At 42.7% G+C, this 144,179-nt stretch overlaps 5 protein-coding genes and 3 long non-coding RNA genes across 10 annotated transcripts; all 8 read right to left on the reverse strand.

Moving 5' to 3' along the window:
* Positions 1-11,302: 11,302 nt before the first annotated feature.
* On the reverse strand, positions 11,303-12,257 carry LOC111838974 (uncharacterized). The gene is made up of 3 exons (XR_011993417.1): positions 12,151-12,257; positions 11,579-11,929; positions 11,303-11,437 (listed from the first exon to the last, which is right to left on the reverse strand). It is a non-coding gene; the product is annotated as an uncharacterized lncRNA (long non-coding RNA).
* A 10,514-nt stretch (positions 12,258-22,771) lies between these two features.
* Positions 22,772-64,266, reverse strand: LOC111838979 (uncharacterized). Of its 2 annotated transcripts, none has more exons than XM_072717238.1 (6): positions 64,166-64,266; positions 63,597-63,947; positions 63,099-63,455; positions 23,726-23,839; positions 23,266-23,318; positions 22,772-23,171 (listed from the first exon to the last, which is right to left on the reverse strand). In XM_072717238.1, exons 1-6 carry the CDS (start codon positions 64,206-64,208, stop codon positions 23,046-23,048), a joined length of 1,044 nt encoding a protein of 347 aa, XP_072573339.1. In that variant the 5' UTR covers positions 64,209-64,266; the 3' UTR covers positions 22,772-23,045. The 2 variants fall into 2 exon arrangements, with proteins under 2 accessions (XP_072573339.1, XP_072573340.1); XM_072717239.1 differs by lacking the exons at positions 63,099-63,455; positions 63,597-63,947; positions 64,166-64,266 and adding exons at positions 24,633-24,989; positions 25,166-25,462; positions 25,810-25,991.
* On the reverse strand, positions 48,982-53,977 carry LOC140593194 (uncharacterized). Its single transcript, XM_072717101.1, has 5 exons — positions 52,684-53,977; positions 52,012-52,099; positions 51,265-51,910; positions 50,942-51,101; positions 48,982-49,153 (listed from the first exon to the last, which is right to left on the reverse strand). The coding sequence occupies exons 1-5, from the start codon at positions 52,898-52,900 to the stop codon at positions 49,020-49,022; spliced, it is 1,245 nt and encodes a 414-aa protein (XP_072573202.1). The 5' UTR covers positions 52,901-53,977; the 3' UTR covers positions 48,982-49,019.
* Positions 64,267-89,772: 25,506 nt separating the features above from the next.
* On the reverse strand, positions 89,773-90,590 carry LOC140593153 (uncharacterized). Its single transcript, XR_011993418.1, has 3 exons — positions 90,505-90,590; positions 90,037-90,089; positions 89,773-89,942 (listed from the first exon to the last, which is right to left on the reverse strand). It is a non-coding gene; the product is annotated as an uncharacterized lncRNA (long non-coding RNA).
* A 542-nt stretch (positions 90,591-91,132) lies between these two features.
* Positions 91,133-92,930, reverse strand: LOC111836989 (uncharacterized). The gene is made up of 4 exons (XM_023798713.2): positions 92,564-92,930; positions 91,957-92,298; positions 91,424-91,780; positions 91,133-91,161 (listed from the first exon to the last, which is right to left on the reverse strand). Exons 1-4 carry the CDS (start codon positions 92,604-92,606, stop codon positions 91,133-91,135), a joined length of 771 nt encoding a protein of 256 aa, XP_023654481.2. The 5' UTR covers positions 92,607-92,930.
* A 6,520-nt stretch (positions 92,931-99,450) lies between these two features.
* LOC140593263 (uncharacterized) lies at positions 99,451-107,328 on the reverse strand. 2 transcript variants are annotated; one of them, XR_011993517.1, is made up of 4 exons: positions 107,246-107,328; positions 106,684-107,025; positions 106,161-106,517; positions 99,451-100,207 (listed from the first exon to the last, which is right to left on the reverse strand). It is a non-coding gene; the product is annotated as an uncharacterized lncRNA (long non-coding RNA). The 2 variants fall into 2 exon arrangements; XR_011993518.1 differs by lacking the exon at positions 99,451-100,207 and adding an exon at positions 103,815-105,465.
* Positions 107,329-116,464: 9,136 nt separating this feature from the next.
* On the reverse strand, positions 116,465-120,540 carry LOC140593154 (uncharacterized). Its single transcript, XM_072717070.1, has 4 exons — positions 120,483-120,540; positions 120,178-120,270; positions 119,406-119,762; positions 116,465-117,088 (listed from the first exon to the last, which is right to left on the reverse strand). The coding sequence occupies exons 1-4, from the start codon at positions 120,523-120,525 to the stop codon at positions 116,958-116,960; spliced, it is 624 nt and encodes a 207-aa protein (XP_072573171.1). The 5' UTR covers positions 120,526-120,540; the 3' UTR covers positions 116,465-116,957.
* A 19,044-nt stretch (positions 120,541-139,584) lies between these two features.
* Positions 139,585-143,538, reverse strand: LOC140593155 (uncharacterized). Its single transcript, XM_072717071.1, has 6 exons — positions 143,472-143,538; positions 143,226-143,325; positions 142,399-142,749; positions 141,680-141,799; positions 140,327-140,385; positions 139,585-140,230 (listed from the first exon to the last, which is right to left on the reverse strand). The coding sequence occupies exons 2-6, from the start codon at positions 143,290-143,292 to the stop codon at positions 140,105-140,107; spliced, it is 723 nt and encodes a 240-aa protein (XP_072573172.1). The 5' UTR covers positions 143,293-143,325; positions 143,472-143,538; the 3' UTR covers positions 139,585-140,104.
* Positions 143,539-144,179: the final 641 nt, after the last annotated feature.

Raw genomic sequence — 144,179 nt, forward strand, 5'->3', positions numbered from 1 at the left:
TGGAAAAAAAATCTTTTAGTTTTATTACAAAGGTGTATTTCTTTCACATTTCTAGAGCTGGACAGTATTGATCACAGTATGATTTGAGCTTGATCACCTGGCAGCGTAGGATATAAATTTAAGTGGAGTCAGTGGAACTTCCTGATTTCATTTGTCATTCAGTCCACTCTCCACTGCACAAGGTGGCTCTGTTTAGCTGCTTATGTGACAGAAAGTATTGTGTAATTCACAGAGCAATGGGAGTAGGGAAGTTCAATACAGAATGTATTGAACCACACCACTACATAAGGTCAAGGCAGAGATGAAAGTGTTACGTGCCATAAAGTCTTGGGGTTTGTGCTGCAAGGGTTTGCGTTTATTACAATTGTGCAAATAGTGTCTGTTACATTCTGGTGTTTCATTTTCTCCAATCAACGCGGAGATCCACCTCTGGGTCTCTCAACGGACGTCGTCACTTCCAGGTTATATGTAGATGGAGGCCAACAACGTTGAAATCCCCAGCTCCTCAGTTTTACTCATGTTTGTGCTTTATTCTGTTTTGATTGCTTTTGTATGCCTCTGGTCCAGTTTATCGCCTTTTGCTTTGCCCCCTGATTTTTGGTCAATTTTTCTCTATATTTGCCTTTCCTGTGTACAGACCATTTTGCCTGTGTTCCTGACTATGAGAAAGCCTAGCCCCTGGTGTTAATATTCTGAGTTTGAATCGTGTCTGGTGTAAAGAGTGGCTGCTGTTTTCTTTGTTTGATTTATTTGTATATTTGGATGGGGAGACAGTGATTGTTTTTTGTTTCATTTTTCTTTTGTAGGTGAGTTAGTTTGGGACTTGCTTTGCTTGTTGTGTTGGCCTGGGTCACTCTTAAAGTCTGTACCTACACTGTGGTGAGCAAATTTGTAAATACACACACTGTTTATACTACCTGTTTTGTGCACCGTGTTTGGTCTACCCCACACATCCACCCACACATCTATTCCATTACTCCCCATCCCCCTAGACTGGGGTTCGTAGCAGAATTTGTGGGCTGGATAATCTGACCCTGCAAGGATATTTCAGTGTGTATGTCTAACGTATGTGGTTGGGGTTTGTACAATGGTTCGGTTAGATTTGGGGTAATTCAGTTTTGACTCGACTCAGGAACAATTTGATTGCTGACGGAAGGATGATTTCCTAGCATTTGGCAGGGTGATTTAATGTGACGGTCCCTAGTGGTGCCACCAAACAAGTGCTCTGCATGGGGATTCTGCCTGAGCCTGGGGATTCCTCGGCTGCATCTGGATCGCTCTTGATGGCCACAGCAGCGGAGAACGGTGAGGGATTGTCCAACTTTGGAATTTCGTGGGGATCTCACTGATGTCAGCTCGCCCAGGGAGGACCTCCTGCTCACTATCCGTCTCCAGGTACTGGAGTTGGAAATAAAGAAGCAGGAGCACCAAGCCCAGCTGCTGCACTTAACAGCAGTGGAGGTCAAAGCTGACAAGAAAATCACCTTAAAGCAGCTGAGCCTAGAGCAGCAGAAACTTGAGCCTCTCCCACAAAAGGTGAAGTCTCCCATTGTGGCCCCTCGATATTCGGACCGGCAAGATCGTGATGCCATCGGGTGCCCATGAGTACCCCTCACCAAAGGATTCTGGCTAGTTCCTCTGAACCATAGGGTGTTCAGAGGAGCCAGCCAGACCCAAGCTGGAATTTGCTTGGGAAAAAATAAGTGGTGTGCCACCAGTAGAGTCACTGAATTTGATCAACTCAAGGATCTAATTCTGCTGGAGGAGTTTAAGAACTGCCTGCTGGATTGCGTGGTCATTTATTCAAATAAGCAGAAAGTAGTCTCTCTCGCAGAAGCTGACCCCTAGGTCCGTGTTTGCACCAACTCTGCTTCCTAGGAAGTTCTCCGCCAAACTGGCGCAACCTTCTGGGGGTGTTTGACCTTCCATTGGGGTCCCTGAAACTAGGGAACTTTGTTATCGCCACCATCATATCCGAGTGCCCCACACTGAAGCGTAAAGAGGGTTGTGAGGCATCGAAATATGTCCATGTAGATGACCACTCTGAACCCTACGATGCTATGCCAGCACTCTCAGTGGAACTTACTTTCTTGCCTTTTACATTCGCAGGGTTTGTGCCAGTAGAGAAAAGGGGACAGAAACTCCCCGTGACTATCCTGCATGATACAGGGGCCACTTAGTCATTTCTTGTGAAAGATGTGTTGCCAATTTCTGATACAACTTATTGTGGCAGTGACGTGCTAGTACAAGGCATCGGGCTATGAATGGCCACAGACACATTGCACCATGTATACCTACAGAGGATTTCTCTGGTTCGTACGAGTCATGGTCAAGCTGCAATTCCCTATGCGTGGTGTTAGTTTGTGCTTTTACCTGAGGTTGTCCCCAAACCTGAGCTGTGCCCCAGTGATGTTGCTAAAGATCACCCTACTGTATTCCCAGCCTGTGTTTCGACTTGTGCTTAGCGTCACAAGCTATCTATCAGATCTATCAGGGCCTACCTGGAGAAACACCTGATGGGGTATTTCTTTAATGACCGGGTCTTGATGAGGAAGTGGATCCCCCCGACTCATCTTCTGATGGGGCTATGGTGTATTCTAAAACATTTCTTTTGGCCTGGAGTAAGTTCTGATGTTAAGCAGTACTGTAAGTCGTGTGACACGTGTCAACCACTAGGGAAGCCAGGGAAACTCGCTCAGGGAATTGTAATCTGTTTATGCTCATGTGTGCCACTACCCGCTTCCCCGAGGCTATTCCTATGTGTAGCTTGAGGACAAAAGACATATTAAAAGCCTTATCAATTTTTTTACTACTTTCAGACTACCCATGTATATGCAGTCAGACTAGGGTACGAACTTCACATCAAAACTGTTTACCCAGGTCATTTGTGAGCTGAACATCTAACATGCGATATTGAGCATTTATCACCTGGAGAGCCTAGGAACCCTGGAGTCTTTTAAGAATATGATATGCACCTACTGCTTCAAACCAGGAAAGAGTGGGATGATGGAGTCCCCCTCCTTATCATTGCGGTTACAGATATGGTGCATGAGTTGATAGGTTCCAATCCAGTGGAACTGGTTTTCGGACACATTGTATGAGGATCCTTAAACAAATTGCAAGAGCAATGGTTGTCTCTGACTATGCCTCCTCAGAAATTAAACTATGTGGGCTCACTCAGAGAGAGGCTGACTGCAGCTCGGGGACTCACTAAACGTTCATCAAGTGCCTTCCAATCTGTGATGAAGAAACACATCGATAAGAAGACAAAAGAATAGGCTTTACAGACTGGCGATCGGGTACTCATTCTTCTCCCTTTGTCTGGTTCCTCCCTTAATGCAGGTTCTCTGGACCATATGTTGTGCAAGAGAAACTGAGCCGCTCAAATTATGTATTACAAACCCAGAATCGCGTGTGACATATAAATATGTTGAAGCCGTATGTGGATCGGTCAGTCACCAATACTTCAACAGTTTCTCCCGCCTCGGCTCCCCTTTCTGCTGCTTTAGTAGCCCGAACCAGCAATTATTCTCTGGAGAGTGATGTGTTATATCTCACAAGGAATCGCATGCCATGTGCCAGGTTACTGAATTCCGAAGCCCTAAGGTCGCTTTCGGATAAACTAGCCCACCTGCTTCTGGCTGCTCAGTGGAACATTATGTCCCTAATCACTCGGTTTCTGTTCCCTTCACGAACCCACATCATCAAGCATGACATCGATGTTGATAATCACCTCCTCATTACAACATCACTGTCGAGTTAGTCCACACAAATGTGCATCATTTGAAAAGGAAACCATGTATTTACTTGAGCAAGGGCTGGCTGTTCTGACATAGCCCATGGAGTTCACCATGTTTGCTTTTGCCAAATTCAGTCTAAGGCTATTCAATCTTTTCCTATGCCCAAGACAAAAAGGAAGTTCAAAAGTTTTTTGGGAATGGGTACTATCGATGCTTCTGCAAGAACTTTTTTGACATTATTCTACCAAGGGTGTGTGGTGCTAAACTCGCTGTGCATTTTATTAAGAGCACCAGTACACCTGTTTATTCATTAAATTATCTAATCAGCGGATCATCTGGCAACAGTACAATTCATCAAATCATGCCAATACTGACAAGGATTTTCAGTCAAGCACCAGAATTGCAAAAACACTAGAATGGGGAAAACATATGATCATAGTTGCATGATGATTGGTGCCAGATGGGCTGGTTTGAGTATTTTTGTAATTGCTGATTCTGTTGTGTGTGGAATCCAGGGATTTTCACACACAATAGACTTTAGACTTTGCTCAAAATGAAAATATATCCAGTGAACAGCAGTTCTGCAGATGCAAACACCTTGTGGATGTAAGAGGTCAGCGGAGAATGGTGAGAGCTAATAGAAGGTTATAGTGACTCAGGAAACCATTGTGTATAACTATAATGAGCAGAAAAGCATGTTAGAAGGCACAACATGCTGAACCTTGATGTGGATTAGCTACAACAGCAGCAAGACCAGGTCAGGTTCCACTTCTGTTGAGGCACACAGATGGTAGGGTCAGAAATGGCAAAATCATTAATTCATGGACCCCCTTGCGTCAACGGTCCAGACTGATAATGGTGTAATGGTGTAAAGAATGTTTTCTTAGCACACCTTGGGCTGTTAATACCAATCGATGACAAATATAATAAATCTGTAGATATTCCGTAATGCAATCTTGTCCGCATGGAGTAGAACATCAAAGTACTGTTTTCAATCCATGCCATGATGAAGGCTGTTCTGAGAGCAAAGGGAGATGCTACCCATGAGTATTAGTTTAGTGTTCCTAATAAAGTGCTCAATAGGTATAAATGAGGTGGGTATAGCCTGGGGGGCTGCAGTGTACATCCTGGTAGCTGTCAATGATCCACCACAGATCCTGATGCTGGTCCTTTTCCGTGTGGACTTATTCTGAAAGCACTGTGCAGAGAGCTAGTAAGTGGGATTGTTCCAGCTGATTGAAATGGTAAACTGGCTCTGAGAAATGGAGGCCAGGTTTCCAGACTCTGTAGTTCAGGGGATACATGTTTTTCAGTACAATACCATGGCAATGACTCCAGTTGTAGAAGAGACCAGATCATGCCAAAACTCAACTTCAAACTTCAAGCCATTGTACTCTTCTGATGTTCTGATCACTTATAGGCTCCCTGACCCTCCCCCGACAAAAAAGGGGCTAATACTTGAGCTCAGCCCGGCCACAGCTACCATTCCCTTTTTGGCAGTTCCCTCAGATGTTGGGAGGTACATCTTGGCGTCATCCTCAGCAGTGAGCTTTGTAAGGAGCAGGTGGGTGGTGGGTCAGGATTTCTGATCTCCCCCCTGTGCTATAATGGTATCTTGGTCCTATTGATGGGATAGCTGGACAAGCTGCTGTCAGCATATCAAATAACCAGACCCCATTTTGGTCCCATTCATGGGTAAGATTTTGCATTTCAGCAGCACCTACACCAAGGTTATTCAACTCACGGTCCTCGAGGTCTGAGCACTGCTGGTTTTCCAGCCTTCCTTTACCTGTCAGTCAGGTGTGAAGCCTCTGACCAATCAGAATCAGTAATTATTAAACAACTACCTGGGAGAACTGAAAACACGGCCTGGATTTGGAGTCAAGGTCCAGAGTTGAAGAACCCTGACCTACACCCTCTACCAGTGTGGTGGGCAAGGAGATGTTCAGGAGACATGAATGTGCACCTGGCTCTGGATGGGCCTACATTTATTTAAGGATAGGGGGAATAATAAAATAGAGAAAGGCACTAATAAGGGGCTACAGCTACTGGTTCAGGCAATGGCCTTCCCATGAGTGGTTTCCAGGTTGTCTATGGTTTCCAGCTTTATAAAATAATATAAATATAAAAAGTGGATGTCCAGGGCCTCCTGACAAAGTCTGTTCCAGAGAGGACCTCAGAACCCTCCACACCAGGATCTGCGGGAGATTGTTGATGGCTACTGAAATGTGTTTCTTGGCCATCCAGGCTGGACATCCTCATCCAACACCACATCACAACTCTGCTCAAGGTCATACCAAATCCTAGAGGGACAGTGCTGGGCGTTGGGGGACGAGGTGGAAAAGCGGCAGATAGTCGTGATTGAGGAGTCTCAAAGCCCTTGCTTCAGCTCCATTGTGATGGTCCTTAAGCCAGACAGCACCCTGTAATTCTGCAATGACTTCAGCTGGCTGAACAAGGTAACACAACTCAATTTCTGCCCCATATCTTCCCCATGGATGAGCTGGTAAAACATCTTGGTGCTTCATATCTACTTTAGACAAAAGGTTATTTGCAGATGCCCCTCAGTCCAGTCGCCAGGGAGAAGATGGCCTTCAGCACAACCAGAGGTCATTGGCAGTACTGGGTTCTCCCTTTTTATGAATGATCGGGTGCCAACATGCCTCAAACAACTCATGGACATCATACTGTACTTTGCCTCCAGCAAGAGTATGCAGCAGCCTACCTAGACAACATTCATGCTGATTGCTGGGAGGAGCACCTTGTTTGGGTACTAGACTCAACAAGGCTCAAGGAGGCCTGCTGCCTGGGGTTCCTTTTTAGTCGAGGTTTGCTACAGAAGAAACTTGAGGATGTCTGAAACGTCCCATGTCCCAGTTTTTTTTGCACTAAAACCTGGTACATAGGACTGCCCAGTTATCTACCCCTTTCTCATATTCACTCCTTTGCAATATCTGAGTTATATGTACATTGCACTACACAGTACATGCCTATGTATTTATTGTAATAGTTGTAATTGTATTTATTGTTTGACTGTAAGCACCATAATTTGTATTTGTGATCTGTGTTTTGTGTTTAATTTGTGTTTACTGGTGGTCTAATAAAACATGCCCCAGTGGGGATTTTTCTAAACCTCCATCTCCTGAGCCTTTTTGCCCACAACAGATTTAATTCATTTTGACCCGGAAGAAACATAGAACATAGACTTAAATCTATGTGCATAATAAGTTGAAATGTGACATTCTGACAAACAATTACTATATTACAACATATTAACTATATTACTATATTATATTACTTCTTTGCCCATGGGTAAGCCTCTCTGAATCACTGTATTGTAGAAACCCTTACTACATACAGTATGTCAAGACTGTGGGCAAAGTAATACCATTTGTCTGGTTTATTTGTTGTGATTAACGAACCACAGATTAATGCACTTGATCAGCCACAACTAGATCTTGGCTTTAGGCTGCACACATACTGGCATAGTTTCACATACATAGAAAAACCCATACTTGTGCAAAAAACAAATTCACTTATATGACTATATTACCATGAATAGTGACTGTGCGTAACACAGAACTTCCAGGTTTATATTTTAAGTCAATTAGTAAATTTTATTTTTGTGAACTTTCTGAAGCAAAAAATTTCCATTTATAATTTCAGTCCAGTGATGGACTGATTTCTGGAAATGCTTTATAATGAAGCATATTGAGTTAATATTGGTATGAAACAAAAGACTTGATGTTCATTTATGAAATGTTTCTCTGGATGGGTGATCCTCTCCAGCAACTTTACATGACAACAGATAGCAGAAAGCAAACATTTATGTCAGTTGTAGAGGCCTACATCACGTTTAGTTATTGTTGAAAAAAGAACTAACCACTAGACATGGGATAATGGAAGAGTCTGTCAGAGAATAGAGAAACTCCATCATTGTGGTGCCTAGATCTGATGAATCTATTCAGTTCTTTATTGACAATGGAGAAGTAATCAAAGAGTTGGTTGCTTATTCAAAGCCAGAATTACCATATAGGCATGGGTATGGCTCACATGTATTTGATACTGAATTAATTGAGAGCCAAAAGAGGGCAAAATTGAGGCAAGTGAAGACAAATAATTTTTATATAGATTTCTGCAATAAGGGGATTCATTGGCCACTTTGTTTTACAGATCAAAGGATCGATTCTTTGTCCTCATGTTGCTTAAACTATGTTAAACCTGTGTAGGCCATATCGAAAAAAGCAAGATAAGCCATGGACTATTCAGCATCATGATATGTGCTGTCCGGTGCTTCACCCTCCACTCTGACCATAACTCACAGCAGTGCTAACATTGCATATTGAGTACCACTGGTGGAATTGACCACAGGTTTCTCAAATTGCAGTACTTGATTAGTTCTGTGAGGTCTATGGTGTGTTGGTTTGCTGGTAGAGGAATGTAATGAAGTGTTTATGTACAAACAGGTTAATTTTTAAGTTCATCCTCCATCCTTCTGCTTTTATTAAACCCATCTCCATACTCACCTACACATAACGTCCATCCCCATATCAACATGACTCTTTTCCCTATCCAGCCCAGTGTAGCTAGTATTACTACAACTCAGAAAATACGAGTATAAAACTAGCTTTATCTAGAATACATGCAGTGGTTTGTATATTTAGTGTACAGTTCAGTATGGTTCTTCTGGAAACCAATTTATTATGAATTATTTCTCTCTGCCCAACAATTACTTATTTAGTATAAATTGTACAATTTCACATTTTCTATCCTTTATCCATGTTTTACCGTCATTAAGATGGGCTTATAAAACAGTACTACTTATGAATGAGATATGTTCCGAACAGCTGTTCGTAACTTGAAATGTTCGTAAGTCGTTATTCAACATCATTTTAAGGGTATACGCAAGTACAAAGAACTAGGATGCTGGGAGTACGCACACTACGCTGCTGGTGCAATGGGAGTAGCGGCCAGAAGTCGTACTAGGCGGAATTGGCGCACAGAAAAAAAAGAATTGATGTTGCGGACAGGAAACAAAAACCCAAGGAACACAATTTGGACTTACAGTCCTCTTCGTTCGTATGTCTGAAAGTTCGTAAGTTGAAAGTTTGTAAATAGAGGGGTGTCTGTATTTGAAGTTATTGAAAGATTGATCAGTAGGCACACTAAACAACTTTATTAATCATAAACCAGCTGTCTAAGAGAATGTCCACAGAGAATGATATTGTAAAATATACTGAATTAAACACAAGCATAACCTGCCTCCTTTTAAACCCCAAAAAGGTTAACCTGCAATATTGAGCCATACCTTAGACAAAAAGCATCAAACATATGCATCAGGCTAATGTTAGTCTCATTCTCATTCTGTTAACCGCACATCAGAGTACAGACTCTGCTCTCTCTTCATTCTTTGAGTTTTTGACTTCTCCTCATTAAAGTGCAAGGCAGTGTAATTCAGCATCTCTGCGTCATGTTCCTGGGGGGGGATGGGAAATGAAGAAATCAGATCCAATGAAATGTTTAATACATGAATGTTAATGTCTAACACATTTTAAAATTATACTTTTACCTGCTTGTTTCTTTCTTTTGTCTTGGGGGAATTAAGATTATCTTCCTCAGAGACACGTGCTTTTAAAATACACAGAAGAAAAAAATAGAAAAGCAGTTTTAAATGATCTTTCATGGTTTTTCTATAATATTATTTCTTTATTTTCTATATTTGATCATACACTATACCATAAATACCCTGCAGCCCTAAGTAGGATAAGTGAAAAATGGATGGATAAACTAAATATGTAATATGATCAACAAGATGATTAGACATACTCATTTAATACATCCATTTTCTGTAGTTGCAGGGGAGTCTGGAGCCATGAAGAATAAGTTAAGGGTGCAAGACAGGGAACAACCCAGGATGGGGCACCAACCCATTGCAGTGCGCAAGACAGGGAACAACCCAGGATGGGGCACCAAGCCATTGCAGTGCGCAAGACAGGGAACAACCCAGGATGGGGCACCAAGCCATTGCAGTGCGCAAGACAGGGAACAACCCAGGATGGGGCACCAAGCCATTGCAGTGCGCAAGACAGGGAACAACCCAGGATGGGGCACCAACCCATTGCAGTGCACTCTCACAGCTATGGGCAGTTTGGCAACTCCAATTAATCTCAGCATGTTTTTGGACTGTGGTGAGGGAAACTGAAGTTCCCAGAGGGAACCCTATAATGAGACAGGGAGAACATGCAAACTCCACACACACGGACCCATGGTGGGGGCTTGAACCCTGGTCCCCAAGGTGTGGGGCAGCAGTACTAACCTCTGCACCATTCTAACCCCTTGATTTTCACACTAGTATTTCTCATTTGCTCCTTAAAACGATCGCTTATACATCATCATCATCATCATCATATCAAAATAGCAACACAGCCTACCTGCACAATGCTTACAGCATGTCGTCTTATTTCTGGTACTCACAAGTATAACCATTATTGTCACGCACAAAAGTAGTGCAGTTCCCAGGCCAATGATTACTGGACTCGCAGATAAAGATCCTGTATGAAATTAAATAGTTTAATTGATATTTATTCATATAAAATGCTCTCACAGATTACCAGGTGTAGACATTACACAATATCTCCCACAATTGTTTTGGTTAGATGGCAAAGAGACCTCCATTACTCTTCTGATTGACACAAGGGCATTTTAAATCTTTTTGAGGTACACTAATGTGTCATTTTTTTTTTTACAATTTTGTTCTTTGTTTCCTGTTCAGTGTTAGTTCAATGTTCAACTAGCTTCATTGTTAGCTAGTAGAAAAGAATAAGTAGCTGGCGAAAGCTGAATTATTTTTCTTATATCATAAATACCCTGTAGGTCAAAGTAGGATAAGTGAAAAAGGGATGTATAAATATCTCAACTGAAACAAAATCCGAAACATAGACTCATGTATGAACTAACGCTGTAATAATTCTAATCTTCATTAATATCTTTTCCTTCACTATTACTGCTGCTGATTAAGCTTAAAGAGATCAATATCTGTGCTTATGTGCAACTGCAATATGAGGAAATGTTGCAAGTAACAGAATCTCCAACAAACAAAATGAAAAACTATATGAGGAATAAAAATGCAAAAGTGCAACTGATTTTACAACATTGTTTGTAATATCAGTGTTTACAATATGAAAAAACAGAAAAAAATACCAAGAACTGTTAGATGTAAAAATGGTAAAGCTTAAATATTGTTAAATACACATTGATATACATATATACACACACATCACATATATCAGTTGTTCCATAATAATAATGGAGCAAAAAAAAAAAAAGTTTTAAAAACTTACCTTCTATGTGAACCTTTGTCCCATTGCCAAACAGCATCTCCCCACACATGGCCACAGCGCAGTAGTAAGTCCCAGCATCAGAGAGGCTGAGGTTCCTCTTGGGGAGGCTGTAGACACAGCTCCGTGTAGGAGATCCAGCCTCAGGGCTCTTCTCACACTCATCACTCCTGTTTCCATGGCTGTAAATGACTCCTGGAAGGGATTCTCCTGATCCATGTCTGAACCAGTAAACACTGTGTTCTCCTGCACAGTTCTCACTCTCTGTTGTACACTGCAGGGTCACAGAGTCTCCCGGCTGGACTGGGTCAGACACAGGATACTGCTCTACTTTACTGTATCTGTGTTGTTTTCTGGAACCTAATGAACAAATGTGTTCAATAAAGCATTGGAATAATATCAACTGATGTAACTTGATGTTCAGTGTAGAATTTGTGTACTGATTTTCCACCAAAGATGCTTAAACAGCATCTACAAATTTGATTATGATGTAAGATTTACCCTTTATTGTAAGAAAAGTTCCAGCTCCAAACAGAATTAAGTAATCTCTTCTCGTTCCACAGTAATACATCCCTGAATCCGATGGTTCTGTCTTTAAGATTATAAAATGATTGATTTCCTCATATATTTTCACTTTGTAGCGTGTTGGCTTAAAGTTGTTGTGAAATGTTGCCTCTGACGCAAATTTGAAAGTTGATGCTATTAGAAGAGGTCTCTGGCTGATAATTAACTTAAACCAAAACACAGAATGAGCCTCGTCTTTGGGAAATGAACATTCCAAAGTCACATTGTCTCCGGCTTCAACTGTCAAGAGTGGACTAGGCTGAACAACCGTATTGCTTAATGCCAAATCTGAAAAAAAAGAAAAATATTAGTAATTGCCTACATATTTAACCCACACAGAAGCTTTTAAAATACAGTCATAATACTGTTAAAGGAACATATGTTCTTTGTCACATTCAAGCACATTCATTTAAAAGATTGTTTAGCCAATACAATGATTATTACAAAAAGTTATATTATTATGACAAATGTAAAAATGGCTTACAACAAGCATTCTCTGTTGCACTTACATAATTTGCTGAAATGAGCCAAAATTACACAGAGTCTGATCATCCTGAATGATGTTCTCCTGTGGTTTGTAGCAAGGCTTTTCTGCACACTGAATGCACCACAGATCGTAGGGTCATATGAGAGTAGGGGTGGCTAAACTGGTGTTTTTGATTTGTGGAATCAACAGTATATCATTTATTATTTTTAAATAAATTTTTACCAGAATTTTTGAATCTCTTCTATTTAGTGCGGTTAATAAGTGTTAAAAAAAATCACACAGTTGTGATGTAGGAAGCCAAAAGACTTGCAGTGCTGTGAATTAAGGTTTATGTGACATTTTGTGTGTTAATAAACATGTGCATTTTGGAGCCACCAGCTAGTACTGTTTTTTAACTGTATATCTGCTTCTGCCACAGCATAAATCCAAATAAGTTCAGGATGAATCATAACATGTACAATTAAAATGTAACCATTTCCACATTTGTCCACAACCTAAGACCCCCTCCCCCCAAGTCACTTCCAATGTAAGGAACAGACCCTCGCCTCTGTCTGGCTATATGAAAAAGCACGGATTGCTTGGGGTGGAAAACATGTGGAAATCACCCCCTGCATAGTCATTATTTAGGAGAAGCTTTGACTTCTCAGAGGAAGTGTTGAGTAGTAGCTTATCTTTTGGACCAGGACCAAGCAGAGGTGTGTACTCAGGCATCAGGAACAACTGCTCCTCCAACTGTGCTACTCTGATATTAATTCAAGGCACTGAAATAGGCAATTTCAAAGCTGCTTCACCGAAGTTACTTAAAGCAGGAAATTTTATGCTGTAACTAGATACATATTGCATGTGACCACATCCTGTACTGGTCTTCATATTCTGGCTTCCTTTGAGTATCCCCTAAGTATACGCATATTTTGCAGAACACACAGGAATCGGCTTAAATTTAATTTTACCTCTGAACCCTTTGACCTTTCTCTGGGACACCAGTGCTAGGCATGGTAACTTTCACACAGTAATTCTTTGAAAATATTTCCCCTATCACAGAGTTTTCTCTCACCTCTACCAAATGCACCCAGACCCTGATGCCTGACCCTTTCCACAGTTGCAGCTGTTCCGCATACAGATGTTCGTTTGGCATAATTTTATATATTTGTTTCCCCGTGCTATTCCTTTGTTTCTCCCCACTGCTTTTGATAAACTCATCTGCACTCACACTCCCCTATAAATCCCGTATTTCCTATTTCCTTGATCCTCATGTTAACCCAGCAGAAAAGCCATCAAACATCACAAGAAATTTATTTCCAGATAACTCCTCAGTTGCTCTTTCAGACTCCTACTGTAAGAAAGCTATAGACTTAAAAGCCACTCCCTCCAGTGGTTGGAACACGAACTTCAAAAGGTGACTAAACCAGAAAGTTCTGCAACCTCAGGTATATGTAATGTAAAAGGTTCTCTCACTTTCATCCAGCTTCTCCTGGAGTGCTTCAGCTGGTCATTACAACCAATGATCTTCCCCCAGATGACAGGCTGAGAACCACTCCACCGTGCTCTGACACGGGGAGAACGCCTAAGCCAATACATCATGCTGACATTCAACAGCAGATTAAATACAGTGCTATGTAAAAGTTTGGGCACCCCTCTGAGGCTGCATAATAATTTTCTCTGTCTTCATAAGAGAAGATCACAGCCATATGCCATTTTTGTTCTAGAGAAATGTAGACAAGGGGATGTTTATCAGACCAGGATTCTCAGTGTAGCATTATTGAGTTGTATGAAATAAAAATAAAATGTAAAAAATGGGATGTGCAAAATTTTGGGTTCTAACTGCATTAATTTGAAGTCCTGTAGTCATTCAATGCTGCCAGGTTGCAACACAAAATTGCTTTGATTAGCTCATTAGACCTTATACTACAAAGACAGATGCAACCAATCATGAAAAGGGTTATTTAATATAGGTAATTGCTAATTGTGCTTGTCCTTGGTTCTCTTTTGGAGAGTGGCAACAAGGGAACCTCAAAAGAACTCTCAACTGACCTAAAAACAAAGATAATTCATTGTTATGAATTAGGAGAAGGGTACAAGAAATTATCACAAAGGCTTGGACTGTCTGTCTTCACAGTCAGAAATGTAGTTAGGAAATGGAAGGCCTTCCTGCCCATCTTGTTCTCTCCCTACTGTGTCTCTAACAAGCCACACCTGTTTTTTGTTTGTCTTACCTTTTGCTCCAGCCCTTGTATGGATCACTCTAGCTGCCTCTTGTTTGTTACTCATCAGTCTTGTATAAACTTAAATACTAAGGAAATGAGCAGCTGGAGGTGAGTAACGTGGGGCAGGAATGAGAAGGAAGAATGACAGGCATAGGCGTGGCTTTTTACAGTCATGCTGGGGAGGAAAACAAGGGGGTGTGGCAGACAGAACATGACATATTCCTCATATTCTCCTTGTGCTAGAGTGCCTGTATTTTCTGAGCCCCTGAGGTCAGTTTTTGTTTCCCCATTCTCGTTGTGAGCTAAATAAAGCCCTTTTTGTTTGCCCCTACAGCTGCACTTGACACATAAGTTCTTGTAAGCTTTTTTCATGGAAATAGTTGTGATATACAAAATATTGTACTTTAATCAGGTCATTTAAATGACTGTATGTATACTCCGCAAAACAAAATAAAATGACAATGAAATAGGCCCACATAAGTTAAGAATATCCCTCGTGTTGAAACAGTTCTTTGCAAAGTAATCCTGCCAGTATTTTTATTGCAAATCACATAGTCCTTTGCATATTTTTCAAAAGCAACTATTTGTCTGAAAAAATGAAAAAGCTGAAAAATTCTACTTGCACTAGTGTTCAACCCCAACACATTAGTATTTTGTAGAGTCACCGTTTGCTGCAATAACAACAGTATTTTGGAGTAAGTAGCTGCCAGCTTTTTACACTCTTCGGGAGTGATTTTTCATGGTAGACATGCTCTAGGTCCTACAGGAGAGGTGGGTGTTGCTTGGTGACTGCAATTTTCAAAGAAAGCCACAGGTTCTCAATGGGATTTAGACCTGGACTTTAACTTGGCCCATTGAAACATTCACCTTCGTGTTTTATAGCCAGTATTGCTTTACTCTTGTGCTTAGGATCATGATCATTGTCCTGCTTAAAGATGAAGTTTTTCCTAAGCTTCAGCTTTTTGCAGATTGAAGCAGGTTTTGTTGTAATATCTTCCACCTGTTCTCCCTTCGACTTTGACAAAAGGCCCACTTCCTGAAGGTGAAAAACATCCCCATAGCATGATGCTGCTGTCACCAAACTTCACTGTAGGGATGGTGTTAATTGAAGTACAAGATTATTACATTTTTGCTACACAGAGTGTTTTTAATTTTCCCTGAAGATCTCATCAGATCACAAAACCTTGACTGAAATGTTATCTGGGTCATTCTCTTACTTTCTGGAAAACCTGACATGCTTTGATATCGCTCTTCTGATTGAGGTCTTCATTCTAGCCACCCTCCCACACAGGCGGACAGTACTCACTGCTGCAGTAGGCAGTACGCTCTTGACATGGTTGATTGGTGCACCTTTACTCCACCCTCAGCCACTGAGCTCTGTAGCTCCTTCTGAGTGGCTGTTGGCCTCATTTTGGCTTTGCTCCCCAGTCCCTTTGTATCACTATCGAGTTTTGAGGGATGGTAGGTTTGGTGTAGCTTCCACCTTCTCAGGATTGATCCAGCAGTGGTTACAAGGATGTCCAACCTCTTGGAAAATTTCGTAATCTATTCTAAATGTATGCAGTTTAGTTTATCTCTGACTTCTTTATAATGCTCTTTATTCTTTGTAAAGAAGATTTGATTAGTATAAATGAATCCGATTCTCACCCAGTGACAACCTTCACAGGGTGTCTGATTAGAACACCAAAGCTACAGTATGGCATTCCTCAGTCGGTGTTATTTATAGGTTGTTTAATAGCCACATCAACATATCACTCCACGAAAGCATGCATTGGATAATTATGTAATTGTCATAATAAACATTTATAATAAACATCTGCTCTCACTACAAGGTATAGTTGTGATACACAAACTGCATACTTACTCTACATGCATGCAAAACTACACCATGAAACCAGCAACACATTTGGGAGAATTACGGCGTATTAACTAAGCTTCTCCTACAGTTGAGAAACAAAAACCTAACACGGAATCCTTCGTGATGGCCCCAATGGCCGCAATAGCGCCTGCTCAGAATGCTATCAGGCTAACAGATAGCTAACTTAGCCTTTTCTACAGTCTAAATTTTCACTCCTGGGGGGTATTCCGTGAAAGTAGCTAAAGAAAGGCAGACTTTCCCAAAAAAGTCTGACTCAAACTCGCCCCATCTCTAAAATTAACCTCATGTCATTCCACTAACTCAGTTCAGCTGTAAATAATCAAGGCTCATTCAAGACAGACTTGCATAGTCTCACTTAGGCTCACTTCTTAAATATCACACCCGAGATATTTAAGAAGCCCAAATGAATGGATGTACGATAGATTGATCAAATGAGTGAGAAAGTGCCTAAAACGAGAGCGGTGTTTTTTTCCGTAGCAGAACAAACGCTGCTTTTGGAGCTATATGCGGAATATAAACATGTCAACACTAAAAAAGGCAGTACTGAGGCCATAAATAAAACCAGGGAGGCGACTTGGCAAAGAATTGTCAACAGACTAAATGTGTAAGTTATGTAAATGTTACAAAAACTTAGTATGGTGGTACAGTGGTTTATGTTGTCGCCTTACACCGCAAAAGTTCCTCGTTTGATCCCCATAGCCAACGAAGAACCTTCTGGGTGGAGTTCACATGCTATTCTTACTGTATGACGTTATTCTCTATTCTCCGTAAGATACTTTTAACCGCATCCATGTGAAATGTTCTGCAAAAATAACCGTATCTTGACTTCGCTTTTTACTAGTAAACTGTCAAAGCAGACTGTGACTATTCACAGTAGTGTAGAAAATATCTGATTTTAAGTTGACTTGTAACCGCTATTCCTGTAATACAACTAGGACTGGAGCTCTACCGACTTAGATGTGTGTGAACTTTAAGTAGCCTAACCCTTGCCTTACATATCCATTCTTCACTGTTACTCAACAGAAGCAATCTAAGTGGACAGCGATGGACCTGGCAGCAAGTAAAAACAAAACATAAAAATATCGTTCTTAATGGTAAGTAGCTCATAAAGAAATGTAAGTTTGATCAGAATAGTTCCAAAAATGTATAAATACCCTCGTAGCTGCAAAGAAAATGGGTCAGACCACTGCTACTGGTATGGGGGGGGGCTCCATCTCAGCAGAGGAGGGAAGCGAGTAGCTACTCATTATTACTTCCAACATACTGTACATAGAGTCTTGGTCAAAGTGAACTTTGGAAAGTGTCATCTTTCCAAATACAAGTACACAGAGTAGCAACGCTCAGGGTAGACAGTTTAATCATGTCATTTGAATTCACACATAATGTACATAGTCAAAGGATCATAAGACAAAGACAATTCCATCTAAATGGACAAGGACAGTGCAAACAAGCTGAGGAGCATTTCCAAATAAATGAAATAATTTGTAATTTCTGTTGTAAATTCTCTGTCTCAGGACATACGTGCCATTTACACAAGGAAGCTGCTCTTGTCTGTTGAAAAGGAGAAGCTAGATACCAAATACAAAAAGCTCCTGATAAGGAAAATGAAGCTGTAGATTAAAAAAAGACTACAGAATGATGCAAGTAAACACTAAGAGCAAAAGTATTCTTGTATGGCTTGAACAGTTCTTGATTTTCTGTTCTCTCCACAGCTTGAATTACAGCCTAAATAAATATTGAATAGAGAAATGTCAGTTGAGCACGTGTTTCATTTATCTAACAATACATGATGTGGGGGTTGGGGCTCAATGCTCCCCCGTGGCCTTACATCAAGTAGTTGTTCCTGTAAAAGTCCCTCACGATCATTCTATCCATTCCCTCTTCAAGAGCTGGAATGTGCTCCCACTGCTCCTCCACCAGCACTGTGAGCAGTCTCTCCCAGCGTATTGTGGGAATATTGTGCAGAACGGCACAGGCCCCCACAATGTTGGATGCTTGGTCTGGCCTCACTCTGAGGCTCTTCAGGCACTGGAATCTGCAAGGGTTAAAGCAGTGAGAGCTCTGTTAGCTTGAAAAGTTTCCTTGCAATAATTGTGCAATGTGTATGTATTTCAAACCTGGATTTCAGTTGCCCAAAGTGCCCTTGATCTGGAGTGGGTGTTGTTAAATTGCCTCTCTGCCTCAGTTTGAGGTTCTGGGTCAGGGGTTAGCAGCTATGGCATGCAGGCATATCCCCTGTTCCCAAGCAAGACTCCATTAAACTCCCCTGCAGAAGGAATTATTGGTTAGATAGACTGTGTAAGACATTCCTACAGTTCAAAAGACCCCCCTGCACACATATTAAGACATAAATTGAAGTCATGTGTGCCTAATGACTTAAAACTATTTACTTCAGTGAAATTAGGACCTTACCCATCACTAGTTTCCATGATAAATGCATGTTAAGTGAAAACGCTTGTTTGCCTCCTGCAAACCTCTGTGCCAGTGAAGATGCTCGGAAGATCCTGGAGTCATGGACAGAGCCTGGCCATTTTGCCTCTATGTTGGTAATTAGGCAGTTGCTATCACAGATCATCTGAACACAGAGAGTGAATTCAGTGAGAGGACATTTTGTCTGACAGAGCATTCTTTTAAGATTGCTCCATGTATGAATTGATGAACAACGTAGATTCCAATTCAGAGCAAAATCCCTCTACTGACAACGTATGGAGTTTCTCCTAATCTACTTACCTGTGCATTGAGGCTATGGAAAGATTTCCTGTTCACATAGTCTTCCTCCATTGGTCCAGCCTGGGCCTGTATCCGTACATGGGTGCAGTCTACAGTCATTGGGGAAACCCGAGGGAAAGATTTAACTTACAGACATATCAATATTTGAGTCTACTTCAACTGTCACATACCTGCTACTACATGAAAGTCCTCCTTGATCATCTGTGTTGATTGGTGACCAGGAAAGATGATACAGATGTTCACAAATTGCCTCAGAGCAAGGTTTACCCTCCTTATTTCACGGTATACTGTTGCTTTAGACAGATGCTCAGCATCACTAACACTGTAGAGGAATGTCCACTGGCAAAGAAGCGCAGTGCAATACAGACAGATTGCACTGTAGTCAGGCCTTGGCTTCGCTGTGTGAGTTTGCTGAGATGTGCTTCCAGCAGCACACATAGGTACACTAGGTTGGGTCTGCAGAACCGGTATCTCTTCCACAGATAGTTATCTGGGAAGGCAAGAGGGTTTACTCTGTCCCTGAAGACCCTTGGGGCTGGTGGTCTGAATGCTCTTTGTAATATCTGAGCACCCTCCTCCACTGGTTCTTCAACAAATGGGCAGGCCATAATTATGTTCTTTTCTCTTCTCTGGTTCTTTTGACTCTCCATGCAGGAGTTGGTCTCACTCCGCACTGCTGACCTTCATTATGTCATTAAGCTGACATCTTGTTCTCTTTTTTCCCCTCCTCCTCTCGTTATTATTATTACGTTACATTTGTCAGATGCTTTTATCCAAAGTGGACAATAGTATTGTTATGTGTCAGGATCAGTAGCGGTGCATGAGACGGGGAAGCAGGAGAAGGAGACGTAGGATTGGAGGATACGGGATTTAATCGACAAAGGGACTAGGGACATGGAGCAGGCAACGGATGGCAACACTACACAATGAGACCTCAATGACAAGCCTAGGGAAACAGACTCAGACGCGGACTAAAATACACAGGACTAATCAGAGATCACTTGAAACAGCTAATTACAAATGAGGCAGCACACGTGGTTACGGAGGGGGCGTGGCATACACGAGGATCGTATGAGCAGGTCATGACATTATGATTAATATTATAGTTAAGTATAATATTATTATTAGCATTATACAGTATATACACTCACCTAAAGGATTATTAGGAACACCTGTTCAATTTCTCATTAATGCAATTATCTAATCAACCAATCACATGGCAGTTGCTTCAATGCATTTAGGGGTGTGGTCATGGTCAAGACAATCTCCTGAACTCCAAACTGAATGTCAGAATGGGAAAGAAAGGTGATTTAAGCAATTTTGAGCGTGGCATGGTTGTTGGTGCCAGACGGGCCAGTCTGAGTATTTCACAATCTACTCAGTTACTGGGATTTTCACACACAACCATTTCTAGGGTTTACAAAGAATGGTGTGCAAAGGGAAAAACATCCAGTATGCGGCAGTCCTGTGGGCGAAAATGCCTTGTTGATGCTAGAGGTCAGAGGAGAATGGGCCGACTGATTCAAGCTGATAGAAGAGCAACTTTGACTGAAATAACCACTCGTTACGACCGAGGTATGCAGCAAAGCATTTGTGAAGCCACAACACGCACAACCTTGAGGCGAATGGGCTACAACAGCAGAAGACCCCACCGGGTACCACTCATCTCCACTACAAATAGGAAAAAGAGGCTACAATTTGCACGAGCTCACCAAAATTGGACAGTTGAAGACTGGAAAAATGTTGCCTGGTCTGATGAGTCTCGATTTCTGTTGAGACATTCAAATGGTAGAGTCAGAATTTGGCGTAAACAGAATGAGAACATGGATCCATCATGCCTTATTACCACTGTGCAGGCTGGTGGTGGTGGTGGTGTAATGGTGTGGGGGATGTTTTCTTGGCACACTTTAGGCTCCTTAGTGCCAATTGGGCATCGTTTAAATGCCACGGCCTACCTGAGCATTGTTTCTGACCATGTCCATCCCTTTATGACCACCATGTACCCATCCTCTGATGGCTACTTCCAGCAGGATAATGCACCATGTCACAAAGCTCGAATCATTTCAAATTGGTTTCTTGAACATGACAATGAGTTCACTGTACTAAAATGCCCCCCACAGTCACCAGATCTCAACCCAATAGAGCATCTTTGAGATGTGGTGGAACAGGAGCTTCGTGCCCTGGATGTGCATCCCACAAATCTCCATCAACTGCAAGATGCTATCCTATCAATATGGGCCAACATTTCTAAAGAATGCTTTCAGCACCTTGTTGAATCAATGCCACCTAGAATTAAGGCAGTTCTGAAGGCGAAAGGGGGTCAAACACCGTATTAGTATGGTGTTCCTAATAATCCTTTAGGTGAGTGTATATATTTTTGGTTAATGTACCGCTGTTCATATTATTCGCTTTTTTCTTTTCAATTTCAATCGTTTCATGCTTGACCTTTGTAATATGGGTATGCTTTTATTTTTATTATTTTGGAATTAATTGCAATGCTGAGACATGATTTTTATAGGCTTTATCATATTGATCACATGACATGAGTAGTGTGAGTACGGAATTTCGTCCGATGGAACGATCTTTTGGTAATCTTTTCCCACACATCGGACGTTCTTTGAGACAACGCTTAACTAAGCGAGGCAGTTAACCTGGTCCGGAGCAGACTTGTTCACTCATGCAAGTTACCATGGTAGCTCAGCGGGGATTCATTTAAGACACCTTGACGGAACAAAACTCCTACTTAAATGAACCAGACTTGTTGAAATAAGTCAGACTTTCCCTTAATCTTGTTTCGTGGAATGCCCTGGTGTTAGTGATTGTCATTGGTGTTACAAGCAAGAAATGTAACATCAATGACAATGACCAACAATGCATATGTTCTGGGAGTGCATTACAATCAGACACTTCTGGCATGAGATATTTTCTATAATATCCTCACTACTTAATAAGAACATACAACCCAACCCCTGGCTCTGTCTTCTTAATGATTCACAGCTATCCCTCACTCTCATTCAGCTCCTTGCAGGACTCACTGCAGTAAAAAAACTATATTAAGATTTTGGTTCTACCCTAATCTACCTTTAACACAACTGCTTATCAGTACATCACTTCACTTGAGTGTACAACTGCACGCCTTAAAAAGGCTAAACCCAAAACCATCCAGGCTTGGTCTTGGATGACTCAGTCCATTCAAGACTTTGGAAAATAAAAGATCCGTGGTTAAATTTAGGGGTCTGGTATAAGATGCTCTCTTTTTCATTTAATTTGATGTAATGAGAGGAATGCTTGGCATGGTTTCATAATCTCAATTTGTAACTGCTCTCTGTAATTGACTATGGTCACTATCTGCTTCTTTTGTAATCTTTATATCGTTGTTTATCTGTGGTTTATATGTTCATGGTATATTGTATCTTCTAAAAAAAAATGTTAATCACAAAAAAAAATCAATGACAATCGCACCAATGATAAACAACCATAAAAGATGTATTTTCCAATATGACGTCAAAGGCATCTTGACGTACCGGTACTTACAATAAAACCAATCTATTATTACATTACATGCTTTTTTGTTAAAAAATAATTTTACAAGAACAACATAACATCATGTAACACCAATGACACAATGAATTGGACCGTGTGAAAAAGCACTTGAATTTAAAGGTAAATTTGTAGCTCAAAGAACGTGTTGATACTCACTGTGTACATTTCAACAGCCTGTTCTTCCCGCAAACTTTGATCTAGGAAGTACATCTCCACAAATTCATATGCTTTCAAAATATCTGTTTTAATATCAGTAACACTGATGACATGAAATTAAAGGACAAACATTTATTTGAAATAATAAAAATATAAACTTTATTTACATTTTTAATAGACAATGCATTGACATCAAGTCTAAGTACATAACATACATGAACATTTTTTTAATAGCAGTAAATGTCACTTAAGCTCTTCCAACCATCCCTGCCTCCAACCATCCATCCATCCATCCAGTTTCTGTTAGAAGTGAACCTTCCATATGTATTCATAAAATGTAGGCTACTCATACAACAGGAAGAAAATCCATTAGATTTGTGTTAGACGTGAATGTTATTCTCCTTCTCAGTCTCTTAACCTCACATCAGAGTACAGACTACAGTCTTCCGTCTCTCTCGTTTTTCTTCGATTTTCTCCTTTCTTCTGAGTGAAGTGCAGGGCGGCGTAATTTAACATCTCCGCATCAGTATTCTGTGGAAAATGGGAGTCAAGTTCAATAAAAGGAAGAAATCAGGTCAGGTGTGTACAGTGACAAAGGGTCATAGAATATTGACTGGCTGTTTACCTGACTGTTTGTTTCCTTACGGTCTTTGAGGTGCTCCACCTCAGACTCACAAGCTATTAATATAAAGAGGAACGAATCGTTAAAATATATGTTTCAATAAAATTTAAATTATTTAATCAAAATTGTTTTATTGCACCTTTTAATTATAAATTGTATCAACTGGAAAAAGTCTGAAAAAGTTTGGGCTGAAGAAAAGAGCAATACCTGTGAATGGTTTTAAAGGAAGGCTTTTTTAAAAATTCGATGCTTTAGGATAATAGCCTTATTGAATTAGTTTTTCTGTTAGGTCTACTCAGTTCGACTCTAGTATACAAATTTTTTTACTCATTTACTTGACTGATCTTTTTGCAAATACCCCATTCCCAAAAGTGTTTTTACAATTCTGAATATCTCTGCAATAAATTGATCACTTATCATTTAGCTTTGCATCGTCACCATGATATATACTAACATAGCCTACCTGCACAATGCTCACAGCAGGTCCTCTTATTTCTTGTGCAGACCAGTGTAAAAATTACAGTCACACACAAAACTAGTGCAGCTCCCATAATTATAGGAATTGTATTGCAAGGTTCTGTAAGAAATTGAAAACATTTATTCCGATTGATTTATATAAAATACATTCATCAATTAACAGTAACAGGCATTATATAAAGAATATAACAACCTCCATATTTATGGTAATGGTTTTAGTTAAATTTATATGGCGTTTTCATCCATAGAAATTACAGCAAAGTGTTACAATTTATGGGCATTCCTTGGGATTTGAACCCAAAACCTATGCATTGTTAGCAGAATAGGCTATTTGTTGAGGTACACGAGAACGGCAAAGACTTTCCTTCACTGTTCAGTTTGACATAAAGGCATTTAAAAAGTCTTCATTCTACATCTTTTACTATGTATTGTTGTTCTCTGTTTCATGTTCAGTATTATCACGATCGGCACAAAGTAATCTTTTTTCCTTATTTTTATCATTATTCTTATTGTTGTTGTTGTTATTTCCCTTTACTGTAACGTTTGCAGTATAAAATCACTGAAATATGCAGTATATGTATTTATGTACATTGGGCTATAAAGTTACCAAAGCTGTCTTCAACGTGCAAAAATCTGATATTGTGTCAGATGGGCACAAATGCAAAAATTGCAGCTTGATAGTGCTGGATATTTCTATTATTCAATATGTATAATATCAAAAATGGGGAAAATATAAAATTATACAACAATATTTAATCACACGATAATATTTTCATTAGTTGGACGTGGAAATGGCAAAGCTGACCTACATATTGTTGTATAATTTATGTAACATATAAATAATGGAGCAATTATTTTATTCTGCATAAACAAAGTTTTCATTAAAAACTTACTTTCTACGTGAACCTTTGTCCCATTGCCAAACAGCATCTCCCCACACATGGCCACAGCGCAGTAGTAAGTCCCAGCATCAGAGAGGCTGAGGTTCCTCTTGGGGAGGCTGTAGACACAGCTCTGTGTAGGAGATCCAGCCTCAGGGCTCTTCTCACACTCATCACTCCTGTTTCCGTGGCTGTAAATGACTCCTGGAAGGGATTCTCCTGATCCATGTCTGAACCAGTAAACACTGTGTTCTCCTGCACAGCTCCCAGTCTCTATTGTACACTGCAGGCTCACAGAGTCTCCTGGCTGCACTGTGTCAGACACAGGATACTGCTCAACTATCCGATGAATGGGCTGTTTTTCAGTGCCTGTTGGACAGTTGAGAAATGTTAATTAAATATTTGTACTTAATATCATCAGCATAATCGTGTTACAACCTAAGTATTTGCAGCCCATATTTTGGAAAAATTTGGATTTTAATTATTGTCGTTTTATGTAATTAGTAAATAACAGTAAGTAACAGCAATTTGAAATAGAGATTTACCCCTTATTCTCAGAAAGGTTCCTGCTCCAAAACAAATGGTAACTATCTTCCTTGTTCCACAGTAATACATCCCTGAATCTGCTGGTTCTGTCTTTAATATTATTAGCTGATTCGTTTCCCCATCTTGCTTCACTTCATAGTGTGTGGAGTTGGAGTTGAATGTCTCTTGTGAGCGAGATGTATGAGATGTTGCTATTAGAAAAGGTCTCTGGCCAAAATTTAGCTTAAACCAAAACACGAAATGCGCACTCTCCTTGGGAAATGAACATTCCAAAGTCACATCTTCTCCAGCTTCAACTGTCAAGAAAGGACTAGACTGAAACACCACATCACTAGCAAAATCTGAAACAAGAACATACAAATAAAAATGCAATTGCATTCTACTTTGGAGTTAAAAAGAATCCTATAAGCTTCAAAAATATAGTGATAGTATTTTAATAGCAAAACATCAATTTAGCTTTTCAGTAATATCCATGTCATATTTTTGTAGACAAGCTCATTTTTATGCTCAGTGTAAATTAACAAGATAATTTCCAAATGTTTCCAAATGTGCAAATGTGCACAAAATGAATATTTAAAATGATTTACTATTGCAGCATGTGGAATATGTATAGTGAAAGATCAATATCCTCAGTTGCACTTACACAATTCGCTGAAATAAGCCAAAATTACATAGAGTCCGATCACCTTGCTCATCTTGCATGTAGCTCCTGTGTTTTATTGCACACTGACTTCACCACAGTTTTGTATGACAGGTGAATGAAGGTGTGGCTAAACTGGGGTTTTTGGTTGGTGGAATTAACCACACTTGTTATTTCAAAATGAAGTTCTGAACTTCTATTAAGTTTCATTAGTGAGATAATGTATGGTAGGGGTGAGAAACAGATGGAAGCAGCTCCTCCTACAGGCATGTTTCAGGAAAATACAGGCCTAACGTCAACTAGGAGACCTGTGTCTGCAGGATGGAGTACAAGCCTGGTGTCTAAGGGAAGACAAGTTTCCAAAAATAAATACAGTGGTACCTCTGAACTCGAACTTAATCCATTCAGAACTCCGGATCGAATCCTAAAAAGTTTGAGTTGTGATCGAATTTTCCCCATAAGAAATAATGGAAAACCAATTAATTGGTTCCCGGCCCCAAAAAATTACACCTAAATATGTTTGTTTTTTAGCATTTAAACACAAAATGAACCGGATAAAACAAGAAGAGCATATACTGTACTAAACACATCTAAGCACATTTATCAAAACAGTAATTTGTAAAGTAAGAAAATAAATGTATCCAAACAATGTGTAAAGTTAAAAAAAAAGTGTCCCGCCCCGATCGTCCACTCCTTCCGTGTGCCACGCATCCTCGTTAACCCCGTGTGGAATCCCCGTGTGATCAGCTGTTTCTGGTTGTTGTCATTAGTCCTCTGTATTTAGTCCGCGTTTCAGTTTGTTTTCCCAGTCCGGTCATTGTCCATCTGCGTTTTGCCTGCCTTACCTGTAATAAAACCCCGTATTCCCCGATACCATGACGTCTGTGTCATGCCCGGCTCGTCCGATCCTCGTGTGTGCCACGCCCCCCTCGTTACCTTGTGTTATGGTGCGTGACGTTTCGTGACGTTTTCATCCAAGTTCCGACTTGGAGAGAAATAATCGAACGCACCATTACTTCCCGATTGTCATCAACTGTTGCCTGTTATTTTCTGCCTATCCTGTGTATTTAGTCTGCATCTGAGTTAGTTTCCAAAGATCCGTCATTAATGTGCGTCGCTGTCTGTCCTGGTCACGGTAATAAACCCGTTTGCCTGTGGATTTCACCTTCCTGCCTCGTCTTCCTCGCCCGCGATCGTGACATTATAATTAAATATAATTAAATGTATGAATGGCTTATTATTAACATTAAAATAATGAATAAGAAATCTTTATTTTTAAATGTGTTTTATTATATAATAATAATTACTGTTACTGTCTATCATTGTCTAAATGTATCTTTACTGTCTAAATATGCTATCACAGCGAATGTGAGGCTGAGACTGAAGCGTTACCCTTTGTTTCCGCTGAGAGATGTGCAGTGTGACTCATTTCCTTGCGCGTACAAGTTATCTTACTGTACGTCGGCATTCACGGTTTGACTTCTGAGATTCAGATCGAGTTCTAGGTAATTTTTTTTTCAAACTGGTTGGAATTCGAGTTCTAATGAGTTTGAGAACTGAGGTACCACTGTACAGAAATATTGTTTACATTGTTAAATTATTAAAAAGCTGAACAGAGATCAATTCATTCCATGTTCATGCCGGAAGTAGTTTAATATTCAACAGTAAATGAGTTTGACTAAATGTCTGACTGTTAAACACTAACATTAACTTGTTGGAGAAAGACTCAATTTCCTGACTGTCTACCATACAACTGTCAGAACGAATCTGAATGTGGTAAAATGGACATTAGAAAACAGAAGATTGAACACCAGTCAGCGGTGCAGACTTAAGCTCTACTAACAGGTCAGTCATGTTTGGTATCTTAGTTTGCTTAAGATTATAATGTAGGTGTCACGCCCAGCTCCGTCCGATCCTCGTGTGTGTCACGCCCACCTCGTTACCTCGTGTTAATCCCTGATTGTACTCACCTGTTGCCTGTTCCTTTTGCCTAATCTTGTGTATTTAGTCCGTGTCTCAATCGTTATCCCCCAGATCTGTCATTGTGGTGTCATGCTGTGTCTTGTTTGCCTGTTGTCAGCCCCGAATAAAACCCCTTTCGAGTATTCCCGGCTTACTCTGCTGCTTCCCCGCTCGCCTGCTTGCCGAAGCGTGACAGTAGGCCACAGTTTTTTTTTTTGTTTTTTTTTTAGCAACCTCAGACTTTGTATTATATATGTGAACTATATGTCCGCTCTAGCTAAACTTACGATGTGAAACTGACTTCATGTTGGTTGTGCTGCCCATGGTTCTGACATGTCGATTTGTTATTTGCTTCACCAATGAGTGTCATTTTTGTTTAAACATAGTGGCATTACTACAGTCGTGGCAAAACATTTTGAGTATGACACCAATATTTATTTTCCCATAGTCTGCTGCATCAGTGGTTATAGATCTTTTTGTAAGATGTTTATATGGTATACTGAAGTAAAATTACAAGCATTTCATATGGGTCAAATGCTTTTATTGAGAATTACATTAAGTTTATGCAAAGAGTCAATATTTGCAGCACTGGTCCTTCTTTTTCAAGACCTCTGCAATTCGCCCTGGCATGCTGTCAATCAACTTCTGGGCCAAATCCTGACTGATGGCAGCCCATTCTTGCATAATCAATGCTTGGAGTTTGTCAGAATTTGTGGGTTTTTGTTTGTCCACCCGCCTATTGAGGATTGGCCACAAGTTCTCAATGGGATTAAGGTCTGGGGAGTTTCCTGGCCATGGACCCAAAATGCCGCTGTTTTCTTCCCCGAGCCACTTAGTTATCATTTTTGCCTTATGGTATGGTGCTCCATCATACTGGAAAAGGCATTGTTCATCACCAAACTGTTCTTGGATGGTTGCTCTCAGAGGATGTTTTGGTACAATTCTTTATTCATGGCTGTGCTCTTAGGCAAAATTGTGAGTGAGCCCATTCCCCTGCCTGAGAAGCAACCCCACACATGAATGGTCTCAGGATGCTTTACTGTTGGCATGACACAGGACTGATGGTAGCACCTTTTCATCTCCGGACAATCTTTTTTCTGAATGCCCCAAACAATTGGAAAATGGATTCATCAGAGAAAACGACTTCACCCCAGTCCTCAGCAGTCCAATCCCTGTACGTTATCAGTCTGTCCCTAATGTTTTTCTTGGAGAGAAGTGGCTTCTTTGCTGCCCTTCTTGACAACAGGCCATCCTCCATAAGTCTTCACCTCACTGTGCATGCGGATGCACTCACACCTGCCTGCTGCCATTCCTGTGCAGGCTCTGTACTGGTGGTGCCCTGATCCCGCAGCTGAATCAAACTTAAGGGACGGCCCTGGAACATGCTGGACTTTCTTGGACACCCTGAAGCCTTCTTCACAGCCACTAAACCTCTCTCCTTGAAGTAATTGATCATTCGATAAATGGTTGTTTTAGGTACAATCTCACTAGCAGCGATATCCTTGCCTGTGAAGCCCTTTTTGTGCAAAACAATGATGACTGCATGTGTCTCCTTGCAGGTAACCATGGTTAACAGAGGAAGAACAATGATTTCAAGCACCACCATCCTTTTAAAGCATCCAGTCTGCTATTGTAACATGACAGAGTGATCTCCAGCCTTGTCCTTGACAACCCTGTCACCTGTGTTAACGAGAGAATCACTGAAATGATGTCAGCAGGTCCTTTTGTGGCAGGGCTGAAATGCAGTGGAAATAGATTTTTTTGGGTGAATTAATTTTCATTGCAAAGAGGGTCTCTTCATAACATTCTGGAGTACATGCAAATTGCCATCATAAGAACTGAGGAAGCAGACTTTGTGAAAATTAATATTTGTATCTTTCTCAAAACATTTGGCCAGAACTTCAGTATTACTCTTGCTGAGTTAAACTGTGCTCCACACATGTACAACATATAGCCTACAGTATCTGGCAAAATGGTTCTGGTGCCGGGTGTTGACAGATTAGTGGGCGTATTGAAAGGTAGACGTGTTGAAAGGTGATGTGTGCAATAGAGTAGGCGTGTCAAGAAGTTATTTCTATTGGCTGAAAATGCTGTCAATAAAAGTTATTTTACAATCTGCAGAGACAAAGGCTTACGTTCACCTCCAGCCACATCGTTCAATTCTGATTGCTCAGATCGGATTTGTTTATCTTGACAGTTCACATTCATAACTACAAGTGACCTGTATCTGACTGTAATGTGAACACATCGGTCCTCCGAAACGTCATGCATGCGCACATTGATACGTTTTTACACGGGTAAAAAGCTGGTTGTAAAATTGGCACGTTGTGCGGCCATGACTGCTGCGCTGATTCGAGTATTTTGCCTCCTTAAACTTTGACTTCAGGCTCTTTATTTTTCTTTGGCATTGTAGCCACGTTCGTCTGTGTCCGCGCTGTGCCATTTCTTTGGCAATTATTTCAAATACCTACCCCAACTATTACGATAGGTTCCTTCCAGTTTAACTTGAACAGATTAATTTCCCCAAATATCAATTAAATCCCAAACTTCTCCATCTTTCCACTGACTGTTATTGCAGCTCTCCTCCATTTTTACCTTCCCGCGCTGCTGGTGCAGGCTGATGATGTCAGCGCATGCATATAAGCAAAAAGCCACATGAATTCCGATCTGAGCGTTCACATTCTGGTCGCATGGCCGCGAATTGGATACGTATCAGATTTAGTACCACATATGAAAGTGACACAAATCTGATTTGAAAAGATCAGATTTGCGTGTCCAAACAGCCCTGAAAAGATCTGGGGTGAGTTTCCCGAAGCCTTCTTAACGCTACGTCGTTCGTTAGTTCTATCTTTTAACACAGAACTTTAGAACGACGTAGCGTTAAGAACGCTTCGGGAAACTCACCCCAGATCTGTGTCACAAAAAAATCCGATTTGAGTCACTTCAGCATGGCAGTGTGAACGTAGCCATACTGTAGGTAATGACTATGATTAACAGATATTTGTAATTAAATGCCTGTTTTATATTTGTTCATATAGCATAAGACATTTCTTATGCTTGTTTACACTTACTGCCATACATCCAGAAAGCGCTGTTATAACTTAATGTTTAATATATTGAAGGCAGGGACGGATTGTAACAAAAGGAAACAAAATAACAACACTAGACTCTGACTCCCTACCCAAACATACAGTAAACCACGTCACGCAAAAACAAAAAAGCAGTAACTCCTTACACACACCTGGTACAAGCACACACAGCAAGCACACAAAAACACAAGCAATGGTACCAAAGGGAGAAGGCAAAGAGAGTAGTCGAAAACAAGCGAGAGATCAAATAAACCAGGAGACAAAACAAACCAAAGCGAAACTACCGAGGGGCGAAGTGAGAAATCAAAATCCAAAAATCAAAAACCGTCATACACTAATAATCCAAAAACCAATAAGCAAACCAAATACAGAAGAAATGACCAGAGCTCCTGAAGTGTGCGAACCGTGGTCTTTTCTTCTTAGGACCCGGAAATGACGAGCGGCGCATCGGAGTCGTCGTGGGCGGGGTCTGGTCGGTCGACGAGGCTGAGCTAAGATGCATGGCGGACAAGCTGCCAATGACAAGGCGTGTGGGCGGAGCTGAAGGCGCAGCCGGCGAATGCTGACGAGGGCAGGAAGTCCGAAGAATCTGCCAGGACCTCCTGCAAACACTTACGGCACGTAACACCCCCCCACACAAGACCGAACCCGGCAGGTGTTCGCAATCACAATTCATATAATTAAAGCACCCAAAAACAAAAGGACAGAGAACCAAAAGAAACAGAAACCACTTGAGAATAACCGAAGGTAATGAGGTATCAAGTTCTGGAGAGGGCCATTTCCGCACTAGAACGCGGACGTAGAAAATGTACGCAGTGGGGTGGTTCTTTGAGTCTGACTTCTCGACAGCGGCGGCATGACAGGACTCCAGGGAGAGATCAGCTTCTTGAGCCTTAACCAGGACTTCCGTCATGGAGGGAACTTCAGGGGGATCAATAACAGGATGAGCAACAGGGATGTCAAAAACGCACAATGAAGAAGTAGCTGGAGGGGAGTCAGACATAAAAGTATCAGCAGGTCAACGCCCGCGAGTTCACGTCGTTGGCCATGGGTAAGCACACAGGCCGAAAACACCTTGGGATGTTCCACAGCAACATCATCTATACTAAGCAGTGGTTTGGGAACGACTTCAGGCAGAGGAATAACTCTTTCCCCCGCGGCCCGCGATGTCATTCCTTAGAATAAATGATATTCCCGGAACGGGTAGGCGAGTCTGGACCGCAACCCGTACAAATCCCGAAAAGTCAGGAGTACACAAATATACGGTGTGTAGGGGAACAGCGGTCACACGTAGACCGATGCCTTGCACTAACACGTCAGTACCACAATAGGTCGTGTCACAGAGTGGAACAACACCTTCCACGAGGAATGACTGGGCAGCACCCGTATCCCGCAGGATAGTCGCCAGGCGTCATACGTCAGTGCCACTAAGCAAAACCGAACCGGAAAACACAAAGGGTTGGAAGGCAGAATCCACAGCATAAGGTGACGGCGAAGTACCGTCAACGCGAGCAGCCGAATTACGACCACGGAGGATGATAAGGTACGAGATATCACAATGAAGACGTGCACACAGAAAGTGATCGGGAATGTTCGCAAGAGTGTGAGTAGCCCAGAAAGGAGTGACGGAGAGAGATCACAAGTCCAGAACTCCATTGACTTACCTAATTTGACGGTCTAATGATCCTATGATGATTTCAATTTATGGCAAGATTTTTTAAACCAGTCTGAGACGGCAATTAGTATAAATGAGACTGTGTAAAACAGAACATTTTTCCTATCTGAAATCATTTCTCACTAGTACTGCAGCTAAGACAGTGTCAGGGCTGACATTAACTGACAGCAATTATGACCATGTATTGGAATTACTATATGAGAGATACCGAAGAAAAGATCTCTAAATGCTCACCCGATGAAGTTGCTGAGTCTCACCCCTGTGAAAAAGTCATCAGACGTTGCTGCACTGAGACACCACTACGATGAATGCGATATTCAGATCTGCAATCTGGAGCTACTGGGTGTCGTATCAAAGGCTTAAGGCAGTTTACTCTGCCCAATCCTGCTGCAGTTGATACCTGAGGTCATGGCTCTTAATTATAGCGGACAAAGAGGAATGAGTGAAGAATGGAGAGTCCCAAAGGTGATGAAATTCCTTAAACATGAGATACTCAGTAGAGAGTGGATCATGCAGTCGACGAGAAGTAATAAAGAGAAAGATAATCAGAACATCCATAAGCCATTTATTGGGATTGATCCAACTTGTGAGCTGAAACAGAGAAAAGGGAACTTTTCACATAATGCAGCAGAGTGAGAAGATGCCTTGTGTTCCTTGGACCGAGGTACAGAGTGAAAAAGTGCAGGATTAAGAACACATTGTGTGAGCGATGTGGGAAAAGACATCATAATGCTGTGTGTGGGACCGGTGAAGACCATAGCTGTCAAGTCTCCCGTTTTGGCCGGGAAACTACCGTATTTTACCCCTCTTTCCCGCTGTCGTCCCGTATTAGTATTTTCCCGTAAATCTCCCGTATTATAATATCATTTAAAAAAAAAATCCTCTTCCTCTCCAAATTGACCTGTCAGTAGCCTCGCGAGAACTGCCACCTGCAGTAGCCTGCAGGTCATTTACAACATTAACCAGGTCATAAATGGCAATGCTGTGTGCTAAAAACAAAGTTACTTTCACCTTCTGTGACGACTTCAACAAGGATACAAAGTCTGCAACAAATCTGTATAATAAGTCATTAGTGAATGCCAGAGAGCCACATGAGTGAACATGTGAAATTAAAAGAAAATGTGTAATGAAAATAAAATGTATATGACAAGTGGTTACGTGCTGCTGCAAACTGCACGGGTATGTGCAGAGGGTCCAAGTGGACGGATGGTAATTTGTTGCCTGCTGGATGGGGGAAATCAGAGGAGGTTTGTGTGTGAAAGGCAGGCGAGGGCCCTGAAGTATACCTGTTATAAGACAAGAGACCTTTACTCTTCATACTTTTGGCTCCGCTGCTTCTATGATGACCAAATGCAACACTGTAAAACTAGTTCTGGATAACATTGGGGATAAAAGACAGAGAATAGAAATTGAAGTGACTGAAACATACAAGTGTGCACTGCTGTGAAGAAGGTTCCTGGAGAGCATATGAGAACTGGAAGGAAAGGGTCTGCAGTTGGCTGATGTAAATGAAGATGGTGCTGCTGAGGCTGAGCTGTCAGTGCTGATAGGTGCAGGTATATAGCACAGTGTCAGGTGGAGTAGAAAGAATGACCAACACACTGGTTGCAGTTGAGAGTGTATTTGGAGGGTGTGTGCAGGGACCAATGACAATGTCAAGTGAAGCAATAGAAGGTAATCTGCAACAGGGCATTGCTGAAGGGGTGACCGTAGGTAAGTGCTCAATATTGCACATCAAATATTACTTACCTCACCATGCTGTGCTCCACGAAGATAAAATTACAACAAATCTAAGAGTTTGATGCCTTTTTTAATGAAGAAAGCTGTCCTTCACTGAATAACTGTCTGATGAGCGGCCCAAACTTCAATCCAGATCTGCACAGCATACTGATATGATTTAGACTGCATTAAATTGCTTTTATGACAGACATAAAGAAAGCATTTTTGCAGATTTCTCTTGCAGAAAGGGGCAGAGATGCAGTTAGATTTTTGTGGCTCACTGTCCCACAAAGGGAAGATATCGGTGAGAAGCTGCACGTGTTGAGGATGACCAGGGTAGTGTTCAGGGTCTCCTCAAGCCCATTCATGTTATCTGCTATAGTAAGAAATAATCTCTGGCAGTATAGAAACAGGCTCATGTTGTACAGCTTATGAAAGAGTCACTGTATGTTGAAGATTTCATTGCCAGTGTCTGTGATGTTGAAGAAGCAGTCTCTGTGACAACCCCAGCAAAGGAATTCATGTCTGCTGCTGGCATGGACCAGTGTAAATGGACGACACTCTACAGCACTGAGGGAAAGGTGGAAGGAGATAGTCATTGGCCCCCCAAGGAGCTACAAGCCCATGAAACAGTGCTGAAGGTACTTCGCTTGATGAGGAGGACCCAGACTGATGACTTTGTGCTCGATTTAAGACATGTGTTAAGGAAACCAAGGAAGAAGATAGAAGACAAAAAGAAGCATTCTGCAATGCTCTGCTAGTATCTCTGACCCATTCAGCTTCCTAACGCCTTTCACCATAAGGGTTAAGTGTCTGCTGTAAGAGACGTGGGAAAGAGGACTTAGCTGGGATGAAGAGCTGCCTCATGACCTGAAGCAACAATGAAAGAGCTGGTGTTCCAAACTCCCATTCATTCATTCATTCATTCATTCATTCATTCATTCACCAGATGTCTATACCACACTGATATGGACAGAGTGGCAGGGCATAAATACTTCATGTGTTTTGTGATGCCAGTGAGAAGGTACAGTGCTGTGGCCTACCTACAGTGGGTAGAAGAGGAGAAGGGAAAGGCTGCTCGTCTGGTTGCCTGAGCGGCTCCTTTGAGAAAATTGTTGCTTGGCACTAATGGGAGCATTAATAGGAGTGTGCAAACTTTATAAACCTGTTAAAAACACAACCCCAATGACTTCAGTCTTGGACAGATTTGACGATCCTGTTACACTGGATTCACAGCTCTGCACATAAATGGAAGCATTTTGTTGCTAACAGGGTGATGGAATCCAGTCTCTAACAGACCCAGCATCATGGTCACACTGAAAGGGGAGGGAAAATCCTGCTGATCTTCCAACTTGAGGCCAGACTGTGATAAGCCTGAGGTGGGACGGGCCTGTGTTCATGATCTCATCTGAACATGAAGAAGGATCTGATGGTAAATCGGCGGAGGATGATACAGTTGAAGGAGAGCTGGAGGTCAGTGACCATGTAACAGTACTGCTGAGCAGTGAAGAACATGAGGTAACAGAACCGGTGCTAGACATACTAAGATACAGTAAGCTTTAGGCAGTTTTGTGAGTAACAGCCAGGATTAAGAGATTCATAGATAATACATGGATTACAAAAGGAAAAGGTGAGTTGATAGCAGAGGAGTTGTTCCAAGTACTGCATAAGAGATACACAGCAACAGAGCTTTAGTCAGGAGGTCACTCTCTTGAAGGCAGGGAAGGCCTGAAACAGCGATTCAATGATTAGAGAGTTGAGGCCATTCCTGGATGAGGAAGGCTTGATGTGTGTTGAAGGCAGGTTGCAGCAATCAGACTTGCTGAGATGGATCTTGCCTGCAAGGAATAGATGTTGTAAGCTGTTAGTCCAACACACCCATGAGAACCTGATGCATGCAGGCGTGTGAAACACATTGGTGCAATTAAGAGAAAAGCACTGGGTAATGCACAGGAGACAGGTACTGAAGAGTGTTTTCTCAAGGTGTAATGTGTGCAGAAGATTCAAGGCCAGAACTGTGCAGCAGGTCACTGCTCCATTCCTCCATGACAGAATCATAGAATTCTCTCCATTTGAGGTGTGGACTTTGCTGGTCCACTGTATATCAAGGTCAGCAGTGCAATTAGAAAGGCCTACATTGCATTATTCCCCTTCGGGAATAATGGCACTGAAGAGATTCATCACTAGAAGGGTACTGTTTAGGGTGATTTACTCATATAACGCAAGGACTTCCTAGTGTGCTGAGCGAGAGTGAAAGGAACTATAGAAAAGCATTAAGGATCTGTAACTGCTGCAATACTTCTCTGAGAGAGATATAAGTTGCCGATTTATTGCTGAGAGAGCTGACTGGTAGGGTGGTTTTTGGGAATGGCTCGTCAGGTCAGGTTTCTCAAACCTACTTGAGAAAGGTTTTAGGAAGAGCTTTTCTCAACTTTGAAGAACTAGCTGCCATTTCTTCCAACAACAATGCCCCAGATGAACCACAGCCACTGACACCTGATCGTTTCCTTGTGGGAAAAAGACTCATTGCCACCGAAACAGTTTCCAGTTGACAGGGGATGTACAAAGCTGAAGAGAGGAGATGACTAGGAGATGGTGATATAGGCATATTGGTTCTGGAACAGTTGGAGAAAGGACTATAGCTATTGAACCTGAAGTCAACACATTGCTGTGACATACTACAACCTATGTGATTTTATCCTCATTGGACACAAGAATATGCCAAGACGTTTGTTGTAGGTATTAAGCACTTGAATGTTATTGTTTTAAGATTTACCTAAATGTATCCAATGGCTTAGTAAGTTGTTGGATGAAGATTTCTGGATGTATGTACAAGCAACCTTTAAGAAAGTTCACGTTGTTTGGTGTCATTGTCCATTTGTGCTGGTTAGACAGAAATTGAACATTTACAAGGGCAAAGGAAATAACGCGTGTGGTTCCACCCACTTTGTCACACTCTCACAAATCATTCGACATGCCAAATAAACTTTCGATTATCCCACTACTGCAGCATGCAGAGACCTTTGCCTTTGAGCTAGGAAGAACATATCACTTTATCTTCTAGACTAGAAATAAGTAAATTGATTTATTCAGACAGTGCTGACACGGGCTGCCCAAACAATAGCCTCCATTTGACATGAACGTAGTTTAGAGAAAAATCAACAACATTAAACTTCCTTCACTGTGCAACTATGTAACTCATCAGTTATAATTGCAAAAGTGCATTAGTGGAACATGTCACGCCCTATAGGGCGGCTCCCCTGATTGCCCCAAATAACGCCTGAACCATTTTCTTCCCTTTACAGTGGTACCTCAGAACTCGAATTTAATCCGTTCAGAACTCCGGATCGAATCCTAAAAAGTTTGAGTTGTGATCGAATTTTCCCCATAAGGAATAATGGAAAACCAATTAATTGGTTCCTGGCCCCAAAAAATTACACCTAACTATGTTTTTTTTTAGCATTTAAACACAAAATGAACTGGATCAAACAAGAAGAGCATTTACTGTACTAAACACATCTAATGACATTTATCAAAACAGTAATTTGTAAAGTAAGAAAATAAATGTATCCAAACAATGTGTCCTGCCCCAATCGTCTGCTCCTTCTCTGTGCCACGCCCCCCGTGTGGAATCCCCGTGTGATCAGCTGTCTCTGGTTGTTGTCATTAGTCCTCTGTATTTTGTCCGCGTTTCAGTTTGTTTCCCCAGTCCGGTCATTGTATTTGTCGTACCTCACGGCGCACGGAGCGTTGACAGAAGCTCAGGAAACCAAAAGTCGGGGCGAACTCGGGGTTTTAATAGGAACAGCAACGATAGGGACAGGCAAAACACTGGGTAACATCACAACCTCAATGACCGGACTGGGGAAACAAACAGAAACGTGAATTAAATACAATGAACTAATGACAACAAGCAGGAACAGCTGGTAAACACGGGGAATCCACATGCGGTTAACGAGGGGGCGTGGCACACAAGAGGAGCGGACGATCGGGGCATGACAGAACCCCCCCCCCCAAAGGCACGCACTCCGAGCGCGCCCCAGGGGAGGCGACGGACGCGACGAGACTGGGGACACGGGACCTGGAGAGACAAAAGCAAAACAAAAACTCAACGGGGCACAGGGAACAGTATGGACACACAAAACTGGCACAAGGTGGACAACTCAAACAATAAGCCACAAACCACGGGGAACGCAGACAAACACAAAGATACCAATGACGGAAACATGGGACCCGGGGACACTAAAGGGGACGATGGAGGGACCACACCAGGGGGCACATAGGGACGATCGGGGGGCATGGGCACAAATGGACGAGAAGGACATACAAAGGGACCGAAAGGGGACAAAGGCACAGAAGAACAAGGAGAACATGTGGGGGCCACGAAGGGACTAGAAGACACCGAGAGACGAGGGGGAACCACAGGGGGCACAAAGGGACCAACCAAAGACGAAGGCACTGAGGGATGAAGGGGAAACATGGAGGGCCCGAAGGGCCTAGTGGGGATCAATGGCACGGAAGGACGAGCAGCAAACATGGAGGGCACAAAGGAACCAGAAGGGAACAACGGTGACAAAGGACGGGGAGTGAACACAGGGGCCAAGGGATCTAAGGGCAGGGGGCAACAGGGAGCAGAGGGGACCTTCGGGGCTTGGGAAGTAGGGCACCCTGGGGCAGCAGGCCTCTGTGGGACTGGAACAGGGGCTGAGGGTAGTGAGGATGCAGATAATGTAGCTGGTGGAGGTGGCAAGGAGGGAGCTGAGGGGAGAGCCGTGGGCGAGGGACCCGCAGGCCGTGGAGGGGACACTGGCAGGCGGGCCGTGGCCGACTGAGCAGGTGCCCCAGATGAAGCCGGGGCCAACCGCCTAGCCAGAGCTTGGGGAAGGAAGGGGGGACTCCAAGAGCCTACCCCTGGCCGAGAAACACTGCGCTGATGTGCCGGTGGCAGGGGTGACCCCCTGAAGGGGTCCACAGGGGAAGCTGACGGGGATGTCAAGGAGATCCCCGAGGGGTCCCACTCAAGCTCCTCCTCTAACTCCACTGCGGAGGGAGGAGCAGTAGTCTGGAATTCGGGGACCTCCTCGGGGATTGGGGTCATGGGAACTGGAGGCACGGGGACTGAGGCCGAGGGAGCCGGGACCGGGGGAACTGAGGCCGAGGGAGCCGGGACCGGGGGGACTGAGGCCGAGGGAGACGGGACCGGGGGGATTGAGGCCGAGGGAGACGGGACCGGGGGGACTGAGGCCGACGGGTGTGGTGCAGGCGGAGCCAGGGCCGGGACGTCGGGTGCGGGCGGAGCCAGGGCCGGGACGTCGGGCGCGGGCGGAGCCAGGGCCGGGGCGCGGGCGGAGCCAGGGCCAGCTCCTCAGAAGGGGGTGCCAGAGCAGGAGCCACGGGTGAGGGGGCCTTGGGCGCCCGAGCAGGAGCCGCAGGGAACACTGCAGGGGCCGCTGGAGCCGCGGGGAACACTGCGGGGGCCTCGGGGGACACCGCGGGGGACACTGCGGGGGCCTCAGAGGACGCCGTGAGGGACACTGCGGGGGACGCCGCGGAAGGCACAGGAGTCACGGGGAGCACAAGGGATGCCAGGACCAGGACCTCGGGCGGTGTAGCAGCAGCAGCAGTCTCCAAGCCAGCAGGGGGAGCCGCAACAGCCGCTGGAGACACAGGCACCTCTGGGGCCACTGCAGGAACAGGAGGTAATGCAGCTGGAGCTGGTGACATAGGAACCTCGGGGGCGAGAACAGAGACCTTGGGGGGCGCTGCAGGCGCCACAGGAACCTCGGGGGGCACTGCAGGCACCACAGGAGCCTCGGGGGGCACTGCAGGCGCCACAGGAGCAGATGCCTCAGGCTCCGGGTCAACAGGGGGCACTGCTGCAGCCGGAGACACAGGGGGCAGAGCCGCCGAAGCAGGAGGCACAGGAACAACAGGGGTGAAAGCAGGGACCTGGGGGGGCGCTGCAGGTGCCACAGGAACCTGGGGGGGGCGCTGCAGACGCCACAGGCTCCGGACCAACAGGGGGCGCTGCAGGCGCCGCCAGCGCAGGCGCCTCTGGGGGCGCAGCAGGCGCCCCAGGCTCCGGGCCAACAGGGGGCAGTACAGGGACCTCCGGGACTGCTGGGGGCTGAGCAGGGGCCGCGGGTGCCGTAGCAGCAGCAGCAGGGGCGGCGGGCGCCGTAGCAGCAGCAGCAAGGGACGGAGCTAGGAGCTCGAGCACTGTAGTCACGGGGGGCACTGGAGTCATGGGGGGCTGAGGCGGCTGCACAGGGGACTGGGCCGGGGGCACCCACTCCAGGTCAGCAGGGGGTAGTGCATCTGGAGTAGGAGGCACAGGAGCCTCGGAGGGCGCAGCAGGCACCACAGGAGCCTCGGGGGGCGCTGCAGGCGTCGCTGACTCCGGGCCAACAGGGGGCGCTGCAGGCGCTGCGGACTCCGGGCCAACAGGGGGAGCTACAGGAGACGTAGGCACCTCTTGGGGCGCCTCAGTAGCAGCCAACACAGAAACCACCACCACCACAGGCGCCTCTGGGGGCGCCGCAGGAACGCACACGCGTGCGACCAGCAGGGGGCGCCTCGGGCGTGCGGCCAGCAGGGGGCGCCGGAACCTCAGAGGACGACTGCACAGGAAGGGCCACATCCTCCTCTGGAGGGGTCAGCCCCGACCGCAACCGAAGCAGCTCCCTCAAGGTTTCCTCAGCCTTCTCCAGCTGTTGAGGTGGGGCCACTGGGGAGACAGCAGCGAACTCACTCCGAAGTTGTTTCAGGAGTGCAACTGCCTCCGGGGAATCCCTTATGGCGGGTTCACCCACCACCCGCCAGTATAGACCCTGGAGGGCGATAAACTTCCTCGCGGTCTCCAGGCAGGGCCGGGGCGCTGCAGCCTCAGGAAACACGGGGGGCGCTGCAGCCTCAGGAAACACGGGAGGCGGATGGGCTTCGGGTGTCATCGGCGAAGCAGGAGAGCCCAGAATGGCGTCGGACACGCCCCTCTGTTTGCGACGCTTCCGCGTCTTTCGTGGGGCAGAAACAGCAGGGGCGACGGGGGCTTCGGACTGCTCGGATGGCAAAAGGAGAAGCCCTCCGCAGTCTAAGTACACCTGCCTGTTCATGCTCTCTGCTGCCCTACTTCGGAGTCGCGCGAGGTACTGCCGCGCTGCTTCCGCCCGGCTTTCGTCATCCGGTGGGGAGAGCCCTTCTAAGATGTCGCGGGCATGGAAAGCAAGGGCTCTGGCAGCTGGGTCCTCCCTTACCTCTGGCTGCTGGAGCCAATACAGTACCTCGCTGGTGAGCTGAAGATATTAGTCTTCCGTGAGGTGAGGCGTCTTTCTGCCGAGTCTGGTCATTCTGTCGTACCTCATGGCGCACAGAGCGTGGACAGAAGCTCAGGAAACCAAAAGTCGGGGCGAACTCTGGGTTTTAATAGGAACAGCAACGATAGGGACAGGCAAAACACTGGGTAACATCACAACCTCAATGACCGGACTGGGGAAACAAACAGAAACGCGGATTAAATACAATGAACTAATGACAACAAGCAGGAACAGCTGGTAAACACGGGGAATCCACATGCGGTTAACGAGGGGGCGTGGCACACAAGAGGAGCGGACGATCGGGGCATGACAGTATTGTCCATCTGCGTTTTGTCTGCCTTACCTGTAATTAAACCCCGTATTCCCCGATACCCTGACGTCTGTGTCTGCGCCGTTGTCTCCGTTCCATCCCCGCTGGGCATGACAATATTATTATAATTAAATGTATTAATGGTTTATTATTAATTTAAAAATAATGAATAAGAAATCTTTATTTTTAAGTTTATTTTATTATATAATAATAATTACTGTTACTGTCTATCATTGTCTAAATGTATTTTTACTGTCTAAATATATGTATTAAGTTAGTGTAAACATGCACAGTGCTATCACAGCTAATGCTAGGCTGAGACTGAAGCTTTACCGCTGAGAGACGTGCCACGTGACTCATTTCCCCGTGCGTACAAGTTATCTTAGGTCGGCGTTCACGGTTTGACTTCTGAGATTCAGATCGAGCTCTAGGTAATTTTTTTTCAAACTGGTTGGTTCGACTTTTAAGGAATTTGTGCTCTAATGAGTTCGAGAACTGAGGTACCACTGTATAAATACAATAGTGGAATTTTCTTTCCATTGAAAATGGAAGTACCTACTGTACAATGCTTTTATGGTAGTTGTGATGTTTTCATCCCACTGGAGTGTGCTCAAGATCAGTGGTCATCGGGAATTTGAAGGACTGAATTACCCTTACTGCCACATCAATGGTTTCTAATGTCTATGGTGTATAGGAATTTTCACAGAGCGTTAAAATCTACAAGCTCGTCAAACTTGTTAGGTCATCAGGCTGTGACGGGGCTGGGGCCTGGTTGGTGCTGTTGAAGGAGTAGCTTTACAAACTGAGTGAGGTGCTGAGGCCCAGCCGTCCCTCTGCTCATCTGGCAGGTTCTGCTGTTTGTCTGGGCAAACAGCACAGCCTCAGTGCAGTTATAGCTTACCATTTTTATTAAAAAATTCAATTAATGATAGGTTTTTTTAAAAAACTAGTCCCATTATTTAATTTCTTTCAGTATTTATTACACTTTTATTTCATATAAAATGTTCAGAAGTTGTCTTTACTGAGCAAAACCTGAGAAACTACTTCTGCAGAACTTTGCTCCTGAAGCATTTTACGAAAGAATAACACTGACTTACAGTAAGACGATGCTGATATACCATTGTTACCTGCAATCTAGCCAGTACAATTTAGCTTCAGAACAGACAAGTTTAATTGGCTATTAATTAAGCAGATGTTGAACATACAAATTATGTTAAAAGTCGTATATGTGTACATTTCAGTCTATACTAAAATTAAATGTATAACAAAATCATTGTTAGGCGAACTTATGTCTCTTCTGACTCTTAAACACACATTTATATACTTTTACATGCATATGGGATTCCTCTTAGCAACAATAGAAGACCAACAGTTTAATGAAAGATTATGATGGACTGGAATTAAGAAGAAAAAAATACAAATTTTATACAGAAACATTTAACATTTTCTCACAGGAAACACCGTGACAGTGAAATGCTATATACACTGTTTTTCTTAATGGAAAATGTGAACTAGTAACATTTTAAAAATCAGTTGCACCAGTTTTGTGTACTCCAGTATTGTCTCCTTTAAATCAGGATGAGTTCACCCTGGGGTCTTTCAGGGTACAGTAGATGAGGGAGAGAGTCAGCAGGACAAAGAGAAGGGCTATCATTCTTATGATGGAGAGCCAGATGAGGATATTCATATGCGCATGACAGAAATCTGATAAGGGAAGAGATCATGATTTAATGTTCCTGTAGTTAGTGAAGTTCATACTATTAGAAATCAGTATGTGACTTGTCCATCCATCTATATCATATACAGTATCATGCACATATATCACATGCAGGGTATTGAAGAACCTTTAAGCTTTCTCAGGAAATTATGGCTATGAACAATGTAGAGAGAATTCCAGGAAATTTCCAGGAACAAACTCAAACAGCAATTCAGAGATATCCATTCATATAATCAAATCTTCTTGACCTTTGGGAGGAAACTAGATTACAAGATACTGTAGAAACTGCTGAGGAAGGAATGATAACCAGAGTACACAGACCCAGCACCAGTCACGATTCTGTCTTCCGAAAATGCATTAAAAAATAAACAAAATACTTAAATGTACATTCCATCAGAATGATACCTCCCAGTCCTCCATTTACAGTTAAGTGGAATTGATGAAAAAACTGTTATGTAAGTTTATGTGGATTATAATGTAACTATGATAGTTTAAAATGAGTTAAGTTGATACACAATAGGTTTGACAAACAACAGTAAAGATTAAACATTACTGTCACACCCTGCTCCGTCCGCTCCTGATGTGTGCCACGCCCCCTCATTATCCACGTGTGCTTTCCCGATCGTGCCCAGCTGTTCCTTGTTATTGTGGCTTGTCTGCTGTATTTAGTCCGCGTCTGAGTCTGTTACCCCAGATCCGTCATTGATGTTTGTTGGTGTCTCTACCCCGTTGTCCGGAATAAACCCCGTTTGCCTGCACTCTTGGCTTGCTTCGCCTGCTTCCCGGTTCGCTCGCTCACCTACCACAACAGAATGACGGATCTCCACAACGCACCTCCGCAGGTCGACGATCAACGCGTCGACCTGCTCCACGAGGTCATCTACTGGCTCCACCAGCCGGAGGTCCGGGAGGACTCCGGACTACTGGCCTTAGCCAGCACAAGCGGGACCCTCCTTCAGGAGGTAACCCCACTCACGGCGGCGCCTGTCATGGCGGAGGTTCGCGAGAACCTCCGCCAACTCGTCGACAGGGTGACGGAGAAGCGGCTTCGGCCGCTCACCCTCTCCGAGACGACCCCGCCACCATCGTCATGCCCCAGCCGCAAGAAGAAGAAGAAGCGGAAGGGGACAGGAGAAGCAGCCGCCCCGACGCTCTTCTTGGGGGCTTGCTCCGTACTCCCCGCCTGGGATGACACCGCAGCTGCACCGCCTGCAGCAACAGCGCCTGCTGATGCTGACGCCTCTCTGCCCGCGGCTGCGCTGCCTGCTGCAGCTGCCGCCTCTCTGCCCGCGGCTGCGCTGCCTGCTGCAGCTGCCGCCTCTCTGCCTGCTGCAGCTGCCGCCTCTCTGCCCGCGGCTGCGCTGCCTGCTGCAGCTGCCGCCTCTCTGCCCGCGGCTGCGCTGCCTGCTGCCGCCGCCGATCTGCCCACGGCTGCGCTGCCAGCTGCCGCCGCCGATCCGCCCGCAGCTGCTGCTGCTGTCGCCGCCGATCTGCCTGCAGCACCCCGTGACCCGCCTGTCCAGCCCGACCCGCCTGTCCTGCTTGTCTCGCCTGTCCTGCCTGCTCTGCCTGCAGCTGCCACCACTCTGGCTGCGGCACCCGCCGCGGTGCCCCCTGCTGGCCGCGTGCTGGCGGCGCCTGCTGCGGCGCCCCCTGCTGGCCAAACGACTGCAGCGCCTGACGAGGCGCCCCCTGCTGGCCGCACACCCAAGGTACCCCTTGCTGGCCACATGACGGCGGCGCCCGTCCTGCCGGCACCTGAACTGCCTGACTTACCCGTCCTGCCCTGCTCGCCAGCAGCCACACCCGCGGCGCCCCCTGCTGGCCGCGTGACGGCGGCGCCCCCTGCAGCGCCCCCTGCTGGCCGCACGCCCGAGGTGCCCGCAGAGGCGCCCCTTGCTGGCCGCACGCCCGAGGTGCCCGCAGAGGCGTCCCCTGCTGGCCGCATGCCCAAGCCCGTCTCGCCTGACCTGCCCGTCCAGTCCGGCCAGCCCTGCTCGCTGGTCCTGCTCGTCTCGCCTGTCCTGTCCGGCCCGCCCTGCTCGCCGGTCCTGCCTGTCTCGCCTGTCCTGTCCGGCCAGCCCTGCTCGCCGGTCCTGCCTGTCTTGCCTGTCCTGCCGGCACCTGAACTGCCTGTCTCGTCCGTCCTGCCGGCTCCTGAACTGCCTGTCCGGCCGGCTCTTGACCTGCCTGTCTCGCCCGTCTCGCCTGATCTGCCCGTCTCGCCTGTCCTGTCCGGCCAGCCCTGCTCGCAGGTCCTGCCCGTCTCGCCTGTCCTGTCCGGCCAGCCCTGCTCGCCGGAACTGCCCGGCTCGCCTGTCCGGTCGGCCCAGCCCTGCTCGCCTGTCCGGTCGGCCCAGCCCTGCTCGCCTGTCCGGTCGGCCCAGCCCTGCTCGCCTGTCCAGGCCGCCGCTCTGCCCGCGGCCCCGCCTGAGGCTAGCTCTCCAGTCCTGTCCGCGGCTCTGGCTGCCCCGCCTGCGGCCACGCCCACGGCCACGCCGCCGACTGCCCCGCCTGTTGCCTCCTTAGAGGCCCTGACTCCCACGCCCTTGCCTCAGCGAGGCCGACACCCCCCAGGACCCCGCCTGTCCGTTTCCCGTGGGGGACGGGGACACAGGCGTCGGGCCCGGGTCCCGCCCGCCCTGCCCCCTGGCTCGCCCGTGCGCCCCCTGGCCGTGGCTCGGTGGCTGCCTGCGGGTCCTACGGCTCCGGCTCGGCTGTCGCCTCCGGGTCCCCCTCCGGTGCCTCGTCGCCCGCCTGCGGTCCCTCCGTCGGCGCCTCGTCGGCCGCCTCCGGGCCCCCCCGCTTCGGCTGGGCGTCGGACGGCGCCTTCCCTGGCTCCGGCTGTGCCTCCGCCTGCTGCGGCTTCCCCCTTTTGCCTGCCTGCGCCGGGGTTCTCTCCTGCTCCCTCCTCGTTTCCTTTGTCGGTCCCTCCGTCTGTCTCCTTGTCCCCTGTGTGGTCCCCTCCTGCTCCGGCCTCCCTTCCGCCTGCGGCCCCTGCGGCTGCCTTCCCTCGCCCGCCTGGGTTCCCTTGGGCTCCCCTGCTTCCTCCTCCCTTTCCCTCCGTCCCGCCTGTTTCTGCTCCTCGTCCCTCTGTGTCTCCTCCGTTCCCTTCTGGTCCCTTTGTCCCGCCTGTCTTTGCTCCTCGTCCCTCGGTGTCTCCTGTGTTCACTCCTCGCCCTGTTGTTCCTCCGTTTTCTGTCCCCTCTGTGTCTCCTTTCTCTGTCTGCCTGTCCGCGTTTCCTGTTCTTTGTCGGGTCCTGTCTTTCGTTTCGTCCTTGTTCTTGTTCTGTGTTTCGGTCTTGTTCCCTGTTCTTCGTTGATGGTTTTTGGTTTTGTCTTTCAGGTCCTGTTCCCCGGTCTCGTCTCGTCCGTCGCCTCCTCTCTGGCGCGCCCGGAGTGCGCGCCTTTGGGGGGGGGGTTATGTCACACCCTGCTCCGTCCGCTCCTGATGTGTGCCACGCCCCCTCATTATCCACGTGTGCTTTCCCGATCGTGCCCAGCTGTTCCTTGTTATTGTGGCTTGTCTGCTGTATTTAGTCCGCGTCTGAGTCTGTTACCCCAGATCCGTCATTGATGTTTGTTGGTGTCTCTACCCCGTTGTCCGGAATAAACCCCGTTTGCCTGCACTCTTGGCTTGCTTCGCCTGCTTCCCGGTTCGCTCGCTCACCTACCACAACAATTACAACCAATAAATATGAAAGAATGAAGAACAATCAGCACAGAAACAAAATGATACCAATATAAAGATACACCTATGTTTAATGAATGTTACATTTTCAAACAACCCATAGCAGCTTCTCCCCAGCCAGCATTTGTATGTGAGGCCCCTGTGGGTACAAAGTGGGCTGAAAAATGGGCCCCATTTGGAATTGTCCAATGGGCCCCACGTGGGATTGTCCGCAGGTTTCATTTTGGCCCCATGACAATTGCCCATGTGGGTTTCAAACAGTATTTCACCTGGGCACAGGTGGGCCCGAATTGGGCAATGGACATAAGACCCATATCAAGCCCAACTTCAAGTTCCATGTGGGTGTTATATGGGGACAACATGGTCTGAAGTAAGGGTCCAGCCAGCATTTGTATGTGGGGTACATGTGGGTACAAAGTGGGCTGAAAAATGGGCCCCATTTGAAACTTTCGAATGGGCCCCACGTGGGATTGTCCGCAGGTTTCATTTTGGCCCCATGACAATTGCCCATGTGGGTTTCAAACAGTATTTCACCTGGGCACAGGTGGGCCCGAATTGGGCAATGGACATAAGACCCATATCAAGCCCAACTTCAAGTTCCATGTGGGTGTTATATGGGGACAACATGGTCTGAAGTAAGGGTCCAGCCAGCATTTGTATGTGGGGTACATGTGGGTACAAAGTGGGCTGAAAAATGGGCCCCATTTGAAACTTTCGAATGGGCCCCACGTGGGATTGTCCGCAGGTTTCATTTTGGCCCCATGACAATTGCCCATGTCGGTTTCAAACAGTATTTCACCTGGGCACAGGTGGGCCCGAATTGGGCAATGGACATAAGACCCATATCAAGCCCAACTTCAAGTTCCATGTGGGTGTTATATGGGGACAACATGGTCTGAAGTAAGTGTCCAGCCAGCATTTGTATGTGGGGTACATGTGGGTACAAAGTGGGCTGAAAAATGGGCCCCATTTGGAATTGTCCAATGGGCCCCACGTGGGATTGTCCGCAGGTTTCATTTTGGCCCCATGACAATTGCCCATGTGGGTTTCAAACAGTATTTCACTGGGCCACAGGTGGGCCCGAACTGGGCAACGGACATAAGACCTATCTCAAGACCAGCTTCAAGTTCCATATTGGTGCAACATGGGGACAACATGGTTTGAAGTAAGGGTTGCAAGAGGGTTTCACTCTAGGTATTAGGTGAGCCCCAACTGGTGAACACAGGAAATTTCAGTAGAAGATTTATGTAGGTACTAAATGGGGCCAATACAGGCTGAAATATGGGTTGTAGGTGGGTTTGTACACATGTTCTATAATAGGTCTATTCCAACTGAACAGAACAGATTGAGGCTTCACATCAGATGCATCTACTTTTGCTATTGACTAGAATAACATATATCGGTATTGAAAAAAAACCTATATATGCCTCCCTCATTCACAGATGACAGTATTTTTAGACATGTATACCTAATTAAATTACCATGGTACAAAATATTAGAGTACACGGTGAGATTTCTAGCTTTTCAAATTCAACTTTTATTTATAACATTGTTATAGCTTCTTAACAGCTCAAAACCATAAGACCAGCTTAATTATGTGCTGTTCTTGATAAAAGAATATATGCTATTCTTAATAACAGCATCATAAAAGAGCATTTGCAACATTCTCAATGCAGCACTTACTAAAATAACACTGAGCAACAAAAGAACAGAACAGCTGCTCATTAGGCCTCCTACTTAAGTCGGTCTCGGCTGCATTCTGGATGCCCTTTGTCCTCCTCTGTCTCTGGCCCCAATGAACCACTTTGACAGCGCCCTCTCTGCTTCTTGCTGGTTCACTTTTGCTGTAAGTGAATTCTTTTTAAGAGCCTCTGTAAAACAAATTCAGGTTATTATTCAGGTAATAATACACAGTATAAGCTAACATCAGAAATAGCATAACAGCACCTAGAATGAAACTGAGGCCAACTTCAGGGGCAAAGGATTTGACAGAAACAAGTTAAAGAGGAGAAATACCACAGCTCATGACACCTGCTAAACAAATAACTCAATGTGTAAAATGATCATACTTCTTATATGTAACCACTGCTGATATGCTCTAATGCAAATCACATTGAAAAAGCCTTTAACCTTAATACTCAAGACCAGGATGAGAAGGAAAGATGTTTTTAACAGCTATTCTATTGCTAGTTTTCTTTTATATGATTTCAAATGTTTTCATAGTGTTTCATATTACCTGAATATAAATATTTAAAGAGCATCTTCCATGTTAAACACATCAAGGTGCTTTTGTACAGCTGAACAATAAGCATTTCAGATGCAAACATGGTTGATATTTGATTATAAAAGTAGTTTTGTTGAGCTTTTATGTGGCTTTCTTCCACACCTTGCCTAAGAACAGCATTCGTCTTAAAATACCGGAAGTGATGTAGCAGAAGGGAAATGTGCACCACTCTTGCTTCATTCAGAGTATCGGGTAACCAGTAACTTTTTCTGGAGTCGATGCCAAAAGACAAACAATGCTACATAATGTACATTAGAGAGGTATTTGAAAAGAAATTTACCATAAGCACTGCTGGAAATCCACATGAGCGAACTGAAATTCATATCCCTAACTAGTAATGCTTTAGCCTACCATATTAGAAATATACAGCCGTGGAAAAAATGAAGAGACCACTCTATATTTTTAAAAAATTTGCATTCTTAAATCCCGGTTTAATTCTGGTACAGCTAGCAGAAGGCTTCGCTGAGCATCAGGATGCTTCAAGGTTCAAAATTTCTAAGACAGCAGTACACAAGAATAAGGTGAAGCAGGAGATACTGGGAACTACCAGAAATCAGACAGGTAAAGGGCAGAAGCAACTTTCCAGTGCCAGAGATAACCATTAGGTTATCCAACTGGTTCTCATGAATCATAGTATGGCACAGGATGGCAAAGTGACCTTTAAAAGGAATGGGAAACGTTAAGTGCAGGTGTGAGGTGCACTGCTAGGAGAGTGCGTATCAGGCTCCCAAAAGCAGGACTTCAAGTCCCATGAAGCAAGGATGAAGCCCTTGATCAATGAGAAGCAGGGAAGAACCAGGCTGCAGTTTAGAAAGAAAAAAAAAATATTATTCACAGATGCACACCCATAAATTGAGAGATGAGAGAAAAAAAATTGTACTGTGGTCTTAATTTTTTCCGCGGCTGTATATATATTTAACATGTATGATTATAGATCTAAATCATACATATTGTAACATTACAATTAACCCCCCCCCCCATTAAAAATACGTACACTTTAAACATGTCTACAGGGAGATTTGTCTTACAGCTAGCCAGCTAGTTTAAATGACATTAGCTATAATAATGAACAAATGTCTCACCTGTCTTTTACCCAGACTGAGTGAAACCTCTCTTTAAATAAAAGCTGATGTTAATTTGTTGTACTGTGTCTATAACTGACTATATGCTTATTATGTCATATTTAAATGAGATATTCATCAAATATTATGGTAATGTTGTTGCAATTGTAACTCCTTAACTCTCCCAGAACAATTTCCTTAATGGAATAGACTACCCACATTTGCAGCCTGAAGTCTCCCTTGTAAATTATATTTGCATCTAGAGAGATGAGACATAAAATCAATGTTGTCTCTTTGTTCTCTAGTTTACTTACCATACACAACACTAAAAAGACGCAGGTCTTTAAACTTTCTTTTGCCGTGACGGCCAAACATGTTGTACTCCATTGCCAGCTCGTTGGATAAGATATATTTCATCATTCGTCTTGTTGCATCATCCACACTTGTACCCCCTACATCTGCCACCATGGCAACCTAGGGATGAGAGCCACAAGTACCTTGGACATGAACAACAAAGACAAAGATTCCACAATTAAGCTGGAAAGTTGACTAAACAATTTAGATTGTCGCCTTGAAGCAATTTAGTACAGTGCAATACATATTTCTGCATGTCAATTCAGAAAAAAGTTAAACTTACAACAGCAGACATTAAACTGCGGTCCTCCAGTTTCTCATGGAGAGCCTCAACATCAGCATGACTTTTCAGAGGGAAGACCACTCCTTCAGGAACCTCAATCGCTGATGCATCTTGCTTCTTCAGCAGGGCATTTAACATCTTGCCATGAACCCGTTGGGTCTCCCTAATATCTTCTCCAAGTTCAAGAAGTTTAGTGAACATGGCTTCACAACTGGGGCTAGCAACTCCCTGGACATTGGAGCTGGTGATTTTTTGAGCAGTGGGGCTGGTGACCTGCTGGACAGTGGAAGTGGCAAATCGTTGACCAGAGGGGCTGGCAACTTGCTGGATAGTGGAACTGGCAAATCGTTGGTCAGTGGGGCTGGTGACCTGCTGGACGATAGAACTGGCAAATTGTTCAACTGAGGGGCTGGCGAACTGTTTGACTATACAGCTGGAAAACTGTTCAGCAGAGGGCCTGGCAACCTGCTGGACAGCGCAACTGGAGACTTGCTGGGCAGTGGGGCCAATGACCCGGCTGATCTTTTTCTTTGCTGCTGGCCCAAGGAGTTTTTCTGGGGGAGTAGGTGGAAGTTCCTCCTCTGAATTAGAATGCTCACTGGATTCTGGTTGCTTGTTGGCTTGATTTTTGAGTTTTGCACTTGCCCTAGAGAGGTTAACATAAACATAAGGTACACTATATCCACTGCCTTCATATTATTTCTAGAGAAAATGATTTTTAACCTGCTTTCCCCCAGAAACACCTACTTTCTTTTTCTTGAGCCGACTTCAGTGTCTGTCAAGTCTGATGAATACTCTGCTCGATGAAGCTTTACCCTTGCATCTGTGTAAGTGGCTGTAAAATACAATGACATAATAAATGGAGAGGCAAATATTAAAACAGAACTATGGTTTTCATAAGCGTTTACAACCATGCAAGCATATGATACAAAGCAGAGATAGCTAATCTGCAAAGGGCTATTGTGGTTACAGGTTCTCTTTCCAAGCAAGCAAGAGCACACCTGATACAACTAGTCAACTGTGTGAAGACTCAGATAAGTTGAATTAACTAATCTTGTGTGGTGCAATCCTGCTGAGATGGAATGAAATTACAGTATGCAGTCACACCAGCCCTTTATGGATTAGTTTGGACAACCCTATACAGAAAAAGTTGGGGTGTCAAAGAAGCTTAAACTAAATGGAGCAGTATTTAGACCAGGGGTCTCAAACTCCAGTCCTGAGGGGCCAGAGCCCTACACGGTTTTTGGTTCACCCTCATTTAACACACCTGATTCAACTCCTTGTGCTAATTACCACACAGCTCTTGAGCTAAATAGTTTGTGGTAGAACAGGGAAAGAACTAAGCTACACAGGGCTCCGGCCCCCCAGGACTGGAGTTTAAGACCCCTGATTTAGACTAATGAGGAAAATCAAAGTTACCTGCATTTCCCAACACGCGCACATTGCATAGAATCCAGTTTTTGGCTGGTGGTGTGCCCTCTTTCACAGCCTTGGTTACATTGAGCACTGTGGCTGGTGGCCACCAGCATAATTTTTCGTCGGTGCCCTCAAACCACTCTGATGGAATGATGTCCACTGTCTTGCAGCCAATGAGGTCAACTTCATCCAGAAACTCTACCACACTGAATGAGGACATCCTGCAAAGTTCATCAGGTCACGTGCTGTGTAGCATAGTCAAAGCCACAAAAGCATTCTGATGGGGTAACAAGAGCAGTGTTTTTGTGAAGTCTGTTACTGGAGCACTAGCAAGCTGACAAGACAATTTTGATAGCAAAAAAACTCCTAAAGATGTTGAATCAATGGGATAGTTGAAAAAACATGCCCCTGTCTCAAAACGTTCATATACCACATGTGTTTCTCCAGTACAATGCACAATGTTCCTCACAATCACAACTTTACCCCCCAGTTCAAAACAATTGGTACCACTAGAAGTGGAGACTATTATGTCTTTGTGTTTATACATCTTAAATTGAACACCCTGATACATAGAGAAATCTGATGGCATTGGTCCAGATGCATGAAGCTGTTTCAGTTCAACACCTTCCGGGAGTTCTTTAGACATCTGAGGAAATAACTGTCTCTCACAGATACGCCTGACAATTTGTTGCACAGGATCCTGTGGTCTTCTCACCATTTTTTTCAACTGTCCCAAATAATTCTCAAATGGAAAACATGAAACTGAATCCAGAGGGCCATATTTTTCAGCATCATCTGCTAAATGTATAAGATTGTGTGTATTATTAACGAGATATTTTGTCCCATAAATGTTAGCAAAGTTGGTAACAAAAAATATTAACAATTTTCTAGCATAACCACAGTACTCCTTACACAGAGGAGACAAAAGTATTCTCATAGCACATGACAATACCAGAAAGTTTTTGTACTGTTGACTGGGCAATCTTTGAAAAAGTACAACTGGCCCTGTATATAATAAAAACTGCCTGAATTCTGTAGCCTTCCACTGGCTGTACTCCATCAAAGACCGTGGCTTTCGGGAGAAGCTCCGTGGAAAACTTTGTCTACACAGATTCAAGTGATCAGATATGGCAGAGAGAACAGAAGATGAAACACGACACTGCAATGGCCCTTTAAACCACAGAGCAATCAATTTACGCACAATGCCCAAGCAAACTAAATGCATGTAGTCCAGAGGAAAAGCAGAAACCATGCCAATGCCTAGCCCGTGGAGAGGGGACTTAGAGTGATGGTGGTCTTCATCAGACATTTGCTCAAACTGAGTATCTGTCCTCAGGCTGGACTGCATGTCTGGAAACACAACTCTGCCATCAACATAAATGCCGCACTGTGTGCAACGCTCACAAGAACTGTAGCCACCATGACCTTTGATACATTTTAAAAAAGCTCTTGCTGGAGTGTCACAGATAAAAGCATCTGGAAGTGGGACACTGTATCGCTTGCCATTTAAAGTTACCCCAGTCTTTGTGATGGTTTTTAAATCCTCAATAAAATCATGCATGAAGTCATTTACTGATTCAGGTTTACAAGGACCTGCATATACACCTATAATAAACACATTTGCTTTTGGTAGTTCAACTATTTGACCTAAAATAGGCCATAGCTGCATATTAGAGCTTCTAAAGAGAGGTAGTCCATCAACATTCACATGAATAGTCAAAGTGTCTGTTATTTCCTGCAAATTTGACATTTTCAATTCTGACAGTAATGCACTTGCAAGCCCAAAGTGGTAGTAGCTTCCCCGTCCCATCTCTCTGACCGCACAATCTTTCAATGTACTAAGGAGAGTTCTTGGATCCTTAGGTACATCCATACCCAGCTCCAAAAGTATAGCAAGCAGCTCAGACAGTGCAGAACGAGACACATGCCGGTTAGCTGCCCATTCAGCCAGTTTCCTTCTAGCATCAGAGTGGGGGTCCTCTTCAGCAAGATCACCGCTAAGCTCTTCATCAGAGTCAACAGCCATGTGCAAGTCATCGACTTCACAGTCAAAGTCCAATTCCATGATTACAGCTTCATCAGCATTGTTCTCCATTTCTTCCTCAATATTCGGCAATTCCAGGTCCACCACCTGCACTTCTTGATCCACAGCCTGCATTTCCTGGCCCGCATTGTGAACTTTCTGGTCCATGGCCTGCATTTGCTGGTCCACAGCCTTATCTGCCCTGCCCACAGCCTCCATGGTAAGGTTCATTAAATGCTGTTGGACCCTAGCTTTGATTCTCCTCCTCCTTGTCCTTGAATTGACATGAAAGTAATCCATTTTGCTAAAATACACAGAGGACACCACAGAAACAGACAGTGTTTCTCATAGATTTTTCATAAAACTGTGGTTGTGACGGACAGTTACAGAAACATAATGGCATGGTGTGAGGTCTGTAATATTCTACATTTAATTGTAAGTGATGTATTTTGTTAACGTTTGTATTGGAAAATCGCAGTGAACACAAATGTGTGTTCAAAAAGCTTAAACAAATATACTCAATTTAATTGAATCCAATAGTGTGGCCATCAACCTAAACATTAGCACCAGACAGTCTGTTGACGCTGTTCTTTTCTTCTTCATCTTAGACACACAATCACATGATAAATGAAGCTGAGCGGATGGAGAGAATGTCTGTTTGCCATCATGTAGCTGTTACATATTTTAGGCTTGCAAGTGCAATCATCTCAGAGCTGAAAATGACAAATAAGCACGAACTGGCAACAGATACATTAGTAAAAAAAATGGCAAAATATTAAATTCAAATTACTTACGTGGCAAAGAACACTGTCCACCTGTGCATGATGTGTTAACAAAAAGGAAAAAAGAAAAAAATTGGACAAGTTAAAAGATGCACTTTTTATGGTTTAAATATAAGTTCACCCATCAACTACAAAATCAAATTATAGGCTAAATTCACAATTTTAAAGCATTTATAGATAAAAACTAAACAGCCAGCTTGGAAAAAGAAAATAAATAAGCCATCTGTAAAGCCAGCATGCATAGCAATTTACCAATGTTAAGATATAAAATTCTAATAAAAGCACTGTTCAACACACATACAAAACAATACTTAATTCAACATCAGTGCGGGCCCTGAGCCAGCTATTGTGTGTGACTGGTGCAGTGCGTTTTCAACATCCAGTGTGCTGTTGTCCTCTATGTTCATTACAGTGCTCCCATTTCATCAAAAAGTAGACATGTTTGTGCAAACATTGCTCCTTTCATTTCTTGCATGCACACTTTGCTCCACCTCCTCCCCTGTTCCGCTGTGTTTTGAAATTTAGCATATTGATGATGCATTCACTTCATAAATCATGACACTGCTCTCCAATTCATGAAAGTACATAAGCTATGTTTATAAGTAAAAAGTATTGGTATCGGTGATACTGGTTCTGTTTACTTAATATAAAATCGATACTTTTGCAGTATCCCACACCACTACCTCGCGGTTTTTGCGGCCCGGTTCGGTCCTGTCGACGGCCCAGGACACCTGGGCAACAAAGAAGAGCTGTCAGGTGCAGCTGTTTAACTACAGGTAGCAATGATATAGCTATGATTTTTTTGGGAGAATTCTAAAGGTTCCCAAACGTTTTGAGTGAAATGTTTACTAAATTTTATTTCAGAAGGGGCTAAATGGTAAAAGTGTGTATGCTATTAGCTTGATTAGTAACTTAGCAATACTAAGATTAGCCAGCTAAAACGTTCACTAGTAAATCACACGAGCTCAAGCAATTCGGCAGTTTACAAAACTGCGATAGTTCTGATGATTTTATACAATGCTTACAGTCAAACTGGCAGGTATGTCAGTCACCTGTGCAGGAGTCCACTTCCACCGCCGCCGGCTACTGCTGAATTCCTCCTGCAGTGCAGCGCTTAATTAAAAAAACGCGCGAGCTGAATGAAAAAAACGACCGCGCGCGCGGTAAATTTAAAATAAAACAATTTAAAATAAAAAAATAAAAACTTAAGATGCTGCAGGGTGGCTGCAGCATTTGCCTTGTTATTAAAACCGGATTTATCAAACAAAATATCCTTGCCCTTAAATCATGACCAATAAATATGCCAGCAGAATTATTATATATATATATATATATATATATATATATATATATATATATATATATATATACACACGCACATACATACCTACACACACACACTTCCCTCGTTGGGCCCACAGTCAGCCCATATGGGCTGAGTATTTGGGCCCATATATCACTACAATATATATGGATTTCATCTGGGTTTAAATTGAGATTTGCTGTGTTCAGGGAGGTGGGGGCTCTGGTGGAAGGTGGGACAGTAACAATTCAGCTACAGTAACAATGATGAAAACAAGGGTAGCTTTTTTATTTTGAATTAAAATAATTGATTTATTTTTTTGTGACAAAAAACATTTTTGAGACAAAAAAAATTCTTTTAGGCCTTTCAGTTATACTGACATTGAAATCTTTATTGTCTTCCATAATCCTCTAAATTCTTAAAAAATTTAGAACATGCAGTCCAATACAGTTTTATTACAAAGAACTCAATGAAATTTCCTAAACTTTTGTACATAAGGTATTTCTCCCTATTAGTATATCATTTACTTCATCACATCCCAGATTGGATGGAGACACGTGTGCAGTAGTGAACCTTTTTAATATATTAAATGGTCAGCAACTTTGTAGGGTCCTAAGAAATGAGAGGAGAGCCAATCATCTTATCAAACATTATTGAGGTGATATTTTCAATTCTCAGTTGGGAATGAAATGGTATCACAATGGCATTCATCTCAGAGAACCCCCTCTCACACTGTACTGCTAAAAGCAATGGTTTCAATTACATGTTTAAGTTTGAGAAGGGACTTGTGCATTGTTGCACTGGAATTGTCTTTGAAATCCCTATGACTTTGCTTTATACCAGTGAATCCTACTGTATATTAAAAATGTTACAAAGCTCCATCACATCATTTTCCCCATACATTAAAGGTATAGGGCTTCGCCATGTGTTTTTGTCCAACACGTTGACTTTGAGAAACAGTGATTCCTCTTCACTTGTGACCATTCTTGCTTGCATTCCTTTGCAATCTCCCCTGCTCTTTTCTCATCACCTGCAGTGTTCTGCTCAACTCTGCATTTACATGAGGAGAATTGTCAGAGAAAGGAAAATCTGAGAAAGCACTGAAGACATGACATAACACATCTTTCAACAGATAATATCTTGGGTGTTCAGTTTTGTACTTTTATATTTGTTAGAGCTATATTTTCTTTTATTGTAATGTTCTTTGGATGCACTGGGAGGCGCCTGTGGGTACATGCAGTGTGTATATAGGTAGGTAGGAGGGAGGAGTGCAGGCACACCTGGGTGGTGAGCATATGGTTTCTTACCAGAGCGAAAGAGACAAAGGAAATGCTGTTTGTTTGCTCAATGAGAGAAATAAACCATGAAAATCACAATAATGCAGAGTTGTTTCTTTACCTGAGTACATTATACCTGCCCAGGGTGCAGTAGTCGTTTGATTTGGTTTTGCAGAGTTGTTTTATCTTGTTGACTAACAACCACTACAATATTAATAAATTAACTTATAATGGGATTGGGCTACCCAGTCAGAGGTGTATTACTACCAAAATACATAATGCCTTAAGCAAAAGGGCCCTGGCCTAGTTATGAAAGACCAGCAAGTTAATGGTTTAACAGATGTCTGGAGTTGCCTACATTTAAGCTTCCTCCTCTTAGCTTCTCTCATTTTTAACCTTTACCTCTGATGATTGAAAACAAAATACTTAACCTTATTGTATATATCTAAGGGAAAGTAAAACTGTATTGATGATTAAATGAGGCTTTGAGCAGACAAAACCAAGCTGGTTCTTTCTCAATGTTAGTGATACTTAGCCTTATGTAATGTTAACTTTAACATTAACAATTAGGCTAATGTTAGACGTTAGTATATGTCAGATTAGTAATGTCATAGCTAGTTGAGCTCTCCCCCAGCCCATTTCTAAGTAGGGAAAGTTAGTTCGCCAAAAGGCTCAAAGGAAGTTTATATCTATATATAGATCATTTAAGCACCCCTTTTCAATAATGTCACCTACCTTGCCGTAAGCTATATATCTCTCTGTCGTCAGCGTTGAGTATAACTGACTGACGAGTGACGACATCGCTCAGAAGAAAACTGTAGAGAACAAATTCAGTGTAGACCTCTAGAATCTCATTGATCCCTTTTGGTGACAATGTACTCAGTCCACATGAGCTTCCCATAGGGAACCTGTATTACTGAAACCAAATGGGTCTAAAATAATGGTAAGCAGTTCTAGCCCATGCCCTTAGCCCATTTATCCTTAATGGGTCCCAAAGAGTCAGCCCATATATAGAACTATGTTACTTAAACCCCTACTCGGCCCACAGAGTGTTACCCTGATCAAGCCCATTCCCACTAAGCCCACAAATATCCTATATGAGGCCCACCAAGTACACCCAGGTACAGTCCATGCCTATTTGGCCCATATACAGTATATGCCTCATTGGTCCTACACAGTCTGCCCACATAGGCGTTCCATGTGGGGCCCATGTTATGGAAACTTTATGGGTCCTAGATAATGTTACCCAGTTCCACCACACTTCCACGTAGCCCATTTCTATCCTATAAAGGGCCCGTACAGTCAGCCCACTTTGGCTTCCCAATTGGGGCCCATGTTATGGAAACTTTATGGGTCCTAGATAATGTTACCCAGTTCCACCACACTTCCACGTAGCCCATTTCTATCCTACTGTATAAAGGGCCCGTACAGTCAGCCCACATTGGCTTCCCAATTGGGGCCCATGTTATGGAAACTTTATGGGTCCTAGATAATGTTACCCAGTTCCACCACACTTCCACGTAGCCCATTTCTATCCTATAAAGGGCCCGTACAGTCAGCCCACATTGGCTTCCCAATTGGGGCCCATGTTATGGAAACCTTATGGGTCCTAGATAATGTTACCCAGTTCCACCACACTAACACTTAGCCCACTTCTATCTTATAAAGGGCCCGTACAGTAAGCCCACATTGGCTTCCCATGTGGGGCCCATGTTATGTAAACCTTATGGGTCCTAGATAATGTTACCCAGTTCCACCACACTAACACTTAGCCCACTTCTATCTTATAAAGGGCCCGTACAGTCAGCCCACATTGGCTTCCCAATTGGGGCCCATGTTATGGAAACCTTATGGGTCCTAGATAATGTTACCCAGTTCCACCACACTTCCACGTAGCCCATTTCTATCCTATAAAGGGCCCGTACAGTCAGCCCACATTGGCTTCCCAATTGGGGCCCATGTTATGGAAACCTTATGGGTCCTAGATAATGTTACCCAGTTCCACCACACTTCCACGTAGCCCATTTCTATCCTATAAAGGGCCCGTACAGTCAGCCCACATTGGCTTCCCAATTGGGGCCCATGTTATGGAAACCTTATGGGTCCTAGATAATGTTACCCAGTTCCACCACACTAACACTTAGCCCATTTTTATCCCATAAAGGGCCCGTACAGTCAGCCCACATTGGCTTCCCAATTGGGGTCCATGTTATGGAAACCTTATGGGTCCTAGATAATGTTACCCAGTTCCACCACACTTCCACGTAGCCCATTTCTATCCTATAAAGGGCCCATACAGTCAGCCCACATTGGCTTCCCAATTGGGGCCCATGTTATGGAAACCTTATGGGTCCTAGATAATGTTACCCAGTTCCACCACACTAACACTTAGCCCATTTTTATCCCATAAAGGGCCCGTACAGTCAACCCACATTGGCTTCCCAATTGGGGTCCATGTTATGGAAACCTTATGGGTCCTAGATAATGTTACCCAGTTCCACCACACTTCCACGTAGCCCATTTCTATCCTATAAAGGGCCCGTACAGTCAGCCCACATTGGCTTCCCAATTGGGGTCCATGTTATTGAAACCTTATGGGTCCTAGATAATGTTACCCAGTTCCACCACACTTCCACTTAGCCCACTTCTATCCTATAAAGGGCCCGTACAGTCAGCCCACATTGGCTTCCCAATTGGGGCCCATGTTATGGAAACCTTATGGGTCCTAGATAATGTTACCCAGTTCCACCACACTTCCACGTAGCCCATTTCTATCCTATAAAGGGCCCGTACAGTCAGCCCACATTGGCTTCCCAATTGGGGTCCATGTTATTGAAACCTTATGGGTCCTAGATAATGTTACCCAGTTCCACCACACTTCCACTTAGCCCACTTCTATCCCATAAAGGGCCCGTACAGTCAGCCCACATTGGCTTCCTAATCAGGCCCCATGTTACATAAACCATGTGATACCCACACAATTTGCCCAGTTCTAGCCCATGCCCACTTGGAACCCATGTAGCCTATTTTTAACCCATGTGGGGCCCATGTGGACATGTTGGCTGGGTCAGCATACAGCATTTTAAAAGCAGTAAACACTATGCTGCAAACCTCAGCATTTTCGTTAATTAAACATGTTCATCAAATTTAAACTTATTTCTAGCTTTTTTAAAAATAGTATCAGTTGTGTCATTTAAACCTTGCATTCAGGGTTTTTTTGTCACGTGCATGGTATACAGTCACCGTATACAGCCTGCAATGAAATGAAACTCATATTCATAATGCATTATAATTATGTATGGGACTTTAATGCGTTAATTTCGATTAATTACGGAAAAAATAACTAATTAAAAAAAATTACACATTTAACTCCAACTTTAATTTGCACTGCAGAACGTTTCTCAGTGCACGAGTTCCAGGCATACAGATTATATTGACGCACAATGTGATGAACATGATGGGGAAGACAGAGGAGATTACGCTGGTGGATGGGAAATTTAAATATAAGAAACTTCCAGATGGAAGTACAAACAAAAAATGCTGTTATTTGCACTTTTGCAGGAAGGAGTTTGCTTATCACAGGAGCACTTCCATCCTTCGTTACCACCTCAACGCAAAACGTGTTGGGGTTAGCGCACAGGTCAGTAACGTAGCACTTTATCTTGAACTGTTGGTCTGTTTGTTTTTGGCCATGGATACTTGAGGGAGGTTTTGACTGAAATGGCATCGTTTGGTTTTTCTGGTTTTTCATACACGATGTTTGAAAAATGGGAGCAGTTGAAGTCAATCGATCGGTACTTTGGACATTTTTTGGTTAAAATTTCCAGTGTTCTGAAAACTGTTGCTCTGTGTTTTCTGCACTTATCTATTGTCCTGTGTAGCAGACTGATGGGAAAATAAGATTTTGAAGTATATTGATTAATTTATCAACCAAACTTAACTATTACCGGAATGAGTATGGAAAAACTAATAAATAAATTCATAAATATTAATGAGAATGGTATTCATATTACACATTAAATGCTTTGTGGTTGTCAGGATAAATAATCCATGATCCATGACCACATTTAGACAAAATGTCTCTATCTTACTCCAGACCAGAGTATGTGAGCGGAGTGGAGCGGCGCGTGAGCGAGGAGCGGAGCGGGCGAAATTTGGTCAGAGCGCGGAGCGGTTTTTTAATTAAGGCTGGAGCGGTCGCTCTGTCTCGCTGCAATTTCGCTCCGATATCGCTCAGACTACGACTCTGAGGCGTGCGCAAATCTTCCCAGAATTCATCTATACAATTATCAAGATTTACATCCGCTTTGGAATCTAAAAAGACCTTTCTCGGAAACATGAGTGTGCTAAGCGAACACGCGGAGGCCAGAGCAAAATGTGAGCAAGTTTTATATGGTTGTAGCATATCAAGTCTATAAAGTAAATAAAAGTATGAAAGCCTATAATTTGGTAATCAAATAAATTAGTTTGTCATTCAAATTAGGTCTAACAGGATTTTTTAAATTCACGTAACGCTGTCAGTGAAATTTTATTTTATAGAGATAGACGCAGCAGCAGCATCAACAGAAAATAACTGAGGAATTTAAAAACGTGGATGCGCTTAGCCTGTACAGTATATTCTTTAGGCTATTAAGCCCACTGATTCCTTTATTTTAAAGCCTATTTTGTGTGGAATGCTATTGCCAAACCTATTGCCTATATGTGGTTTAAAAATAGATATTTTCTGTTCTGAGTGCCGTTGCTCACATTTCTTTATGATATAAGGCATCGGTTTAAGGTGACATTTGTTAGGCATGCAGATTATTTGTCCCTCTTTTAAATTGGAGCGAGCGTGGAGCGATTTGACTGGAGCGGGAGGAAATTTTAGTGGAGCGAGGAGCGGTGTTGAGCGGAGCGACTTAGTGCGAATTAGAGCTGAGGAGCGGGCGAAGCCAACAGTCTCGTGAGCGAGGAGCGGAAATTCTCACCGCTCCACTCCGCTCACATGCTCTGCTCCAGACATCTACCTTACTAATAGTAAATTTAAAACTTACCTTCTATGTGAATCTTTGTCCCATTGCCAAACAGCATCTCCCCACACATGGCCACAGCGCAGTAGTAAGTCCCAGCATCAGAGGAGCTGAGGTTCCTCTTGGGGAGGCTGTAGACACAGCTCCGTGTAGGAGATCCAGCCTCAGGGCTCCTCTCACACTCATCACTCCTGTTTCCATGGCTGTAAATGACTCCTGGAAGGGATTCTCCTGATCCATGTCTGAACCAGTAAACACTGTGTTCTCCTGCACAGCCCCCAGTCTCTATTGTACACTGCAGGGTCACAGAGTCTCCCGGCTGGACTGGGTCAGACACAGGATACTGCTCTACTTTACTGTATCTGTGTTGTTTTCCGGAACCTAATGAACAAATGTGTTCAGTAAAGCATTGGAATAATATCAAGTGATGTAACATGATGTTCAGTGTAGAATTTGTGTACTGATTTTCCACCAAAGATGCTTAAACAGAATCTGCAAATTTGATTATGATGTAAGATTTACCCTTTATTGTAAGAAAAGTTCCAGCTCCAAACAGAATTAAGTAATCTCTTCTCGTTCCACAGTAATACATCCCTGAATCAGATGGTTCTGTCTTTAAGATTATTAAATGATTGATTTCCTCATATATTTTCACTTTGTAGCGTGTTGGGTTAAAGTTGTTGTGAAATGTTGCCTCTGAAGCAAATTTGAAAGTTGATGCTATTAGAAGAGGTCTCTGGCTGATAATTAGCTTAAACCAAAACACAGAATGAGCCTCGTCTTTGGGAAATGAACATTCCAAAGTCACATTGTCTCCGGCTTCAACTGTCAAGAGTGGACTAGGCTGAACAACAGTATTGCTTAATGCCAAATCTGAAAAAAAGAAAAATATTAGTAATTGCCTACATATTTAACCCACACAGAAGCTTTTAAAATAGTCATAATACTGTTAAAGGAACATATGTTCTTTCTCACATTCAAGCACATTCATTTAAAAGATTGTTTAGCTAATACAATGATTATTACAAAAAGTTATATTATTATGACAAATGTAAAAATGGCTTACAACAAGCATTCTCTGTTGCACTTACATAATTTGCTGAAATGAGCCAAAATTACACAGAGTCTGATCATCCTGAATGATGTTCTCCTGTGGTTTGTAGCAAGGCTTTTCTGCACACTGAATGCACCACAGATCGTAGGGTCATATGAGAGTAGGGGTGGCTAAACTGGTGTTTTTGATTTGTGGAATCAACAGTATTGTCACACCTTCCCCATCTGACTCTCTTGTTTCCTCCCTAGCGTGGCCCCATTAGTTATGCCTGTTCCTCGTTGTCTTGTCTATCGTTCCTGCCTTTGTGTTAATCACTCCAGCTACTTTCGTTTGCTCCATCGTCAGTCTTACATGAAAGTGCTCGTGTTGCCTGTGCCCAGCCAACCTCTATTCCTCCTGTTTTGATCCCCCAAGATTGTTTGTTTCTAGCTTTTTTTTCTTTTGAGTTTAAATAAAACTCCCATGCACAAATACACAGGTGAAAACTGCTACTTTTGTTTATTGGTTTGGCACTCAAACTCTGGGTGGGTCGATAGACATAGTGTAGTTTATTGGTGGTAGCATATTTCAGGTGGCCAGCTGGAATATGGGTTAAGATTGAGAAAATTGGTATATTTTAAGGTTTTAACTTACCATTCTCTGGGGAGCAGGAGGGCAAAGTCACTAGTTAAAGGACCCAAGCCCAGGTAGCTACTGGGTAATGTAGTTTGGGGGGCCTGCTCAGTAGTAATGGGATTGCCCATATGACATTTTGACAGGGGGGGGGAGTTTGAATTGTGTGATGGCCTGACATGGCCACAACAACATGTTGCAGTTACCTGGGGTGAAACGGGAAGTGGTGCATGCATTTTATTGGTCCGACGGACAAACGGCCTGGATGGTCATGGTTCCCTTTTAATCCCCATTTGCAGTACCAACAGGTGCCCACAGTAGGGGGATGAGGAGCTGGGTTGTGGCATAGTTGTTTGTTATTTCTTTGTTAACATTTTTTGATTTAGGTTTTTCTTTATAAAATTGTTTGTATAATTTTATGGGCTCAATATGTTATGGGGTTTATTTAGTTAGTGGCATGTAGGTATAAATGTTATGGTAGTGTTCCCCCCTTGTGTGTGTTGCTGGATTGATCACCCAGTATATATGTTTCCCCAGTGTGTTATTTGTTAGGTCAGTTATGTTCAGTGTAGGTTGGGTTATGCTTTGCTTTAATTTTGGTTTCATTCTGTTTGGTTGACCTCATTTTATTGGGCCCTGGATTTTCCTTTGTTGGATATGCTTTTTGTATTTTGATGATTTTTCGATTTTCAGTAAAGTTTTTGGTTAGTAACTAATTCTGTGCCCCTGAGTCTGCTTGCTGGTCCCTCACATGTGGTGTCAGAAGTGGGATAAACCAGCTAGGGGCACAATTTAGCATTTTTTTATGTTTTCGTTGGGAATGCCATGAGAGCTATGAGCCGTGGAGGAAGAGGAAAGGGAAGCCGGGTGGTAGCCATGCAAGAACTTGCAGCAGAGATGACAACAGAAGAAGATGGAACAACTGGGGAACCAATGAGTGGAGTACTGGGACCAGAGGAGGAAGAACGGAGTCCAATGATAGTGGATCTGGCTAATATTCTCCAGGCATACATGGGGAAGCAGGAAGTACTGGAGGCTCAGCGTGGCAGACAACTGGCACAGCAAGAGCAGAGGTTTAAGGCTCTGCAACATCAGTTCAGCCTCTTGCAGTTGGAGGTTCAGGCCCGCACCTCTCTTGTTCCTGGTCCATGCCGAGCAGATGCAGACCCTCTAGCCTTGGAGGATGTGGAAGCCAATGTCCAGCATCTACCATCTCAAGTGGAAGCCCCAGTGAAAGGTCTCCACATCCAGGATACTGGGCCAGGTCAGTCACAAATGTATAGAGAACCCAAGTTACAGAAATTATCTGACTCTGATGACATTGAGCACTTTCTCATTACATTTGAGCGCATTGCAGGAGCCTGTCGGTGGCCCAGGTCTGACTGGGCTTTTCATCTTGTCCCATTGTTAACTGGTAAAGCTAGGAGTGCTTACGTGCACATGGATTTGGAACAAGCAAATGATTATGATCAGGTAAAGGCTGCTATAATGAAGAAATATGACATTAATTCTGAAACCTATCGGCAAAAATTCCGCTCTTTGGAGGTGGAAGGACATGAGAGTCCTAGAGAATTGTATGTCAGATTGAAGGAACTGTTTGGGAAGTGGATACAGCCTAAAGGGAAAATGGTGGAAGAAGTTGGGGAAATCATTGTCCTGGAACAGTACTTGAGAATGTTGTGCCCTGAGCTACAGGTATGGCTGAAGGAGCGTGATCCTGGGACTGTAGCAGAGGCAGCGATGCTAGCCGAGGCATTTGTGGCAGCCAGAAAAAAAGGCCAGCCATGGACCCAAAATGCTTGGCGGATGGGAAGGGATACTCGTAAGGCAATCCCCTCACATCAGCAGAGGCTGAATTTTGGTGTAGGTAGGCCTTCTGTAAAGGAAATTCCTCCAGCTAGTGTTTCAAGGGGCCTAGGTAAGCCACCTATTTGCTACCTCTGTGGCCAGGAAGGCCATATCAAACCCGTCTGTCCCAAGAACACTGTTAAGATTACTCAGATGTGCTTTGTTCCTAGGCAGGAGGCACAGCTAAAGCCAAGAGCTGAACAGGTTATGAGGATGATAGCTGTGGAAATAAATGGGAAGAAGTTACAAGCCCTTATCGACTCGGGGAGTGATCAGACTCTTGTTCATCAACAATATGCACCATATGTGGGGGGCATTACTGAAAGGGTCCCTGTTCGCTGTGTACATGGGGATGAAAGGTACCTTCCCACATCTGATGTATATAAGGTACAAGGGCAGACCTATCTTTTAAAGGTAGGAATTGCTGAAAATCTCCCCTTTGCGGTAATATTAGGTCGTGATTTTCCAGTGCTTTTTGATTTGTTGCAACCTACCCCTATGTGTAATGTAGTGACTCGATCACAGGCAAAGCAGTCTCAGGAGGCATCCTCAACTCTTGGTGTTCTGCCATTTTATAATGCTGACCTGGAGACTGTACCCGGGAGGTCTCGCAAGTCACGAAGGCAGAAGAGGCGAGAGAAGTTGGAATATTCGGCCACCAGAGCAACAGGGGAGGTCAAACCTGAACTGTGTTTAGGTCTGAAGCTACCTGGCAATGTGGGTAAAATGCAGGAGGAAGATCAGAGTTTAACTTGGTGTTTTCAGAAGGCTAGGGAGAAAGGGGCAGAGAGGGATTTGATAGCTGGACAGAATTTCTTTGTCCAGCAGGGTGTGCTCTACCGTCAACGAGGGTCAGTTAAGCAGTTGGTGGTTCCACAAGGGGTGCGGGAGACTGTGCTCGCTTTAGGTCATTCCATTCCCTGGGCTGGCCACCTGGGGAAACACAAAACCACCGCACGCATTGAGCGCTACTTTTACTGGCCTGGTTTGTGGGTAGGGGTAGCACAATTTTGTAGAAGCTGTCTTCAGTGTCAGAAAACCTCAAGTAAGGGCCCCTTAAAAGCCCCTCTTCAGCCTCTTCCCATCATTAGTACTCCTTTTTCACGGCTGGGAATGGACATAGTAGGTCCTCTGGAAAGGAGTAAGTCAGGGAATCAGTTTGTTAGTGATCACAGACTATGCTACCAAGTATCCAGAAGTCTTCCCTTTGAGGTCTGTTAAAGCTAAGCATGTGGCATCTTGCTTAGTGCAGTTGTTTTCAAGGGTAGGACTTCCTCTGGAGATTCTGACAGACCAGGGTACAAATTTTATGTCTACATTGCTTAAGCAAGTTTATCGGTTGCTGGGCATTAAGGGTGTGCGGACGACACCATATCATCCTCAGACAGACGGTTTGACAGAAAGGTTTAACCAAATGTTAAAACAAATGTTACGGAAGTTTGTGAATGATAAGGGCTCAGATTGGGACCAATGGTTGCCATACCTTTTGTTTGCATATAGAGAGGTACCACAGGCCTCTACAGGTTTCTCCCCCTTTGAGTTGTTATATGGCAGGGAGGTCAGATGACCCCTGACTCTTCTCAAAGATGCTTGGGAGGGACACCAGGGGCAGGAAGAGCAGGTCAACATTGTCTCCTATGTAATACAGATGCGTGATAAGCTGGAGGAAATGACAGTGCTGGCCCAGGAGCACATGGCAGAGGCTCAGAAGGCACAGAAAAGGTGGTATGACCAGTCAGCTCGCCAAAGGAATTTTGAGCCTGGTCAGAAGGTGCTGGTAATGTTGCCAAGTCAGGAGAGTAAGCTGCTGGCAAAGTGGCAAGGGCCTTTTGAAGTGGAGAAGAAGATGGGGCCAGCCACTTATAAAATCTTGATGCCAGGACAGAAGCGCTCCAGCAAGGTGATTCATGTGAACCTTCTCAAGGAATGGGTCTCAAGGTCAGAGAAAGAGGTATTATTAATAAGGAAGGTGGAGGAGGATGAAGAAACTGAGGATCAATACTTGCCACAGTCAATTATAGGGGATTTGGAATTGGGACATTTGTCTCAGGACCAGCAGTCTCAGGTGGAAGCTTTATGTACACCTGAGGTGTTTGCACAGACGCCTGGTCGTACAAAAATGGTTGAACATGATATTGTATTGAAATCCAATGTCACGGTGACTCACCGTACCTAAGAAAGACGGCGCGATACGGTTTTGTATTGATTTTCGGTACCTCAACTCTGTTTCCAAGTTTGACTCTTATCCCACCCCTCGGATTGATGAACTGATTAAATGATTGGGGAAAGCAAAATATCTAACTACTATTGATCTGTGTAAGGGGTATTGGCAAATCCCACTGACAGGATCAGCACGGGAGTTGACTGCATTTCGGACGCCATGGGGACTATACCATTTTACAGTTCTTCCATTTGGTTTGCATGGGGCTCCGGCAACATTTCAGAGACTGATTGACCAAGTGTTATTGGGTGTGCCAGACTTTGCTTCAGCCTACCTTGATGATATTGTGGTTTACAGCGCCTCCTGGGAAGAACATTTGGAGCATCTCAAGGCAGTCCTGGGGCGTCTTAGTTCGGCAGGCCTGACCGTGAATCCATCAAAGTGTGTGTTTGCCCAGCCTGAGGTAGAGTACTTGGGTTTTGTTATTGGCAAGGGGATGGTTAGGCCACAAGTCCAAAAGGTCCAGGCCATTGAAAGTTGGCCCCTACCTCAGACTAGGAAACAGCTGAGGTCTTTCATCGGCATGGCAGGATTTTACCATCGGTTTATCCCTAACTTCTCTGCTAGGGCTGCTCTGTTAACAGATATGGTGGGTTCACGATGCCCTAACCAGTTGAGATGGACTAAGGGGGCAACGGCTGCTTTCCGGGACATCCAGCATGCTCTGGGTACGGACCCTGTGTTGCAGTGTCCAGATTTTAATCAGCCCTTTATTCTACAGACGGATGCTTCAGAGAGGGGGATTGGGGCCGTACTTCTGCAGGGACCCGTGAATAGTCGGCATCCAGTGGCATTCATTAGCCGTAAGCTGTCCCCCAGGGAGGTCCGGTATGCAACGGTGGAGAAGGAATGCTTGGCTGTGAAATGGGCGTTGGACTCTCTTAAGTACTACCTGTTTGGTAGGGAGTTCAGCTTGGAGACAGATCACAAAGCCCTCCAATGGCTGCAACGGATGAAGGACTCCAATAGCAGAATTACACGATGGTACTTGGCAATGCAGCCTTTTCGGTTCACAGTGAGCCATGTTCCTGGTAAGGATAACATCATGGCGGATTATCTCTCTCGCTGTTTCAGCGAGAGTCTGGAAGGGGGGGAGCCTGTGATGGCCTGAGATGGCCACAACAACATGTTGCAGTTACCTGGGGTGAAACGGGAAGTGGTGCATGCATTTTATTAGTCCGACGGACAAATGGCCTGGATGGTCATGGTTCCCTTTTAATCCCCATTGGCAGTACCAACAGGTGCCCACAGTAGGGGGATGAGGAGCTGGGTTGTGGCATAGTTGTTTGTTATTTCTTTAACATTTTTTGATTTAGGTTTTTCTTTATAAAATTGTTTGTATAATTTTATGGGCTCAATATGTTATGGGGTTTATTTAGTTAGTGGCATGTAGGTATAAATGTTATGGTAGTGTTCCCCCCTTGTGTGTGTTGCTGGATTGATCACCCAGTATATATGTTTCCCCAGTGTGTTATTTGTTAGGTCAGTTATGTTCAGTGTAGGTTGGGTTATGCTTTGCTTTAATTTTGGTTTCATTCTGTTTGGTTGACCTCATTTTATTGGGCCCTGGATTATCCTTTGTTGGATATGCTTTTTGTATTTTGATGATTTTTCGATTTTCAGTAAAGTTTTTGGTTAGTAACTAATTCTGTGCCCCTGAGTCTGCTTGCTGGTCCCTCACAAATTGGGATTAAGGTATGTACTGTATTAGTAAGGGGATTATTTATTGTGAATTTATCATGATTGATATTTATAAAATGTAATTGGTTAATTCTAGAATATATTTATGGGGATATAGTGGATGTTTTTGAATAGTTGTGTGGTATTTGTATCATGGATGTGCCTATTGGTAATCATATGGTTTGATCCGGCAGGATATAAGGAAGGTACACCAGGTAGGTATGTTACAAAAAAATGAGACAGTAAAATTAAGACCTGCGAATGTTTTCATCAGGGAGAGTGTAAAGAAACATAAATTTTGATACCAAAACCACCCCTCTATGTTCAGTATTAAGGAAGTTATGACAGTTTTAATTAGGGATGCACCGAAATGAAAATTCTGGGCCGAAAACGAAACCGAAATTTTTGGATGCACTTGGCTGAAAACCGATACCGAAACCGAAAATGGCTTCATTAAAAAACATGTTTAAAATATTTTCTTTTTGTTTGTATTAAAAAAACTACAAATTAATTAAGCAATCAAACTTTTATTGATAATAAATAACAGTAATAAGGCTGTTTAACAATAACAAAACTAAATAAAATTTCTTTCTGTAACAAAATTGTGCAAAAAAAATGCTAGCTGCTTTTTTACTTCAATTTTAAATTACTGTACCAAACAACAGTGCACAAACAGAAGAAAAATAAATAAATCCAACCTCTTACTGTAAACAACATAACTATACACACTAAATTGGTCTGCTTTTAATTTAAGCAAAAGAAGCAGGTTTATCTTTATGAACAAAAGTTTTTCAGTTTTCTGGCTGAAGACACAGTTCCTCTTCTCATGAAGAACATACTGCACTGAATAAAATCACTCAGTCTGTGCTAGCTTTTAGTGCCTTTACGAATTGTGCAAAATATTACCTGCATTAAACGTTTTACTTCAATTTTAAATTACTGTGCAAAACAACATTGCAATAACAGAATAAATAAATCAAACCTTTAACTGTAAACAACATCAAATTAGGCTGCTTTTATTTTAGCAAAAGTGGCAGATTTCTCTTTATGAACAAAAGTTGTTCAGCTTTCTGGCTGGAGAGACGATTTCTGTTCTCATCAAGAACATGAGATGCTGCACTGAATAATCTCTCACTGTCTGTGCTGGTGCTTGGGGCAGATAAGTACTTGCGCGCAGTCCATGCAAGCAAAGGAAAGCGATCTTTTTTCGGGAGGATGGGAGAGGCGTGGCGACAATTTCGGCTTTTATTTTCGGCGCTTTCTTACGTTTCGGCCGAAACCGATAATGCTATTTCGGCCGAAAATTTTCGGCGGCCGAAATTTCGGTGCATCCCTAGTTTTAATATTCGGGGAATGGCTATACTTCCATGTATTGTCTTTGCATTAGAATAAAACAAAAGCTGTGATCAACAAAAGTGAATGTTCAATAACTTCCTTGTGGGTTGAGAACTGAATTAAACTTTCAACACATACAGAGAAAGTTAAAGAGAATCAGATAAGACACTAAACAATTAAGTTGGATATCTATTTCTCCTTTTAATTAGTTAATTAGTGTGACGGACAAGGCTAAAGATGCAAAAACGCAGTGACCGCCATGACACTCAGTCAATCAGACAGGCGATTTTCGGAATGGTAAATCACTGTCTCGGATTCATTTGATTTTGATGAAACTTCACCAGTTAACAGAAAACACAATAGAAAGAGCGTCCAATTAGCTTTTGTTATTGTCCAATGCATAGATTTTGGTTTAGAACAGGTTGAACTTGATGAAAATATTCGGCGCAAGCAAAAATGACAAACCATATGATCAAATTGAAAAATTCGAATTCGAGGCTGAAGAGGGGAATCCTAAGTATGTCATAACAAGGAATCTCGCAGAAATAGCCGATCACAGACAGCGCACTGCTCATTTTACCTTGGGGTTACCCTGTGATGCACCTATATCGCATAGCAGTGGCGATCGTACAAAATGGCGGCCGAGATTCCCGTGGATTGTAACATACCTACACCAGGTTACCAGGGAGAGACAAGAATCAGAGGCAGATGGCAAGGTGCTGATTCAGCCCTGATGCGGACTTAATCCCAGTCCTGATGCGGACTTAATCCCAGTAATTGAGTGTGAGAGAATTTTGTAACAGTTAAATTATTTTGGTTTTTTTTCCGTTTTTCCCCTTTTTTTCTTTCTTTTCCTTTAAGTATATTTGGGTTGTTTGGGACCACTCTGACTTGGAAGGGACAATAAAGTACGTGCATCCGATCCTGTCTTGCAAGGCCTCAAGTTTGTTTGGCCCACGGGCACCACGACACCCCAACATTTAATCATCTCCGCTGCTCCCACATCCTTTGTCTTGGTGTCACTACACGTTAGGACTGGACAATAATTCGATATCAATATATATCGCGATAGAATTTTTTTCAATAACGGTGATACGATTTTTAAACACATTTCCGAGATTTCGATATACATTTGAATATATATATATATACTGTATATATATATATATATATATATATATATATATATATATACACATATACACACACACACACACACAGTCAAACACACACACAGTCAAACCCACTTATCTCGTCCTCGGTTAACTCGCCAATCCTACTAAGTCGACGTTTATGAAGTGGAACCGCCAAATTCCCTCTTTGTCTTAGCATTTTCTCATCGGTTATGTTGATTCTTTTATGTCGCCGAACCCTAATATCTCGAGCACAAAAGAGGGCCAAAATCGCCACTTAACATTGGTTATCTCGATCCCCGTGACGATTCGCCGGCTTTTAAAAATGTATCACAAGTGCTGAACAGCGCGTATTCAAATCGCATTCGCATGGTAATTTGCTGAACCACGCAGCTGTGAAACGCGATCCAAGTAAAAAATTTTTAGACAGCATAAATAATATTGAAGCATTTGTTTTCAAGCAGACTGTTAACCCCTTGGGACCGGCGATCCCGCCGGCGGGATCTGACAGAAATTTCGCAAAACCGTTTAAATAACTCCGTGAGTTTTTGTCATATACACATTTTAAAAATACTCTCAGAAACCTTGGACAGTCTACTTTTCAAATATATATAGGTAGAAACTAAATATATTTTTACAGCTTCGTGATACGAATTGAAAGAACAAGAGTGACTGACTTAAGCGTCTGCGTCTCGAAGCGGCTCTGATCGCCCACCCACTTGCAAATCGCGCTATTCGCATGATAATAACATGATAATCCGACAGTTAGTATTGGGTAAAGAAATATGTGAATACGCCCATTGTGACCGAAATAAACAAGAGCACATGTCTGGGTAGTGTTTACACTGATCGGCTACAATATAGCACACGGATACGTCTCTGCCGCTGAAGCTTTGCGCCAGTGTTGCCACTTTCAGCAGCGAAGCTCATACCTGTGTTCATAGCTCAGTGGGCTAAGCCTGTGTTCCTGCAATCACGTGGTCGCCGATTCAAACGCAGCGTATTTAGAACGTGAATAGCGATCTTCCGCTGAGAGCGGTCCTAAACGCTCCCGACGCAAGTAAAACCAAGAAAGGTAACACGATTTGCTTTTTTGTTTAATACTTCTGACAATGGAAGTTTTGAAAAGAAGACAGATAACGGATTTAGTCAGTGTTTTTTTCATGATTCTACATAATGATTTCAGCGAGATATAAACTGAAATACACGAGAAAGATACGCGGTCGATGATGCCCTCGTCCCCAGAGCGTCAATAATAGTCACTGCATCATATTTATCGCTTTCTATATTTATATACTCACAGTTTTTCATTTTTCATTCCATCTATCAATAAACTGTGAAAGGGATTTTATTGTTGCTACTTTTCTTGCGTTTCAAACTGCCTTTCCAAAGTGATGGGTGTGGGGTGCAGTGACATTCCAGACTGATGGGCCATTGACAGTATGCAAACTACTACAGGTGTGAGGACACCTATCTCATCAATATTCATTGTGAAGACCACTGACTTTGAGAAAAAGAGTGTCACTCCAAAGTTCTAACACTTTAGTAATCAAACCATATAAAATTTCTGAATGTCACTTTTACCTGTGTGTAGCCAACCCCTGTGTCTATAAGCTTCAGAGCTCAAAAGTCTTACCTAGAAATGTCTATAATGTGATTTTTTACAATTTCTCAGCATGTCTGAAAATAGGTTTTTGAAAAGTATATGTTTAAAGTTGATTTTAACAAAAAATAGAATAATAACATTCTAAGAGGTCTCAGACTATTGGTGCTGAGTTTGTGCTGAATAAAAGCAAATGTATCACTTTGGGATAAATGTTTTTTAGATAGGTGAAATATTTTAAAATGTCAAGGCATGTCAGACTACCTCGAAAGTGGAAAAAAGGCCTCAGGGCCCAGGGGGTTAAAGGCAAAAGCAACAAAGCATTTTAGACTTTGTAAAGAAACCATAGTAACCGCGTGTATGATACTTTTCAGAGCTGTGTCAGAGCGAAATGACTCGTGAATTTAATTTTGACACTGGTTAGCTTATTGTAAAAACGAACTACAGTACACCCCGCAGGTTTTTTGTGATTTTTTGAGTGATCTTTGTGTTTTCAATGTTGGAGAATATAATTAAAGGTTTGTATCGAGAAACGACGGTGGTTTTTATTGTATACTGGTAAATCTCTGCTGTTAGTTGCTGCACATATGCCTTTTGTTAGCCAACATGTATGTCGGGGCCGGCTCTACGCTGGGGAAAGAGGGGGCAACGCCCCCTTAAGCAAACGTCCTGCCCCCTTAAATCAAACTTTTAGAAGTTGAGAAAGAAAATAATAATTACCCACAAACTGAATATGGACAAGATTTACTACAGTAGCTGAAAAATCCACTGAAAAAGGCACAAACGAGATGATAAGTTTCACTTCTTGTTCGCTCTTTCCCTCCGCGTTCTGTTTGTGCGTGGGCTCACACGGCACTCGGCAGAGATCCCCCACTCACCCTCCCCCCAGCTAAACATTCAATCACTGTTAGTATGCAAATGAGCCAGTTTCTCAGTAGGCAGGGCAGAGCGAAATGAGCTGCGTGATTGCGGGAGGTTTAGAGGAAGAGCAAGCTCTCTCGTTAAAATCATAGCGACTCGTGAGATCATGGTTCTAATTATTTTTGTCTATTTGGGGGGGTCTTGACCGGGGGGTACTGTACCCCCCAGTACCCCCCGATCAAGAGCCCCCCAAATAGACAAAAATAGCAGTTTGGGGGGGGGGGGGGGTCTTAAAATTTCCCTACAAGGTGAGGTTATCTTTTTAAAAAAAAAAAAAAAGACAAAAGAATGTTGTGTTATGTGATGTTATGTGAAACGATTTCAGACACCCCTAGTGTGGACCGTACCATTTTAACCACCTCGGCGCTAGAAGCAGCTTAGCCAGTCGGTTACGTCATTCATTCTCATTGAGCGACTTGTTCGTTGTGATTTCAAGATTCTTTATTCGTCACATACATAGTTATAACAAGTACGTAGTGAAATGAACCCTGACCGATCCTATTTTTCAGTTTTATATTTCAAGACTCGGTGAATTGATTTTTTCTTTTTCATAACTTAGCCTACCCTTTTTAGTTTTGGTAATATTGGCAATAGTGAGGGGTTAATTATAATTGTATCCAAATAATCATACAATAATCCAAATATTAATGTACTAATTTCTAATAATACAGTGTATAATATAATGCAGACATTAGAAATGGGAACTGATGCAAGGCCTGCAGAATGTGGTGATCTCACTTCATGAGGGAGGAAGACCTCAAGAACTAATAGCAAGAGAACAAGGTCAAGATGACCTCTTACCAGACACCCAGGAGGATAAGAATCCATCAGATAACCAATGCTTATTTTAAACTGTTGCACACTATTAAGGGGGGGGGGGGATATGTACTCGCTGGCTACCTAGAACAAATGTCGAAATATGTTGTAGTCACGTAGATGGAAATTACCGAAAAGTACAGAAAAGGGGGGCCACACCCCAAAAGGCCTATAAAGACCCAGGGCCGACACCTAGGGTTCGAGCTTCTCCCCTGTACATGCTGAATGTATGTCAGATGGTCGCTCCCTGATTGCAATCAGAATAGACAATAAACTGGTGACTTGCAACCACTCCTCGACTGTGCAGTGAGTCTCTCCTCATCAACGGACCCGGCGGAGTTCGACTCCAACAATAGTGAAAAGTGTTTTGTTGGGTTCAAATATGTTTGATATAGGCCATCCAATTAAGGTAAATGTCATGTTTTTACTTGTTTTAATCTGATGAGGAATATTTTATTTATTTTTTTGTTGTTTTTCTTTTCAGTTTTCCCCCTGAGGGATTGCCACTTTATGTGGTCAGGGGGTTTGCGTGCCTCAGTGACCCTAAGAGCTACACCAGCAGAAGCTTAGCCTTCAGGTAGGACTCCCAAGTTGGACAGGTCTTAGGGTAGAGGCCTGACAGTGCAATCCAATTACATGACAAAAACAGTTATCCAGAACACCACCCCACCCCTTTCCCGCCTTTGTCGCCACCATGTGCCCCCTTCACATTTCTGTCTGCCCCCTCATATATGCATGTCTAGAACCGACCCCGATGTATGTACATATTTATAGCATGCCGATCGCGTCAAACAAATCGCGGCAATGCCAAAAACACCAAAAACCCGTGCATGTACATTCTCAGTTATTAACGCACATAAATAAATTTCAAGCACATGTTAATATATTGCTGCCATATTGGTTTTCGGTTATCTCGATCATTGGTTATCTCAACGCTTTTTGGCAACCCCCTAGGCCGGGGACATAACCGGGTTCGACTGTATATGAATAATCAGCCTGTTCTAGTTTAAATGGAAATATATTATTGTTAATAAGCTGAGTCTGAGAGTTTTATTTATTTGATAGTTTATTTCACATTTCTTGTTTGTAAAGGCTAAATACAAATAAAAAGTGAACCTTATTTTTTTTGTACTGTTTTTATTTAAAAAAAATAATATAATTTTAATAGGAGGAGCCTGGAGGTATTACAGACTTTGCAAATTCAGTTTGCAGACGTCCATTGTGTGTGTCCTCTGCAGTTTTTTCCTGAGGTTTTTTAATATTGTCCATATCGATATCGGAATTATATCGTATCGACCAAAATTTATATCGTGATATAAATTTTTGCCATATCGTCCAGTCCTACTACACGTATATTATAATTTATTTAAAAAAAAAAAATTTACCAGAATTTTTGACTCGCATCGATTTAGTGTGGTAAATAAGTGTAAAAAAAAAACACCACACCACAGTTCTGATGCAGGAAGTCAAATGCAGTGCTATGAATGAAGGTTTATGTGACATTTTGTGTGTTAATAAACATGTGCATTTTAGAGCCACCAGCTAGTACTGTTTTTTAACTGTATAACTGCTTCTGCCACAGCGTAAATCCAAATAAGTTCAGGATGAATCATAACATGTACAATTAAAATGTAACCATTTCCACATTTGTCCACAACCTAAGACCCCCTCCCCCCAAGTCACTTCCAATGTAAGGAACAGACCCTCGCCTCTGTCTGGCTATATGAAAAAGCAAGGATTGCTTGGGGTGGAAAACATGTGGAAATCACCCCCTGCATAGTCATTATTTAGGAGAAGCTTTGACTTCTCAGAGGAAGTGTTGAGTAGTAGCTTATCTTCTGGACCAGGACCAAGCTGAGGTGTATACTCAGGCATCAGGAACAACTGCTCCTCCAGCTGTGCTACTCTGATATTAATTCAAGGCAGTGAAATAGGCAATTTCAAAGCTGCTTCACTGAAGTTACATTTTATGCTGTAACTAAACATATATTGCATGTGACCACATCTTGTACTGGTCTTCATATTCTGGCTTCCTTTGAGTATCCCCCAAGTTTGCACAGATTTTACATAACAATGGCAAACAGCTTAATTTAAATTTTACCTCTAAACCATTTGACCTTTCTCTGGGACAGCAGTGCTAGGCACAAAAACTTCCATACCTTAAGGTGTGGTACCTTCTGATTGGAAGCATGCCAACATAACGCCCATTTTCAAAAAAGGGGATAGAAGTAATTTGTCAAACTATAGGCCAATCAGTCTAACTTGTATAACTGGTAAAGTTATGGAGGCTATAATCAAAGAGAAAATGGTAGATTACCTGGACTCAAATAACATTTTGAGGGATAGCCAGCATGGATTTAGGAGAGGTAGATCCTGTTTAACAAATCTGTTGGAGTTTTTTGAGGAAGCTACTCAGGAAGTTGATGATAAGAAGGCCTATGATGTCATCTATTTAGATTTCCAAAAGGCTTTTGATGTTGTTCCCCACAAGAGGCTCTCACTTAAACTCAAAGCGACAGGTATTTTAGGAACTGTAGCGACTTGGATTGATAACTGGTTAACGGATAGGAAGCAGCGAGTAGTTATAAGAGGCTCGATGTCACAGTGGGCCTGCGTTCATAGTGGGGTACCGCAGGGTTCAATTTTAGGACCACTTTTGTTCCTTATTTACATAAATGATATAGACACCAATATATACAGTAAACTGGTGAAATTTGCAGATGACACCAAGGTGGGTGGTGTAGCAGATACTGAACTAGCGGCTCAGCAGCTACAGCGGGATCTTAATTTAATTAGTGACTGGGCTGACACCTGGCAGATGAAATTTAACATAGACAAATGTAAGGTACTCCATGTAGGGAGCAGAAATATAAAGTACAGGTATTTTATGGGACCTACTGAAATAAAGGTAGCTGATTATGAGAAAGACCTTGGTGTGTATGTTGATGCTTCCATGTCTCATTCTCGCCAGTGCGGGGAAGCAATAAAAAAGGCCAATAGGATGTTGGGGTATATCTCCAGGTGTGTGGAGTTTAAGTCAAGGGAGGTAATGCTAAGATTATACAATTCCTTGGTGAGACCTCACCTAGAATATTGTGTACAGGTTTGGTCACCATATCTTAAAAAGGACATAGCGGCCTTAGAAAAGGTGCAGCGTAGGGCCACAAGAATGATTCCTGGTCTTAGAGGAATGTCATGCGAGGAAAGGTTATTTGAGCTAAATCTGTTCAGCCTCAAGCAAAGGAGACTGAGGGGGGACATGATCCAGGTCTATAAGATTCTAACAGGTTTGGATGCTGTTCAACCGAATAGTTACTTCAGCATTAGTTCAAATACAAGAACTCGTGGCCATAGGTGGAAATTAGCGGGAGAACATTTCAAACTGGATTTAAGGAAGCACTTCTTTACACAGCGTGTAGTCAGAGTATGGAATAGTCTTCCTGATAACGTAGTGCAAGCTGAATCCTTGGGTTCCTTTAAATCAGAGCTAGATAAGATTTTAACAACTCTGAGCTATTAGTTAAGTTCTCCCCAAGCGAGCTCGATGGGCCGAATGGCCTCCTCTCGTTTGTATATTTCTTATGTTCTTATGTTCTTAATTATTTGGAAGTATTAACCCTTTCCTGACCCTTTCCACAGTTGTAGCTCTTCCGCATACAGATGCTCGTTTGGCATTATTTTATATATCTGTTTATAAAGCACAACATTATATTTGCATGATTGTAAGATAATAATTGTGCAATTGTTTTAGCCTGTTCTAAAGATACGCTTTTGGTTTATGTCATTATATCATCATTTATGTCATTATATCATCAGCATTATTACGTTTTCCAAAAAAAAGCATCAATTTGTTTTTATCATCTATTTTGGCTGATCTCTGTGTCTCTGTGACAGGACAGCAAGTAAAAGTTCAAATAAAGAAGGAACTAGAAAATAAGGAGTGGGTCACAGCACCTGTAATAAACAGAGATAATGGACATCTTTAATTACGAATGGTTTTGGGAAATGCTTGCTAATTAACGATCAATCTTAAGTCCTAGATAACAAACTGCTTAGCGTTATGAAGCTTTTAGGAAAGCCACCCCAGATTTGCCAGAATTAGAAATGAAACAAACACACATTCTTCCTGTCAGCATCTTTATTGCAGGCACATTGTCTATAGTGTAATTTTCAAAATCAAAATCAATTATTTGTCTGAAAAACCTTTCTAGAAAATGAAAAACTGAAAAATGCTGCTTGCATAAATATTCAGCCCCAACACATTAGTATCTGGTAGAGCAATGATTCACAGCAAGTTCTGAAAGGGTCGCGAGGCAGAGCTGGAAATGTAAGCATTTTAAAACCAGCAAGTTCCTATGCTGATGCATGATCAGATTTCCTAGCCCTAGTCCTAGAATTAACCTATATTAATGTGTCTTGGGTCTGCAAATGCTTAGCGCAAAACTAGTGAACACTCAACCAATCCAAGAAGTCAATGCTTTGTCATAGCATTAATTTTAACCTATGCCTGATATAGGGTTGCAACAGAACTGATATGTTAAAAATATGGTCGTGGTGCTAAAGATTTTGAGAACCGCTGTGGTAGAGTACCTTTTGCTGCAATAACAACAGTATTTTGGAGTAAGTAACTACCAGTGTTTTACATTGTTCAGGACTGATTTTTGCTCAGGTTCTACAGGATAGGTGGGTGTTGCTTGGGTACTGCAGTTTTCCAGATAAGCCACAGGTTCTCAGTGGGATTTAGACCTGGCCCATTCAAACATTCACCCTTTTGTTTTCTAGCCTGTATTGTTTTACCCTTGTGGTTAGGATCATTTTCCTGCTGAAAGATAAACTTTTTCCTAAGCCTCAGTTTTATTGCAGACTAAAGAAGCAGGTAATAACTTCTGTATTTTGCTCCACCCATTCTCCCTTTGATTTTGACAAAAATGCCCAGTTCCTGAAGACGAAAAGCATCCGCATAGTATGATGCCGCTGCCACCAAACTTCACTGAAGGGATGTGTTAATTGAGGTATGGGATGTACAATAGAACCTTGTAACTCAAACGCCTCCTAACTCGACCCGCTTGGACATCAAATGGGTCTGTTGAATTTTCTTCAACTTGTACCTCGACCTAATTCTTGGAACTCAACCGTTCCTGCTAAAACTTGAATGGGTTGAGATGCGTTCAACTACCAGTTTGGACCTCAAACGGGTTGGTTGAGAAAGATCTACCTGCAACTCAACTGAAATCTTGAAAATGACAAAACAACACATGGATTGAGACGCATCTCTGATGGGCTGATACAAGGGCAAACTGACCTACTGGGATGCTGTTGCCTATGCATTGCTCCAGTCTCACGGTACCTCTCGACTGAGTTTGACGTGTGAAAGCTGGGTTTAGTGTGAATTTTTTTGTGTTTATTCTGTGTTTTATCTATAGAATATTTAGTGATACAGTAATCATGCCCCCTAAAAAAGTGAGCAGTGATAACAGCAAACCAGAGAGGAAAGTAGTGACTATAACTGTACAATTTAAAAAGGAAATTATTGGCGATACTTGAAGGTGGTGCACGTGTGTCTGCTCTTGCTTCAGAGTGTGGGATTGTCATTTATTTCATGTTTATTGCTTGTGTATGTGTGCTTTTTCCATATGTGTATTAGTTTTATATTGATTTTGGGGACATACATTGCTCTCCTCTCCTGGAGCCGACACCTTATCGTGGTGGAGAGGTTTGCGCGTTCCAATGATCCCAGGAGCTAAGTTGCCTGGGGCTTTAAGCCCCTGGTAGGGTCACCCAAGGCAAACAGGTCCTGGGTGAGGAACCAGACGAAGTGCGGCTCACAAGACCCCTTATGATGAGTTATAACATGGATCCACGATTTCCCTTGCCCGGACGCAGGTCACCGGGGCCCCCTCCTGGAGCCAGGCCTGGGGGTGGGGCTCGATGGCGAGCGCCTGGTGGCCAGGCCTACACCCATGGGGCCTGGTCAGGCACAGCCCGAACAAGGCACGTGGGTTCCCCCTCCAATGGGCTCACCACCTGTAGGAGGGGCCATAGGGGTCGGGTGCAGTGTGAGTTGGGCAGTGGCCGAAGGCGGGGACCTTGGCGGTCCGATCCTCGGCTGCAGAAGCTAGCTCTAGGGACATGGAATGTCACCTCTCTGATGGGGAAGGAGCCTGAGCTGGTGCGCGAGGCTGTGAGGTTCCGACTAAATATAGTCAGGCTCGCCTTGACGCACGGCTTGGGCTCTGGAACCAGCCTCCTCGAAGGGGGTTGGACCCTCTTCCACTCTGGAGTTGCTCACGGGGAGAGGCGCCGAGCTGGGGTGGGCATACTTATTGCTCCCTGGCTGGGCACCTGTACATTGGGGTTTACCGCAGTAGACGAGAGGGTAGCCTCCCTTCGCCTTCGAGTGGGGGGACGGGTCCTGACTGTTGTTTGCGCTTATGCGCCAAACGGCAGTTCAGAATACCCACCCTTTTTGGAGTCCTTGGAAGGGGTGTTGGAGAGCGCTCCCCCCGGGGACTCTCTTGTTCTGCTGGGGGACTTCAATGCCCACGTGTGTAATGACAGTGAGACCTGGAGTGGCATGATTGGGAGGAACGGCCCCCCCGATCTGAACCCGAGTGGTGTTCTGTTGTTGGACTTCTGTGCTCGTCACGGATTGTCCATAATGAACACCATGTTCAGGCATAAGGGTGTTCATACTGTATGTGCACTTGGCACCAGGACACCTTAGGCCGCAGTTCGATGATCGACTTTGTAGTCGTGTCATCGGACTTGCAGCCGCATGTCTTGGACACTCAGGTGAAGAGAGGGGCGGAGCTGTCAACTGATCACTACCTGGTGGTGGGTTGGCTCCGCTGGTGGGGGAGGAAGCCGGCCAGGCCTGGCAGGCCCAAGCGTATAGTGAGGGTCTGTTGGGAACATCTGGCGGAATCCCCTATCAGAGGGAGTTTCAACTCCTACCTCCGGCAGAACTTCTCCCATGTTCCGGGGGAGGCGGGGGACATCGAGTCCGAATGGGCCAAGTTCCGCGCCTCCATTGTGGAGGCGGCTGACCCGAGCTGTGGCCGTAAGGTGGTCGGTGCTTGTCGCGGCGGCAATCCCCGAACCCGCTGGTGGACACCTGTGGTGAGGGATGCCGTCAAGCTGAAGAAGGAGTCCTATCGGGCCTTTTTGGCCTGTGGGACTCCGGAAGCAGCTGATGAGTACCGGCAGGCTAAGCGGAACACGGCTTCGGCGGTCGCTGAGGCAAAAACTCGGGTATGGGAGGAGTTTGGCGAGGCCATGGAGAATGACTTCCAGACGGCTTCGAGGAGATTCTGGTCCACCATCCGGCGTCTCAGGGCAGGAAAGCGATGAAGCATCAACACTGTTTATGGTGGGGATGGTGCGCTGCTGACCTCAGCTCGGGACGTTGTGGGTCGGTGGAAGGAATACTTCGAAGACCTCCTCAATCCCACCGACATGCCTTCCAATGAGGAAGCAGAGTCTGGGGACTTGGGGGTGGACTTACCTATCTCTGGGGCAGAGGTTGCTGAGGTGGTTAAAAAGCTCCTTGGTGGCCGGGCCCCGGGGGTGGATGAGATCCGCCCGGAGTTCCTCAATGCTCTGGATGTTGCGGGGCTGTCTTGGTTGACGTGCATCTGCGGCATCGCGTGGACATCGGCGGCGGTGCCTCTGGATTGGCAGACCGGGGTGGTGGTCCCCATCTTTAAGAAGGGAGACCGGAGGGTGTGTTCCAACTATAGGTGGATCACACTCCTCAGCCTCCCTGGTACGGTCTATTCAGGGGTGCTGGAGAGGAGGGTCCGTCGGATAGTCGAACCTCGGATTCAGGAGGAGCAGTGTGGTTTTCGCCCTGGCCGTGGAACAGTGGACCAGCTCTATACTCTCGGCAGGGTCCTGGAGGGTGCGTGGGAGTTTGCCCAACCAGTCGACATGTGCTTTGTGGACTTGGAGAAGGCATTTGACCGTGTCCCTCGGGGAGTCCTGTGGGGAGTGCTCCGGGAGTACGGGGTGCCGGACTGCCTTATAAGGGCTGTTTGGTCCCTGTATGACTGGTGTCAGAGCTTGGTCCGCATTGCCGGCAGTAAGTCGGCCTCGTTCCTGGTGAGGGTTGGACTCCGCCAGGGCTGCCCTTTATCACCGATTCTGTTCATAACCTTTATGAACAGAATTTCTAGGCGCAGCCAGGGCGTTGAGGGTGTCCGGTTTGGTGACCTCAGGATTAGGTCTCTGCTTTTTGCAGATGATGTGGTTCTGTTGGCCTCATCAGACCGTGACCTTCGGCTCTCACTGGAACAGTTCGCAGCCGAGTGTGAAGCGGCTGGAATGAAAATCAGCACATCCAAATCCGAGACCATGGTCCTCAGCTGGAAAAGGGTGGAGTGCTCTCTCCAGGTCGGGGAGGAGGTCCTTCCCCAAGTGGAGGAGTTTAAGTATCTCGGGGTCTTGTTCACGAGTGAGGGAAGGATGGGGCGGGAGATCGACAGGCGGATCGGTGCGGCGTCAGCAGTTGATGCGGGCGCTGCATTGGTCTGTCGTGGTGAAGAAGGAGCTGAGTCAAAAGGCAAAGCTCTCGATATACTAGTCGATCTACGTTCCTACCCTCACCTATGGTCATGAGCTGTGGGTAGTGACCGAAAGCACGAGATTGCAAGTGCAAGCGGCCGAAATGTGTTTTTTCCGCAGGGTGGCTGGGCTCTCCCTTAGAGATAGGGTGAGGAGCTCGGTCATTCGGGAGAGACTCAGAGTCGAGCCGTTGCTCCTCCGCATTGAGAGGAGCCAGATGAGGTGGCTCGGGCATCTGCTTAGGATGCCTCCTGGACGCCTCCCTGGTGAGGTGTTCCGGGCATGTTCCACTGGGAGGAGGCCCCGGGGAAGACCCAGGACACGCTGGAGGGACAATGTCTCTCGGCTGGCCTGGGAACGCCTCGGGATCCCCCCAGAGGAGCTGGAGGAAGTGGCCGGGGAGAGGGAAGTCTGGGTTTCCCTGCTGAGACTGCTGCCCCCGCGACCCGACCTCGGGTAAGCGGAAGTCAATGGATGGATGGATGGATGGACATACATTTCTGAGGACCTCCCCTGGTCAGACAACACCACATCACTGGTCAAGAAAGCCAAGAAAGTTCAATCCCACCTCTACTTCCTACGCAAACTGAGGAGAGCACAAGTCCCACCCCCCATCATGTGCTCATTCTACTGGGGTACAATTGAGAGCATCCTCACCAGCTGCATCTCTGTGTGGTATGGAGGCTGCACTGCCTCCTGTAGGAAATTTCTGCAAAGCATAGTGGATGCAGCCAGCAAGATCATTGGTGACCCACTGCCTTCCCTCAAGGACATATTCCACACCCGCCTCAACCGTAGAGCCGTCAGCATTGCCGACGACTCTTCTTACCCCTTACACTCCCTCTTCAGCCCTCAGGGAAAAGGTACCGGAGCCTCTGGGCCTGCTCCACAGGACTGTCCAACAGCTTCATCCACCAAGGTGTCAAGATGCTGAACTCTGTCCACTACCACCCCCCCTTGCCCCCTACCCCAGGACAATAATTAGTCACTACCTACCAAAGAACTACCTGCCTACTGTCTTTTTTGCACTCAAAAGCTGCTCTAGAATGCTCTACCTCACTTTAAATCACTGTTTGCACTACTGACTGTATATTGTATATTGTACTGTATACTGTACAGAGGTTTACTTGTCTTAATTTTATCATATTTATCTCATCTCTTATGTGTTATATGTTTATACTTTATACTTTTTTTATATATATATATATATATATATACTGTATTACAAAGACGAGAGAGGAACAGGATTTCGATTCCCTTGTATATTATGAACACAGAGGGAACTGACAATACAAGCCGATTTGATTTGATTTGATTTAAAGCTTTTTATGATTAGTTAGGTAGGTAGAGAAGTTTAAATAGGCAATCATATTATAGGGTCTGGAACAGATTTAATTCATTTACATTATTTCTTATGGGGGAATTTAACTTAGAACTCGACCAAATTGCAACTCGACCAGCCTTCTGGAATGAATTAAGTTGCTGTTTCAAGGTACCTCTGTATTATGTTTGTGCCACAGCGAGTGTTTAGAATTTTGGCCAATAATCTCTATCTGGGTCTCATCAGACTGCAAAATCTTGACTGAAATGTTATCTGGGTCATTTTCTTACTTTCTGGAAAACCTGACATGCTTTCATATCGCTCTTCTGATTGAGGTCTTCATTCTAGCCACCCTCCCACACAGGCCAGCAGTACTCACTGCTGCAGTATGCAGTACGCTCTTGACATGGTTGATTGGTGCACCTTTACTCCACCCTCAGCCACTGAGCTCTGTAGCTCCTTCTGAGTGGCCGTTGGCCTCATTTTGGCTTTGCTCCCCAGTCCCTTTGTATCACTACTGAGTTTTGAGGGATAGTACTGTAGGTTTGGTGTGGTTTCCACCTTCTCAGGATTGATCCAGCAGTGGTTACCAGGATGTCCAACCTCTTGGGAATTTTTGTAATCTATTCTAAATGTATGCAGTTTGATTAGTTTGTCTCTGACTTCCTTATAATGCTCTTTAGTCTTTGTGAAGATTTGATTTATATAATTGAAGCCGATTCCCACCCAGTGGCAACCTTTACAGGGTGTCTGATTAGAACACCAAAGCTATGGCATTCCTCTGATGGGGTTAATTATAGCTTGTTTAATAGCCACATCAACATCAATGCCGCAGAAAAAGTCCAGATGAGATATGCATTGGATAATTATGTAATTGTGCTTTAGCAAAACAGAAAATAACAAACATTTGAAATAACCTATTATCGCAGCTCATGAAGAACATAAATCTCTAAACATTTACCAAATGTGGACAGTAAATTGTCAGGACTGCGGGGCAGGCGAGCCAGAAAGCAGGCGAGCGGAGCCGTGAGGTCGGGCAAACAGGGTTTATTTGGAACGGAGGATAGACAGGCACGAACATCCACTGACACTACAATGACGGATCTGGGTAGACTGACTGAGACAAGGACTAAATACAAAAGACAAGCTACGGGTAACGAGCCACAGGTGAGAACAATCAGGGAATCACATGAGGTAATGAGGTGGGCGTGGCACACATCGGGATCGAACGGAGCGGATCGTGACATAAATGATATTAAACATTTCCATCATGATACGGATGAAAGCATATAATAAACCGAGCAACATAATGTGGATCTTGAAGAGCGTGACAATGCTCACTTTAGATCATACAAACATATAATACAATAAATGTTGCTGCAAATTATATTTGTGATACACAAATAATCTGCATACTTGTTCTGTATGCATGCATAACTACACCATGCATCCAACGATAATTTTGGGAGAATTACAGCATATTAACTAATCTTCTCCTACAGCTGAGGAAAAGGAAAAAATAAAACCTAACATGGGGTCCTTCATGATGCAAACTTAACAGCCTTTTCTACAGTCTTAATTTTCGCTCCTGGTCTTATAGTGATTGTCATTGGCGTTACAAGCAAGAGATGTAACATCAATGACAATGACACCAATGACAAAATCCCATAAAAGATGCATTTACCAATATGACGTCAAAGGCATCTTGACCTATCAGTAATTACAATAAAATCAATTTATTATTGTCATGTAACACCAATGACACAATTAAATGAACTGTGTGACAAAACACTTGAATTTAAAGGTAAATTTGTAACTCATAGAACGTGTTGATACTCACTGTGTACGTTTCAGCAGCCTGTTCTTCCCGCAAACCTTGATTTAGGAAACACTTCTCCATAAATTCATGTACAGACACTATACTTATTGTAACCCACATAAATAACACGGTTACAAATGGAGAGAAGTCTTCCATAAATAAATTTTATTATTTAATAAAGTTTTTCATTATTATTTTTAAATTATTTTCATGTACGGAGAGAAAAAAAAATATATCCCGTTTTATCAAAAAGCGGCGCGAGTTTTTTTATACAATCTCTTCTTCTCTGCTTTAGTTTTGGATGGTGGGGGCACAGGCGTGCACTTCTCCTTGCAAGAGAACCCAGCATAGTGATTTATCAGAACTTTATTTTAATCGAAGATTACATTGTGGTTAGAAGATCGCTTACCTTATGTTTGAATCCCCCTTTTCCATTTTTTGATAACTCCGATTGTTTTTTTTTTTGTCCTGGAACATCGTACCCCATTGGATGGCGAGCCAGTCCCGATAGATCCCAAGTATCACTGGATTTGAAATACGGACTTCTTTCAGATAAGATTTTTTCTCTTTTTTTTTTTTCTTTTTTTCCCCCCCTTATCTTTCCAATAATCACCCGGGCGGTGTATTTCACTAATATTTTTGTTGTTACTTTATTATTTTCTCGTGAACTGAAATTTGCATACACCTACTGTATCTTGGAAATCTTTTCTGTTGTTACTTTTTTTGTTTTATTTTTTTCCGAAGCTGTAATTTGTATGGATTTTTCAAATCCTTTGTTTATTACTTGAATGATTATTATTTCAAGAATGATAGTTTGATGCATATATACATTTCTTGAGATTTTATACATAGCCTTAAATATTAATTTATATTTTCTTTTGGTGAATTGTATAATAAATTGTTAATTACACTTTAATTTAAAAGAGAAGCAAATCTTTCTTATTCTGCCTGGCCGAATCTGGAATCTTAGATGTGTACAATTGTACCTCACATTTGGATATAAAGTGCTATACATTATGAACTTTCAACTTACGAACTTTCAAACATACAAACAAAGAGGACTATAAGTCCAAATTGTGTTCCTTGTCCGCAACATCAATTTTTTTTTCTGCACACCAATTCTGCCTAGTACGATTTCTGGCCGGTACTCCTGCCACGCAGCAGCATAGCCTGTGTATACTCCCAGCATCCTAGTTGTTTGTACTTGCGTACAGGGGCGGATTAACGCACAGGCTAGATATGGCTTAAGCCTAGGGGCCCCACGTGTGCCAGCCTGCAAGGGGGCCCCCATTGGCGCGGAGCGGGGCTGGGTTGGGGGGCCCACAGACTACTGTAGCCTAGGGGCCTCCGTACACCTTAATCCGCCCCTGCTTGCGTATACCCATAAAATTATGTTGAATAACGACTTACGAACATTTCAAGTTACGAACGGCTATTCGGATCGTATCTCATTCGTAAGCAGAGGAGCGTCTGTACTTTCAAAATATCTGTTTTAATATCAGTATCACTAATGACATGAAATTAAAGGACAAAAATACATTTGAAATAATTAAAAAATATATTTTGTTTTCTTCATTTAGTAGTCCTATATTAAATAAACAAGGCATTGACATCAAGTCTAGGTACATAAAATATATGAAATTTTTTTTAATACCAGTAAATGTCACTTAAGCTCTTCCACCCATCCCTCCCTCCATCCATCCATAAATCCATCCATCCAGTTTATGTTAGAAGTGAACAAGCCTATAGGCTACTCATACATACAACAGGAAGAAAATCCATTAGATTTGTGTTAGACGTGAATGTTATTCTCCTTCTCAGTCTGTTAACCTCACATCAGAGTACAGACTACAGTCTTCTGTCTCTCTCGTTTTTCTTCGACTTTCTCCTTTCTTCTGAGTGAAGTGCAGGGCGGCGTAATTTAACATCTCCGCATCAGTATTCTGTGGAAAATGGGAGTCAAGTTCAATAAAAGGAAGAAATCAGGTCAGGTGTGTACAGTGACAAAGGGTCATAGAATATTGACTGGCTGTTTACCTGACTGTTTGTTTCCTTACGGTCTTTGAGGTGCTCCACCTCAGACTCACAAGCTATTAATATAAAGAGGAACGAATCGTTAAAATATATGTTTTCAATAAAATTTAAATTATTTAATCAAAGTTGTTTTATTGCCCCTTTTAATTATAAATCGTATCAACTGGAAAAAGTCTGAAAAACCATCAGTTCAGGCTGAAGAAAAGAGCAATACCTGTGAATGGTTTTAAAGGAAGGTTTTTTTAAAAAATTCGAAGCTTTAGCATAATAGCCTTATTGAATTAGTTTTTCTGTTAGGTCTACTCAGTTCGACTCTAGTATACAAATTTTTTTACTCATTTACTTGACTGATCTTTTTGCAAATACCCCATTCCCAAAAGTGTTTTTACAATTCTGAATATCTCTGCAATAAATTGATCACTTATCATTTAGCTTTGCATCGTCACCATGATATATACTAACATAGCCTACCTGCACAATGCTCACAGCAGGTCCTCTTATTTCTTGTGCAGGCCAATGTAAAAATTACAGTCACACACAAAACTAGTGCAGCTCCCATAATTATAGGAACTGTATTGCAAAGTCCTGTAAGAAATTGAAAACATTTATTCCGATTGATTCCGATTTATGCCGATTGATTTATATAAAATACATTCATCAATTATCAGTAACAGGCATTATATAAAGAACATAACAACTTACATATTTATGGTAATGGTTTCAGTTTATTATTTATGTGATGCTTTCATCTACAGCAATTACAGCATAGCGTTGCAATTTATGTGCGTTCTTTGGGATTTGAACCCAAAACCGATGCATTGTTACCACAATAAACTATTTATTGAGGTACAGGAGAACGGCAAAGCTGTTCTTCACTGTTCAGTTTGACATAAACGTTTTCATTCTGCTTCTTTTATTATATATTGTTGTTCTCTGTTTCCTGTTCAATATTATCATGATCAGAACAATGTTATACTTTTTTCTCCTTATTTTTATCATTAATCTTTGTTGTTGTTATTTTCCTTCACTGTAATGTTTGCAGTATAAGATCACTGAAATATGCAGTATATGTATTTATTTACATTGAACTATAAATTTACTAAAGCCTCTTCAACGTACCAAAATCTGCTGTTGTGTCAGATGAAAACAAATGCAAAAGTGCAGCTCCATACAAGTGACTATTTCTATTATTCCGTATGTATAATATCAAAAATGGGGAATATACCAAATGATATGATCAAAGTCACATTTATCAGAAAATAATGTTTTAATTACTTGGATGTGGAAATGGGAAGGCTTATCTACATTATTTTTGCGTAATGTACGCAACATATCAATAATGGAGCAATTAATTCATTTTGCATGAACAAAGCTTTTATTAAAAACTTACCTTCTACGTCAACCTTTGTCCCATTGCCAAACAGCATCTCCCCACACATGGCCACAGCGCAGTAGTAAGTCCCAGCATCAGAGAGGCTGAGGTTCCTCTTGGGGAGGCTGTAGACACAGCTCCGTGTAGGAGATCCAGCCTCAGGGCTCTTCTCACACTCATCACTCCTGTTTCCATGGCTGTAAATGACTCCTGGAAGGGATTCTCCTGATCCATGTCTGAACCAGTAAACACTGTGTTCTCCTGCACAGCTCCCAGTCTCTATTGTACACTGCAGGGTCACAGAGTCTCCCGGCTGGACTGTGTCAGACACAGTATGCTGCTCAACTATCCGATGAATGGGCTGTTTTTCAGTGCCTGTTGGACAATTATGAAATGTTGACTAAATATTTCTTTCTGAATTAATTCATATCAGTATAATCATATTAAAACCTGAGTTTTTGCACCTTATTTTTTGGTAAAGCAAATTATTATGTGACTTTATGGAATTAGTAAATAACAGTAAGTAACAGCAATTTGAAATAGAGATTTACCCCTTATTCTCAGAAAGGTTCCTGCTCCAAAAAAAATGGTAACTATCTTCCTTGTTCCACAGTAATACATCCCTGAATCTGCTGGTTCTGTCTTTAATATTATTAGCTGATTCGTTTCCCCATCTTGCTTCACTTCATAGTGTGTGGAGTTGGAGTTGACTGTCTCTTTTGAGCGAGATGTATGATATGCTGCTATTAGAAACGGTCTCTGGCCAAAATTTAGCTTAAACCAAAACACAGAATACGCACTCTCCTTGGGAAATGAACATTCCAAAGTCACATCTTCTCCAGCTTCAACTGTCAAGAAAGGACTAGACTGAAACACCACATCACTTGCAAAATCTGAAACAAGAAAATACAAATAAAAATGCAAATATTTTTATGCAGGAGTATATAGTTAAAAAATACCACATTAGCTTAAAAAATATAGTGATAAGCATGTCACTTATAATATACATGCCACATTTTTGTAGATATGCTCAGTGTAAATTATGTAAACATAATTTCCAATTATTTCAATGTGCACAAAATGAATATTTAAAATTATTTACTATTGCAGCATGTGGAATATGTGTAGTGATAGATCGACATTCTCAGTTTCACTTACACAATTCGCTGAAATAAGCCAGAATTACATAGAGTCTGATCATCTTGAGAATGTTGCTCCTGTGTTTTACTGCACACTGACTTCACAACAGTTCTGTCTATCAGGTGAATGAAGGTGTGGCTAAACTGGGGTTTTTGATTGGTGCAATTAACCACATGACACTTATTTTATTAAAATGAACTTCTGCTTTGTTTCATTAGTGAGACCATTTATGGCAGTGGTGAGAAACAGGTGGAAGCAGCTCCCCCTACAGGCATGTTTCAGAAAAATACAGGCCTCCCTTGAGCTAGGAGACAGGAGTCTCTGCAGGACCATAAAGCGGAATAGGTGCCACCTTGGAATACAAACCCGACTTTGGCATGCACAGAAAAACAATCGAAGCGACATATTGTTTTACAGTGTGCAACACACAGAAACTGTGTTTTGTGGAAATGCAGTGCAAGAGTTTCGTGAAGAGAATGTCAGAATGTTCTAATTGTTCAGAAAAACAATTAGAAGGGTTTACGCCACACACAATTAAGCAAAGATATCGTGCCACATCACACCGAAATGCAGTGGCATCTTTGCTCTGTTAAACTGGCTCATTTTCGAAAAGTATGTGCTGAAATCATGCCACCATGAAATGTAATCACTGTCCAGTCACAGGTATGTAGCAAGCAATGGGCATGGTCGCGGAAACCGGGCTGGGACAATTGCGTAAGATCTAATCGATGAGGTGACGGCCACTATACGACAGGCTACAGCCAGAACCACTACACCCCAGCTGTGCCCAGCTGCCTCACTTCAGAATCTGTATTACAGAAATATTTAGGTGAGAAATATCTTCCCTGCTCCAGCAGGTAGAAAGTGACGCTGTTAGTCAGGAAGTGGCTCCTGGAATAGCAGCAGCAGGCAGTGGCTGTAGCTGGCCATTGGATGGAAGAGGCTAAAATTGACAAACTATTATTTCTGCACCATGTATACAAGTAGACATGACAAATTTAAGACTGAACAGTTAATTAATATATTAATTCATATACAGGGGAAACTGCTTACAGTGATCATGGTTATAGTGATCAACCACTTATATGGATGAAAAAGCTTGGCACAGAATCATTCTTGTACAAATAATGTTTAAATAATTTGCTTATAGTAATCAAATAGTCTGCTTACAGTGTTTACGTCTTTTTATACATAACAACATATGAAAAAAGTTCAAATTACAGTAATTTTTAATTTTTTTTTACTTGCCTACTTTGCTCTGCAAAAACCCACCTTCTTCTGGCTAGCTACCTGAGGCTAATGCTGTGTGCGCAGAAAACATGACAGGAAAAAGAAAGTTATTTTATCTCAATGACAAATACATATTCATCAAAGCTTATTATAAACTGCCGAAAACGAGCCAATGAGACGCAGCAGCTAAATTTTATGTGCAGTACTGGACTGTATTATAGTGTACTTGAATTATACACAGTTCAGCATATTTAATTTGTTCAGTACTGTAATTTGAAAAGCATTTGAAAGAGATGTACTGTGTTTTGAAAGCCAGTAGAATTCAATAAATAACAACGCTGTCCATTTTATTACCTTTTATTTGTGTAATAAATCTACATATGTCAATTAGATGGTAATCTGCCTGAGACATGAAGAAAAAGGAAAAAAATCGGTTATAATGATCATCCGCTTATAGTGATCAATTTCACCCAGACAGACGTGATCACCATAAGTGGTTTCCACTGTATTTTAACTTGATAGTGATGCCATCACTGCAAGGGTAAATTTTAAGTATAGCCTTTACTGCACATCGGCCTCTTCCATCCATCCACTTACAGTTCGCACTAATATACCAAAGATTTGTGTGATCGTTAGCGTGAATTCCTTGCCCCAGAATACATATTTGAAACTGCTCCAGAATAGACATGAGAGCTGCCCTCATGTGGTGTCTTGGGAATCTTGGCCAGTTACAGCCACCGCCTGTTGCAGGTGTTCCATTCTTCTTTACGCTTGCAGCGTCACATTCTACCTGCTGGAGCAGGGAGGATATTTCTAACCTAAATATTTCTGCAATAGAGATTCTGAAGTGAGGCAGCTGTGCCCAGCTGGCGTGTGGTATTCTTGGCTGTAGCCTGTCGTATAGTGGCCGTCACCTCATTGATTAGATCTTAAGCGATTGTCCCAGCCTGGTTTCCGTGACCATGCCCCACGCTTGCTAGATAGCTGTGATTGGACAATGATTACATTTCGTGGTAGCACAATTTCCGCTCCCTACAGGACGGAGTACAGACCCGGTGTCTAGGAGAGGCATGCACAGGCTTAACCCGCTCCCAGATCACCTCAGGCCCCCCACCACACTCAGATAGGAAGACAAGTTTAAAAAAATAAACAAATAAGTTCATATTGTATACATTGTTAAAAAATTTAAGCTGAACTAACATTAATTCATTCCATTGAAAGTAGGTCAATGCTGAACAGTAAATGAAATATCTGACTGATATTTCAGTCATGGAAATATCAGACTGAAAGGGGGGGCGGGTGTTCCACAAAGCAGGATTTCTCGGTTAGCTGGGTTTAACTTAGCTAGAAGTCATGGTTGTCCAATAGAAATATTCCTTACCTAAACTCTTATTGGACAATCATGAGTTCTAGCTTAAGTTAAACCCAGGTAACCAAGAAACCCTGCTTCATGGAACACCCCCCTGGTTATTGGTTTGCCCTGCTTTTTCCTGTTCAACTCCATTCCTGTTTGTATTTTGGTTCCATGCTACTTATCCTACAGTAGTGTAGTAATTCCCAATGTGTGATAAGTGTTTCTTACTTTCAGTGTTTGTTGGAATTTTCCTAGTCTTGTGTTTATTAGTATAAGTTACTGCACTTGTTGCCTGTTTTCCCTGTGCCATCGTTATTGGATAATTGTCTTATGTGTCACATCTGCCTCTTTGTTAGCTCAGCTGTCTGTTGTATTTAAGCACTTGCCCTCTTTCTGCTCCTTATTGATTCATCGTGAGTGTTACTGTGTGTTTGTTACTCTCTTCTATTGCACACTCATTTTCCCTGTGTTCAACTTTGGATCTGTATATTCTATGGTTTTTAGTTAAGTCCTCTTTTTTCTCTCTCTCTTGGTTTTCTGTCCCCTTGTGGTTCTTATGTTTTATTATTTTACCCAGTGGGTTCAATAAATCCCTTTGTGTTGGAGCTTTTAAGTGGATGGACATCTTTTTTCCCTGCCTGCACCATGCTGCGTCGCAACAAGATCTAACCCCAGTCACTGGTGCAAACTTAGCTTGTTTAAGATTATAGCGTAGCCTTTAGGTTTTTTTGGCACCCAAAGGCTTTGTATTGCGTATGTGTGGTCTTTTTGTGCAAACTAAAGTTAGGATATACAAAGTTAAAAGCAGACTTCAAGTTGGTTGTGCTGCCCGTAATTCTGACAGTCAGTTTGTCATTTGCTTCATTAATGAGTGTTTTAACATAGAAGTATTACACTTGGTGAGTTAATCTGCATATGCACGTACACTGCGTAGCCTGTCTGGGAAAATGGTTCTGGTGCTGGGGCTGATGGAGTGGTGAGCATGTCAAAAGGTGATGTGTGCAATAGAATATGTGAGTTAAAAGGTTATTTCCATAATGCTGTCGATTAAACGTTTTCAGAAAGACATGCCGCAGACATGCCCTCAGTTTATCTTCTAGACTAGAAATAAATTGATTTATTCAGACAAGGGCTGCCAAAAAATAGCTTTCATTTGACATGAATGTAGTTTAGAAAAATCAACAACATTAAACTTGCTTCACTGTGCAACTATGTAACTCATCAGTTATCATTGCAAAAGTGCATTTGTGGGACATGTCATGCCCCACAGGTCGGGCTCCCCTGATTGCCTCGAATAATATCTGCACCTTTTTCTTCCCTTTATATCCCAACTTGCCCTCACACTCAGTGCAAGGTATTGCTTCCTTCCATGGTGCTTACTGAGTGACAAACTCTTGTCTTCTGTCTCTTCAGTTCCCTACTTGCCTTTGCTTCTCCTGTGCTCCTTCATTCCCGCTGCCTTTGTACTTACTCTGTGTACTTCTTCCCCGGTCATTATGCCTGTCTAGTACTGAGTTTCCTGGCGTTTGATCCTCCTGGAACTGTGACCACGACAACCATCTCCGCATGCAGACTTCATTTCTGGTTGCCTGGGTTCCTTAATAAAACCTGATTTCCCCAGTCTCTGGATTCCCAAACTGAGGTCCCTCCCAGGTGTGACATCATGCCAGGTGGAATTTTGGAAGTTGTAAAAGTCCATGAAAGCTTCTGAACTGGGTTGAGAAGCAATACCCATCCGTAAGAGCAGGCACATATGAATTTTACATTATTATCCTTCACATGTGTTGCATTGTCCTTATTGTCATTTCTGTATTCTTGTTCAGGCCTTGTGTTTTGTCAGATTTTTGTATTTCCATCAATTAGAGAATCCAAAACATACTCAGGACTTCGTTTTATCCCACACAGATCATTGATCAATTTCCTGTACCCACTTTTCCTAGAATTGCAGGAACCTATGGGAATAGCATGCACCTTCATAGCCCCAGTTAACATAAACATATTTCTGGACTGTAGGGGAAGCAGAGAACCCGTGGAACAGGTTTTGTATTCGTATTCGTATTGTTTAGGACTACTGGCTGGAAGTTTTAAGTAGACGCGCTGTGTATAGAGAAGTTATGGCCGAGTTGTATAAACGCGGTCTTAAACCCGCTTTGCTGTATCCTGCTTGACTTTGCATCACATCTCAGAGCGGGGCAAGAAAGTGGCTGCATTCGGCTGATGAGGTGAGGAGATATCTGGACAACCTGCCCGTTACATCCGAATCGCCGTGAACATTTGCTTGTCTGGTTATTAGTTAACTCGAGTGACGGCCCCGTGAGTTGGCTGTTCTACTTTTTCTCCTACTTTTGCGATATGTAAGGACCTTTGTTCATGTTCTTGCCATTTATAAGCATTGACATTATTTAGATGTTTCATTGCTTCCAATGACCTCAAAGCTAATATATGTCATGTTTTGGTTTTATATTGACTATTTTCATAAAGTTTAAATGCTAATTTAGGAGTGTTAGGTTTACTCAAACCATTGTTATGGGAGCTAAATTTAGTTTTTTTTGGTGTTAAGCAGGAAGAGTTTTTTCGGAAGGTACACAATGTGTGTTTTGGGGGGTTTGCTGCTTTTTCTTTTAGCAGCTGTCCTGTTGATGGGTGGGGTGTCGATGCTGGGTGGAGGGAGGGGGGAGATATCCTTTAATGCCAGGGTAGTTTTAGGTTGTGTTAACTCGGGGAACGCCAGGACCATTCTGTTTTTTGTTGCAGACTCTTATTTGTTTTCTTTCGTGTTTCTTTCGAACTCTGTTTTTACCTGCACTTGTTTACTCACATTCTTAGTGCAGTTAAGCTGGAATGTCAAAGGTTTAAATCATTCTGTAAAAAGAAGGAAGGTGCTCTCACACATAAAACAGTATAAAGCGTCTGTTGTTTTTCTGCAATAAACGCACATTCGCGGATCAGATAACTCTCGCCTCATGACCCGGTGGGTCGGGCAGTATTTTCATTCCACTTTTCAGACTAAGGCCAGAGGTGTTTCGATTTTAATTGACCAAAATATTCCCTTTGAGAAACATACTGTAATTTCTGATATTAATGGCCGGTATGTTTTTGTTTCTGAAAAACTCTACAATACACAAGTAGTTTTAGCCAATATATATGCCCCCAATACTGATAATGTAGATTTTTTTTGAGCGTATGAGTTCACCACTGCCTGATTTGAGCTCATACAGTACTCTCTCATACTTGGTGGAGATCTTAACTGCTGGTTGGACCCTGTGTTAGACCGATCTTCTTCTAACCCCAGCACTATCAGTAAATCTGCCTCTTTCATTCAATCATTTTTATGTAACTGTGGTGTCTCTGACATTTGGCGCTCTTACATCATAACGGAAGAGAGTAGCCTACTCTTTTTTTTAATTGGGATTTAATACTCAAGTTAATTAATTCTACATCCTACTGTGCCGCCATTGTCTTCTACAATTTAAGGTTGTGCATAGGTTCCACATGTCCAAAGTCAAATTATCTCATATTTACCCGAATGTGGACCCCTGCTGTGATAAATGTGGGAATGAAGCTTCCCTTAACCATATGTTCTGGTCATGTCCTAACCTTGAAAGATTCTGGAGACACATATTTAAAACTTTGTCCCTAATTCTTGAATACTATGTAGAACCTAATCCATTAGTTGCTCGTTTTGGTACCACTGGGGAGGCTGGTGAACGTCTGACCCCGTCACAGTGTCGTCCATTGCCTTTCGCTTCCCTTTTGGCTAGGCGTGAGATCCTACTAAGATGGAAGGGTGCTGCTCTGCCCGCCCATGCTCAATGGCTGAGGAACCTTATATCTTATTTAAGCCTCGAAAAGATCCGTTATTCGATTAGCAATACCAACGAAAAGTTTTACAAGGTGTGGGGGTGCTTTCTGAAATATTTTTCAAAACTTCAGGTTGAAAATCCGACTTCCGGCACTAATTAGTAACTCAATGTAATGTTCCCGTGCTTTTTGTCTTTGTAGTTTTTTTTTCCTTTTAGATCTGGCTTGAGGATAGGGTTATTGTGTGGGATGAGCAGGGAAATCGATAAAACGCAACAAAAACATATGTGAATGTGTTAGTACGCTATATTCTACAGTTTATTATCTTGTTCTTTTCTAAAAGCAATCATTTTGAAACGTACTTGTTGTATACAGTAACTTTGTGTGTACATTGTGTTTTCTGGTTTCAATCTAATAAAAAATATCTTTGAATTTTTTTTTATTCAGTTGATGATAAGAATTAAAAAAAACCTAGTCCCATTATTTAATTTCTTTCAGCATTTATTACACTTTTATTTCATATATAATGTACGGAAGTTGCCTTTACTGAGCAAAACCTGAGAAACTACTTCTGCAGAACTTTGCTCCAGAAGCATTTTACGAAAGAGTAACATTGACTTACAGTAAGACGATGCTGATATACCATTGTTACCTGCAATCTAGCCAGTACAATTTAGCTTCAGAACAGACAAGTTTAATTGGCTATTAATTAAGCAGATGTTGAACAAACAAATTATGTTAAAAGTACTATATGTGTACATTTCAGTCTATACTAAAACATTTACATTTACAGCATTTAGCGGACTACGACATACAGTATATAGCAGAAAACGAAATATATAAAAAAATCATTGTATAAAATTATAGGTGATCTTATGTCTCTTCTGACTCTTAAACACACATTTACATACTAAATGTAACAATAGAAGACCAACAGTTTTATGAAAGATTATGATGGACTGGAATTAAGAAGAAAAAAAATACAAATATGGAATACACATTTTATACAGAAACATTTAAAATTTTCTCACAGGAAACACTGTGACAGTGAAATGCTATATGCACTGTTTTTCTTAATGGAAAATGTGAACTAGTAACATTTTAAAAATCAATTGCACCAGTTTCATTTATACTCCAGTATTGGAATCAGGATGAATTCACCCTGGGGTCTTTCAGGGTACAGTAGATGAGGGAGAGAGTCAGCAGGACAAAGAGAAGGGCTATCATTCTTATGATGGAGAGCCAGATGAGGATATTCATATGCGCATGATAGGAATCTGATAAGGGAAGAGATCATGATTTAATGTTCCTGTAGTTAGTGAAGTTCATACTGTTAGAAATCAGTATGTGACCTGTCCATCCATCCATATCATACACAGTATCATGCACATATATCACATGCAGGGTATTGATGAACCTTTGAGCTTTCTCAGGAAATTATGGCTATGAACAATATAGACAGAATGCCAGGAAATTTCCAGGAACAAACTCAAACAGCAATTCAGAGATATCCATTCATATAATCAAATCTTCTTGACCTTTGGGAGGAAACTGGATTACAAGATACAAACTGCTGAGGAAGGAATGATAACCAGAGTACCCAGCACCAGCCATGATTCTGTCTTCTGAAAATGCATTAAAAAATAAACCAAATACTTAAATGTACATTCCATCAGAATGATACCTCCCAGTCCTCCATTTACAGTTAAGTGGAATTGATGAAAAAACTGTTATGTAAATTTATGTGGATTATAATGTAACTATGATAGTTTAAAATGAGTTAAGTTGATACACAATAGGTTTGACAAACAACAGTAAAGATTAAACATTACAACCAATAAATATGAAAGAATGAAGAACAATCAGCACAGAAACAAAATGATACCAATATAAAGATACACCTATGTTTAATGAATGTTACATTTTCAAACAACCCATAGCAGCTTCTCAGCATACAGCATTTTAAAAGCAGTAAACACTATGCTGCAAACCTCAGCATTTTCGTTAATTAAACATGTTCATCAAATTTAAACTTATTTCTAGCTTTTTAAAAAATAATGTCAGTTGTGTCATTTAAACCTTGCATTCAGGGGTTTATTTGTCACGTGCATGGTATACAGTCACGTTAATGACGTTATACAGCCTGAAATGAAATGAAACTCATATTCAAAATGCATTATAATTAGGGCTGAGACTTTAACACGTTAATTTAGATTAATTAATTACGCAAAAAAATAGCGAATTCAAAAAAATAACACTTCTAATTTGCACCGCAGAACGTTTCTCAGTGCACGAGTTCCAGACATACAGATTACAGTATATTGCTGCACAATGTGATGAACATGATGGGGAAGACAGAGGAGATTACGCTGGTGGATGGGAAATTTAAATATAAGAAACTTCCAAATGGAACATAAGAACATAAGAACATAAGAAATTTACAAACGAGAGGAGGCCATTCGGCCCATCAAGCTCGTTTGGGGAGAACTTAGCTAATAGCTCAGAGTTGTTAAAATCTTATCTAGCTCTGATTTAAAGGAACCCATGGTTTTAGCTTCCACTACAATAGCAGGAAGACTATTCCATACTCTGACTACACGCTGTGTAAAGAAGTGCTTCCTCAAATTTGTTTTAAAATGTTCTCCCGCTAATTTCCACTTATGGCCACGAGTTCTAGTATTTAGACTAATATTGAAATAGTCATTTGGCTGAACGGCATCCAGACCCGTTAGAATCTTATAGACCTGAATCATATCCCCCCTTAGCCTCCTTTGCTCAAGGCTGAACAGATTCAGTTCCGCTAACCTCTCCTCGTAAGACATTCCTCTAAGACCAGGAATCATTCTCGTAGCTCTTCGTTGCACCTTTTCTAAGGCAGCAATGTCCTTCTTGAGGTATGGTGACCAAACCTGCACACAGTATTCTAGGTGGGGTCTTACCAAGGAATTATATAAGTGTAACATCACCTCCCTTGACTTAAACTCCACACATCTAGAGATAGGACAAACAAAAAATGCTGTTATTTGCACTTTTGCAGGAAGGAGTTTGCTTATCACAGGAGCACTTCCATCCTTCGTTACCACCTCAACGCAAAACGTGTTGGGGTTAGCGCACAGGTCAGTAACGTAGCACTTTATCTTGAACTGTTGGTCTGTTTATTTTTGGCAAGGGATCTTGAGGGAGTTTTTGACTGAAATGGGATTGTTTGAGCCAACTGTTGGTCTTCGCCCGGACTAGGGTCACCGGGGCCCCACCCTGGAGCCAGGCCTGGGGGAGGGGCCCGTTGGCGAGCGCCTGGTGGCCCGTGGGGCCCGACCGGGCACAGCCCGAAAGAGGCACGCGGGACTGTCCCCAGGTGGGCCCACCACCCGCAAGGGGAATGTCAGGGGTTCGGTGCATTGTGGATCGGGTGGCGGCCAAGGGAGGCCCTGGCGGTCCGATCCCCGGCTGACAAAACTGGCTTTCGGGACATGGAATGTCACCTCTCTGGTGGGGAAGGAGCTTGAGCTTGTGCGTGAGGTTGAGAGGTATCGACTAGATATAGTCGGGCTCACCTCAACGCATAGCTTGGGTTCTGGAACCAATCTCCTGGAGAGGGGCTGGACGCTCTTTTACTCTGGAGTTGTGGCGGGTGAGCGACGGCGGGCTGGGGTAGGGCTATTGGTGGCCCCACAGCTCGGTGCATTAACACCGGAGTTTACCCCGGTGAACGAGAGGGCTGTTTCCCTGCGCCTTCGGGTCGGGGATAGGTCTCTGACTGTCATCTGCGCTTATGCGCCGAATGTCAGTTTGCAGTACCCGGCCTTCTTGGATTCCCTTAGCGGTATGCTATTTGGCGTGCCGCGGGGGGATTCCATCGTTTTGCTGGGGGACTTCAACGCTCACATGGGCAATGACAGTGTGACCTGGAAGGGGGTGATTTGGAGGAACGGCCTCCCTGATCTGAATCCGAGTGGTGTTCTGTTATTGGACTTCTGTGCAATGCATGGTTTGTCCATAACGAACACCATGTTCGAGCATAAGGGTGTCCATAAGTGGACATGGTACGAACATGCCCGGGGCTACAGGTCGATGATCGATTTTATTATCGTATCAACTGATCTGCGGCCCTCCGTCTTGGACACTCGGGTAAAGAGAGGGGCAGAGCTGTCAACTGATCACCACCTGGTGATGAGTTGGCTCAGGTGGCGGGGGAGGAAGCTGGTCAGACCTGGTAGGCCCAAGCGCATAGTGAGGGTCTGCTGGGAAAGTCTGGCAGAGGCTCCTGTTCGCTGGAGCTTTAACTCGTGCCTCCGGCAGAATTCCGACTGCATGCCGGGGGAGGTAGGGGACATTGAGTCCGAATGGACACTGTTCCGGACCTCCATTGTGGAAGCAGCCGTACGGAGCTGTGGCTGCAAGGTGGTGCCTGTCGTGACGGTAACCCCCGTACCCGATGGTGGACACCAGAGGTGAGGGGGGCCGTGAAGCTGAAGAAGGAGGCTTACCGGGAATTATTAGCCCGGGGGTCTCCGGAGGCAGCTGACGGGTACCAGCGGGCCAGGCGGGCGGTCGCAGAAGCAAAAACCCGGGCGTGGGAGGAGTTCGGTGAGGCCATGGAAAGTGACTTTCGGTCGGCCTCAAAAAGGTTCTGGCAAACCATACGGAGTATCAGGAGGGGGAAGCAGCTCCTGGTTCCTACTATTTATAGTGGGGGGGGGGGGCTGTTGACCTCACCTGGGGACATCATCCGGAGGTGTAAGGAATACTTTGAGGACCTCCTCAACCCTGCCTCAGATACATCTACGCATACTGCCTTTGAGACATCTGAGGGCACAGAGCCCGAGGGTGCTGGGGGGGGCTTGCCCATCACTGAGGCTGAGGTGGCCGCGGCGGTTAAACAACTCCGTGGTGGCCGGGCCCCGGGGGTGGACGAGATCCGCCCGGAGTACCTGAAGGCTCTAGATGTTGTGGGGCTGTCGTGGCGGACACGCCTTCTCAACAGTGCGTGGAGGTCAGGGACAGTGCCGCTGGATTGGCAGACCGGGGTGGTGGTCCCCTTATTTAAGAAAGGGGACCGGATGGTGTGTTCCAACTACAGGGGGATCACACTTCTCAGCCTCCCTGGGAAGGTCTATTCCAGGGTACTGGAGAGGAGGGTGAGATCGATAGTCGAATCTCGGATTCAGGAGGAACAATGCGGTTTTCGTCCTGGTCGTGGAACACTGGACCAGCTTTATACCCTTGCAGGGGTACTGGAGGGGGCATGGGAGTTTGCCTATCCAGTCTACATGTGTTTTGTGGATTTGGAAAAGGCTTACGACCGGGTTCCCCGAGGTGCTCTGTGGGGGGTGCTTCGAGAGTATGGGGTCTGGGGTCCACTGTTGTGGGCAATCCGGTCCCTGTACGAACGGAGCAGAAGCTTGGTCCACATTGCTGGCAATAAGTCGGACGTGTTCCAGGTGCGTGTTGGGCTCCGCCAGGGCTGCCCTTTGTCATCGGTCCTGTTTATCATATTTATGGACAGGATTTCTAGGCGCAGCCAAGGCGTCGAGGGTGTCCAGTTTGGTGACCTCAGGATTGCCTAGCTGCTTTTTGCGGACGATGTCGTCCTGTTGGCTTCATCTGCTGGGGATCTCCAGCAGGCACTGGGGCGGTTCGCAGCCGAGTGCGAAGCGGCAGGGATGAGGATTAGCACCTCCAAGTCCGAGACCATGGTTCTCAGCCGGAAACGGGTGGTTTGCCCTCTTTGGGTTGGGGAAGACGTACTGCCTCAAGTGGAGGAGTTTAAGTATCTCGGGGTCTTGTTCACGAGTGAGGGTAGGCGAGATCGGGAGCTGGATAGACGGATCGGAGCGGCATCTGCAGTTCTGCAGGCGCTTAACCGGTCCGTCGTGGCTAAGAAAGAACTGAGCCAAAAAGCCAAGCTCTCGATCTATTGGTCCATCTTTGTCCCTACCCTCACCTATGGTCATGAGCTATGGGTAATGACCGAAAGAACGAGATCGCGAATACAAGCGGCCGAAATGAGGTTTCTCCGCAGGGTGTCTGGGTTCTCCCTTAGGGATAGGGTGAGAAGTTCGGATATCCGGGAGGGCCTCAGAGTAGAACCACTGCTTCTTCACGTCGAAAGGAGCCAGTTGAGGTGGTTTGGACATCTGGTGCGGATGCCTCCTGGGCGGCTACCCGGAGAGGTTTTCTGTGCCTGTCCTACAGGGAGGAGGCCCCGAGGCAGGCCCAGGACTCGCTGGAGGGATTATATCTCTCGGCTGGCCTGGGAACGCCTCGGTGTCCCCCCCGAGGAGCTGGTGGGGTTAGCTGGGGAGAGGGAGGTCTGGGTGCCTCTACTGAAGCTGCTACCCCCGCGACCCGAACCCCGGACAAGCGGCAGATGATGGATGGATGGATGGATGGATTGTTTGTTTTTTTGGTTTTTCATACACGATATTTGAAAAATGGGAGCAGTTGAAGTCAATCAGAACTTTGGCATTTTTGATCAAAACTTCCATTGTTCTGAAAACTGTTTGCACTGTGTTTTCTGCACCCATCTATAGGCCTGTTTAGTGAAATAAACAAGATTTTGAAGTTTAAGCTTATGTATATTGATTCATTCATCAACCAAACTTAAAATTCTTGTGTCAAATATTGAAATTTTAAATGTGATTAATTTCAATTAATTAATTACAAAGCTTCTAATTAACTAGATAATATTTTTTAATCAAGTTCCACCCCTGATTATAATGCATTCATAAAGCATAAGAAACACTATAATTATTTATCAAAAGGCACAAATTATAGCGATGTTTATTTTGTATTACAAATGCTTTATGAAGCTCTCATCTATAATGCACTATAGATACCTTTATGATGTATTATAATGGTCGGTATAAGGATTAAGGATGCTTGGTACTGCATTATAAAAGTATTAATAGTGCAATATATGCGACAGCTTCATAGAGCGTTCATAATGCATAATAAACATGACAATAAAGAGTTGTGCCTTTTGATAAATAATAATAGCCATGTTTCTTATGCTTTATGAATGCATTATTATTTGTAATGAATGGCCTTAAGTAAATTATTACCAGAATGAGTATGGAAAAACTAATTTTAATGAGAATGGTATCCATAAGACACATTAAATGCTTTGTGGTTGTCAAGATAAATAATCCATGATCCATGACCATGTTTAGACAAAATGTCTATCTTACTCCAGACATCTACCTTACTAATAGTAAATTTAAAACTTACCTTCTATGTGAATCTTTGTCCCATTGCCAAACAGCATCTCCCCACACATGGCCACAGCGCAGTAGTAAGTCCCAGCATCAGAGAGGCTGAGGTTCCTCTTGGGGAGGCTGTAGACACAGCTCCGTGTAGGAGATCCAGCCTCACGGCTCTTCTCACACTCCTCACTCCTGTTTCCGTGGCTGTAAATGACTCCTGGAAGGGATTCTCCTGATCCATGTCTGAACCAGTGAACACTGTGTTCTCCTGCACAGCTCCCAGTCTCTATTGTACACTGCAGGCTCACAGAGTCTCCTGGCTGGACTGCATCAGACACAGGATGCTGCTTAACTATCCGAAGAATGGGCTGTTTTTCAGTGCCTGTTGGACAGTTAATTAAATATTTGTAATTAATATCATCAGTATAATCGTGTTACAACCTAAGTATTTGCAGCCCATATTTTGGAAAAATTTGGATTTGAATTATTGTCGTTTTATGTAATTAGTAAATAACAGTAAGTAACAGCAATTTGAAATAGAGATTTACCCCTTATTCTCAGAAAGGTTCCTGCTCCAAAAAAAATGCTAAATATCGTCCTTGTTCCACAGTAATACATTCCTGAATCTGCTGGTTCTGTCTTTAATATTATTAGCTGATTCGTTTCCCCATCTTGTTTCACTTCATAGTGTGTGGAGTTGGAGTTGAGTATCTCTTGTGAGCGAGATGTATGAAATGCTACTATTAGAAACGGTCTCTGGCCAAAATTTAGCTTAAACCAAAACACAAAATACGCACTCTCCTTGGGAAATGAACATTCCAAAGTCACATCTTCTCCAGCTTCAACTGTCAAGAAAGGACTAGACTGAAACACCACATCACTTGCTAAATCTGAAACAAGAAAATACAAATAAAAATGCAAATATTTTTATACAGGAGTATATAATTCAAAAATACCACATTAGCTTAAAACAATATAGTGATAATATTTTAACAGCAAAACATAATTTCCAATTATTTCAATGTGCACAAAATGAATATTTAAAATTATTTACTATTGCAGCATGTGGAATATGTGTAGTGATAGATCGACATTCTCAGTTTCACTTACACAATTCGCTGAAATAAGCCAAAATTACACAGAGTCTGATCATCTTCAGAATGTTGCTCCTGTGTTTTACTGCACACTGACTTCACAACAGTTCTGTCTATCAGGTGAATGAAGGTGTGGCTAAACTGTGGTTTTTGATTGGTGCAATTAACCACATGACACTTATTTTATTAAAATGAACTTCTGCTTTGTTTCATTAGTGAGACCATTTATGGCAGTGATGAGAAACAGGTGGAAGCAGCTCCCCCTACAGGCATGTTTCAGAAAAATACAGGCCTCCCTAGAGCTAGGAGACAGGAGGCTCTGCAGGACCATAAAGCGGAATTGGTGCCACCTTGGAATACAAACCCGACTTTGGCATGCACAGAAAAACAATCGAAGTGACATATTGTTTTACAGTGTGCAACACACAGAAACTGTGTTTTGTGGAAATGCAGTGCAAGACTTTCGTGAAGAGAATGTAACACAATGAAAAGCAAAACCATTGCTTTGCATCTTATTTAATTACCATCCAGAAAAACAATTAGAAGGGTTTACGCTACACACAATTAAGCAAAGAAATCGTGCCACATCACACCGAAATGCAGTGGCATCTTTGCTCTGTTAAACTGGCTCATTTTCGAAAAGTATGTGCTGAAATCATGCCACCATGAAATGTAATCACTGTCCAGTCACAGGTATGTACAGTAGCAAGCAATGGGCATGGTCGCGGAAACCGGGCTGGGACAATTGGTGACGGCCACTATACGACAGGCTAAGGCCACAACCACTACACCCCAGCTGTGCCCAGCTGCCTCACTTCAGAATCTCTATTACAGAAATATTTAGGTGAGAAACATCTTCCCTGCTCCAGCAGGTAGAAAGTGACGCTGTTAGTCAGGAAGTGGCTCCTGGAATAGCAGCAGCAGGCAGTGGCTAGTAGCTGGCCATTGGATGGAAGACGCTAAAACTGACAAATTTTTATTTCTGCACCATGTATACAAGTAGACATGACAAATTTAAGACTGAACAGTTAATTAATATATTAATTCATATACAGGGGAAACCGCTTACAGTGATCATGGTTATAGTGATCAACCACTTATATGGATGAAAAAGCTTGGCACAGAATCATTCTTGTACAAAAAATGTTTAAATAATTTGCTTATAGTAATCAAATAGTCTGCTTACAGTGTTTACGTCTTTTTATACATAACATATGAAAAAAGTTACAGTACTAAATTAGTAAATTAGTAATAAATTACAGTAATTTTTTTTTTTTTTTACTTGCCTACTGTCAGGGTCAGCCCCTGCTGTGGTCCTACCGTGTCCCTTCCCCGTTTGGCCAGCAGGCGTCGCTGGTCATCCCGTTCTTTATGTTAGTCTTTGTTCTCCCCTGTTGCCTGTCTGGTCTTGTGGGTCAATGTGTTGAGCATGTGGTTGTCTGTGTACCCTTCTGTCTTGTGATCGAATCCTGCCTCCTGTTTTTGTATGTTGCTCCTTAATGTTTCTAGTTATTGTATCTGGTGGTTTTTGTATTTGGTTTTGTTCCTTGTGCCCCTGCTTGTCTTTTACCTGTTTGTAATTCCCTAGTGTTGGTTTCTGATTCCCTGTTTCCTTGGTTAGTTCTTAGTTTCCCTGTTTAGTTCTTTTGAGTTTATTAGTTTCACCTGTGCCCTGTTTCCCTTGTCTTTGTTAATTAGTCTCACCTGTCCTGTGTTAGTCTCGTTACCCCTTTAGTATTTTAGTTCCTGCTTCTGTTTCGTTCCTCAGTGGTTCATTGTTGATTTGTCTATGATTGTCTATGATTGTCTATGATTGTCTATGATTGTCTAATTGCTTGTCTAATTGCTTGTCTAATTGCTTGTCTAATTGCTTGTCTTATTGCTTGTCTTATTGCTTGTCTTGGTTAGATCTGTGTCCTGTTTTTTCCTTCCTAGTTTTTGTTTTGTAATATTAAGTCTTTAATTATCCCCTTTAGTTTTGACCCCTCGTGGTCCTTTTGGTTTCATTGTGTTTGTAGTGTCTTCTGTTTTATTTAATAAACCCCTTCTGTTCCCTGAGCCGCAAGTGGATCGTCCGCCCTTTTTCGTGCACCATGCCACGCTCCCGTGCCCGAACCGTCCATGAAGAAAAAGGAAAAAAATCGGTTATAATGATCATCCGCTTATAGTGATCAATTTCACCCAGACAGACGTGATCACCATAAGTGGTTTCCACTGTATTTTAACTTGATAGTGATGCCATCACTGCAAGGGTAAATTTTAAGTATAGCCTTTACTGCACATCGGCCTCTTCCATCCATCCACTTACAGTTCGCACTAATATACCAAAGATTTGTGTGATCGTTAGTGTGAATTCCTTGCCCCAGAATACATATTTGAAACTGCTCCAGAATAGACATGAGAGCTGCCCTCATGTGGTGTCTTGGGAATCTTGGCCAGTTACAGCCACCGCCTGTTGCAGGTGTTCCATTCTTCTTTACGCTTGCAGCGTCACATTCTACCTGCTGGAGCAGGGAGGATATTTCTAACCTAAATATTTCTGCAATAGAGATTCTGAAGTGAGGCAGCTGTGCCCAGCTGGCGTGTGGTATTCTTGGCTGTAGCCTGTCGTATAGTGGCCGTCACCTCATTGATTAGATCTTAAGCGATTGTCCCAGCCAGGTTTCTGTGACCATGCCCCACGCTTGCTAGATAGCTGTGATTGGACAATGATTACATTTCGTGGTAGCACAATTTCCGCTCCCTACAGGACGGAGTACAGACCCGGTGTCTAGGAGAGGCATGGACAGGCTTAACCCGCTCCCAGATCACCTCAGGCCCCCCACCACACTCAGATAGGAAGACAAGTTTAAAAAAATAAACAAATAAGTTAATATTGTATACATTGTTAAAAAATTTAAGCTGAACTGACATTAATTCATTCCGTTGAAAGTAGTTCAATGCTGAACAGTAAATGAAATATCTGACTGATATTTCAGTCATGGAAATATCAGACTGAAAGGGGGGGGGGGTGTTCCACAAAGCAGGATTTCTCGGTTAGCTGGGTTTAACTTAGCTAGAAGTCATTGTTTGTCCAATAGAAATGTCCCTTACTTAAACTCTTATTGGACAATCATGAGTTCTAGCTTAAGTTAAACCCAGGTAACCAAGAAATCCTGCTTCATGGAACACCCCCCTGGTTATTGGTTTGCACTGCTTTTGTCCTGTTCACTTCCATTCCTGTTTGTATTTTGGTTCCATGTTATTTATCCTAGTGTAGTAATTCCCAGTGTGTGATAAGTGTTTCTTACTTTCAGTGTTCGTTGGAATTTTCCTAGTCTTGTGTTTATTAGTGTAAATTACTGCACTTGTTGCCTGTTTTCCCTGTGCCATCGTTTTTGGATAATTGTCTTATGCGTCACATCTGCCTCTTCATTAGCTCAGCTTGCCCTCTTTCTGCTCCTTATTGATTCATCGTAAGTGTTACTGTGTGTTTGTTACTCTCTTCTATTGCACACTCATTTTCCCTGTGTTCTACTTCAGATTGGTATATTCTATGGTTTTTAGTTAAGTCCTCTTTTTTTTTCTCTCTTGGTTTTCTGTCCACTTGTGGTTCTTTTGTTTTATTATTTTACCCAGTGGGTTCAATAAATCCCTTTGTGTTGGAGCTTTTAAGTGGATGGACATCTTCTTTCCCTGCCTGCACCATGCTGCGTTGCAACAAGATCTAACCCCTGTCACTGGTGCAAACTTAGCTTGTTTAAGATTATAGCGTAGCCTTTAGGTTTTTTTGGCACCCAAAGGCTTTGTATTGCATATGTGTGGTCTTTTTGTGCAAACTAAAGTTAGGATATACAAAGTTAAAAACAGACTTCAAGTTGGTTGTGCTGCCCGTAATTCTGACAGTCAGTTTGTCATTTGCTTCATCAATGAGTGTTTTAACATAGAAGTATTACACTTGGTGAGTTAATCTGCATATGCACGTACACTGTGTAAGGCTGGAGGCCTTGCAGGCCCCGTCGGTCTGAGCTCTGGCAAGCCTGTAATGCTCCACCCAGTGTCCTGAAGCAAAGGTCCACCGGCTCCGACAAGACTGGACCCAAATCACCTGATCACCACATCAAACGGGACACCTCACCCCCACTGGGCGGCCAGAACCCCACAGCCAAATTCTAGCGACAAGGCCTGGCTGCGTCAAAACACAGATGCATCCTACATTCACTAACTCACACTAACACAGGAGGTATACATTAGGGACACATACACCCATGTTTGATCTCGTTTGAATGGTCACAGTACGACGGGCACAATACTCTCAACCTTAAAGTGGCATGTTTTCACATAAGAGAAATATAGAAAATAAGACTAAATCCACCAAAGTGGAGGATCCTATCACCTGGTAGAACAAAGGAATTGGCACATTCCTCCTAAAGCAATTTGATTGGCTGAGGGTCTAAGAATTGATAAGATCAACAGTTCTCCAGGACACACACACAAGATCAGAGCAGGCCCTAAAATAATCAATCACAACCTTTGATACAGCCTGTCACCTGGTTTGGAATACTTAAGAAAGAGCTCCAGAGTAGCACGGGGAGTCACTCTGTAATCAGAGCTCCCACATAGTGCTGTATGAATCTTCATCTGTAATCAGATATTTTCTGCAGTTACTATGTGTCCACTCAGCTGAGATATGGAATTGTTATATACTTTTAATTGGATTATATACTATATATTATATTATATATTATATATATATATATATATATATATATATATATATATATATAGGAATTGTGGCCACATGTTAAATTATTGGAATGCTATATTTGGTTAAATTGGTGTAATGTATATTAATTATGAATAACCTGTGTTTTGATTACATCTTGGCTGTCTGACTTCGCTGAACCTCTGCATGTTCCTCAGGGACTGGGGTTATTCTAACACTCTCTTGCAGCCTCTGACTCGACCCCGTTTCTCCGAGACCCGATGCGGCTGCCCAAGTTAAGTTACGGTGAATGCCGGCTCAGCCTCTGAGGCGCACACACGCTGGGTTACGGTAAAAGACCGGCTCAGCCTCTGAGGCGCGCACAAGCTGGGTTACGGCAGGTCCGGCCCAGCCTCTGAGGCGCGCACAAGCTGAGTTACGGCACAAAGTCCGGCCCAGCCTCTGAGGCGTGCACACGCTGGGTTACGGTAATAGACCGGCCCAGCCTCTGAGGTGCGCACACGCTGAGTTACGGCACCAAATCCGACCCAGCCTCTGAGGCGTGCACACGCTGAGTTACGGCAGACATCGGCTTAACCTCTGTGGCCCTCACTAGCTCGGATTCGGCAATGGTCAGCTGAGCCTCTGGGACGTTAAGGGCCGCCGGGTCATGACGGGTATCCAGGCTAGCATTGTATTACCTTGTAGCGGTTGTCCAACTTCTAAACCTACATAGCAGAGTCACGGATCGCCTTATCGGCCGAGGCGAATCCGATGTGCCCCATCGTCCGGGATTAGTGGGAGTTCAGCAATAGAAGGCACAGCCTAGAAGTAATCTAAATAACAGAAATGTCATGACTAAACTTGCCAATAAAGATCTTTAATTAAATTGGAGTCAGATGTAATTTGGTCTTTACCTACAACGGGTAAGTAACTTTACAGAAGCGCTCGGAAGGATCCACACGCATTTCAAGCCTTCGGCTGTCCAATTGGATTCCGCCATTGGGCCAGTGGACGGTTCCCCTACAACTGCGTAGCCTGTCTGGGAAAATGGTTCTGGTGCTGGGGCTGATGGAGTGGTGAGCATGTCAAACGGTGATGTGTGCAACAGAATATGTGTGTTAAAAGGTTATTTCCATTGGCCAAAAATGCTGTCGATTAAACGTTGTCAGAAAGACATGCCGCAGACATGCCCTCAGTTTATCTTCTAGACTAGAAATAAATTGACTTATTCAGACAAGGGCTGCCAAAAAATAGCTTTCATTTGACATGAATGTAGTTTAGAAAAATCAACAACATTAAACTTGCTTCACTGTGCAACTATGTAACTCATCAGTTATCATTGCAAAAGTGCATTTGTGGGACATGTCACACCCCGCAGGACGGGCTCCCCTGACTGCCTCGAATAATATCTGCACCTTTTTCTTCCCTTTATATCCCAACTTGCCCTCACACTCAGTGCAAGGTATTGCTTCCTTCCATGGTGCTTACTGAGTGACAAACTCTTGTCTTCTGTCTCTTCAGTTCCCTACTTGCCTTTGCTTCTCCTGTGCTCCTTCATTCCCGCTGCCTTTGTACTTACTCTGTGTACTTCTTCCCCGGTCATTATGCCTGTCTAGTACTGAGTTTCCTGGCTTTTGATCCTCCTGGAACTGTGACCACGACAACCATCTCCGCCTGCAGACTTCATTTCTGGTTGCCTGGGTTCCTCAATAAAACCTGATTTCCCCAGTCTCTGGATTCCCAAACTGAGGTCCCTCCCAGGTGTGACATCATGCCAGGTGGAATTTTGGAAGTTGTAAAAGTCCATGAAAGCTTCTGAACTGGGTTGAGAAGCAATACCCATCCGTAAGAGCAGGCACATATGAATTTTACATTATTATACTTCACATGTGTTGCATTGTCCTTATTGTCATTTCTGTATTCTTGTTCAGGCCTTGTGTTTTGTCAGATTCTTGTATTTCCATCAATTAGAGAATCCAAAACATACTCAGGACTTCGTTTTATCCCACACAGATCATTGATCAATTTCCTGTACCCACTTTTCCTAGAATTGCAGGAACCTATGGGAATAGCATGCACCTTCATAGCCCCAGTTAACATAAACATGTTTCTGGACTGTAGGGGAAGCAGAGAACCCGTGGAACAGGTTTTGTATTCATATTCGTATTGTTTAGGACTACTGGCTGGAAGTTTTAAGTAGACGCGCTGTGTATAGAGAAGTTATGGCCGAGTTGTATAAACGCGGTCTTAAACCCGCTTTACTGTATCCTGCTTGACTTTGCATCACATCTCAGAGCGGGGCAAGAAAGTGGCTGCATTCGGCTGATGAGGTGAGGAGATATCTGGACAACCTGCCCGTTACATCCGAATCGCCGTGAACATTTGCTTGTCTGGTTATTAGTTTACTCGAGTGACGGCCCCGTGAGTTGACTGTTCTAATTTTTCTCCTACTTTTGCGATATGTAAGGACCTTTGTTCATGTTCTTGCCATTTATAAGCATTGACATTATTTAGATGTTTCATTGCTTCCAATGACCTCAAAGCTAATATATGTCATGTTTTGGTTTTATATTGACTATTTTCATAAAGTTTAAATGCTAATTTAGGAGTGTTACTGTAGGTTTACTCAAACCATTGTTATGGGAGCTAAATTTAGTTTTTTTGGTGTTAGGCAGGAAGAGTTTTTTCGGAAGGTACACAATGTGTGTTTTGGGGAGCTTGCTGCTTTTTCTTTTAGCAGCTGTCCTGTTGATGGGTGGGGGGTCGATGCTGGGTGGGGGGAGGGGGGAGATATCCTTTAATGCCAGTTTTAGGTTGTGTTAACTCGGGGGATGCCAGGACCATTCTGTTTTTTGTTGCAGATTTGTTTTCTTTCGTGTTTCTTTCGAACTCTGTTTTTACCTGCACTTGTTTACTCACATTCTTAGTGCAGGTAAGCTGGAGTGTCAAAGGTTTAAATCATTCTGTAAAAAGAAGGAAGGTGCTCTCACACATAAAACAGTATAAAGCGTCTGTTGTTTTTCTGCAATAAACGCACATTCGCAGATCAGATAACTCTCGTCTCATGACCCAGTGGGTGGGGCAGTATTTTCATTCCACTTTTAAGACTAAGGTCAGAGGTGTTTCGATTTTAATTGACCAAAATATTCCCTTTGAGAAACATACTGTAATTTCTGATATTAACGGCCGGTATGTTTTTGTTTCTGGAAAACTCTACAATACAAAAGTAGTTTTAGCCAATATATATGCCCCCAATACTGATAATGTAGATTTTTTTTGAGCGTATGAGTTCACTACTGCCTGATCTGAGCTCATACTCTCTCATACTTGGTGGAGATCTTAACTGCTGGTTGGACCCTGTGTTAGACCGATCTTCTTCTAACCCCAGCACTATCAGTAAATCTGCCTCTTTCATTCAATCATTTTTATGTAACTGTGGTGTCTCTGACATTTGGCGCTGTTACATCATAACGGAAGAGAGTACTCTTTTTTTTAATTGGGATTTAATACTCAAGTTAGATAATTCTACATCCTACTGTGCCCGCGATTCTCTTCTACAATTTAAGGTTGTGCATAGGTTCCACATGTCCAAAGTCAAATTATCTCATATTTACCCGAATGTGGACCCCTGCTGTGATAAATGGAAATGAGGCTTCCCTTATCCATATGTTCTGGTCATGTCCTAACCATGAAAGATTCTGGAGACACATATTTAAAACTTTGTCCCTAATTCTTGAATACTATGTAGAACCTAATCCATTAGTTGTTCTTTTTGGTACCACTGGGGAGGCTGGTGAACGTCTGACCCCGTCACAGTGTCGTACATTGCCTTTCACTTCCTTTTTGGCTAGGCGTGAGATCCTACCAAGATGGAAGGGTGCTGCTCTGCCCGCCCATGCTCAATGGCTGAGGGACCTTATATCTTATTTAAGCCTCGAAAAGATCCGTTATTCGATTAGCAATACCAACGAAAAGTTTTATAAGGTGTGGGGGCGCTTTCTGAAATATTTTTCGAACCTTCAGGTTGAAAATCTGACTTCCGGCACTAATTAGTAACTTAATGTAATGTTCCCGTGGTTTTTGTCTTTGTAGTTTTTTTTTCCTTTTAGATCTGGCTTGAGGATAGGGTTATTGTGTGGGATGAGCAGGGAAATCGATAAAACGCAACAAAAACATATGTGAATGTGTTAGTACGCTATATTCTACAGTTTATTATCTTGTTCTTTTCTAAAAGCAATCATTTTGAAATGTACTTACTTGTTGTATAACTTTGTGTGTACATTGTGTTTTCTGGTTTCAATCTAATAAAAAATATCTTTGAATTTTTTTTTTATTCAGTTGATGATAAGAATTAAAAAAACCTAGTCCCATTATTTAATTTCTTTCAGCATTTATTACACTTTTATTTCATATATAATGTACGGAAGTTGCCTTTACTGAACAAAACCTGAGAAACTACTTCTGCAGAACTTTGCTCCAGAAGCATTTTACGAAAGAGTAACATTGACTTACAGTAAGACGATGCTGATATACCATTGTTACCTGCAATCTAGCCAGTACAATTTAGCTTCAGAACAGACAAGTTTAATTGGCTATTAAGCAGATGTTGAACAAACAAATTATGTTAAAAGTACTATATGTGTACATTTCAGTCTATACTAAAACATTTACATTTACAGCATTTAGCGGACTACGACATATATAGCAGAAAACGAAATATATAAAAAAATCATTGTATAAAATTATAGGTGATATTATGTCTCTTCTGACTCTTAAAAACACATTTACATACTTTTTTGAGATTCCTCTTAGCAACAATAGAAGACCAACATTTTTATGAAAGATTATGATGGACTGGAATTAAGAAGAAAAAAAATACAAATATGGAATACACATTTTATACAGAAACATTTAACATTTTCTCACAGGAAACACTGTGACAGTGAAATGCTATATACACTGTTTTTCTTAAAGGAAAATGTGAACTAGTAACATTTTAAAAATCAATTGCACCAGTTTCATTTATACTCCAGTATTGGAATCAGGATGAGTTCACCCTGGGGTCTTTCAGGGTACAGTAGATGAGGGAGAGAGTCAGCAGGACAAAGAGAAGGGCTATCATTCTTATGATGGAGAGCCAGATGAGGATATTCATATGCGCATGACAGGAATCTGATAAGGGAAGAGATCATGATTTAATGTTCCTGTAGTTAGTGAAGTTCATACTATTAGAAATCAGTATGTGACCTGTCCATCCATCCATATCATACACAGTATCATGCACATATATCACATGCAGGGTATTGATGAACCTTTAAGCTTTCTCAGGAAATTATGGCTATGAACAATATAGACAGAATGCCAGGAAATTTCCAAGGAACAAACTCAAACAGCAAGTATATTTCAGAGATATCCATTCATATAATCAAATCTTCTTGACCTTCGGGAGGAAACTGGATTACAAGGTTGGTAATCCAGTAAAACTGCTGCAGAAGGAATGAAAACCAGAGTACACAGACCCAGCACCAGCCAGGATTCTGTCTTCTGAAAATGCATTAATAAATAAACCAAATACTTAAATGTACATTCCATCAGAATGATACCTCCCAGTCCTCCATTTACACACAAGTGGAATTGAGGAAAAAACTGTTATGCAAGTTTATATGGATTATAATGTAACTACGAGTTAAGTCGATGCACAGTAGGTTGGACGAACAATAGTAAAGATTAAACATTTCAGCCAATAAATTTGAAAGTATGAAGAACAATCAGCACAGAAACAAAATGATACCTATATTAAGGTACACCTATGTTTAATGAATTTTACATTTTCAGTATATTTTCAAACATACCCATTGCATCTATTCAGCATACAGCATTTTCAAAGCACTAAACACTATGCTCCAAACCTCAGCATTTTCGTTAATTAAACATGTTCATCAAATTTAAACTTATTTCTAGCTTTTTAAATAATAATGTCAGTTGTGTCATTTAAACCTTGCATTCAGGGGTTTATTTGTCACGGGCATGGTATACAGTCACGGTATACAGTGAAACTCATATTCAAAATGCATTATAATTAGGGCTGAGACTTTAACATGTTAATTTCGATTAATTAATTACACAAAAAATAGCGAATTAAAAAAATTAACACTTTTAATTTGCACTTTAATTTGCACCGCAGAACGTTTCTCAGTGCACGAGTTCCAGACATACAGATTATATTGACGCATAATGTGATGAACATGATGGGGAAGACAGAAGAGATTACGCTGGTGGATGGGAAATTTAAATATAAGAAACTTCCAAATGGAAGGACAAACAAAAAATTCTGTTATTTGCACTTGATGCAGGAAAGAGTTTGCATATCACAGGAGCACTTCCATCCTTCGTTACCACCTCAACGCAAAACGTGTTGGGGTTAGCGCACAGGTCAGTAACGTAGCACTTTATCTTGAACTGTTGGTCTGTTTATTTTTGGCAAGGGATCTTGAGGGAGTTTTTGACTGAAATGGGATTGTTTGTTTTTTTGGTTTTTCATACACGATATTTGAAAAATGGGATCAGTTGAAGTCAATCAGAACTTTGGCATTTTTGATCAAAACTTCCATTGTTCTGGAAACTGTTTGCTCTGTGTTTTCTGCACCCATCTATAGGCCTGTGTAGTGAACTGATGGGAAAATAAACAAGATTTTGAAGTTTAAGCTTATGTATATTGATTCATTCATCAACCAAACTTAAAATTTTTGTGTCAAATATTGAAATTTTAAATGTGATTAATTTCAATTAATTAATTACAAAGCTTCTAATTAACTAGATAATTTTTTTAATCAAGTTCCACCCCTGATTATAATGCATTCATAAAGCATAAGAAACACTATAATTATTTATCAAAAGGCACAAATTATAGCGATGTTTATTTTGTATTACAAATGCTGTATGAAGCTCTCATCTATAATGCACTATAGATACCTTTATAATGTATAATAATGGTCGGTATAAGGATTAAGGATGCTTTGTACTGCATTATAAAAGTATTTATAGTGCAATATATGCGACAGCTTCATAGAGCGTTCATAATGCATAATAAACATGACAATAAAGAGTTGTGCCTTTTGATAAATAATAATAGCCATGTTTCTTATGCTTTATGAATGTATTATAATACATTATGAATGTGTTTATTAACTACTAAAAATATGGCCTTAAGTAAAGTGTAACCCTAATTTCTTTTAACATTAGTAATAAGCAATTATAGCCATGTTTCTTATGCTTTATGAATGCATTATTATTTGTAATGAATGGTCTTAAGTAAATTATTAAAGGAATGAGTATGGAAAAACTAATTTTAATGAGAATGGTATCCATAAGACACATTAAATGCTTTGTGGTTGTCAAGATAAATAATCCATGATCCATGACCATGTTCAGACAAAATGTCTATCTTACTCCAGACATCTACCTTACTAATAGTAAATTTAAAACTTACCTTCTATGTGAATCTTTGTCCCATTGCCAAACAGCATCTCCCCACACATGGCCACAGCGCAGTAGTAAGTCCCAGCATCAGAGAGGCTGAGGTTCCTCTTGGGGAGGCTGTAGACACAGCTCCGTGTAGGAGATCCAGCCTCAGGGCTCTTCTCACACTCATCACTCCTGTTTCCGTGGCTGTAAATGACTCCTGGAAGGGATTCTCCGGATCCATGTCTGAACCAGTAAACACTGTGTTCTCCTGCACAGCTCTCAGTCTCTATTGTACACTGCAGGGTCACAGAGTCTCCTGGCTGCACTGTGTCAGACACAGGATACTGCTCAACTATCCGATGAATGGGCTGTTTCTCAGTGCCTGTTGGACAGTTAATTAAATATTTGTAATTAATATCATCAGTATAATCGTGTTACAACCTAAGTACTTGTAGCCCATATTTTGGAAAAATTTGGATTTGAATTATTGTCGTTTTATGTAATTAGTAAATAACAGTAAGTAACAGCAATTTGAAATAGAGATTTACCCCTTATTCTCAGAAAGGTTCCTGCTCCAAAAAAAATGGTAACTATCTTCCTTGTTCCACAGTAATACATCCCTGAATCTCCTGGTTCTGTCTTTAATATTATTAGTTGATTCGTTTCCCCATCTTGCTTCACTTCATAGTGTGTGGAGTTGGAGTTGAATGTCTCTTGTGAGCGAGATGTATGAGATGTTCCTATTAGAAATGGTCTCTGGCCAAAATTTAGCTTAAACCAAAACACGAAATGCGCACTCTCCTTGGGAAATGAACATTCCAAAGTCACATCTTCTCCAGCTTCAACTGTCAAGAAAGGACTAGACTGAAACACCACATCACTTGCAAAACCTGAAACAAGAAAATACAAATAAATTTTTTTATACAGGAGTATATAATTCAAAAATACCACATTAGCTTAAAACAATATAGTGATAATATTTTAACAGCAAAACATAATTTCCAATTATTTCAATGTGCACAAAATGAATATTTTAAATTATTTACTATTGCAGCATGTGGAATATGTGTAGTGATAGATCGACATTCTCAGTTTCACTTACACAATTCGCTGAAATAAGCCAAAATTACATAGAGTCTGATCATCTTGAGAATGTTGCTCCTGTGTTTTACTGCACACTGATTTCACAGCAGTTCTGTCTATCAGGTGAATGAAGGTGTGGCTAAACTGGGGTTTTTGATTGGTGCAATTAACCACACGACACTTATTTTATTAAAATGAACTTCTGCTTTGTTTCATTAGTGAGACCATTTATGGCAGTGATGAGAAACAGGTGGAAGCAGCTCCCCCTACAGGCATGTTTCAGAAAAATACAAGCCTCCCTTGAGCTAGGAGACAGGAGTCTCTGCAGGACCATAAAGCGGAATTGGTGCCACCTTGGAATACAAACCCGACTTTGGCATGCACAGAAAAACAATGGAAGCGACATATTGTTTTACAGTGTGCAACACACAGAAACTGTGCTTTGTGGAAATGCAGTGCAAGAGTTTCGTGAAGAGAATGTCACACAATGAAAAGCAAAACCATAATTACATCGCTTTGCATCTTATTTAATTACCGTCCAGAAAAACAATTAGAAGGGTTTACGCTGCACATAATTAAGCAAAGAAATCGTGCCACATCACACTGAAATGCAGTGGCATCTTTGCTCTGTTAAACTGGCTCATTTTCGAAAAGTACGTGCTGAAATCATGCCACCATGAAATGTAATCACTGTCCAGTTACAGGTATGTAGCAAGCAACGGGCATGGTCGCGGAAACCGGGCTGGGACAATTGCGTAAGATCTAATCGATGAGGTGACGGTCACTATACGACAGGCTACGGCCACAACCACTACACCCCAGCTGTGCCCAGCTGCCTCACTTCAGAATCTCTATTACAGAAATATTTAGGTGAGAAATATCTTCCCTGCTCCAGCAGGTAGAAAGTGACGCTGTTAGTCAGGAAGTGGCTCCTGGAACAGCAGCAGCAGGCAGTGGCTGTAGCTGGCCATTGGATGGAAGAGGCTAAAATTGACAAACTGTTATTTCTGCACCATGTATACAAGTAGACATGACAAATTTAAGACTGAAAAGTTACAGGGGAAACCGCTTACAGTGATCATGGTTATAGTGATCAACCACTTACAGTATATGGATGAAAAAGCTTGGGACAGAATCATTCCTGTACAAATAATGTTTAAATAATTTGCTTATAGTAATCAAATAGTGTGCTTACAGTGTTTACGTCTTTTTATACATAACAACATATGAAAAATTTTCAAATTACAGTAATTTTATTTATTTATTTACTTGCCTACTTTGCCTTGCAAAAACCCACCTTCTTCTGGCTAGCTACCTGAGGCTAATGCTGTGTGCACAGAAAACATGACAGGAAAAAGAAAGTTATTTTATCTCAATGACAAATACATATTCAACAAAGCTTATTATTTTATTACCTTTTATTTGTGTAATAAATCTACATATGTCAATTAGATGGTAATCTGCCTGAGACATGAAGAAAAAGGAAAAAAATCGGTTGTCCAATAAAAATGTTCCTTACCTAAACTCTTATTGGACAATCATGAGTTCTAGCTTAAGTTAAACCCAAGTAACCAAGAAATCATGCTTCATGGAACACCCCCCTGGTTATTGGTTTGCCCTGCTTTTGTCCTGTTCACTTCCCTTCCTGTTTGTATTTTGGTTCCTTGTTACTTATCCTAGTGTAGTAATTCCCAGTGTGTGATAAGTGTTTCTTACTTTCAGTGTTTGTTGGAATTTTGCTAGTCTTGTGTTTATTAGTATAAGTTACTGCACTTGTTGCCTGTTTTCCCTGTGCCATCGTTATTGGATAATTGTCTTATGTGTCACATCTGCCTCTTTGTTAGCTCGGCTGTCTGTTGTATTTAAGCACTTGCCCTCTTTCTGCTCCTTATTGATTCATCGTAAGTGTTACTGTGTGTTTGTTACTCTCTTCTATTGCACACTCATTTTCCCTGTGTTCTACTTCGGATCGGTATATTCTATGGTTTTTAGTTAAGTCCTCTTTTTTTTCTCTCTCTTGGTTTTCTGTCCCCTTGTGGTTCTTTTGTTTTATTGTTTTTCCCAGTGGGTTCAATAAATCCCTTTGTGTGACATCATGCCAGGTGGCATGGGGCTAAGAGTGTGGAATTTTGCAGAAAGGAAGTTCAACCAAGGAGACCTCAATGGATAGTTGACAAGTGTTTATTTGTTGAACAACTTTAAATGAGTATGTGAACAGTGATTTGGCAAAGCCCCTCTCTTGGTCGTTGGTTCCATCGACTCTGAAGCTGACAGATCTGGCTGGGCGACCAGGCAGGAGGCGAAGGAGCCAACCCCGGCCCAGGACAGGGAGCCGAAGGTGGTGGTGGGGAGGAGGTGGGAGAACGAATAGCTGTAACGGCAAAGAAGTGGGTTAGATTTAATCTTTCTATAAAACCTGGACCGCTGTGATTGGACACGCTGGCGTTCATTAGGTCTCCTTGTTTGATCTTTCGTATTCACTTCCATTTGTAAAAGTCCATGAAAGCTTCTGAACTGGATTGAGAAACAATACCCATCCGTAAGAGCAGGCACATATGAATTTTACATTATTATCCTTCACATGTGTTGCATTGTCCTTATTGACATTTCTGTATTCTTGTTCAGGCCTTGTGTTTTGACAGATTCTTGTATTTCCATCAACTAGACAATCTGAAACATACTAGAGCTTAGTTTTATTCCACACAGATCATTGATCAATTCTCTTTACCCGCTTGTCCTAGCATTACAGGAACCTATGGGAATAGCATGCACCTTCATAGCCCCAGTTAACATAAACATGTTTCTGGATAGTAGAGGAAGCAGAGAACCTGTGGAAACCCCATGATGGCAGAGAGAACATGCAAACTCCACACATGAATAGACAGGGCAGAGACTCAGACCCTGGTCCCACTGATGTGAGCCAACAGTGCTAACCACTGTGCCCCCATGCCCCACCTCTTACTCCTCTAACTAAAAATACATGACCACATCCTGTACTGGTCTCTGTGCTTGAGCTTCCTTTGAAAATACTTTTAATTCCTTTAAAAATAATTGTGAATAAAACCTGTTAGTGTAATTGTATTATATGCATGTTATTCTGTATCCATATTTTATTGATATCCATATGTTAACTTATTAAAGCTGTATTTCTCAAATTTTTATTGGTTACAAACAGTCATTCAGAGTACGACATGCAGTGAAATGTATTTGCAGTGCCCGATCTACCAAGAATTAGTACAGAAAATAATAATAAAATAAAAGAAGAATGAAATGTCTTAAGATAAAAATGTAAAGATATAAAATATATAAAGATATAAAATATAAACTGTAATAATAATAGAATAAAGATAAAATATAGAATATAAAGAGAGTTAAGAATAAAAAAATAGAAATTAAAATATGTACAAATAGAATATGTAGCAGCCCTTGGATCCCAAAGAGAGTCTCGACAGATGCTTAAGTTTTCTTTTATTTGAAGTTCATAGCAGCATCAACTTTATCTGTTTCGTCTGATACCTTATAGCATCATGAAACCTATATCAAGACATACAAACAATAAACATTTAACAATCTAGTTCCCACAGATACAAACTATTTATGTAAATAAATAGTAAAACACAAACATTCATATACATCAGTGGTGGAAGGAGTACTGAAAATTTGTACTTAAGTACGGTTACTGTTACATTGCTGAAATACTACTCAATTACAAGTAAAAGTACTAGTGTGAAAAAAGTACTTAATTTAAAGTATAAAGTACTCTTCTCAAAAACTACTCAGACTACTAGTTCCTTTTTTTAGCCGTTGATATTTTATGAATTATCAATAACCACTGAATCAAATTGGAGAAACATGTAGAAAATAGCTACTTCAAACATTTCTACATTACTGAAGAAGTATATCAATGCATCAAATTCAGGAAATTTCTGAAAATAAACATTAAACAGGAGTTTTGCCTGTAGTAATAAATGTTACCAGAGCACAGCAAACAAACAGTTGGGCAAGGGCCTTAAAGCCTTGGACATAAATATGTCTTGGACAGTTCACTTTATGAACCTTTTGTTAAGTTTCAGCAAAAGCTGATTTTCAAAGTTCACAAAGTCTTTCTGAGATTTGAGGCTGAAGTCTTGTATGCCGAAATCACCACAGATGGCAAACAAAGTTTGCACTGCATTAGCACGCTGTCTCCTTTCCTCCCTCTGTATGTGAACAGCTCCCCCAAGTGCAGCCAGGGACACTCATCCTCTGGTATTTCTTGGTCATTTTCACTGTTTTGAATGCTGCTGTCCTCCATGAAGTTTGTTTCTTCAGACCTTCAGTCCTTAGATTACTCCGAGCTCCTTCACTGTGCAATTATGATCAAAACGTGCTGCAGTGGGGCCGGGTGCTTTTTTCCAATCCAGATATCAGGGTTCATTGGTCCGTTTGCCATCGGATACCTTCATTGGCTACCGAAATGCCGGTGAAAAGTTTGAATATTAATTTAAATTGTTGGCATACTCAGGAATGAATTGCGATTTTAAAAGTAGCAAAGTAGATTCCTTACTTTAATTTGTACTTTAGTACAAGTAAAATTACAGACTTAAAAATATACTCATAAAAGTACAACTACCGGAAAAAACGACTTAATTACAGTAACGTGAGTAGTTGTAATTCGTTACTTCCACCCCTGATATACATAACCATACATACATAGATACGAATTACAAATCATGACTAAATAAACATACCTCGCTGCGCTCACCAAGGAATGCAAAACGTATGATACGATAATCCTTTCTTCTGTCAGTAAAACAGACGTTAATGTTTACTTTAGTTATGTAAATGAAGTACAAAAACTTGGAGATAAAACCCAGTCCTAGGTGGTGTTCTGGTTCAGAACCCAAACAGCCTGAGGGAAGAAGCTCGAAAGGAGCTGCAAAATTACAGCTTCTCGCCCGAAAACCCAAACAACCCTATTCTATCTGCTTTTGGCTCCCCCCTAATCAGCATTGCCTTGGCCAAGGCTGCTGCTGAATCAACAACTCCCCTGGAAGAACAAGGCAGTGAGACTCTCTTGCATCCCTCTCCCCCAATCCCAAGGACACCCTCCCCCCATCCCAAGCCTTCGCCGCTTCATACCCTCAGCGTGAACAGGCGGGTCTGTGATCGGCGCTGGATTTGGCTGCAGGACCGGACGGCTGTTTGTCTATGCTGGACTACCTCCACCTCCCCATTTCCCTCTCCTGTTGCAAGTCATGACTTTTTATGTTGTAAGGTGTGGTGACTATGTGCTTATGTTGCTGAGGTGTTTTTTCTGTTCCTACAATGTCCTCCCTACTGGAGTACAGTCTGGGGGCTGTTTTTTTATTCTCCTCCTCTCTCCTCATGTAATTCTGTTTCTCTCTGTTCTTTCTATATCCCCTGTCTTCCTGACCTGTCTACCCCCCTGTAATGTTTGTATATGTATGGTCGGGTTGATCAGGATACAATTCATTTCACTGCATGTTGTACCTGTACAGCTATGCATGTGACAAATAAAGCAATCTTGAATCTTGAATCATAACAGCTATGGATCAGATTATTTAATTTCAACACTGGAACCAGAATCAAAATCGGAATTGGCTTTATCGAATTATGTGTGTGTTCCCATATTCATGGATTTTGTCTTTGTGTATTTGGTCCTCTTCAGAATTAAAAACACAACTGTGGCATTTTCTTTCTGGTGAAATTGGGAGTACATACAGTATATTGCTGTTTTGGTAATTACGATGTTTTCATCCCATTGGAATGTGCTTAAGATCAGTGGTCACCAGGAATTCGAAGGACTCAATCATCCTGACTACTGCATCATTGGTTTCTAATGGCTATAGTGTAGGGGTTGTGTTTGAGCAAGACAAGCATTGATTCTTGGGTTTGAGGTACTGAGCTGGAAGGTATTTTGGCACATTAAGATTAAGGACTCTCCAATATGTTAACTACAAATTAACATTTTGGTGCTGGAAGTGTGGTCGTTAATCTATATAGAATAAAGCAGGAGGGAAATCATGGCTTTTTGGTGTTCTCAGTAAAGCAGTCCAAAAGCTGTGAGCCTGGCCGCACATATTGCCTCCTATTAGACAGTTACAGGACCCATTAAACACCAGAGCATGCTATTTATAAAGAGTTGACCATACAGTGGTTTGGGAATCATTATTTGGTAACATGGTCCTAGCCTACATACCAAGATAATCCAACAAAAACACATCTGGCTTTATCCTCTGCTTGGTTTTCAAAAGTTATTCAATTAATGCTAAAAATTAAAATAAAAAAAACATTATTTAATTTCTTTTAGCATTTATTACACTATTATTCCATATATAATGTACAGAAGTTGTCTTTACTGAGCAAAACCTGAGAAACTACTTCTGCAGAACTTTGCCCCTGAAGCATTTTACAAAAGAGTAATATTGACTAAAACGACGCTGATGTACCATTATTACCTGCAATCTAATGGGTACAATTTAGCTTCAGAACAGACACTTATGTGGCTCAAGTTTTACTACCTATTAAACAAACATTGAACAAACAAGTGGTGCTAAAAGTAGTATATGTATGCATGTCAGTCTATCCTAACATGAAATATAATACAATAAAATCTACCACAATATAATAAAATCATTGTATAAAAAATGTCTCTTCAGGCTTTTAAACAGACATTTACATACTTTTTTGAGATTCAAAGAACATCAATTTATGAAATACTATGATGGACTAGAATTAAAAGGAAAAAAGACAGCAGAAATGTACAAATATTAAATACACATTTTACACAAACATTTTCTCAAAGGAAACACTGAAAATAACACTGATAAAATGCTACAGACTTTGTTTCTTGATGGAAAATGAGAACTAGTAACATTTTACAAATCAAGTGCATCAGTTTCATTTAATTGCATTTGTACTCCAGTATTGTCTCCTTTAAATCAGGATGAGTTCACCCTGGGGTCTTTCAGGGTACAGTAGATGAGGGAGAGAGTCAGCAGGACAGAGAGAAGGGCTATCATTCTTAAGATGGAGAGCCAGATGAGGATATTCATATGCGCATGATAGGAATCTGATAAGGGAAGAGATCATGATTTAATGTTCCTGTAGTTAGTGAAGTTCATACTATTAGAAAACAGTATGTGACTTGCCCATTCATCTAAAAATAAGTATCAAATACAGGGTTTTGATGAATCTTTGAGCTATCCCAGGAAACAAGGGAGACGACAAACTGATAGTTTAAAATGAGTGAAGTCTGTCCAGTATAAACAATCGATACACAGTAGGTTGGACACAAAATAGTAAAGATTAAACATTACAACCAATACACGTATGAAAGAATGAATGAAGAACAATCAGCACATAAGCAAAGGTATCTATATAAAGGTAAACTGGTATGGTGAATGTTACATTTTCAGTACATTTTCAAACATAGGGCCTACCCATAGTAGCTTCTCAGCATAAAGCATTTTCAAAGCACAGAACAATATGCTGAGAACCTTTGTACTAAACATGTTTTTCACAAATATAAACTAATTTCTAGCTTTTTTTAAAAAATAGCATCAATTGTGCCATTTAAACCTTGGATTCAAAGGTTTTATTTGTCACATGCACGGTATACAGTCAGACTGTAACCTGCAGTGAAATGAATGATAGTCAACTCCGGCATTAAAAAAATAAAGCATTCATAATTTTAATGAGAATAGTATCCATATTACACATTAAATGCTTTGTGGTTGTCAGGATAAATAATCCATGATCCATGACCATGTTTAGACATTGATCTGTTTAGATACATAGATCTTACTTGTACTCCAGACATCTACCTTACTACTTATAATAGATTTAATTAAAAACTTACCTTCTACGTCAACCTTTGTCCCATTGCCAAACAGCATCTCCCCACACATGGCCACAGCGCAGTAGTAAGTCCCAGCATCAGAGAGGCTGAGGTTCCTCTTGGGGAGGCTGTAGACACAGCTCTGTGTAGGAGATCCAGCCTCAGGGCTCCTCTCACACTCATCACTCCTGTTTCCGTGGCTGTAAATGACTCCTGGAAGGGATTCTCCTGATGCATGTCTGAACCAGTAAACACTGTGTTCTCCTGCACAGCTCCCAGTCTCTATTGTACACTGCAGGGTCACAGAGTCTCCTGGCTGCACTGTGTCAGACACAGGCTGCTGTACTACTGTGTGAGTTTTTGGGTTGGATCCTGGAAGAAGGTCATGATTTTCATCAATCAGTTTTCATGGTCACTTTTTAAATGTGCTGCCTGAAAAATGTACATATATAATTATTACAGAATACAGCTGAGTGAATCAGTCATCAAGGGTTGTAATGACGTTATTATTGTAGTTATTCATTAGCTTGTCTGTAATTTCTTTTAATATGTTTATAAGGTTTATGAAAGTTTCATATATTTTATAATTACCTGATATTAGTAAAAAGGTTGCAGTAGGAATGTGCAATTTAAGCATGTAGCCAAAGAGTGCACAGTAATATATACCAGAGTCAGAGGTCTTTGCCTTGGAAATTCTCAGATTAAACATGTTTTGCTCTTTCTGCAGAGTAAATCTCTGCATGTCATTAATCTGTTCGTAAGATGAGTATCCTGTTGCTGTGTATGAAGATAATATAACCTGTGTCATCTTTCCGACAATATGCCTGAACCAAACAATGCTTGTAAAACTAATATCAGATGTAGTGTTGCATGTGAGTACCACATTTTCCCCAGGCTGTACTCTCACTGCTGCCTTTAGCTGAAAAATGTCTTCTGTAATCATCATACCTTGTAAAAGACAGTAAATTGGTGCATTATTACTCAGAATACTCAAGTACTGTGAAATTCCAAATAAACATGTTATAACAAATCAGTCTAAGAAATCTGAGTTAATTAAAATTTACAATAACAACTAATTCTCTGGTAGCCATACTCAAATTTTAAGCTCCACTTACCCATTTCAGCGATCAGCATAAGAGCCACAAAGATTCTGATCGTCATTGCAGATCTTGACCCCACAAAGCAACATGTGGTTGTATCGTTAGAATTCAGTTTCATTAGAATCTTCATAATAATGGGTGGAGCATGGTGTGTGTATGTGTGTGTGTGTGTGTATGTGTGTGTATGTATGTGTGTGTGTGTAAATTATTAACAAATTTATTATGTTATATTTGTGGATTTTAAGGCCATTCATATAAAAATTTTCAGTTTTCAGTTACCACATACACTTGCATATATGAATTTCAATACTATGAAACTGAAACGTGGTCAGTAGTTGGAACTTTTAGTGTGATTAGCTATACTGTGTAATCACATTATGTTAGTACAAATATAAATCATTTGGGCTTTTTGAGTATTTTTGCATTGCATTTTTGGGCTTTGTAATGTGAGCAATGCTAATCTGCTAAACACTGTGATTCATTATTATACATCATTATACATAAACCCTTTGTGGAAAATTGCCATTGTTTTCTCATTCACTGCAGTAGTATGCTTGAAATATACCTTACTGTTATCCATATCATTTTTGCATCTCCTAAACCTTTGCATTGACATTATGTTCACTGCTACCATTAGGTAAACCTCATAATAAAAAATAACGTGTTTTTATTCATTACTTATTAGAGCCCTTTAGAGTGTGCTCACAGTTAAACCACAGAAGACAGAGCTAAGGCTGCAACAGACCCACTCACTAGCAACACAGAAAAACCTGAAAGAGGCACAAGTTTTGCTGTAAGAGTCTAAACTTCAATCAGGCAAGTAAGCAGTAGGTAACAAACACAAACCATCACAAACATCAAACAATGAACCGACAGGGAACTGAACAGAAGCAGGGACTAAAATACTAAGGGGTAACGAGACTAACACTGGACAGGTGAGGCTAATTAACAAAGACTGGTAAAACATGGCACAGATGAAACTAATAAACTCAAAGGAACTAAAACAGGGAGACTAAGAACTAAGCAAGGAAACAGAAACTAACACTGGGGAAAACTGACAGAAAGAAACAATGAAGAGCAAAAACCAAAACCGAATACAAATGAAACAGGGACTAGAAAACTGATACAATAGAAACACAAGGGAACAAAATCTATAAACAAGAAAAACAGAGGAGGCGGGATTTGAATATAAGACAGGGGAACATAGGCAGCCACATGTTCAATGCGTTGAGCCATGTGGCCAAACAGGGAACAGGGGAAAATACAGACTGACAACACAAGGGACGGGATGACCAGCAACACCTGCTGGCCAAACGGGGAAGGGTCACAGAGTGGGACAACAGGGGCTGACCCTGACACTCAGTGTGTGTTATACTGTACACTACAGGGTCAGTCTCCCGACAGCTGCTTTACTGTTTCTGTATTGCTTTCCAGAATCTAATGAACAATTGTCTTCTGTAATGCACCATTATAAAATCAATTAATATAATATTTAATGTAATTTGTGTGCTGAATTTCCACCAAAAACAAACTGCATCTAGAATATGATCTGAAAGATATTCCCTTTAATGTGAGAAATGTTAAAGTTTGCAGAAAAATATTTACTCCTCATTCCACTGCATTATATCTCTGAATTTGATGATTCTGTTTTTCAGATTATTAAATGATTGATTTCCTCAAATTTTTTTTCACTTTGTAGCATTTTGGGTTAAAGTTGGGAAATGTTGCCTCTGACGCAAATTTGAAAGATGTTGCTATTAGAAGAGGTCTCTGCCTGATAATTAGCTTAAACCAAAACACAGAATGAGCGTCATCTTTTGGAAATGAACATTTCAAAGTCACATTGTCTCCGGCTTCAACTGTCAAGAGTTGACTAGGCTTAATGCTAAAATTGAAAAAAAGAAAAAAACAAACAAATAATTGAAACATTTTCATATTCTACACATTGTAACTTTACGCAAACTTCAAAACAACAATAGTTATTAGAAAACATTGTATTAGAAAACATGCATCGTTGCTACAGGTAGACAATGTGTAGTAACAAATACTTACTGTACTTACACAATTTACACAAAACTACCCTGAGTCTATTCTTCTTAAATGATGTTGTTCTGTGGTTTCAGTCTGGGGTTTTTTGCATCCTGACTGTCCCAGTTTTCAGTTGTGTGAGAAGGTGTAGCTAATCTGGGGTTGCTTATTGGTAGAAGAAACAATAAGACAAAAATTGTTTTTTAAATATTTTCCCTTAAATGTGGTTACAAAGTATAAAACTTGTTGCTAAATAAGAATCAATCAACCTGCAGTGCTTCTCATTAATCTCCACGTGTAATTCGGGGTTGTAGTGCAACTGCACATTTAATTTCCAAATAGGTGGCACCGTTTCCTCCCACCTACATGGTTGGGTGTCGCAATCTGCCTCTGTCAATCACGTCATGTTCTTGTTTGCCCAGCAGAGGTCTCCACTGGCCATCCCATTGCCACCCTAACCTGTTCCCAGTTACACGGTATTCCTAGTGTTTGGCTTGTTGTCAATGACTCCTACCTGTCCCTTGTCTAGTCTAGTATCCATGTATATAAGTTCCTGCCTGTCTCTGTGTATCTCATGGTGTCAACAAATCTCATCATTTACAAAAATAAAATTTTAAAAAAAGTTACAACTGGGAACATATTACAAAACATGATTAGACAGCCAAACCTCATTTAACAGAGATTTACTTGGGTTTTGAAAATAAAGATTTTTTTTTAGAAAATCAGAGCCTGTTTTGTCCCTAATCTCAAGAATCACTGTCCCCGTTTGGGACGCGATTCCCCGGGTCCCTACAGCCCTTAAAGGGGCAGCGCTAACGCACTCGGCACCCCTCCTGCCTGCTCCGGAACTGCCTGATCCGGATTTGCCAGCAGCACCGCCTGCAGCTGCTGTCGCCGCTCTGCCCGCGGCACCGCCTGCTGCTGCTGCCGCTCTGCCCGCGGCACCGCCTGCTGCTGTTGCCTGTCCTGCCTGACCCGCCTGTCCTGCCTGTTTCTGAACTGCCTGTTTCGCCTGTCCTGCCGGCTCCTGAACTGCCTGTATCGCCGGCTCCTGTCCTGCCTGTCTCGCCGGTCCTGCCGGCGCCTGACCCTCCTGAGGTGGCCACGGTTACGTCCGAAGCCCGTCTGCCCGCCGCTTCTCTGCCTGAGCCAGCCGCCGGCCCCTTCTTCGGGACGCGCCTGGCCCTTAAAGGGGCAAGGTCCATTAGGGAAGCTGTCCCGCTAGTTCCGCGATTTTGGACGCGGGCAAAGCCCCCCGTGGTTCCTGAGGCTGCAGCGCCCCCCGTGGTTCCTGAGGCTGCAGCGCCCCCCGAGGTTCCTGAGGCTGCAGCGCCCCCCGTGGTTTCTGAGGCGCCTGCAGCTCCCCCCGAGGTTCCTGAGGCGCCTGCAGCTCCCCCCGAGGCCGCCCCCTGCTGGCTGCACGATGGGGGTACCTGCCGAGGCGCCCCCTGCTGGTCACGTGCTGGTGGGTCCTGCCACGGCGCCCCCTGTTGGCCACTTGCTGGTGGGGCCTGCTGCGGCGCCCCCTGTTGGCCACGTGCTGGTGGTGCCTGTGGCTGCGTTTGAGGTCCCGTCGCTGCCTCTGTCTGCACCCACGCCCGCCGAGGTGCCTGCTCTGCCTGCGGCACCTCCTGCTGGCCGCACGCCCAAGCCCGTCTCGCCTGACCTGCCCGTCTCGCCTGTCCAGCCGGCCCAGCCCGTCTCGCCTGTCCAGCCGGCCCAGCCCTGCTCGCCTGTCCAGCCGGCCGCCGTTCCTGTCCTGCCCGCGGCCCCGCCTGAGGCCGCCGTTCCTGTCCTGCCCGCGGCCCCGCCTGAGGCCGCCGTTCCTGTCCTGCCCACGGCCCCGCCTGAGGCCGCCGTTCCTGTCCTGCCCGCGGCCCCGCCTGAGGCCGCCGCTCTGCCTGAGGCCGCCGCACTGGCTGTCCCGCCCGTGGCTCTGGCTGCCCTGCCCGTGGCTCTGGCTGCCCCGCCTGCGGCCACGCCCGCGGCTCCGGCTGCCCCGCCTGCGGCCACGCCCGCGGCTCCGGCTGCCCCGCCTGCGGCCACGCCCGCGGCTCTGGCTGCCACGCCTGTTGCCTCTTTAGAGGCCTTGATTTCTGTCCGCCCAGCACCGACCTCCCTCTTGACTCCCTCACCCTTGCCTCAGCAAGGCCGACACACCCCAGGACCGCGCCTGTCCGTTTCCCGTAAGGGACGGGGACACAGGCGTCGGGTCCTGGTCCCACCTGCCCTAACCCCTGGCTCGCCCGTGCGCCCCCTGGCCGTGGCTCGGTAGCTGCCTGCGGGTCCTGCGGCTCCGGCTCGGCTGCCGCCTCCGGGTCCCCCCGCTTCGGCTGGGCGTCGGACGGCGCCTTCCCTGGTTCCGGCTGCGCCTCCGCCTGCTGCGGCTTCCCCCTCCTGCCTGCGCCAGTGTTCCCTCCTGCTCCCTCCTTGTTTCCTTTGTCGGTCCCTACGTCTGTCTCCTTGTCCCCTGTGTGGTCCCCTCCTGCTCCGGCCTCCCTTCCGCCTGTGGCCCCTGCGGCTGCCTTCCCTCGCCGGCCTGGGTTCCCTCGAGCTCGCCCTGTTCTTCCTCCTCCCTTTGGTCCGTCTCCTCGTCCCTTTGTTCCTCCTGTCTCGGTTCCTCGTCCCTCTGTGTCTCCTCTGTCCCCTCCTGGTCCCTTTGTCCCTCCGGTTTTTGCTGCTCGTCCCTCTGTGCCTCCCGTGTTCACTCCCGGCCCTTTTGTTCCTCCCGTTGGTGGTCCCTCTGTGTCTCCTTTTCTGGTTTGTCTCTCCGCGTTTCCCGTCCTCTGTCGGCTTTTGTCTTGGTTGTCGTCCCTGTTCCTGTTCTGTGTCTCTGTTCTGTTCCCTGTTTTTGGTTGATGGTCTTGCTTTCTGTCTTCCAGGTCCTGTTTCCCCGGTCTCGTCCGTTGCCTCCCCTCGAGCGCGCCCGGTGTGCGCGCCTTTGGGGGGGGGTTCTGTCACGATCCGCTCCGTTCGATCCCGATGTGTGCCACGCCCACCTCGTTACCTCGTGTGATTACCAATTGTGATCATCTGTGTCCTGTTATTTCTGCCTAGTCTTTTGTATTTAGTCCGAGTCTCAGTCTGTCTTCCCCAGATCTGTCATTGTATTGTCACGTTGGATGTCCCTGCTTGTCTGTCGCTTGCTCGAATAAACCCCTGATTACCCGTGAGCACGGCTTGCTCTGCTGCTTCCTTGCTCGCCTCCTTGCCGAGTCCTGACACAAAGATATAATTATAAATCTGTGTGTGTGTGTGTGTGTGTGTGCATTCGCATGTGTGTATGTTTGAAATGGAGGGCAATTAATTATTCAATCATTCAAAACAAAACTTCAGCTTTTAGGCAAAATAAAGGAATATTTACCAATATTCCTTTGTTTTTTTGTGGCAAAGAACTGGTATAATTCTATGTGAAAGAGCCAAGAGTTAAAAATACTTTGATTTATTCTTGTTCATTGTAGGAAATTCCATGTATATACTGTAAACAAAAACATTCTTTTTTCAGTTTTTTTTTTATTATTGTACAAACAGAACGTGTCAGTCATGCAATTAAGTCTTATGGGAAATGTGAGGATGGGATGCAATTTGTCCCGAATGTTCAGGGTGCGCAGTTGACCTGCCCAGCAAATTTTTTGGTTGTAGACCTGGAGAGGTGAGGGGTGGCTCTTTTTTCTATTAAAAATGAAACTGGCAACCTTAGTGAGGACTGATACAGTAGTTTTATCGATGATGGCGTGTGTCTCCAGTTAGTCAAACATAACAACATGCCACATAGGTAGGGTGACCATACGTCCAGCTGGGATTTCTACATTGGCTAAAATGTAGGTTATTTCACTTCGTTTCGTGTTGAGATGTGCAGTCAGAATACTTTTATGTGCGTGTTGTATTTGCTTTGACACCTTTCTTAACATCCTGCCAGGTTGACACCTGGTCAACCTCAGTGCAGCATGTGATACCATCTCTCACTCTTTGCTGCTTGAAAGGCTGGTTAGCAATGGGCAGGGTTCCCCAATTCCAGCCCTGGCGGACTAGTTTACAAGAACATAAGGTCTATACAAACGAGAGGAGGCCATTCAGCCCATCGAGCTCGCTTGGAAAGAACTTAACTAATAGCTCAGAGTTGTTAAAATCTTATCTAGCTCTGATTTAAAGGAACCCAAGGATTCAGCTTGCACTATGTTATCAGGAAGACTATTCCATACTCTGACTACACGCTGTGTAAAGAAGTGCTTCCTTAAATCCAGTTTGAAATGTTCTCCCGCTAATTTCCACCTATGGCCACGAGTTCTTGTATTTGAACTAATGCTGAAGTAACTATTCGGTTGAACAGCATCCAAACCTGTTAGAATCTTATAGACCTGGATCATGTCCCCCCTCAGTCTCCTTTGCTTGAGGCTGAACAGATTTAGCTCAACTAACCTTTCCTCGTATGACATTCCTCTAAGACCAGGAATCATTCTTGTGGCCCTACGCTGCACAATCATTCTTGTGGCAAGAGAGGTTGCAAATGTCCCATTCAATTGTATATAATATGTGCCAGTGGGAGTAATCCCATGAACTGACACAGAGAAATGTGGGAGAGTCGGACATGGAAGAACAATGAAGACTGCATGTCTTTCCACACTCTCGGCAACCATATTAGTGAAGCTCATAAATTTCAGAGTATACCTGCTAGTAGAGAGAGACCTGTTTGATTCATTGCAGTGAAGGACAGGGTGCCCGAATTGTTTGTCCGGCTTCAGGACAGGGGGCAGGTGAGAGACTCAACCGCTGGAAGGGAGTGAACTGGTAGGCTGGTTGTATTTTCCTTTGGCTTTTCAGAGTTAATTGGGTATTCCATTTTTCACCCCCATGAACACAAGTGGTGGGTCAGGCCTGCTACGATAACTTCCCTGTATTTCAGTCCTTTTAAGGGCTGAAATAAAGAGTAACTTTGTGTCAATCCGCCTCGCTTTGTCTTTATTCGCCGGCGCAGTGATGCCTCGGTCTGCCAGATGTCACACTGGTGTCAGAAGTGGGATATAGCCCTACTGGATCTGTTGGAGTAGGTGCTTCTCAACATCGTGCAGCAAGTCCGCTCCAGCCTGGCAGACCTTCAGGCAGCGATGTAGTAGTGGAGTGGTACTGGTTTTGTGGCGAGGTTGGCTTGGGAGAAGAAGCTTGTCTGCTTGTACTGCAGGAAGAAGGGGCACTGGTGAAGACATTGGTGCTTAGCAGGTTTGCCGGTGGTGAGAAACAATGGTGCAACCTCAGCTGTGAGGGTGACCACAGGAGGCAGCAAGCTGAGGCTGCAGAGGCGACGCTGCTTGCCCATGAAGAGGCATGCCATGGTATGGAGGTCCACCTGGATCAGGAACAACACGAGCTGGACGAGTGGCAGCCACAGTTTGAGCAGGACAAGGAGCAGCTGCAGGAGGAGCAAACCAGCTGGGATTGAGAGCGTGATCGCCTCACGGACCGCGAGGAAGTGCACTATACCTTGGAGGACCAGCTGGCCCAGTAAGCTGGCAAGCTGGTTGAACAACTGTGGCAGCTGCAGGAGGAGGAGGACGAGCTCCAGAGGTTCTGCATGGAGGAGCTGGACCACCTGTGGTTCTCAAGTTGAAGCAAAAGACCATAGTTGGGTTGCGTGGCCAGGAGGAGGCCCAGCTGGCTATGGAGCACTAGGAGCTGCAGGAGGAGATGGCCTGCTGGGCAGACCCCCTCTAATCTGTGGAAGTCAAATGGTGAGCACCCAGGGGAATCTGCAACATCAATGCCCGCCAGCAGCCCAGCATCCGCCAGCCTCCTGATCTCCTCAGCCCCACCAGTGCTGGCAAGCATGGGTCTGACGGCTTCCCCTCCCGTCATCGGGGACGCACCGGCGACTACGGCCAGAGCTTTGGAGCTTGTCCCATAGCTGAGGTGGGGACTGGTGGTCGCCAGGACGGCTGACCTTTAAGTGGGAGGCAGTAGCACTGCCTCCCACTTACTCTGGTTCCCCCCCACAGTCCAAAAACATGCTGAGGGTAATTGGGGTTATCAAATTGCCCGTAGGTTTGTGTGCCCTGTGATGAGTTGGTGCCCCATCCTGGGTTGTTCCACGCCTTGCACCTGTAGCCTCTGGGATAGGCTCTGGACCCTGAATAGGATAATGGATGGTTGGATGGATCATGTAGGATCTGGCCATATAGGTTATTTAGGCTTTTATTAGTCTTGTTATGTATTGAAGTTCATTAGCATAGTTACATGGTTTTGGTTGCATTTGTCAAGTACCTACACACGCATTAATATTGTGCCGTCCCCCCAGCTGCGACTTCCCACAACTGTGGGTGTCCTCCAGCCCTGTGCCACCCTCCTGCCCTCAGTGTCCTCTTTCATGAAAACCTTAATATGGTCGCCCTAATTTAGGGGACACAATGAGGGTGAAAACTCTGACAGCAAACGAAACTATAGATGTGCTTTCCCGCTACAACAATGTTCTGGCTTTTGCTGTGTGTTTTGTGTTGCAATGTAATGTACAGCAAAACTGTAATGCACAGCCATGTAACCTGCTTTTTATTTTAAAAAGCAAATTATAAAACAACTACTTGATACCTAAATTAAGAATTAGATGACCATAACTCCTAATTTCAAACATGGACTGGGATAAAACTTTGTCTGGGTATGGGGCGCCAAGTGTGAAGCGCTCATTTTCAATGAAATAATGGAATAACATAGATTTCTTGGTTGAGTGTGAGAATCTAGAAGTGTGAGAGTTGGTAACCCTGTAACCTGTTTGCTTCTGGTTAGCTAAGGCTAATGCTACGTGCACAGAAAACAAGATGGGAAAAAGAATATTTTCTCAATGATATATACTCATCAAATCCTATGTTAAACTGCCAAAACTGTCAAAGTGCACGAGTGAAACTACAATAAGTGCTTTGAGATAATGTAACGTTGTGAAAATGTGCTGTATAGATGAAATTGAATTGAATATTTACGTACAGTACTGTATTACAGTGTATTTTATATAATGTATAAACACGCACAGTTCAGTAATTTAATTTCTACAGTACTGTAATTTGAAAAGCGTTTGAAACAGCACTGTACTGTATTTTGAAATAATCCATAAATAGGCATAATATTCAGTCATATTTGAGTCTGTGACTCATTGTGTTAATCCATTCATATTCCCCATTTTATTATAGCATATTACATGCAGGCTACCCAGTGTGTCTGATCTGACCTATCAGGGACAGTGTTATTCAGGGGAAAAGGGCATGGTGACATAGCATACAGTTGGAGAGAATTAGTGCCGAGAGCTTTCATTGGCTTGGCTTAAAAAAAATGTGACACTAATGAGTACATACAACAGTAAAAGTATGAGCCCAGGAGTTATTTGTATTTTTATTACATTTAAATGCAAGTTACACGTAATTACACGCCTCTGAAAAACCAAAGCCGGCACTCCACCTTCTGGTCATTGAAGGTACTACCCACATCCCCCACGGGTGCGCGCCTACTATGTATCTGTCCTGACTCAACCACATTCAAAATGCATTTTGTGATTACAAAGAATCAATTTTGTCCACGAAATGCATTGTGTCCACAGAATGATTGTGCATGATTCATGAAATGCATTTGCATCAAGAAGACAAACAAGCAAAACATTCAATTTAGTTAAATGTGGAATTAGCTCAAAATAACATTAATTCAAAAGCACAATTAAGTAATTCACATGCATGTTTTAGGGATTATGTGATCTCGATTTAGTATTTCATGGGAATGTTAAATTAAGCACAAAGATTTAATAGGCTTACATTGCACGGCCACACACAGACACACACACACACACACACACACATGTGTGGATGTGTGTGTGTATGAATGGGGACTCTCCATTCATTTTTAAGGACATAACCCTAATCCTTAACCCCTACCCAGCCATAACCTTAAAAGTAAGTAGCCAAACAAAATATAAGACTTTTGATTTTAGTTTTTGTCTGATTGCAGACAGACTTTTCATAAAATTGAAGTGAAAATGATGGTCCCCATAACATCATAGTAACAGGTTTTTTTTTTATATATCACATTCCTATAATGTAACCATATACAGTATATAACCCGCACGCATGTATGCATGCACACAGAAATTGTCTGTGGCCCCTCCTGGGCTGTATGTACCATTAGTGCATCTTTTACAGTTATTTTTGTTATGCAACAATTTTTTTTTTCACATTTCCAGTTCATCCATTCATTACATGTAGAAATTTTATGTCGGTGAGTGTGCGGGGGGTACGGAGTAAGTGACCGGAGCAGGTGATGGGGCTGTCTGGGGAATACAATGCTACTGGGCCAACAGCCCCCCTTCAAGGCTTCCATAATGCAGTCTGTAGTTACATATTTTTGAAACCCCATGTTTATTTAGGAGATTACACGTTTTACATCTTTCTACCATGGTCTTTACAGGAATACCAGCTTATATAGGATCATACATGAAGATTATTCACAGTTTACCATTAGGCAAGCAGATAACTATATTAATCAGCTTTATACAGTTTACATCTGGCAACTTACAATATGTCCAATGAGCATAAGTACATAAATTTGAACACAGCCTGTACTGTAGGTGTCTTTCTGTAAAAGTGAACCAGCATTATGTACTTTTAAAATAAAACAAGCATCAAGATTGTGTATCAAACTGATGTTTCAGTCTGGTGACCTCACACCTGCATACACACTGTCCTGGTTCGTCTCTCTCTTCTTTCTTCGACAATCGGGGTTCTTCTGAGTGAAGCGCAGTGCAGCGTAATTTAGCATCTCAGGATTATGATTCTAAGGCAAAGGGAAGTTCAGATGTAATAAGAGGAAGAAAGTGGGTGTAATAAAATCTGTACAGTGATGAAGGTTAAAATAAAATTCACTGTTTACCTGGTTGCTTCTTTCTTTTGCATTGAGGTCATTAAGGTGGCCTGCCTCTGAGTCACATGCTATTAACATACATAAAAATAAAACATATATATACATTTTATATGTCTGTTGTGTCCAAAGAAATTAGCAATACTTATGAATAGTTTAAATGCTAAAATGCACAATATGGACAAAAGTATTGGGACACCTGGCCATTACACCTACATACATTTTTCTGACGTCCCATTCTAAATCCATAGGCATCAATATGTAGTTGGTCCCCTTCTGTAGCTATAATAGCTGCCATTCTTCTGCCAAGGCTTCCTACAAGATCTTCGAGTGTGTCTGTGGGAATTTTGCCCATTCATCGAGAAGATCATTTGTGAGGTCAGGCACTAATGTTAAATATGAAGGCCTGGATCAGAATTTCCATTCTTTTCATCCCAAAGGTGTTTGATGGGGTTGAGGTCAGGGCTGTTGGTTACAGTTTATGGACCTTGCTTTGTACACTGGGCTGGCACAGAAAAGGGCCTTCCCCAAACTGTTCCACAAAGTTGGAAGCATTGAATTGTCATTGAATTGAAGAGTTCCCTTCACTGGAACTAAGGGGCCAAACTCAACCCCTGAAAAACTACCCCATACCATTATCCATCCTCCACCAATCTTTACACTTGGCACAATGCGGTCGGGCAAGTATCGTTCTCCTGGCATCTGTCCAGCCAGACTTGTCCATCAGACTACCAGAGGGAGAAGCATGATTTGTCACTGCAAAGAACACATTTCTATTGCTCTAGAGTCCAGTGTCGGCATGCTTTACACCTCTCCATCCCACGCTTGCCATTGCATGCAGATGCTCATCTTTACACACTATGCGCCTCAGCACTCGGAGACCCAGGTCTATTACTTAAGTGGTGCCTGAGTTTCTGTTGTTCCTAAATGCTTCCACGTTGCAATAATATCACTTACAGTTGACTGTGGAATATCCAGCAAGGAAGAAATTTCATGAACTGACTTCACCGCGTTCTTCAGAAAGACCTATTGTTTTTCAAAGGTTTATAAACCTGACTGTAAGGCTGAATGCTTGATTTTATACAACTGTGGCAATGGGTCTGAATGAAACTCCAGAATTCAATGATTCGGAGGTGCGTCACAATACTTTTGTCCATATAGAGTATAGTAATTTACTAGATGATCAAGAATATTCTTTACTTCAGTCAATGTATTTTCTTTTTTACTTATTTACTCATACGTGCTGTCTACATATATACCTCACCTTTTTAGACACTTTATGATGCTTCTGATTCAATCATTTATTATTTATTTTTGCCATTTATTATTTATTTTGTCATCATGATACAAACTAACGTAGCCTACCTGCACGATGTTTACAGCATGTCCTCTTATTTCTGAGGCAGGCAAGTACAAAAATGACAGTCACACACAAAAATAGAGCAGCTCCCAAACCGATGATTATGTAATCCTTAATGCAAGATCCTATAAGAAATTAAATTCATTTTTTTATATTTCATAAAATAAAATCCAGTAATACATTGTGAGTGACAGATGCCACAGGATCATCTCTGGTTTATCTACAATGTTGTATGATGTTTCTATCAGTTAGATGGCAGAGACAAATCCTTTACTGTTTTGTTACACAGAGGGACATTTTAATGTTTTCATTGTGCTGTACTCCATCTTTATTTAATATATATATATTGTTGTTCTCCGTTTCTTGTTTAATGTTAGCATGGTCATCACAAAGCAATACTACCATTTCCTGATGCAGAATTTAAAAATGAAAGATGGGAAAATAAAATATCTTTCCTAACATAGGGGCGGCCTGGGAGAATTGATTTTTTTTCATTTTAGAAAATTATAGAAAGATTACACACTTGGCACAACTGGATTGAATTTCATATATTACAAATGGAAACTGTGACCACGATAATGGGTTGGAAGAATGTATTGATGGATGTCAAACTTGTAAAGCCTGAATTTTCCATATTATCTAGGAATTTATTTTTTTCTCTTAGTTTTTGTCTTGAAATGCTAATCTAGATGTTGGTTGAAGAGAAAAGTTATTGAAAACTTACCTTCTACGTGAATCTTTGTCCCATTGCCAAACAGCATCTCCCCACACATGGCCACAGCGCAGTAGTAAGTCCCAGCATCAGAGAGGCTGAGGTTCCTCTTGGGGAGGCTGTAGACACAGCTCCGTGTAGGAGATCCAGCCTCAGGGCTCTTCTCACACTCATCACTCCTGTTTCCGTGGCTGTAAATGACTCCTGGAAGGGATTCTCCTGATCCATGTCTGAACCAGTAAACACTGTGTTCTCCTGCACAGCTCCCAGTCTCTATTGTACACTGCAGGGTCACAGAGTCTCCTGGCTGCACTGTGTCAGGCACAGGCTGCTGTACTACTGTGTGAATTTTAGGCTTGAATCCTGGAAGAAGGTCATGATTTTCATCAATCAGTTTTCATGGTCACTTTTAAAATGTGGTGCCTGAAAATTGTACATATATAATTATTACAGAATACAGTTGAGTGAATCAGTCATCAAGGGTTGTAATAAAGTTCATATTATAGTTATTCATTAGCTTGTCTGTAATTTCTTTTTATATGTTTATAAAGTTTATGAAAGTTTCATATATTTCATATTTACCTGATATGATTAAAAAGGTTGCAGTAGGAATGTGAAATTTAAGGAAGTGGCCAAAGAGTGCACAGTAATATATACCAGAGTCAGAGGTCTTTGCCTTGGAAATTCTCAGATTAAACATGTTTTGCTCTTTCTGCAGAGTAAATCTCTGCCTGTCATTAATCTCTTCGTAAGATGCGTATTCTGTTGCTGTATGTGCAGCTAATATAACCTGTGTCATCTTTCCAACAATATGCCTGAACCAAACAACGTTTGCAAACCTAATATCAGATGTAGTGTTGCATGTGAGTACCACATTTTCCCCAGGCTGTACTCTCTCTGCTGCATTTGGCTGAAAAATGTCTTCTGTAATCATCATACCTTGTAAAACACAGTAAATTGGTGCATTATTACTCAAGTATTATGAAAATCCAAATAAATGTTATAACAAATCATTCTAGCAAATCTGAATTAATTTAAGTTTCCAATAATATCCAATTCTCTGGTAGCCATACTCTTCCACTTACCCATTTCAGCGATCAGCATAAGAGCCACAAACATTCTGATCATCATTGCAGATCTTGTCCCCTTGTCAGCCCCAAAAATGTGGTTGTATTGTTAGAAATCAAAGTGTCATTAGAATCTTCATAATAATGGGTGGAGCAGGGTATATATATATATATCAGCTGATTGGTTGATTCACTGATCTAATTTTTCCGCTGAGCTATTTTTTCCATTCATATCAGCAATATGATAGGACTTCCTGTACATGTGTTAATGGGTACCAACTCTAATGTTATCTTTATGGATGTTAAGGACATTCAAATAATTTAAGGACATTTAAATAATTTACAGTAAAGTTTGTAATACAATTACCACCTGCACTTGCATATACGGATTTTAATACTGTGAAACTGAAACACAGTTAGTAATTGGAACTTTGATGATTTTCTGATTTTTGTTTGTTTTAGAGTAATTCACTATACTCTGTAATCACATTATGTAAGTACTGCTAATATAAATTATTTTTTGACATCAGCTTTGTAATATGAGCATTGTCTATGTAAATTCAGTTTAAACAAGGCACTCATGGTTCACTGTTTTCACATCAGGATTCAAATGCAGTCAATAAGGATTATTCTGGATCATTCTAAGCCAGGCTAAACACTGTGATTCACACTTCTGGTCTTTGTAATTTTACTGTACGTTAACCGTTCTTGGAAAATTGCCATTGC

The sequence above is a fragment of the Paramormyrops kingsleyae genome, chromosome 10, assembly GCF_048594095.1.
Source record: "Paramormyrops kingsleyae isolate MSU_618 chromosome 10, PKINGS_0.4, whole genome shotgun sequence".
Taxonomy (NCBI): Eukaryota; Metazoa; Chordata; class Actinopteri; order Osteoglossiformes; family Mormyridae; genus Paramormyrops; species Paramormyrops kingsleyae.

What these genes read in the sequence shown, in the direction of transcription:
- LOC140593154 (XM_072717070.1), bottom strand. Translation starts at nt 120,525, where the DNA reads ATGATCAGACTCTATGTAATTTTGGCTTATTTCAGCGAATTGT. An exon ending in ATGTTCATTTCCCAAGGAGA is followed by an intron (nt 119,763 to 120,177) that starts GTGCGCATTTCG and finishes ACTGTCCAACAG; the next exon opens with GCACTGAGAAACAGCCCATT. An exon ending in GACAAAGATTCACATAGAAG is followed by an intron (nt 117,089 to 119,405) that starts GTAAGTTTTAAA and finishes TTCCCTTATCAG; the next exon opens with ATTCCTGTCATGCGCATATG.
- LOC140593155 (XM_072717071.1), bottom strand. Translation starts at nt 143,292, where the DNA reads ATGCAGCAGAGAGAGTACAGCCTGGGGAAAATGTGGTACTCACATGCA. An exon ending in GACAAAGATTCACGTAGAAG is followed by an intron (nt 141,800 to 142,398) that starts GTAAGTTTTCAA and finishes AATTTCTTATAG; the next exon opens with GATCTTGCATTAAGGATTAC. An exon ending in CAAAAGAAAGAAGCAACCAG is followed by an intron (nt 140,231 to 140,326) that starts GTAAACAGTGAA and finishes CCTTTGCCTTAG; the next exon opens with AATCATAATCCTGAGATGCT.
- LOC111838979 (XM_072717238.1), bottom strand. Translation starts at nt 64,208, where the DNA reads ATGATCAGACTCTGTGTAATTTTGGCTCATTTCAGCAAATTAT. An exon ending in GGCTCATTTCAGCAAATTAT is followed by an intron (nt 63,948 to 64,165) that starts GTAAGTGCAACA and finishes TCTTTTTTTCAG; the next exon opens with ATTTGGCATTAAGCAATACT. An exon ending in GTAAGGAAACAAACAGTCAG is followed by an intron (nt 23,172 to 23,265) that starts GTAAACAGCCAG and finishes CATTTTCCACAG; the next exon opens with AATACTGATGCGGAGATGTT.
- LOC140593194 (XM_072717101.1), bottom strand. Translation starts at nt 52,900, where the DNA reads ATGTCCTCATTCAGTGTGGTAGAGTTTCTGGATGAAGTTGACCTCATT. An exon ending in GCGCGTGTTGGGAAATGCAG is followed by an intron (nt 52,100 to 52,683) that starts GTAACTTTGATT and finishes TGTATTTTACAG; the next exon opens with CCACTTACACAGATGCAAGG. An exon ending in GCAGTTTAATGTCTGCTGTT is followed by an intron (nt 51,102 to 51,264) that starts GTAAGTTTAACT and finishes TCTCATCCCTAG; the next exon opens with GTTGCCATGGTGGCAGATGT.
- LOC111836989 (XM_023798713.2), bottom strand. Translation starts at nt 92,606, where the DNA reads ATGATCAGACTCTATGTAATTCTGGCTTATTTCAGCGAATTGT. An exon ending in GGCTTATTTCAGCGAATTGT is followed by an intron (nt 92,299 to 92,563) that starts GTAAGTGAAACT and finishes TTCTTGTTTCAG; the next exon opens with ATTTTGCAAGTGATGTGGTG. An exon ending in GACAAAGGTTGACGTAGAAG is followed by an intron (nt 91,162 to 91,423) that starts GTAAGTTTTTAA and finishes CTGACACAACAG; the next exon opens with CAGATTTTGGTACGTTGAAG.